Here is a 121,716-nt window from a genome sequence, read left to right as displayed (position 1 = left end):
TGAATATTTAATGAAATAAACTTTATTTTTATATCAAGTTGATTTTGACAATAATTCATTATATTATTGTTGGCAATTTTAATTTCCTTTCAACTTGCATACTTACCACCTTACCTCTGCATCCTCGTGCCTCTCTCCCCCCTCCCTCCAAAAGGCCGTTACTCTTCTTAATTTATATTATTAAATTTACAAGAAAGACTTTAAGTACAATGAGATTCTATAAAAATATACTTACAAATTGATATGATTTAATGTAATAGGTTAGATTATAAAATTATTTTTATTATCAAATAAATCTAATGTATTATATGAAATATATCAATTTATAAATTTTATTCTATCATTTTTTTTTTATAATTATAATATTTCTCTAAATTTATTATGGAACTATCAATTTTATCCTGCATTTCAAGAGAGAGAGAAAAAAAAAAAAAAAAAATCTTGTCCTGGTCTCCGCCAATTTGTCTTACTTCCTAAAGTCGCATCTCTCTCGTTTGTTGTTCACGCGATGATGCATGGTGTTGATTGTATCATAGAAATAAATAAAAGATTTGTTTGTATTCAAAATTCACTTCAACTTATCTCCATTCATTTCATCTCATTATTATAACTTTCTAAAATTTTCACACAAAAAATAATAAATAATTCAACTTTTTCAAATCCTAAAATAACTTTTTCAAATTCTTACACAAAATATAATAAATAATTCAACTTCTATTCTACTATTTACAAACCATTTCAACCCATCTCAACTCATTTCTAAATCCAAACCACTCCGAAACTAAATTCTCAAAATAATTAAAATCTAATAAGATCTTAGGTTACCAAAAATTAGATATTAAATCCCCAAATTATAAAAAGTTGATATTTTACATTCATAAATAAAATCTATTCGTTATAATTATATCATCTTTAATCCCGCTACAAAACTCTCTAAAAATTCTCTCTAAAACTCTTTCCCTTCTCTCTAAAACTTCCTTCTCAGATCCCGCTAGAGGGGTGGGAGCTTCGGCTCCCTTCCCCTCCCTCCCTTCTCTTCTATGTAGTATTTTGTTTTTGTGTATTTTCAGACGAAATAAGAGAGAATCGCAGATCTGCGTCTTCTAGCCGCCCACAGGCCAGCACGCGCCCCGCCATAGTGTTGCCCAATTGCCGATCTTCAAGACCACTGAATGCGGCACCAACGGAGCGGCGAGTAGCCCGCAAGTGTGGGTTGAAGTTCTAGCGTCGTTCGGCGCGTGGCATTCACGCATCACTTGGGAGCCCTCTGCCAACACCACACGCGGCGTTTCTGGAGTTTGTGAGTCCGGGATCTCCAAGGTCGACTGTCGGTTCTCTTTTCAGAGTGGTGAGTGTACTGCACGCACCACAACAGCCTCTGTGCACTGTTTTTTTGTTTTTGTGCAGTGTTTTCTTTGTAGTTTCTTTTGTGTAATGTAGTTCCTAGGTAAATAAAAATCTAAAAAAAAGTAGTGTCTTCGGACTTTGGTTCGAATGGAGTTGTAGTCCCCCCTCCGCGTTAACAGGTTTTGGTGGGGTTTGGTATACCCTATCCTGCTTAGTCGGGGTATGGGGTTTTGTAACCTCTGTCGTGGATAGAAGTGATAGTTTCTCTAAGATCTAGGTCTTTAGAGATTTACCGTCTGGACTAGACCATGTCAGTCACGAAAGTGTACTGAAAAGTTACTAACGATTGTAATTGACTTATTTTTTAAGTTAACTTTATAAGTCATCTCTTAATGAAGGGAAATATCCATTTTATCAAAAAAAAAAATAATAATAATAATAATCCCGCTACGGTCAAGTACTTTCGTGCACATTTTGCCCACACCGTTGACGTGGCAAGCTCGCACGTCCAAATGAAAAACACGAAGACGACAAACTACCCCCAAATCTTTCCCATCTTTGCACTTGACGGACTCGGGTCAATTGCTCTCCTTTGCCTGCACTCGATGGGAAATACCTCTCTCTCTCTCTCTCTCTCTCTCTCACACACACACACAGCGCATACAGTATAAATCCTCATAGTGCGACCATCCCTAACCTTCTCGATCAAACAACCACAAACCCTCAAGCACACGAAGCCAATTAATTCGATAGTGGAGATGGAAGTTGTAGTACTAGTGGCTCCTGTGAACTTCAACTTCGACAGCTCCTGCTCCTCTCCACACATGAATGCTCACTCCAACCCTCAATGATTTGGAAATTTCTACTTCAACGCCCTTGCTAGCCACGATGTGATCCCCAAAAGCTTAGCCTCCTTGATCCCCTTTAACTAGGAAGAAAGGCTCAAGATTCCCAAATTTAAAGCTACCCACAATGGCAAAAGCGATAACGAAAACGATGGTGGTGAATATTTTGAGTTCAATTTTAGTGGGCACTTAGAGCGAACTTCTTTGTCTGCGGATGAGCTCTTCGATGGCAGAAAGCCTCTAAAGACACCACCTTGATTACAAGTTGGCATCGGAGCTAATGACAATTCAGTGTGCAATTCATCTCCAAGGTCTCCAAGATCAAGGATTTCATAGGGAAAATTGATGGTCCAAGAAACACTATCACCGTGTCATAAGAAAATATTTTGATCCATTCGCTGCGGCAATAGAGGAAACTAGAAAAAAGAAGATTGGAAAAGAAGAGAAGGGGAAGGATGCTACCGGGGAATGGACAAAGGAGGGTGACATTTTCTTTCAATCCCACACCAAAACGCAGAGTTTAATTTTTTGTCAGGTCACGTTTCGTGCACAAGGGGTGCGCGAAAATGCGAGTTTTCCATATCATATCATATGTTTTTATTTCCATCTTAGTACTTTCAATTAAAAGAAAACAAAAAATATTTTTAATTAGTTATTATCTTAAAATAAATTAAAATTGATGGCATCAACGGTGTGATAGAAAGAATAAATTCTAGAGTTAACGATAGACGGAGACGTTATAGATGGAGGAGAAATGTAAGTGGCTCGAAATATATTGGAGAAACCTCGAAATTGCCTATTTGCCTTCTACGGACGGATATCCATAGGCAGGTGATCTCTCTCTCTCTCTCTCTCTGTCTGAGTCAACACGGACGGCAAAGACCCGAACTCTGTCTCCCCCACTTTCTCAGAAAAACCCTAGGATACCTAGTGCCCAATTTCTAATCCAGGAAAGGAAAAAAAAAAAAAAAGAAGACCCTAGAAAGTCAACTAAATTAAATTCCTGTATTCCACATTTCCACTCCCAGATTCTCGAACGATCTCGCTCTAATTGAGTAAAATGTCATCGGAGATCGAGGTTGTTGACGAAGTCGAATCCCGTGACCATGAGTCGGCTTTGTCTTCGGCCGCCGGCAGTTCTTCCGGGGCGTCGGAGCCAACGAGATTCGGGAAGAGAGTATGCGGGACGATGTGTACACGGCGGCGGCGTACGGGGATTTGGAGAAGCTTCAGAGATTGGTGGAGTGCGAGGGCTGCTCCGTGTCCGAGCCCGACGGTCTCGGCTACTACGCGCTTCAGTGGGCTGCGCTCAACAACCGCACTGCCGCTGCTCAGTATATTATTGAGGTTGCCGTGCAATTCTCTCTTTGGTTCTTTAATGTTTTTTTTTTTGCGTTTTCTGGATATGAGTTTGCTCAGTATGTGGTTGAGCCTTGCGTTATAGGGGAATCATTGATCGGGTTTATTTGGTGTGATTATTGAGTTCTTTGGTGTTCTTTTGGTTTTGGATAAGTTTTCTGATTAGGATTCGGTTATCACTTTAGCGAGCTCTATTGACACGGGTCATTGGTGAATGAGGTCGCATATGATCAGATTTGTATAACTGAGGTTGTGTGTGTTTTTTCTGTTGTGGGTTTATTTGATTTAACTGGATTGGTATATAAATGGGGCGTCGTGTCGGTTGCTTCTTTAATAGGTTTTCATAGGATTTAGATGTCTTGTTACATGGTGGGTTATTGAATTGGCTTTAGGTTATCTTGGATATTTATGTTAATTTAGCTTGACCTTTTCCCCCCATTCGCAGTCTTGCAAAAAGAAATCAGTTTATAATGCTAAGTTTTAGCGGAAGACTTTTTTGAATTTTTAATTTGATTGGAGAGATTTAGTGATTGGCTGATTAGTTAGAGGTTTATCAATTCCCAGCATGGAGGCGACATAAATGTGACAGATCATACTGGGCAAACTGCATTACATTGGAGTGCTGTTCGAGGTGCAAACCAAGTGGCAGAGCTTTTACTCCAGGAGGGTGCACGGGTGAATGCTGCTGATATGAATGGCTATCAGGTTGGTTCTATCTTGTTTCTTTAGATCTTAAATATTCTTGCTCTTTGCTTGACATATCAACATGTTTTTCTTTGTAATAAATTTAATATGGAACTTATCAACAACAAAAAAAAAAAAAAAAAAAAAAAAGACAAAAAAAAAAGGGAACTCTGACCTAAGGATCTCATTATCTGTGCCGACTATTGATTATAAGAGGTAAAGGGGGTCATGTTCTCTGGATAGTGGTAAACTTTCTGCATTGTTTGAAGAAGGTTTTGAAAATTGGATGGAAGCTCCTCTTTAACAGGAAATCATGTAATAGGCAGGAAATGTGGAGTCAGATTCTTATACCCAACCAAGTGTTTGTTAAAAACTAACATTTACATTTAAGAAATCTGATGTAAGCTCATCACTCCTCAAGGCCATGCCTTAATGTAGTTTGATCATTTGTCTTACAGTTGTGTCTTTTGGGCAATGAAGAATTCAGTGTAACTTGTAAACTGGAGGATTGGGTTGTTGACCATGATTGTGTTTATAGGTGTCTCATTTGTTACCATTGACTGGAATGACTGTAATGCATATCATAGATGAGAAATAGATCCCACTTATTTGTCAAATTCTTAAAAAATCTATCACTAGAAACTTATTTTTTTTAAAAAAAACTTCTGATGAGGATCATGGGAACTTCTTTACGACTGTGCTTAATCATTATGCTAGCAATTGCAGATTGTTTATGAGCCAAGGTAAAATTGTTTATAGTTACTTTAAGTCAGGCAAAGATCCTTATGTATTAGAGACGACAACGATAAACATTGGAAATTGCTTTTCACATGTGTGCTCTACACATGGATTTAGGATGAGAATTGCTAATTTTGAAAGTTCATGAAAATTTGGTCAAAGCCCCGAACAATACCCACACTTTTGAACCAAAAGGTAGGGAATGTCAGTAGTTACATATCTTGTTTTTGTTTTTGCGAGAACTACTAACATTACACTTATTCAACTTTTTACCCAAAAAGTAACTTGGTAGAGTTGATTTGAGGGGGGAAAAAGGAAATGTTTGTATTTTACCCTAATTTATCAATGTTCAAGGGTATTTTTTTCATGTAAAAAATTAATTATAATTTTCATTGCTGATTCTATAGCTACTAATGAGTGTGTTTGGCATTATCTTATACAGTCAGTTTTTTTTTTAATATAAAATATATTAATGTCTAAAAGACAAATTTAAATTCTAAGCATTGTGAGTTTAAACTCTCGAGAATTTTTTTTTTGATTGGCACCGAGTGTCCGGAAACAACGTTCCGGCTAATCCTGGGGAGCACAAGCCCTCGGCAAGGAGTTTCCCACAAGTGCATCTCGGGTAATTCAAGAGAAAAATCCCCCAGTCTGATGGCCCCTAGAGATTGTTTGCACCCAATGGAATTTGAACCCTAGACCTTGGGGGAGCATACCCCCAAGCCTGAGGCCTTTACCACTTGAGCCAAACCCTAGGGGTTAACCCTCGAGAATTATTATATATAGGAAAAAAAACCTTAAGTGTGTAACATGGGTGATATAGAATCTTCAGCAAGGGTTTGGGGGTAGTTATAAGGATTTGCTTTACTTGGGGGAGGTGTGTTTTGTCCCAATAGGGCTTGGTGTATATTGGATAGGTTTTGTCCCTATCGGGCTCGTGGGAAACAAGGAGTTGGGGTAGTTACAGGTATTTGCTTTGCTTTGGGGAGGTTTGTTTTGTCCCAATCAGGCTTGGTGTGTATTGGATAGGTTATGCCTGTTGATTTTAATATTAATACATTTTTACTTAAAAAAAAAAAAAAATCTTCAGCAACCGAGCAGGCCCTTAGTTACTTCAGGATATGACAATAGGCTTTCTGCCTGGCTTTTCCGTCAACAAAAGGACAAAGAATTCTTTCTTGGAATGCCAATTATACATCAAAGCCGCTGCGGGACGGTCAGGCTAATAAACATAGAAGAGCATCCCTCCAATCACTGCTTGCCATGTAAGATAATACACCATAAGAGAAATAGGTTCCACCACACAGAAACACTTCTAATCAAAAGCAGCCCTACTGATTTTGCCCAAGAGTACCTCGTGTTTTCCTCTGTTCGTCTTCCTCGCTGCCCCTTTCTTCCACTCCATCCCAACCCAAACGAAGATCTCGACTGAAAAAATAATCCCTGACGGCAACTCAAATGGCCGGCACGGACTGTGATGGAATTCAACAAATAATAAAAACCTTAGAATATTGCTTTCGGTGAAGAGATGTGATTTCTGTAAATCTGTACATAAATCTCTATTTCTTCCCCTTTTTGACATTATTCAGAGAAATTTCCTGATATTTTGTCATTTTTTTTTTGGTGAAAAAAATCACTGGTTTTCTATTGGAGAAAATTTGATCTATATTTTCTTGGGTTTGACTATAAATCAATTGGGTTTACAAAATTCAATTTGTATAAGTCTTTGGAGGTGGCTGGAGAGAAGCATCATATGGCGTTCAAACTCCAGCAAAAAGCAAGTAAATAAATTTCATATCCAATTTCTAAAAACACATGAGTAAAGTAAATAGAACAATGGAATTGGATTAAATTAACAAAAGAAAAAAGAAGAAGATGATGATGGTCTCCTGGAAAATTTCTCAATTTCTCTGTTTCTATTTTGATGGATTGAAGTATTAGGGTTTATGTTGGAGGTATGAAGGTTGGCTGTTTGTATCAAGGAAAAGGATGATGGAAACATGGAAGGCCTGCTGCGATGGAGAACACATTGTGCATACAAGGTGTTTGCTAAAATGTAGAAGAGAAAATCACAAGTGTATTGTATTGCTATGGGATCTGAAAATGCCATTGATTATCTTCCCCTTCCAATATCACAATGTAGAAGCAAAACTGGGTCGTTCTCTTCCCCTTCCAATATCAGACCCATCGATTATCTTTTCCTTTTGCAGATGACGTAAATGCAAGTTCACAAAGAAGAAAATGAAGCAGAAACAGAACACGGTTAGCCTCTGTGTCGCTAGAGGAGACAAAGGCGTGTGGGTTCCAATTGTACGAAGGCGAGAGAGGTGGGTGCCGTGCGAGAGGGGGGGGGGGGGGGTGTGAACTGCCGTGCAATGGGGCAGAGAAGGGGGTGCGAGAGGGGGGTGTGAAGGCAGAGAGGGGGTGCGAAGGGTTTCTGCTAATCTACAATAGTCAGATGTAGTGCAACACAAGATAGCTTAGATGGAAAGCCTAGGTGTTAACTAATTAGTGGTGGTCTGCTCTTCTATGTTTATTAGCCCAACAGCTCCCCAGGTTTTCTCATTATACATACTTACTGTGAGTGCGACTCTATTTGATATGTATTGAAAAAATATTCTAAGTAGGAGAATAATTCCTATCTTGGAGTAAAAGCTGGGACTGAATGACAAGAAATTATATTATGATGAGGTTAAAAGAAATCTACTTAACCCCTAGTGGTTGGCTCAAGTGATAATGGGCCTTGGTGTTGGGGGAATGCTACCCCCGAGTCTAAGGTTTGAACCCTTGGGTGTGAACAATTTTTAGGGCCATGTCCTATCGGTGAAAAGCCGATTATTTACCTGATTTGTGTGATGGGGCCGAGATACACAGGTCTTGGGTTTAATCAGATAAAATACATTTTGCGTTTGCACGGTTTCCAGGGTTCCTCTTCATCTAAAACGAAATCTACAGAATAGAAGGCACATGTAAAGTTGATATCCAAGCGTCTGCCATTAGGCACTGAAAGATAGAATTTGGGGTGACATGTGCACGTGTGAGTATCCTGGCCAGCTTTTCATTTCCTAATTTCAGATTTTCCTTAATTCAAGGTAAAGAACTTTATTGACACTGTGACTCACCCAACTGAATCCTTCTGATACTAGATTATTTGATGTGGCTGATCAAAAGTTAGGTCTGTGTTGTGATTGAGATGCACATTTCTCCCATTGTGGAAATGCACCCAGTTTTCTGTTTATGGAAAGATAAACTAGGATAATCATTTGTTTAAGTTACTTATATGTTAAGTTTCATTTCGATTATTATTGTTATCGTTATCTTGTTGGTATGTGCTGTCATGGACTCTTAGGATATGTGTTTTATATGTAACAAAAATTAGAAGAGTAAATGACTCTGTTGTTTCTTGTATTATAGTTTGGATGATATCCATGTTCTCAGTTTTATTACTATTAGATGTTATGTTTAAGGCCCGGAAATTTTCTTGACAGCGCATATCAAGTGTTCTTCATTGTTGACTTGATTGCAGGCAACACATGTTGCAGCTCAATATGGTCAGACAGCCTTTCTTTATTACATTGTTTCGAAATGGAATGCTGACCCCGATATTCCTGATAATGATGGAAGAAGTCCTTTACACTGGTACGAGAATTTTCATTATTACTTTCTTTCTCTTTTTGCCAAAAATTAAAATCTTTGAATGTTGTGGTCCACGTTCAATTACAGTAATGTAATGGTTCACTTAATTTGTGAATGTCATGTAGAAACTTCTAGGTTGATTATAGGTTTGGATCCCTATTGACTGGGATAGAACTATACTTTTCCTCCTGTTTTTGGGTGTTGTTGACATCCGATCAATCATGCATCCTTCTTCTCTAGTGTTAACCCATTGAGTTTCTTATGTTGGATTTACCATATATGAAATATGTTTTCTCAATACCATCATCCTTTCTGTTCATGGCTGATGTGCTGTGATGCAACATGACGTTATGTGGGCAACACGGTTGATAAGTTTGGCGTATGGTACTTTAACCTTAATTTGTAGTCCTTGCTTAATCATCTTAAATGTTTCCCATGTCAAGAGAGTTGTGTACGCTCTTATTTATTTAGAGATCAGAAGAATTTATCATTTTATTGGTCAATTTTAGGGCTGCTTATAAAGGTTTTGCAGACTGTATACGTCTTCTTTTATTCCTGGATGCATACAGGGGTCGCCAAGATAAAGAGGGTAAGTTTAATGATGATTATAAAGTTTCTCCTGGATAAAACTTTCTCTAGTAGATAAGAGGAGCAAAATATACTCTGGCAAATCAATAATTATACTTGCTACTTTTGTTTCCTCTTTGTAATTTCAGGTTGCACTCCTCTCCATTGGGCTGCTATCAGGGGTAACTTAGAGGCCTGCACAGTGTTAGTACAGGCTGGCAAGAAGGAAGACTTAGTGGTGACTGATAACACTGGACTGACGCCAGCCCAGCTTGCTTCTGATAAGAATCACAGACAAGTTGCATTTTTCCTTGTAGGTGCTCAATAACCAAAAACACTTTTAAATTGGTTAGTAATGATACTTTGACAAATAGTTTCATCCTCAATATGTTTCTTACCAGAGCTGAGGTTTTCAATCTCATCCTCAATCTGTGGCTGAATTGAAGTCCTTTTCACAAGGGTTATAATTTGGCACATTTTCTGTCTGATGCTCTTCTTGGTGTTTGTGGGTCCTGAATTGCATTAAATGACTCTCCAGAAAACTAAACTGTCTTGGATTTTCAGTAAGAATTCTAGTTTTGAGTGCATGAGCGAGGGTATTTTAATACTTTTATGGTTGTCTATACCATGTTGGTGCTATAAACACTTTAGTACTTGGCCTCAATGTGCTACGCATCTTGAATGACTTTGTCTCTGAGCTGGTGTCTATGGAAATTTTTCTGCACTTGAAAAATTTAAAGTTAATGGAGCCCTTTTCATTCGTAGTTATTATTTATACCACCGATGATTAAACATCCAAATTAATGGTCCTATATGTTTGCAACAATATTCCTTTGTTAGTATTGCAGACTCTAGCTATCTTGCCTTTCTTATTTTGGATTTTGGGGTCATTTGAAAGCATTCTTTCTGATTGAGCAAAAAAAAAAAAAAAAAAAGAAAAGAAAAGACTTTTGGGCCATTCAAAGAGCTTTAGCTATGGAATTGTGAAATACTTAAAACTAGAGTGTATGCTGCATATTTTGGACCTTCTGTTTCAAAGATCTGTTATCATTGCCATACACCACCACTCTTCTTTCAATTGTTGTATAGGTAGGTATTGATGCATCTCGTTGAAGTCTCTACTTCAACACTAAAATTTATCACTTTGAGTTTTGTTTGATTAATTTTAAATCTTAAGTTAGCTTGACTTGGTCTTTATAGATTGTACCTTTACTCTGTCTTTTGAGTTAGCTTAGTGTTCCTTTCTTTTGGTGATTTCTTGAAAAGTATTTAGAGTATTCTTATGAATTGGCTGCAATTTGGCTGTTTACATCTTCTATGTTCTGATGAAAAAGGAAGAAGCTTTATGTCTCATGCATTATTTTGCAGGGAAATGCTAGAAGGCTCCTTGACAAACGTTGTGATGGTAATGGCCGCCTTGGAAAAATTTCAAAATTAGGACTTGCGCCTGTACTGTGGTGTTTAATATTCGTGCTGTTGGTGACCTATACTCATTCTGTCATCATCGGTATTTGCACTGATCTTTGTGTCAAAAAATCAATACTACCGTTCTCATATCATGATTATACTAACCATGATTTATTTCTTCACTGTGGCTGCAGTATCAAATCTGCCAAAATTGACTGCTGGCTCTGGTCTTTTTGCATGGCTGGGTGTTTTCCTAGCAACTGCTGGGCTAGTTATGTTTTATAGGTGTAGCAGGTATGTTAGTGCTAGAAAGTGACATTGGAGCTATTAGACCGGTTGCATCAAGTATCCGTTGTTGATGCTGCTCTTTTTAATTCCTTTTATTCCCATGCTTATTGTACATCCTTAAGTTCCTAATCTTATTTATGCTAGTTTTAGAACATCTCTCTCTCTCTCTCTCTGCCAATTATCTTTCTTTCAGCCAATTGTTTCTTTGGTCAATGAATGTGGAATTTAATTGCCCATTGTCCTTTTTTGTCTTATACACAATGATTGGCAATATCTCTGTCCTAAAGACTATTCGCTGAAGTTGGTATTCAATGGTGGCTGTGCAACATCATACTCAAATTCTATTTTCTCTGGTGAATGTTCTGTGTATGATGGACCCAAGATAATTAATTAACTTGGCATTAACTATAAAATGTTTCTGCCCATCCTGTAATCATAACTAAAGTTCTGATGTCCACGCCAGATATCATAACTGACCATCTATTTTTTTGATAAGTATATAACTGACCATCTACTAACATGCAACTGCACCTATATATGTAACCAATGGTGATGTGCTGATAGAATGAGTGTTTGTTGTGTATTTATGCAAGCATTTTAGAAAGGAAAGGTGCATGGTTTATGTCATTAATTTTTGGTTGATCTTTCCTTTTCCTTTGCAGCAAGGATCCTGGTTACATCAGAATGAATGTGCATGATGCACAAAATATGAAAGACGATGTGTGTATTTTTCTTTTCTCATTCAGGCTTATTTGCTTCATATCTGTCACTGATTCAGTCACATTTATATCATTGTTGGTGCTTCTTTGGCCCATAAATTTTATAGGTCATTCTCTTTGCATTTTCTTCAGCATTGTATTTTTATTTTTCGATGAGAATATTTTTTTAAATATAGTTTCTTACTAATTTGTGGATTCCTTTATGTTTATTTTTTGCTAGGAACCATTGTTGAAGATAGAGATAAATAACCCTGCTTTGCTAGCTGGAAATTGGTCTCAGCTCTGTGCAACGTGCAAGGTGCAACTCTTGCTGACTTTGTTAGCCTTTGTGACACTTGTGACCGTGACCATTTCTTAACCTGATCTCCCTTTTCACTGTCATTAGATTGTCAGGCCTCTCCGTGCAAAGCATTGTTCCACTTGTGATCGTTGTGTTGAGCAATTTGACCATCACTGCCCTTGGGTATCCAATTGCATTGGCAAGGTGCTTTGATATTGATCAGTCATTGAGTTCCATGTTTGTCCTTCCATTGGGATTTTTCTGATCAGTTCATTGGCTCGATTTATGAGTAGGGGATTTCTTATCACGGGATTCTGTCCCCATGTCACTGCTTAATGTGATGCATGCAAGAATGATGAAGATTTTTACTAAATCTTAGTATTGTGCTTTTGATTGTCACAGTACCTGGGCCTTGCCTAGTTCTATGAATACAATATCTTTGATTACTTATAAAAAAAAAAAGATCGTCACAGTTATTTTTCCTTTGTGTGGGTATGCAGTTGTCCTCCTTATTGATGAACTTTGTCTGATTTAATTATTTATCCATTTCTGGTTCCAGAAAAACAAGTGGGATTTCTTTTTGTTCCTCGTTCTAGAAGTTTCGGCCATGTTGATTACTGGTGCAGTTACTCTTACAAGTATGTTTATGACTTGGTTTAAGGCTTGAAGTTGTATTGAAGTTACTTTTTCCAGATTCTTTCTTAGCGTATTCTGCAGAAAGAAAATAATTTGATGCTTGCAGGACTTTTGACCGATCCATTCGCTCCTGATTCTTTTGGAGCTTGGATCAATTATGTTGGCACAAATCATGTCGGTGCCATGTCATTTCTGATTGTGGAGTTCTTCCTCTTCTTTGGTGTGGCAGTTTTAACATTAGTACAAGCTTCTCAGGTATGTCGTTTATAGGATCCTATTTTCATTACTACTTACCAATGGTGGGATACTGGTGCTTCTGTATTACTGGTTTTAACATATTTCCAACGAGTTCTAGCTCTAATTGCATTTCCACCTCCATAAGTAGTAGGGCAAAACTTATGGGCTTAAAAACCATTGGGTGTGTTTGATTTGCCAATAATTTTTTATCTCTTTTTTAAATGACCATGTCGTTTTCTTACACTCACGCCCGCACACGCATGAGCTCAGCGCAGAGATCAACATTAAAAACATAACATTCTTCTTCACTTGAACAAAAGAAGACCTTTCTCTTAGTTTCCGCGCAGCTTTTCTTTGTTTAGATATAGTCTGGTAAGTGATTATGACGTCTTTCTCTCTGAAAGGTAGAAAGTGCAGTACTTAAATAGATATGCTATTAGTTCTAGAGGAGTTTCTACGTATACATCCTGTGTACGTGGGTTTCGCCTATTGCATTTGATGAATAAAATTTTTACTTATAAAAAAAAATGATATTAGTTCTAGAGGAGCGCTACAGCCACAAAGAGAATACACAAAAGTAATCCCATAAACTGATGTGGCTTCATTTGATCTGTTAGATCTATTTTAAAATGAAAGTAACTATAATTTGACGAGCCACATCAAGTCATGTCATTTGTGTAAATTTACTTTTGTATAATTCCTTTATGAATAGAGCATTTTCCTTAGCTCTATGCTTTGTTTTGTAAATGATTGGTATTGAATCCTTTGTTCTTATGCTGTAGATATCACGCAACATTACAACGAATGAAATGGCAAATGTAATGCGCTATAGCTACCTTCGAGGCCCAGGTGGTCGGTTCAGAAACCCCTATGATCATGGGATGAGGAAGAACTGTTCAGATTTTTTGATCAATGGCTACAACGAAGATGTAGAGTACATTGAAGAGTCAACTCATTCTGAGGGGATTGGAATGGTGCATATGACAAGGAATTCTAACGCACAAAATGGGGATGCGGTTTGCCATCAAACAAATGGCAATGGCCATGTTGTCATCAATGTAAATTCTACGAACAGCAAAGCCCATCATGGCCATGTTCATTCTTCTCATTGCAGCCATAATAATCATGGAAAAGCTAAAACGGATGGCATCCCCGTGGGTTTGGGTCTTGGTCTTGGACGGACCACTACACGCACTGTTGTAGGCTCATGATGTTGATGGTAAGCCTGCATAATTCTGAAATTTGTGTTTGTATTATAAGTATACACCAGGTTATAGATTCTGTAATTCAATTTATTGTTGCCCGTTTTGCCCCCCCCAAAGTGCCATGGATATAAATAATTTTAGAAGTGGATCCTCAATTACACCTGAGCATGTTGGTTGATTTGAACGTATAGCATTTGTTAATGAGACATTCTTCCAATTCTAAAATTTTGTTCATACGAGGCATATTTGTCACCATGCAGTTTGATTTGCATGATTCTGTGAGGGACTTGATGTTTCAATACTTCACAAGTGTGCATTTGACCTTATTTATGAATATAATGGGTCCCATAAATTATAATAAATAGTAGTTCTATACTACTTCAATAATATTATTCCAGACAGTCGACGGAGCTCCAAAGAAGCTCCCCATTCCTTCCTATTGTCATTCCACGAACAACACGTTCTAAATACGTTGTCCAAGACCTCATTCTCCTTCAATCATGGCCTTTCCTCACATTGATGTAGCAGCAAAAACTCGGATGACATCTATTTATTTGGGTACCAACACGTGCCACAATCTGCAGCTGCTTCCCAGCAACTGTCATCACCACGGCCAGGAACTTCGGGCGTTTGGAACGGAGGAAAATCAAAAGGGAAAGATGTGTGGTTTCTTGATGATGATCTTGGAGGACTTGGTAGTACTGGATCTGATGAATTAGTAGGTGGATCATGATCATGACTTGGTAAAGGAGGCGGAAAAATGCTACTTGAAGGAGGAGTTTGAGAGTAATGCATGCGGGTTAGAGTCCAAAATGAGAAAAGAGAATAGATTCTAGAATTAAATTGAGAAAGTAGATGAATATAATGTCATATCTTTTAATTAGAAATTTGGTGTTATAATTCTTAATTGTGTATATCGTTTGGATTGAAAAAGTTAGAGTATCAAATTTGGTTTATAGATGTCCAAAGCTTTACCTGCCTTCTTATCCATATCCTAATCTTATTTTAAATACGTGCTTTACGTAGAATTTTCAGATTCTTGTCATATTATAATTTGATCTTTTCTTTTAAATATATATATATATATATAGAGAGAGAGAGAGAGAGAGAGAGAGAAGAGTTGCTTCGAAAAAATTGTTTATTCAAATTTTGATTTAAAAGAATGTAGATAATTAGAACGTGGTTAATTGTGATCATCAGTTTTTCTTATACCAATAAAAATTTAAAACAATATATCATTTTTCAACATTTTACATCGTACACTACTTTTAACGGTGTGCTGATTAAATTAATAGTTTTAAAATCTAACATAAAGTTATACATATTAACTTAAGATAAATTTAGTTTTATGGAGTTTTTATTCTAAATATATGTGAAATATATAAAAGAATGGTGAATGGGATGATGATCTGACGTAACTTCCTTTGTATTTATGAGCTCTTTTCACCTTTTTAATCAAATCGAAGTCAGGATCATTAAGGACTTGGGAGACATATATATATATATATATATATATATATTAAACCATATAATGATCAGGAGATCATCAGGAAGCAGAAATTAAATTAGAAATTATTATAATATTGATCATCTTGAACCGCGGTATCGGTAATTAGGTGTTGGCCTGGGACTTGGGAGCATATCATGATCATGTTAAAGCGTAAGATTATTGATGATTGGGGCATTAACTCACAAGAAATTAAAAAAAAAAAAACTCAATAAAAAACAGAGAAAATTCAATTAAGGAACCAAGTAGTAGTCTCTAATTATATAAGGAATATAATCGACGATATTACTCGTACGTACGTGATCTTATGGAAATTAAGAAACAAAGATTAAACAGCAAAATAAAAATACTGAAACCTAGACTGTAGGCCTGAGCACCGTCCAACCCGCACTGGTTTTAGATCCGACCCAACCCGACCCGTGTCTAGCAAAAAAAAAAAAAAAAGGGGGGATCTTTCACATCACTGGCAGCTAATAATCTTTGCCTGGGACAACGTGCAAAACATGCAATAATGCATTATTAATACAGGTAAAGTTACTCAACATTTTGAAAGTAACATCTACAGATGGGGGAGATTGTGGCAAATGTAACTAAAGCATGGAATGCAAGTTTCAACTACCTGTATTTGTTTGATAGAACAAGATTATACTTGACAATGAGATAAATCACTCAACAACCATACAATAATGTTGAGTCTGTTGGGCTTCTCTTTCCCACAATGAAAAAAAAGTACAAAACATGCAATCATCTCACATATTACTATTTCAGTTACCTCAGATGAATAGAAATATATAAAAGATATAATAAGTTCATTCATTAAGTTATACATTTCAAACAAAGTAGGGTATCTAGACGTGGTACAAACACCCAGGCGCCCCTAGGTTGGTTGCAAGATAAAAGTTGGTCAAGATCCAAGGATTTGATACCATTTTCTGCTGAAGGAACGGGTCGTAAGGGATGATTAGATAACCAAAATCAAGGCAAGGAGTAAAGGATTAACAAGGGTTATTTTGATCAAGGACCTGTCATTGGTCATAACAGAGAGAAATGCATACAAAGGCATGGAAAAGTGATTGTTGGCATACAATGTTGCAACTAAAGCATTTGGAACCATTGAATGGCTATTGCCCAGCTGCAGATGAAAACTCTGTATCAAGAATGGATTACACTTGCTGGGATCTGAAACTACAGCTAAGAAAGTCTGCAAGTCCTCAAAGGCTATTAAAACTAGAACTACTATGGGCAGAGAGCTCACACACAAAGCTCTAAGATCAGCATTCAACAAAGGAATTCATGACATTCAAGAAAATGAAAATGAAATAGGAGACTAAACACAAGACAAACATTACATACTTATAGGTCACCAGGAGACTAAATACAAGGCAAGCATTATGTACTTATAGGTCACAGTATAGCATTATATTCACAATGTAGGAATATGATTACGCGGGCGCATTAACATAATCCATTGGCAGAAAAATAACATCAGAACTGACTTACATGTGCAAACGGGAATTGATTGTCCGAGACACCTATAATTGAGAAATGAAGCGTGTGTAGAAGAAAAAGGTGAAAAAATTAGACCCAGTGAATAAACAGAGCAAGGATAATGGGTCACAGACTCACAAGACCAAAGCTTGAAAGACTACAACCGCCAAAAATGTAAATCACGGCATTCAAGAGGTGGTTCAAGGTTGCAAATAAAGATCATGCCCCCCCCCCCCCCCAAAAAAAAAAAAAAAAAAAAAAAAAAACCAGCAGCCAGTTTACTTGCGCATACCAAACATTTCTTTTATGGGCACTTGGCATACCATACTAAACTTAACTCAGCTAAACCTTGATCCCAACTGGTCGGCTTTTCATATTCACAAGATGCAACAACAGTTTGACGCTGGCTATAAAGCAACCAATAGTCAGATTACTTGCGCATAGCATACTAAACTCAGCTAAACCTTGATTCCAACTAATTGGGGTCAGTTTTCATGTTCATAAGATGGAATAACAGTTTGTTGCTGGATATGAAGCAACCGCGACCCTCCTTTATCTGGGTCTCCAGACCAGCAATGCTGAAATATAGGATACTAAAGCATGGCATAGACGAAGTCACCTGGGCATGTCATATAAATGAAAATAAGATGTATACAAATATCAAGACTTCCTGCTACAACATTGAATTGTCATATACAGGATAATATGTGAATATGCTTGAAGATTTCGGTTTTCACTCCCCATATCCATTTCCCAACCTGTTTTAGAAACCATAGCAATCTTAAAATCGCAGTCTACAAATTTTATCAAACAAAAAGATCTCCATCCACAGGCAAAGAAACAAATACCCACAAATTCAACCAGGAGGAAGATAAATCTTATCAAGTCCAAATGCAAGCACCACATGAAAAGCCACAAAACGAGAAATTAACACCCAAACAAAAAAAGTAACAGAAAAAAAAAATGGCTCACTACTGCAGCTTCCCGGACCCAAAAAACGCGAACTTGGACTTGTCCGGGCCGTCGAAGAGGTGGTTCCTCCTGGAACGGGGCCAGAACATCGGTGACAGGGCCCTTGTCTGGAAGCCGCAGATTAACCTTGACCTCCATGAATAAGCTGCTCCAGTTCCGAGAAAATACAAATAAAGGAATAAGAAAGAAAAGATATTGACTGCTATATCGGGGGGCCTTTTTTAGATTATTGGGAGGAAAGGCCGATGCGGTGGGGGACGGAAGGGTCTTTGGAGTGGCGGTCGAGTTGATGGAGAAGCGTGGCTGCTCCAGTGGCGGCGGCGGCGGCAGTGGTGGAGGCGGCGGCGGTGGTATGTTTGCGGGCTTCGTCGAGCTCTTCCTTGTCTTCGATCTGGAGTTGGATCTTGCTGGGCTTTCTTCTCAGCATTTTGGGAACGTAAGAAAGAAATGGCACTACCTTCGGTTATCTGACCTGAGTACTCGTTTAGTTTTCCTCCAACCTTTGCATTCACTTTCCTCTTGCTGATAGGGTTTTCTCTCTCTTTTTTCTTTTTTCCTTTTCGCTGGCAATTTAAATTTAAATTTAAATTAAAAAGATAACAGTCTGCGTTGGTCGTAAGAATTGAGCTCAATTAAGTTCAATTTAATTTTAAATTGAATATAATATTTAAATATTTAATTTTTAAATTATTTGACCCATCTCAATTCAAATTTTTTTTTTTTTAGGTGAGACCATAATATTTTTTAACTTAACATATATTTATACGTAAAATCTACAACTTTTTTTAATTTTTCATAAAAAGTACTAAATTCATTTTAACATCTAAACACACTTTAAACTCAGTTTAGAGGACACCACATAATTCTCTCAATTACTCAACTCACTATTATTTATAAAAAGTTGAATTAAACTCAACATCTAAACGCAACTTAACATTAGCATCCAATTATGCAATTTTTTATTAAAATCTATTTAGGAAAAGGGTATCTTATACTGTGCATAATCTAGTTCTTTTGCATTCCATATTGGGGTATATATAAATTTGAATTATCCATAAAATTAGTTTAGAAGATAGATAGGCTAATATATTCAATAACGATAAATATTTTTGCTATTAAAAACTTTTATAAAAATAATCTCACAAATTTACGTGACTTAATTAGTGTGTCATATCATAAAGTTATTTTTATTATAAAATACATTTAACGTATCACATGAAATCATGTCAGCTCGTGAGTTTACTTTTATAAAATCACTTTTTGCATTTCTCTTCAATAAATTTGTTGGCATACCATGGCTCCAATTAGTTTAACTATGTTTAACTTTTCTAATGCAAATCAGTTTTACCTCATCTCATGCATATTTTCCCTTATTAGATGTTTTAAATCATCCAATGCCAGTGCTTTAAGATACTAATGGTTATAATCATAAATATATAGTTAAATGTCAGATTTGATCAAGATCAAGGTTGGGCAATGATTGGTCCAATCCTCGATCCGTTTATACTATTTGAATGCTTGACAATTCAAGATTGGGGATTTAGTTTGGGTTGAGATATTAATGTTGGCCTCCCTATCGGTGTTTGATTTTGTTTTGGGTTTGAATTGTTTGCTCTCTCTCTCTCCGTCTCTCTCAGATTAATCGCTTAGCTAGCTTACTCACTGAGCTCCTGCATGGTAGATGCAATCTCAAGATCGACCACCCACCACCTGGGGGGGGTGAGAGGGGCGGAATGGAGGGGTTTGGCCCCAATTGTCAACCAAGAGAAGGGGCAAAGGGGCAGGGTGATCATCCCAAAATCTATCCGCTGAGTGCAGGTAGCACCCCTGAATATTATCACAACCAATTCATGAATAGTAAATTAATTATAACTTTTTATTTTATTTATATTCATTTTTTATTTATTTTATAAACAGTGAATTAATGACATATATTGGAAGAAAACATAGGAGGGAGGGCAATCTAGTGGTGAAGCTAGTGAGCTGAAGAAGTTGACATTGATCGAGCGGGAGATCATTATAGAAGACTTTCGCAATTTTTTCTGAGAGGGAAGGAGTCTGTCTTCCACAATCAACAATAGAGGATGGTGCCCGATCTGTGAGCAGAGGGGGATGGCCTATCTTGATATGGTCAATGAGTTTTATCGGGCCATATCAAAGATGGTGGCTGATGAGGACTCATTCACGTTCGTTATTCAGGGAGTCAGTATTACTATCTCAGCAAACAATATCGCTAAGTCTCTAGGGTTCTCCGTGTGGTGGGTTCATACCCTACACAGCAACCTGCTGTAGAGACAAATGGTGAAGATGCCATCGAGGATGAGGCTCTAGTAAACGATGGTCTAGCATATGATTAGATTCATTTGTTGATGCATGACGATTCAGCTCCTCCATATGATTGCAACAAGGTGATCAAAGAGGTTGATTATCAGGCCTTTTTTTTGCATGCTGAATTTGATTGTCTCACACTATATCGATCTGAGGAAATACAAAAACGGATTTCTGCATCGAACGAGCTCGATTTATGTTACGGATAGCATGAGAATAGCTTATTGATCTGCCTTTATACTTCCTCATCTACATCCGATCTAAGTCACGATATTTGACTGGAGGTAGTCTATTGTATGCATTGATGATCTCCAATCTCTTAGTTAATTCAGGAGTTGATATGCTATTGACAGAGTGGATGAAACCACAAATTGAGCCACTTAACAAGATCACTTTTAGCAAGAGCGATGGTCATTTGCAGAATGCTTGCATTAATGTTGCAGCGGCACACAATATTGGCACGGAGCACGATCCAACTTCTACGGATGCTGGTGTTAATACTAAGGTTGCAGTGACTACTACTAGGGAGATGCGATCCCTACTCGAGGAGCATCACGCACTTTTGATCCAGAGCATGAAGAGGATCGTGGAGATGATCATTGTGCCCATCATGATTCGACTGCAAGAGATTGAGAGACTCATTATTGTGATGCAGGAGGACTTGGATAATCTTACACAGTTGTGTTATTTTGTATCAATTTTTTTGTTTTGTATTGAACATTGTCACTTTAATTTCTATATCGTTTTTATTTTTTTATATATAACTAGTTTGTTTGTTATCAAAAACAATTTTTCTTATTTTACTTACCAAATAGCAATATAAAAAATGACATTCCCTGGAAGGAAATTTTTTTTAATTTAAAATTTTTATTAACCATAAAAAACCTTTAATTAATTTTTAAATAATTATATAAATTTTCTAGAACAACATATATGATACATTTTAATTTACCATAAATAATAAATCCATATGGGTAGATTTTTCATCTTTTAAAAATGATAGTTAATAGACTCAAATAATATTTATTTTTAAATTATTTGAATATATTTCAATAAATTTCTATAACTAAATTTATTTCGATTGTCTACATCATAGTTTGAACCAATCTTATGAGCATTCGACCAGTTTATAAATCCGTTCGAATGTAAAATTACCTTTTGAATGAGCTAGAAAGCCTCCCCCACCAAGTTTATTTATTACTTCCCACCAAAAAATCGTTGAATGATTGGCTCTACATTTGAATAGAAAATTCCACACCGTTAAACAGTTTCAAACTCTGTTTAAATGAAAATCGTGCATTCGAAAGATTTCTAACTTTTCCCATCACAATTGTGTATAATTTTCCGTCACGAATATTATTCAAACAGTTATGTCAACATTCAAATGTGAAATACCATACCTTTTGAATGAGTTTGGGAATGTTCGATCATTTTTCTTTTTTGAGATGCTATATTTCATCCCAAAAATTCTAATTCGAACAGATATTTTATCTATTCAAATTTGTAAAAAATTGTTTCCATTTTTTGAGATGAAATTTAATTTTCGTCTCAAATAACTACTTTTACTTTTTATAAGAATGAAATTTAATTCGACCTTAAGAATCAAATTTCTTGCCAGTGATTCATGGACGTAAACTTGAATATCAGTAAGTACTAAATTTGGTTAGAGGTAATCTTCGGGTCCCTTTCTCTCTCTTAAGCCCCATCCCAATTCGAATGAATTCATATTCTATGCTGCAGGCTCAAAGATTCTCAAATGGTATATGCATACATGCAGATCGACGATCTCGCATGGCTTCCCTCGTGCAAGAACAGTTGCACATCTGCATCTGCATGAACATGATTTTAAGTGATTTTCCGACAGTTCTATACAAGGTTTTCACCGCAAGTTATATATTCACAAAGAGTAGTGGAAATTTGTACAAGCAATGGACGTATTAGATTGTTGAAACATTACAAACTATATTGAAATGATTTTGTGATACATTAGTTGGACGTGTTTTGGGATAAAATACATGGAAGAATAACATTTCTCTTAACCCAAATAAAATGGATCTTTGAAGCATATATAAAACATCAGTTTTCCTGTCTCCGAAGTACTATAAATTCCTCTCCCAGTCTACCTGCCGTATGCCACAAGAAATATATATTCCACCATTGCATCCCTCTCAAAACCAGTATTCACACCACAGGTTTTTCCACGATCCATTAGTACCGTGGCACCTAAATCACAAAAGAATACTGCTCCAATGCTTCTCATTCTTGCATGCTTGGCAGTATGGGTACTGACGTGCCAAGCCCAGCTGCCACCACTATCTGGGTTACTCCCGTCTCTGGTGACATTTCCGGGGCAGACCAGAGAGTGCTGGTCACCTCTTGCGAATATATCAGGATGTCCAGAGGAAATTTCTGGCTCAATTGTCAATGGCCAATTCAGCATTACAGGGCCAGTTTGTTGCAAGGCCATCATGGAGATTCCAGATAATTGCTGGAGTAAGTTTATTCCCTTCAATCCAGTCTTCCCTACATTGATCAGAAACTCTTGTGCTAGAGGTGCAGCAGTTGATCCAGCACCTAAAGGAATTGAACATGTCCAGGCCAGAAAGCCATCTGTGTCGGGGCTTTTACCTTTGCAACCTGTAAATAGAGCTATGAGGCAGTGCTGGTCTTCTCTTGCAAATGTCCCAGGTTGTCTTGTGGAGATTTTAAATTCGCTTTTTACCGGTGAAATTGGTGCTTATGGCGCTGCTTGTTGCGAAGCCATTACTCGGATTAGTGACAATTGCTGGACTCAACTGTTCCCGTTTAACCCATTTTTCCCTTCATTGGTTATAGACTCTTGTGCAGCTGGTTCTTCACCTACAAGAATAGGTCCGACCATGGCGGCCAAGCACTCTTCGCCAGGGCAGTCGACATTACCTTTCCTAGGACTGTCACCTAATTCAGGGCAGTCTGGGCAAGATATTGCGCGGTGCTGGTCCTCTCTTTCGAGCGTAGAAGGTTGCGTTTCTGATATATATGGGTCACTTTCGAGGGGCCAGTTTAGAGGTATTGGTACTGCCTGTTGCAGAGCCATCACTGATGTCAATGACATTTGCTGGCCACAGATGTTCCCATTCAACCCACTTTTCCCTCCATTGCTCTATGGTAATTGTGCATCGATTGGTGGTGAAGCACGAGCACCTACTGGAATTTGAACGTCCATGACACTAAAGAGGCTAAGAGCTGTACCAGGATCACTGTCTTTCTTTCTTTTTCCTCTGTGTCCTCCCCTCTCAGTTTATCGAGGAAGATGTTTCCTTGAGTGGGCTGTTCAGGTTTTGTCATCCGAATCTAGCTAATAAAATGAACAGATTACAGTGAGCATTCTAGTTGCAGGTCATTCTCGATATATAAGAAGCTTAATTAAATTGCAGAAATTGCAGTGTTGCATGCGAATGCATAGTTTACTGCATGGTGCGTTTATATCAAAGAATTACGTCTAGAAATGACTCACAGAGACAATCCTGGCCACTCGGGATTGATGTCATGATCATCAGCCTTTTGGCCTGACCGTCACCGACTCACCGGGAATCAGTCACGACTGCTGGTGTACGTCTATGGTCGTGAAAGATCACAAATTACATAATACTCTTGAGAACTTAGCATAGTGGATGTGGAGAAGAAGGAAGGCAAATGAAAATCAAGGAGAAGTATTGAAATTAGTAGCTCAATAAAAAATGGATACAACTCATGAGTAGAAAGCATTAGAGCATTTGGCATGCCAATGCATCTTCATGAGTAAAATTCTCTATATTGGACTAGTCAAACCACTAAAACTTAACATATGAGCTACAGTAAATTAAGCTCCCTAGTCATCTTTGGCTAGACATTATTCACTCACCAAAATAATATTTTAATCATTTCCAACAACCATTATATTATCTAATTATTTTAAAGTCTATATCATTCATTTCAATTTTGATAAATAGTCCGTTATTTTCTACTTTATTCTATTTCATTAATAATAATTAAATTATGAATTAAAATTAAGTTATTAATTAATATATAATTCTATTTTCTACCTTATTTTAAGTAAAAATTAAATTATTAATTAATATATAAAGTGTATTTGTAAAATATTACAAAACAATTTTGTTTTGTAAAATATTATTAAAATATATAATATTATATTATTATTTTGACTTTAAAATTACTAGTCCAATATGAATTCACCTAACCAAATGTTAATGCTATAATAAAAAATTGAAATTCTAGCCAAAATTTGGACTTGGCAATGAGCCAATGCTTAGAGAGAGTGAAGAAATGTTTGAAGTGGACTCCAAAGGAAAAATTAAAAAAAAAATGTTAAATGTTGGGTTATTCTTTAAAGAAAGCTATATATTTAATTTGGCTTTTAAAAAAACTTTTAGGACCAAACTCGTTTGGAATTTAGACTAAATTGAGATTAACTCAATTCAGTCTAATTTTAAACTGAGTCTAATATCCAAACACTCAATTCTCAAATCACTAAACTCATCTCAACTGTAAACCTCTTTACATGTAGAACTCACAATTTTTTTCAACTCAACACTTCTTTACACATATAACCTACAACCTTTTTCAACTTCTCATAAATATATTTAAACTCATCTTAACATCTGAACACATCTTAAGTGGTCCTACAAAACTCACTACATCATCTCAACTCATTACTATTGATCATAAAAAATTTAACTCATTTAAACTCAGCTCAACATCTAAACGGAGCCTTAAGTTCCTAAGAAAAAATAATGCCATGTGAGGAAATTATTTTTTTCTTTTTATTTTCTCAAGGCAAAGTAATATATTTTAGTATGGTTAGTTTAGGTTTACATTTACATACAAAGATGGTTGGAATAAGGTCCAACAAAAATACATCAACAGCAACAAGCTAGGGTTGGGCCTCATGGATTAAAAAAAAGGGCCTAAAGTAACACAAATTCTCACGAACCTGAGTCGAGACTCGAAACCACATAAAGCTCATGTATCTGAAAACGAAGGAAGAAGAAAATGTTGCTCCCGAGCCCAAACCACACAAAGTTTAGGCCCTATCCAAAAAAGAGATTACTAGAACTACACCACAAAACAGTGCCTTCCAATGTCCAAACGAGGTTACTGAAATAAAATTTAGTCCTATAATTATCGAGTTAGAGTCGAATCTCTCACACTCATTCCATTAATATTCATCGATTTGGTGACCTATATATATATATATATATATATATATATTTAGAAAAAAATATTTATAATCATAAATTGTGCAACCGTCGCTTAATTGCTTTAAAAAATATAAATAAAACATAGAATCTACGTAAAAAAATTAATTTTTTAATTATAGATCTTACTCTTTTTAAAAAAGATTATGCAACGTTTGTGTAATTTACGATTATACGTAGAATTAATCTATTTATTTATGTCAATCAAAACAAGGTTTGATCGGCTTTATTCGGCCATAAATAATTGGTCTATTTCATGTAAAATATGGGATATAATTAAGGGTAGAAAGGATCAAATCAAAAGGTGATGAATATATAAGACAAAGATTAGGGTAATTATCCAAATATTGAGAAGTCCCATTTTGTCTTATTTAATGGTACATAGGTACTACTGCATGGACTTTTGAAAGAAGATCAAGTCCAATGAATATGATGGTGGGGACCTTTATCGATTGCTACATTTAATGTTATTGTCAAATTACGTATACATGTATGTAGTTCTCAATGTTCCCCCCATTAAGCAATTATGTCGACAGGTAATTCACTTTCATGTAAAGACGCCATTAAAGCTAGCTAGCTACTGCAAACTGTAGTCCTCACGAACTAAGCCTCAAGACCAATGTCCCACCACCGTATATATCTATTAGAAATGCTTTAGATCAAATCAAAAAATTCATAAAAATAAATCCATAAATTATGATTTGACGTAATATATTAGATTATAAAATTATTAATTTTATTATAAAATAAAATTAATTTTTCATATGAAGTCATGTCAATTTATAAATTTATTTTTATATAATCTTTTTGTAATTTTAGAACTTCTCTATTTTACGTGATAAACATAGGTAAAAAATATTATAATTAATAATAACGCAAAAAAAAAAAAAAAAAGGAAGGTGCATCCATGCGTATCGGAATGAAATCCTCCTCATAATCTCTCTGAAAATGACTAAGATAAGGATCCCTAGCTAACGTCCCAAATTCATGATCATGTTCTAGCTACTCATGTGTCGTCAAGTACAAAAAAAAAAAAAAAAAAATGATGGCCCACTTGCAAGCTGAAGCTAGCAACCTTCACATGATCATTAATCATCTGAATGTTGGTTTCTCGGATGTGAGAGAAGAAAGAAAATAGGATGAGAGAGAGAGAGAAAGAGGCGTTTCCAAGAATGAGTCAATGAGTTGATTTATCCTCGCTTCGTATCTGGTGAGAGAACGATAAGAATTCAAATAATTTAGTAATATTATTCTTTACATTTATATGTAAAATAGTTAAGAAATCTTCAAAATCTAAAATATATATATATTTTTATCTCTTTTTTTATTATTTATTTTTCTCCCTCTTTTCATCTTTCTCTTTTTTTATTACTTTTCTCTCTACTCTTTTGTTTATTTATTTAGTTTTTAAATAAAATAAATAAGAAATTCGGATAAATTGTGGGATGACCAGCCCTCTTAAAAAGGGATTAGATAAAATTTAAAAAAAAAAGAAAAAAAAAAAAAGAAGAATTTATCTGATTATTTTAGATAAAAATATAGATAAACCATTGAAATGTTGTTAAGAGTCACGTATGCAGATAAATGTCATTTCAGTGTGCCTATAAATATCTTAGCCCAACTTATACTCTCAATCATTTTTCTCTTCCTTCTTTTACACTCTTGGTCGACTCCATTTACTAAAACCTCGAGTGAAACTTCACACGGTTCTTTAACTTTTTATTTCATCTGAGAATGAGTTCTCCGGTTTTGCTTGTGTGGATTGGAATTTGGATGTGTGTGTTTAGTCATAGCGCCATCATTCCTGTGAGCACTCAGAGTGTTGTGGGTGGAGATGGGAGTGCTGTGGGGACTGTTTTTGTTGATAGCGAAACAATCATCGGGAGGACTGATCAAGATTTTGTCTGTGCAACCTTGGATTGGTGGCCTCCTGATAAATGTGATTATGGAACATGCAGCTGGGGTCATGCCTCTCTGCTCAATCTGGTATCCTTGTGTTTAATTTATACACTTTTTTTTTTTTAGTCTTGAATTGCATAACTAGCATGTTTGTACGAGCAAAGTGCGATGTTTGATCTTTGCAAAGAGTAATGCGCGTGAATCTTTCATGGTTTGTGGTCTTTTGTAATGTTTCTCTGTTTCTTCTTCTTCTTAATTTAATCCGTTGCAGTTGCCATTGCTGCTGAGTTTCCTTCTATGTTTGATATGGGGATTACGTTACATGATAATAACTACGTTTCTTCTATCTTCAATTCTTGTACAGCATCTGTTTGACGTGCAGTCCTACTGTTTTTGTATGTTTGGTTTTAGTTCATTTTTCTAATACAACACGTCCAATTCTTTTACTGGACGAATGCATATCCACAGATTCAAAGGGCCGGGAAAGATGTTACTTGTCTTTTAGTTGAAGAATATAATTTTTTGATGCAGAAATGTACATTTATTTTGAGTCAAAAGCGTGTTCTTATTAAATATGAGGAGATCTTGTCTAAATTTTCATTAATCTTTTTCATGTGCAGAATCTCAGCAACAATATTCTATCAAATGCCATAAAAGGTGAGAATACCTTAACATTTGGTGATTTGTCTTTTTATTAATTATGATCATGTATTTCTCTAATCTTTCTGCTGGAGTCTAAGATTTACCTTTCAATCATGCTGCAGCCTTTTCCCCTTGAAACTTAGACTAGGTGGCAGTATGCAAGATCAACTCGTATATGATACAGAAGATAACCGGCAACCTTGTCTTCCTTTTGTTCAGAATTCCTCAGCCATGTTTAATTTCTCTCATGGTTGCTTACCCATGCCTAGATGGGATGAATTAAATGCTTTCTTCAAGAAAACTGGGTACATAACCAGAATTTTTCATTCTTGTTTCCCTGGTAATTTCATTTCTACTAGATGAACTGCCTAAGATCCCATGGTTTGTTTCAGGGCTAAGATTATTTTCGGGTTGAATGCTCTCTCTGGAAAAACTCGACAGCCTGATGGATCTTCAACGGGAGCTTGGGATCACAACAATGCTGAATCTTTCATGCGTTATACTGTCAGCAAGAACTACACCATTCATGGATGGGAGCTGGGTAAGAATAATATTTATTCTTGTTTGCAATTTAAATATGTTCTATCCATGCTGAAACACATTCTAAAAGAATGTTTGATGTTCTGTTTTGTGTTCTTTATTTCTTCAGTCATAATATTTTCCAGGTTTAGTCCTAATCTGGAAATTGTCTTTGATATTATATTTTCTGGGAGTAATTCATGGGGATATAACTAACCTATTTCCTGGACAGGAAATGAATTGTGTGGGGAAGGAGTCGGAACAAAAGTTCTAGCAGACCAGTATGCTTTGGACACTATCGCTTTGGAGGACTTAGTCCAGAGAGTTTACAAGGGAATTAAACCCAAGCCACTAATCCTAGCACCGGGAGGATTCTTTGATGAGAAATGGTTTATGGATTTCATAGACAAGACCCCAACTTTGGGTGCCGTCACCCACCACTTATACAATCTGGGGGCAGGTATCTTAGCTCGATCAAACTGATTTTTCGCACATCTTTTGGGTTCCGAATTCTTCTACTTAAAAATTGTTATCTGAAATTACAGGAGTTGATAAGAACCTCGTTAACAAGATTCTGGATCCGTCCTACCTCGACCGCGCGCATGCTACATTTAAGAATCTCCTTGACATCCTCAAGATTTATTCAACTAGAGCAGTTGCATGGGTTGGAGAGTCAGGGGGGGCTTACAACAGTGGCCATCATCTTGTCACAAATGCATTTGTGTTTAGTTTCTGGTAATTGACTATGATCTAGAAGTAAAATATCAGGTTTTTTTTATAATCGATTCTACTTTTAAACATTTTGTTACTTTGGATGTGATAATCAGGTATTTGGATCAGCTAGGAATGTCATCAGCTCATGACACAAAAACTTACTGCAGACAGACTTTGATTGGTGGAAACTATGGTTTACTCAACACTACTACCTTTGAACCAAATCCAGACTACTACAGGTTGGAGTATTTTCAATTTTAACAGAACACAGAGTCTAAATGCAAGGAAATGTGTTTGATACTTTCTGAACTCCTACTAAGAACTTTTTTTTTTTTTTTCTGTTTGATGCTCTCTTCATTACAGTGCTCTTCTTTGGCACCGATTAATGGGAAGAAATGTTCTTCCAACTAGCTTTTCTGGAACAAAGAAAATACGTGCTTATGCTCACTGCTCAAGAGTTTCTGTAAGTTCCATCTGTATTTCATAATCAAAAACAGGTAAAGATGTTCTATTTTTTGTGATCTGATGAGGGTTCTTCATTATGCAGAAAGGAATCACGTTATTACTAATCAACCTAGACAAGAGCACCACCGTGTATGCCAATGTAGCCTTCAATAGTACTGGGATCTTGAAACAGGAGCACGAGTCTCATAAAAGAAAAACTATTCTGCTGCCTCCACCTTATAAAGGCAGAAATATAAGAGAGGAGTTCCATCTAACAGCAAAAGATGGGGATCTACACAGCCAAACTGTCCTGCTAAATGGGAATATTTTAGCTGTAAATTCTGCTGGGGACATACCTCCATTTGTGCCTGTATATGTAAATTCATCAACCCCAATAGAGGTAGCTCCATACTCTATTGTATTTGCACACCTACCAAATGCTGATGTCCCTGCTTGTAGGTGGCGGCACTAGATGGAGCTTCCATCTAGTGATCAAATAAGATAGGGAACAGAAAGGCAATGATTTATTCTTTTTTCTTAATGAAGTTAAGTTTTTATTTTTTATTTTTTTTTTGCCTTGTTAATTTTAATTAATATGAAAGTTTTTTTCTTTCTTGTTCAGAAAAATACTCGTTTCTTCCTTCCTTTCTTTCTTTCCCAACAACCCCCACCCCCCCAGCTTCTAATCCAGAAATGAAGTTATTACAAGCGGTAGTAAATAAACAAATCACTGTATTGCTATCTCTATCCATCACAAAACAGATCACAATTTTGTCCAGATACGAGAGAGAGAGAGAGAGAGAGAGAGAGAGAGAGAGAGAGAGAGAGAGGCACTTGCTCAAATTATTCTATACAGCCAGTAAAGGATTTGTACAGTAAAAGTTAGGGGGATGCTTGTAATGAAAAATCTGGATCTGATGAAGTTTAAACAAGTACCATATTGCATTGAGTCGAAATTACTTCAATTTGGATGCTTCGTTAAGAATAAAAAAACCCAAAGAACAGAGACAAGGTCAATCAATCTTTTGCCAATTGCCACCCCCGAGTTTTTTTTTTCAACATCAAAACTGTGCTGTGCACTACAAAATATAAACCCGGGTCCTGATCAGTTTAAACAACACTGGTAAACCTAACTCTGAACCGAACTCACATCAAACTGAAGGTGATTTGCATTTGCAGCATCCTCTCGAACAGCAGCTACTCAGGCTAGCATATCACATTGACCCATTAATTTGTTGCATAGTCATTTCTAAAACATGGTCTTGTAAAAGTTACACAGCCTATCACTTTGACAGTTCAAGCTAAAAAAGACTACCTGCCCACAACTGTAAACATCCGAAACATGAACATATATCTACTCCCCAATTAGAAGCAGCATAACAAAACCTTTCTCATTGTCATGAATTAGGTCTTACAGCTGGAAGAATCTACCCGAAGACTTCATTCACATTAGGCATATATCTCAAGGATATCTTGAAGTGTGCGGAGCTACATATTTATTAAGCAACAAGAGTGCTGGCAGTTGTCGACTCATATTTCCAGACAGGTGGAAGCTTCTTTGTCTTTTTGTAGTAGCGACTAGCGAGCGAGCCTGTGAATCCTGCTCTCAACAAGAATCAACCTGAACTTTGAATCCTTATCCTTCCTGTTCCTCTCCTGATGCTTACGGATGGAGACTGCCTTCTTGATAAGATCATACAGATCCTCTGGAGTTTCGGGTGCAAGGCCGTGAGCCTTGAGAATACGGAGGATCTTGCTTCCAGTAACGCTCTTGACCTGAGCGATACCGTGAGAGTCACGAAGAATCACACCAATCTGGGACGGAGTCAGACCCTTCTTCGCAAACTTGCATATGTTCTCCTCCACATCATGGAAAGAGATCTTAAGCCAACTTGGCGGAGTTCTCTTGTATGGCAAAGCTGAGGCTGAGATACCCTTACCGCGACTAGTCCAAGAAAGTAACGACCAATCGACATATACATCGTCATAAGTCATTCGAAAGCCAGAAAACCACCTTTTGGTATTCTTAATTCTTGTATAGCACCGTTGACCTCAACAAACACAATATTCTGTTATCTTGCCACCTCAGAGTTCATTCGGCAGAATAGTCCAAGAAAGCAACGACCAATCGACATATACATCGCCATTCGACAGCCAGAAAAGCACCTTTTGGTATTCTTAATTCTTGTATATATAGCACCGTCCTCAACAAACACAATATTCTGTTATCATTATAGCTCCCTCGCTCTCACCGGCAATTCAAAGACTGCGACATGGCCGGGACTTTGCTTTCTGCTGAGGCTCTGCCGGCACTGCACAAGAGTGTGGAAGAAATGTCCGTCGACGGCGACTCCCCACCACCACAGTTTATTGTCAAAGAAAGCAGTAGTATTGTTTCTACTTATTCTTCTCCCTCAGTTCCTATTCCAATCGTTGACGTAAGCCTCCTCTCCTCACAAGATTCAGAAGAGCTCCAGAAACTCAGATCAGCTCTCAGCTCAGGGGGTTGCTTCCAGGTTTCCTGATTTTATTTTATTTTTTCCCTTTTCACTCATATTCCCCGATGTTCTAACAGAAACTAGTAACATGTTTGCTAGCTTGTACTGGATAGAAAAACTAAAAGGCATAAATGTTTTAAGTACATACTTTTATCGGATGTGATATTATCTTGAGATCCTTTGACAAAATCAGACGAGATTTTATTGCTGTCTTGTCTAAATCAGGATCATGCTCCTTACATAGCTAGCATCTTAATGAGATCTCAAAACATAGTACTTGAAATTATTATGTGTTTGATTCTCAGGCAATAGGTCATGGGATTTCACATTCATTTCTTGACAAGTTCCGAGCGGTTGTAAAGCAGTTCTTTGCACTGCCATTAGAAGAAAAGCAAAAGTATTCCCGAGCAGCTGATGAGGTCGAAGGATATGGGCATGACATGGTATTCTCAGAGAAGCAGATTCTTGACTGGTGTAGTCGCCTATTTCTTAAAGTCTTCCCGGAAGATGAAAGAAGAATGAATCTTTGGCCACAAACTCCAAATGAATTCAGGTTTGTTTTGTGTGTGCGTGTTTGCGCATAAATTATGACATTGTGAAACTCTATATAGGCTAATTTCTAATTAAACGGGAAAGATCTATCTCTCAATTAAGTTGACTAGTGAGCTTTGACTTGAATTGTTTTTCTTTTTTTGGCAGGGAGATGTTAGATGACTATGCTTCAAAAATAAAGGGAATTACTAATATTATCTTGAAGGCCATGGCAAAGTCACTGAACTTGGAAGAGAACAGCTTCTCGCGCCAGTGTGGAGACCGACCAATAATACAAGCAAGGTTTAATTTTTATCCTCCTTGTCCAAGACCAGATACTGTTCTTGGTGTTAAAGCTCATGCAGATGGATCGTTAATAACAGTTCTGTTGCAAGATGAAGAGGTAGAAGGACTTCAAATTCTCGAAGATGGAAAATGGATTAAGGTTCCTGTAATTCCTCATGCTCTAGTTGTAAATCTTGGTGATCAAATGCAGGTATGTTTAATGAATTGAGTACATGATATAAATATTCCTAGCTATCCAAGGAGATCACAGGGAGACAGATCTAGAACAGCTAGTCTTTAAGTAAATCGAAAATGGTTGTGAATAAATGAAGTCGTGCATACATGCATGCAGATAATGAGCAATGGAATATTCAAGAGCCCACTTCATAGGGTACTGACTAACTCCGACAAGCTGAGGATATCGGTGGCCTTGTTTAATTGGCCGGAGCTGGATAAAGAGATTGGACCTGTGGATCAATTGATAGACGAGAAAAGGCCTAAGCTATATAGAGATGTGACAAACTTCAATGTTATCAACTTGGAATGTTATCAGAAAGGGAAAATAGCAATTGAGGAGGTAAAAATTTAATTTTTACTTCCTCTGTATACATATATATATGTATGTATGTATGTATGTATATGGCTTATCCACTGATCTGCTGTTTGGAGCAAGCTGGTGATGAGACTTTTATGGTATTCTGATGCTTGTTCATGATTAGTTAAAATAAACCATGCATATTTAATTAGTAGAGTAGTAGTAGTACTCATGTAAAGTGTTTGAAATTTTAAAATAAAAGCGTTCACAGTCACACATGCATTCGCGCTTAATTGGCATTATTAATTTATGAACTTTCATATATGGTACGCTCGATCGTCATGTTCTTCCATAACAATCTCTCACACCAAATTAATCATCATGTGTGATTTAACAATGCATAATGATCTCCCTTAATGCTCAAATCCTCAATGCGATCTTCATCAGGGCTATGCATGCATGCGCGCGCGCATGTCGTCGTGTAGTTCAACATCTCCATATGACGTTATAATTAGCTTCATTTTAATACCATTTATAACGTTGCACGAAAAATACTAAACAAACGATCATCTATCTATAGTACTAATTCTAAAAGATTTATACACACACACACAGTTAATGTTACAAATAAATTAAGCTAGCTCTCATAATTTAGTCGTATAAATATATATATATATATTAAGTTACGCAAGTATCCCTGTATTGTATTACCGTGTTTTACCACTTCAATCAATAAATTGGTTAGTAATCAATAATGAAATAATTTGAAATTCCAAAACCCAACCCATAGGAATTTGACTCGTAGTAGAACTTTGTTGATGAAACAAATTTGATAGGAGTTTGAGTCACAGTGAAACTCTGCAGGCGAATTCTACTGACGGATTTTGCTAGCACATAATATTTATCTTCTCAGTATTGGCAGTTTCACATTCAAACTCTTCTCTAGATAAAATATATCTCTTGAAACTTGACTTCTACACTTTTGATTTATCTGAAATACTTCCTAACAACCTCTAGATAAAATCAAAATAGTCGTAGATAAAGTCAAAGTATTTTACATTCATCCAAATTACAAAACAAAAGATAAGATAAATTCTATCATCTTATTCATCATATCCAAACTTATCAATTTAATCACCTAGTCCTAATTAATTAAACTTTTGCATCTACAATATAAATATATATATATATATATCCAGTACCTCTTGAAAAATGATTAATTAAGGTTGGACTTGTTACTCATTAATGAAGTTTAATTATTATACTCATTTATTTCTTATACATTAATGATCTCTTAGTACATGATCCAATATAATGGATCGAAGCTGTACATGATCATCATGATCAGTATGGTAAAGATCGATGCTTATATATATAGTACCGTCAAGTGCCGATCGAATTAAGAGTTCCCCAGCTTACTAAATTATATATTCGGGCTTTATATATAATGATTTTAAGAAACAGCTAGGGCCAGCTAGTAGCTATAATTTTAAGAATATGAGTTTTTGATTAATCTTTTTGAAGCATAAACAATATAAAGGCCGTGACACGTACTGTTTACGTACATTAAAAATGGCATTAGAACCGATCGATATATCTAATAACATCATGACCATATAGCATTGTGGCACTCATGTTGTGACATGTAACACGTACCTCGCTCGATCGCTATCATATCTCATGTAATATTAATTAGTTCCTTATTAATTGTATATATTTGGTAGTAATAGTACTGGAGATGATCATCAGAGAAGTAAACGAAGAGAGGATCTGTTGGGAATAAGTGTAGCTAGGACTAACACGACGTATAGTAGCGGAACTAAACGAAAGAAATTGATGACAATCACACAGAAAGAACACCAAGAATTAAGTGGTTCGACTCAAAACGAGCCTACGTCCACTGGTGGGGTCGGTATCGAAGATTTCACTATCAACAGAGATGGAGTACAAATCAAATACAACAAAACTTCACAAGGAAGTTATCTTTCAAACTCACTCTAGACTTCTCTCTCAAGAAAACACTAAAGAAAAACACAAATGAATTCTGAAGTCCTTATGGAAGAGAGAGGCGCCGTTTGATATTTATAGGAAAAGTGAGAATTCACTTTTGTGAACATTGGCTCGAGCGAACGTAGAGCGAGTGTCGAGCGAACGTAGATATTCTGCACTTCGCTCAAGCCAACAGTTGTGCGAGAGTCGAGCGAAGCTCTCTGCCTGAACTCGCTCGAGCTGGGTGTCGAGCGAGTGTCGAGCGAAGCTCTCTGTTTGACTTCGCTCGAACTGAGTGAACCTCCGCTCGAGCGAACCTACGACACTTGCACTGTTCAATCAGAATTCAAGCCACCTCATAACAAATCTCCACCTTGGCTTGAACTCTGCCAAAACACAAAAAACCTCCGACCACAAAACCAATCCCCACCACCAAATCTCTTACGGGAATAACAAAATGCGAACACCAATTAAGTCCAAACAAAGTTTGAACTTGTATACTGCAACTGGCTTAGTCATCATATCTGCTGAATTCTCTGTAGTAGCAATCTTCAGAATCTGTATAGCACCCTCTATAACAATCTCTCTGAGAAAATGGTACCTGACATCAATGTGCTTCGTTCTTTCATGATACATTTGATTTTTGGTCAAATATATTGCACTCTGACTGTCACAGAATACTGAGATCCCATCTTGTTGTAAACCCAAATCATTGACCAAGCCTTTCAACCAAATGGCCTCCTTAACAGCCTCTGCTGCTGCCATGTACTCTGACTCGGTAGTTGATAAAGCAACAGTGGATTGCAGTGTTGCTTTCCAACTGATAGCTGACCCACACAGAGTGAAAACATAACCTGTCAATGATCTTCTTTTATCTAAGTCTCCAGCATAATCTGAATCAACAAAACCAGTAACTTTGGAACCGAGATCGACATCTCTATCAAATATTAACCCAAAGTTCAGGGTTCCCCTCAGATACCTGAGTATCCATTTCACAGCCTGCCAATGAGTCTTACCTGGGTTAGCCATATACCTGCTAACTACGCTCACTGCCTGTGAAATGTCTGGGCGGGTGCAAACCATTGCATACATGATGCTGCCAACTGCACTTGAATAAGGAACACTAGCCATGAACTGTTCCTCTTTAGTTGTCTGAGGAGATAGGCAAGCTGAAAGCTTAAAGTGCGTAGCAAGTGGTGTACTTACTGGTTTGGAATCAAACATCCCAAATCTCTGAAGCACTTTCTCAATGTACTTTCCCTGGGACAAGTACAACTTTCCAGCTTTCCTATCTCTGAAGATTTCCATTCCCAAAATCTTCTTTGCAGCACCTAAGTCTTTCATTTCAAACTCATTTCTGAGTTGGGTCTTTAACAAACTTATGTCAAATATGCTTTTAGCAGCAATAAGCATATCATCAACATATAATAGCAAATAAATGAAAGACTTATCAGATAATTCCTTATGATAAACACAACTATCATAGTTACTTCTCAAATAACCATGATCAATCATAAAGGAATCAAACCGCTTATACCATTGCCTTGGCGACTGCTTCAAACCATATAAAGACTTCTTCAATCTGCACACATGATCTTCCTTGTTTTCAACAATGAATCCCTCTGGCTGATGCATGTAAATGGTCTCTTCAAGTTCACCATGTAGGAACGCTGTTTTAACATCAAGTTGTTGTAGCTCTAAGTCATACAATGCTACTAAAGCTAGTAGTAATCTGATCGAACTGTGTTTCACCACTGGAGAGAAGACTTCAGTGAAGTCGATGCCTTCTCTCTGACTGAAGCCCTTAGCAACTAAGCGTGCCTTGTACCTTGCATCTGTATCACCCTGGATTCCCTCTTTTCTTTTGAAAACCCATTTGCAGCCAACAGTCTTTACCTTCTTTGGCAACAGAACCAAATCCCATGTTTGGTTTTTGTGAAGAGACTCGATCTCTTCAGTCATAGCTGTGCACCACTGTGCAGATTCTACGCTCTTGACAGCTTCTGAATAACTGGAAGGTTCCTGACCCACTATATTCTCTGCCGTAGTAAGAGCATACATAACCATATCTGCATGAGCATACCTCTGAGGTGGTCTAATCTGCCTCCTCTGTCTACCAGTCGCTATACTGTAGTCTTGCTCACCTGTGCGCCGCTACTTGAATCAGAATCATGCTCATCTTCAATAGTATGATCTTGGGCGCCGTTGGGCAGCCCTTGTGATGCTTCCACCTGAAACTCCACCTGCTTTCTAACATCCTGTTCTTGTCCTGTAGACTCAGAATTCTCCTTCCTCGGACTAAGCATGGACTTTTCATCAAAAGTGACATCCCTACTGATTACAAACTTGGGTGATTTAGGATCAGTACACCACAACCTGAATCCCTTCACCCCACTGGCATACCCAATGAATATGCCCTTCTTTGCCATTGGCTCAAGTTTTCCATCATTAACATGGAAATATGCAGGACAACCAAAAATTTTCAAATTTGAATAATCAGCAGGAGTATCAGACCATACCTCATTCGGAGTCTTCAAACCAATCACTGTGGCTGGAGAGCGATTGACCAAGTAACAGGCCGTGTTGATTGCTTCGGCCCAGAAATCCTTAGCCAAGCCTGCATTAGAAAGCATGCTGCGAGCTCTCTCCAAGAGGGTCCTGTTCATCCGTTCAGCTACCCCATTTTGCTATGGAGTATGTCTAACTATACGATGTCTGGCAATACCCTCATTTCTGCAGAATTCATCAAACTCACCTCCGCAAAACTCCATACCATTGTCAGTGCGAAGTCGCTTGATTTTCTTGCTCGTCTGATTTTCAATCAAAGCTTTCCACTGTTTGAAGTTGACAAATACATCACTCTTCTGCTTCAAAAAATAGACCCAAACCTTCCGAGAGAAATCATCAATGAACGTAAGCAAGTATTGAGCTCCACCTTTTGACGGGATGGAAGATGGGCCCCAAAGATCAGAATGAATGTAGTCCACAGAACTTTTGGTTCTGTGAACCCCTGTAGAGAACTGAACCCTGCACTGTTTGCCAAACACACAGTGCTCACAGAAATCCAGTTTCCCTATCTTCTGATTACATAACAAACCCTGCTTACTCAGAATTGACATTCCCTTTTCACTTATATGACCCAAACGCATATGCCACAAACGAGTGACATCTGTATCTGGATCATCTGAGACTGACACTGCAGCTGCACCTGTCACTGTAGAGCCCTGAAGGAAATAAAGACTATTTGTCTTATCTCCTTTCATCACAACCATAGAGCCCTTACTGACTCTGATAGCTCCACCTTCACCAGTGTACTTGTAGTCCAGAGAATCAAGAGTACCCAAAGAAATAAGATTCTTTTTCAACTCTGGAATGTGTCAAACATTAGACAATGTCCGGACAATTCCATCAAACATCTTGATTCTGACTGAACCAATTCCAGCAATTTTGCAACCCATATCATTCCCTAACAAAACAGAACCTCCGTTGACCGATTCATAGTTAGTGAACCAGTCCCTCTTGGGACACATATGGAAAGTGCAAGCTGAGTCCAAGACCCACTTGTCACTAAAGCGACTATTGGAGTCGCTTATTGCTAGAACAAGATCTAGGTCGTTAGACCTATCATCAGCAACACTAACGGCATTAGATGAATTAGTGTCGTCCTCCCTGTTTTTCAATTTTGGACACTCGTTCTTGTAGTGACCAAACTTATGGCAGTAATGACATTTGACGTTTTTCTTACTAACCGTCGTTTGTGAACTGCCCCTAGATTTTTCCTTATTCTTCTCTGAACCCCTGTCATTCGATCTACCCCTACTTGAGGACCCCTTAACAAACAAGCCACTAGCTTGTTCATTAGTGTTCTTCACACTCAATTTATTCCTCAACTCCTTAGAATTCAAAGCAGACTTTACATCTACCAAGGAAATTGTATTTCTACCATACAACATGGAATTTACAAAGTTCTCAAAAGATGTGGGTAATGAACATAAAATAATTAACGCTTGATCTTCTTCTTCAAGCTTAATATCTATGTTCCTCAGATCCATAATGATTTTATTAAATTCATCTAGGTGTTCAGAAATAAGAGTACCTTCCTTCATTTTGAGAGTGTATAACCGTTGTTTCAAATACAACCGGTTAGTGAGAGATCTCTTCATGTACAGATTCTCAAGTGCCGACCAGAGACCAGTTGCAGTCTCCTCATCAGCAACCTCTCTTAAAACTCCATCAGATAGTGACAAAAGAATAGTACTGTGTACCTTTTCTTCTTCTTCTTTCGAAGGAGCCGGAGAATCTTCAGATACCGAGACTTCTAATACTTTTGACAAGCTCTGTTGTCGCAGTAAAGCCTTCATCTTGATGCGCCATAGACTGAAACTGTTCTGACCGTCAAATTTCTCCACTTCGAACTTAGCCATAGCCATCCCTCCAGATCCTGAGCCAAGCTCTGATACCAGTTTGTTGGGAATAAGTGTAGCTATGACTAACACGAAGTATAGTAGCGGAACTAAACGAAAGAAATTGATGACAATCACACAGAAAGAACACCAAGAATTAAGTGGTTCGACTCAAAACGAGCCTACGTCCACTGGTGGGGTCGGTATCGAAGATTTCACTATCAACAGAGATGGAGTACAAATCAAATACAACAAAACTTCACAAGGAAGTTATCTCTCAAACTCACTCTAGACTTCTCTCAAGAAAACACTAAAGAAAAACACAAATGAATTCTGAAGTCCTTATGGAAGAGAGAGGCGTCGTTTGATATTTATAAGAAAAGTGAGAATTCACTTTTGTGAATATTGGCTCGAGCGAACGTAGAGCGAGTGTCGAGCGAACGTAGATATTCTGCACTTCGCTCAAGCCAACAGTTGTACGAGAGTCGAGCGAAGCTCTCTGCCTGAACTCGCTCGAGCTGGGTGTCGAGCGAGTGTCGAGCGAAGCTCTCTGTTTGACTTCGCTCGAGCTGAGTGAACCTCCGCTAGAGCGAACCTACGACACTTGCACTATTCAATCAGAATTCAAGCCACCTCATAACAGGATCGAATGCATGAATAGCTCGTTAATTGCTTTGATTTATATATCTTACATTATTGATCTGCCCATATTATATATAGCTCTATAGGGCCAACATGTATATGAAGTAAACTCATAAATTGATATGATTTCATAAAATCTATTAGATTTACTTTATAATAAAAGTAAACGTATTACATTAGTTTATAAATTTATTTTTATATAATCTTTTTTGTAATTAAAGTATATTCCATATATGTATAGCTAGCTCAACTCACGTTAATGGGTGACAATATTATATACAGAGGTTGCTGCTGAGCTGGTCGACTGTTTGTTTATGATCAAATATTCAAGCATCCCAATAATGCACACGTACATATATAAACATATTTCTACAAACACGCGCGTGATAAAAAAATATTATAACAAGTTAAAGGCCGGCAAGCTTTGGATCTATTCATCTTAATTTCTTCTTGGTGTTATCATTATTAGATTAATCTCCTACAAAATTATAAACAGGATAAACCAAACATATATATGATCACGAGATATATATATATATAGCATGCATCTTGCTGGACCTATATCTATGTATAAGGCTATATCTCTTGTACCAAGTCACCAAAAAACAATTTAATATAGATATATATATATATATGCCATTTTAGTATAATAATTTTCTTAATTATTTTTACAAACTGAGGTTATTGTTTTCAACTTTCACTGCAACGATATCTGATCATCAAAAAAAAAAAAAATCGTGATTAAATACCACACAGTTCGGAGATATTCATGATGATCACAAATTAAAAGAAGTTATTAATCGAAAATATGTCAAATTACTACAAAGATTAGATCTCATGCATTATAATAATAATAAATAAAAAAACACAGAAAACTCGATCTGCTTGATCATCAGCTTGTTGGAAGATTATGAAACAAAAAAAAAAAAAAGAGATAATATTATTATTGATTAGGCCGGCACTCTTGAATCTCATGCGGTTGCTGTCTTCTCCCTCTCTCGATCGTTTTGTCTTCAACGAATGGGGACATATCACATATAATATATATGTATGTATATGTATACATACATATATATATATATACACACACACACAGACAGAAAGGCCATCAGTACATCTGGAAAATCTGAATCGGTTTGGAAAGGATAGGGAAATTAGTTGGTTAGTTGGCAGGCATCTTCCAAAAGAATTTCTCATATTGCATGCGGATCAATCTTCATCCTATCTCTAGCTACCTCCATCTTCCAAAAAATAGATCACCTTCATCTCTTGTTTTTTCGTCTCCTTATATATTTATTTTATATAATGCTCATTAGTACTCATGATGGTTCAAAACAATTAGGAACCGAATTTTATACAAAATAAAAAATACATATCATTAACAAGTCATATAAAATCACGTGCCTTTTTGTCGGTTATGTTTTGGGCATTTAAAATATGTTTTGTCGGTTATGATCTTTTACCCAATTGTCATTGCTTTCGTCTCTCAAAACCCGGGGTTCGATTCCTTGATCCGGGGAACAAAGAGCATTGAAAAATGCTCCAATGCCTTTAAAATCACGTGCCTTTTTTTTTTTTTTATTTATTATTTGCCTTGCAATTTACAAACCGATCCTTGCTCTATAACTATTATAAATTATTGTATAGTAGTTTATAAACCTCATCATGGCCGGACAGCAGAGCATGGCTCTCCCTTCTGTTGAAGAAATGTCGATCAAGGGCGATGAACCTCCACCTGAGTACATCGTTAAAGATTCCACCTTTGGATCTATCGAGTCTTCTCCCTCTTTGGGTTCCATTCCCATTATCAATATCGGTCTCTTCTCTTCCCTATCTCCATCACATGATCATCATCCTAAACAAGTTGAGGATGAACTTGAGAAACTAAGATCTGCTCTAAGCTCAGGAGGATGCTTCCAGGTTCTATGATCAGTTTTATCTGTCTAATTAACTTGAATTTCTTTTCTTGGACGTACAAGTTTTAGATCTTTCTACTTCTTTTGATCAGAAAGATAGCCTTTTTTTTTTTTTTTCTTTTCTTTTTTTTCTCCACCTAGATCCCTTGCTTTTCTTGCTTTATCCAAACGGCTACTGCAATTACAGGTCTCGTTAAGTTAGGCAGAAAATGAAATGTAATGTTATATTTCGTTAAAAGTTAAATAAAATATTATTATAATATTATTTTTATTTTAAAATTTAAAAGAATTAAATTGTTTATTCTATTTTATGTGAGAGTTTAAAAAAATTGTAATAATTATATGAGATGAGATAATTTAATTTTGTGTAACTAAACTATCACTTACTATAAATGTCGGTCCATATTTATCCAATAGAGAAAGTCTACTATCTACCTTACTATAACCGCTCAATTTGACTGTTGGTCAATTTTTTTTTTTTTTTAGTAGTTAAGGGAATGATTTTAAATATATTGATATATTTTTTTATTTTTTAAAAATATTTAAATATATTTAAAAAAAAAAAAAAAAGAGAGAAAACAAAACTACTAGCGGCACAGCTGTAGAAGTGAGATGGCATAATAGCCCCACTCTTATCCAATAATACTACCAAACGACTTTCAAATTCCTGTACAGTTTTTCATCCTCTCTCTCTCTGGTTTTCCTTTCTTTTTTTTTTTTTGTTTTCTGGTATGAACAGTGAGCAGATTCATTCCGCTTCTCATGGATCACCCTTCCCACCTTTCCTTTATTGTGGAAGATGATCGTTTGGTTGACTTGTAGGGGTAGCTGCTTCGCTTTTTTGGGTTAAAGAAGTAGTTCGATCATGCTGCTTTTGAGTGCGGGCTTAAGCCCATTCTATTGAAATTAAACTATAGCCCATTCAGCTCGATTGTCCAAGTTCACCTTTCTTTTCTGCCCAATCAGTCCAGGCCTGTTTACCTCTTTTTGCCTTGGCCCAGTTCTTTGCTTACTTTCTAGAGCCCAAACATCTTGTTCAATCTTTTGGATCTAAAACTTTTCCTGGGCCATGCAACCTTTCGGCCTGGTTTCATTTCGGGTCAGTTTATAAACGGGACAACTTCATTTCTGTCCAGTTTTCTCCTTTCAGCCCCGACTCCAAAACTTTCGGCCCAATTTGACTATCTCAAGTCCAATTTGGACGACTTTGGGTTTGATTGATAAAATCTTGAAAAGGGATGAACCGATGTTCGTTTTTTTCGGTTGAATTTTATTATGTATGAGCAAATTTACGTATCAATCTGCGTATTAATATTATTGTCTTTATATTTTAAATTCAAATTAGTACTGTTTTCAATAAAATTTATTTTCTGACCAATCATATTGAATATATGCTCGTATAGAATCGCTTGTAATTAGATTTTTCCTTCTTGATTTATATGTAAGCCCTTCTGCTCTGCATGCCTCTTAATAAAACTAACCTTTTCTTGTGAATTGTTTCCAAGTTTCAGGCAATAGGTCATGGGATTTCAAGTTCATTTCTTGACAAGGTACGTGAAGTTGCAAAGCAATTCTTCGCTCTACCGGCAGAAGAGAAGCACAAGTACTCTCGAGCAGTCAATGAGTCTGAAGGCTATGGAAACGATGTTGTTGTGTCAGAAAAGCAAGTTCTTGACTGGTCCTATCGCCTTACTCTCAGGGTGTTTCCTGAAGACCTAAGAAGGCTTCATCTTTGGCCCCAAAATCCAACTGACTTTGGGTACTTACCCTCTTTATCATGATGACATCTTTGGTATAACATGAGTATCGAAGACACTGTTGAGCCTGATGATCTATCTATGAAGCTTGGTTGTATTTATAGCTAGCAGCCCAATTTGGGCTTCACCCGTTGTTTTAAGATTAATGATTAATTTGAAAGAGATTAATTTCTTATATATATTTTTGGTGTAGAGAGATGTTACATGAATACGGAACAAGGACAAAGTCTGTGATCGATCTTCTGTTCAAGGCCATGGCAAAGTCACTGAAGTTGGAAGAGGATAGCTTCTCGAAACAATTTGGAGACCGCGTACTGATGCAAACCAGGTTCAACTTCTATCCATCTTGCTCCAGACCCGATCAGGTTCTTGGCGTCAAACCTCATACAGATAGGTCAGGAATTACAGTTCTCTTGCAAGATGGAGAAGTAGAAGGTCTTCAAGTTTTCATAGAAGACAGATGGGTTAGAGTTCCTATAATTCCCGATGCTCTTCTTGTGAACCTCGGTGATCAAATGCAGGTAATTAAATTAAGTTCCTCTTCCTTCCAAATTAATGTTCTTGCATGTAATTATATTCTGCTAAATAATTATCATGACTTTTAATGATATTTCACTGAACATGCATATATATATGGGTATTTTTTTCAAATTAAATAACGTGGTTGCATGCAGATAATGAGCAACGGGATATTCAAGAGTCCGATGCACAGGGTGGTGACCAACACAGAAAAGATGAGATTATCAGTGGCAACATTCAGTGAGCCAGAGCCACATAGAGAGATTGGCCCCGTGGACCTCCTAATAGACGAGAAGAGGCCGAGGTTGTATAGAAATGTGAAGAATTATGGTGCTATCAACTACGAGTGCTTTCAAAAAGGGACGGTTGCTCTTGAAACAGTAAGAGTTTAAGCATGCATGCATCTGGAATTAGCTAGCTAGCTAGCAGCTGGGAATTTCATTGGCATAAAAACCAGCTTCAAGAATAATGTACGTATACGTACCATTAAGCATGCAAGCTGTGGCTAAATTTGGAATATTACAAATTACTCTATAAGTTTTACAGAAGTAATGTTAAATACAGTCATAAATTATGCAAGTATTGTACAATCATAAAGTGCGTAAACGTCGTATAGTCACTTTAAAAATGAGTAAAATCTACTTTAAAAAAATGAATTTTTTTTTATATGATTCAAAATACACTCACGAAGTTAACTATCATTTCCCCTCCGTTAATAGGAAGCTGCTTTTAATCACAAAGATGCAGCAGGTGCAGGGTACAGCGTCATAGGAAAAGCTAGTCTTTGACTTTAACCGTAAATATTATTAGTTACTCCAAATTACAGACAACGTTGATCTCATCGGCCTATATATTACGTACATTAACCTCTATGAAGCATATCACTCTCCTTAATCCCCCTGGTCTACTGAATTTTCATAGTGACAAAGATCTTCCTTTTTAATCTATTTTGTTGTAATCAGTACTACATAAGCAAATTGTAATTCACTTTTCTTTGAGATTACCTAAAAAGTGTTTCCATCCTCCAATATTTAATAAATGGATTTTATTCTTAGGACTCTTCACCACACAATAACAGCAAAATAGATCGACGTGGTTATCCACTGCATGTAAACCACGTCCATACATACATTTGCCACGTGCAGTACCTAGCCTGTCACCCCTAACACGTCTAGACCAACGCATGCACTTGAAAAAGAAAAAGACGAAGGCCAATTGTCTTCTACCCTAATCGGAAAGATAACCAACGGCAAAAACGGAGGTGGTACGTCTCTTCTCTGATCAATAATACAGGCAGTACTCCGGCCAATAATACCAACACACGCATATTATATGTAGATATTTTGTACACACACGCCACCATCATAACAAATTAAAAGGCCATAAAAACTTTGGAGCTATTCTTCAAAGAAAAAAGATCGATCTCAGTACAATCACATAACAGAGATCAGATCAACCCTTCCTTTCCGGCTTGTTGCTTGTTGTGAGATACTGTTGTGAGATACTCAGACGAATCTACAAACCCAAGGCTACCTTATCTGGAAAACGACCATACGGTCCGGAAAGGACAGGGCATTGCATGAAGTCGGTAGCTAGTGCGCGCATCTTCCGAAACCTACTCGAGAAATACGAGTACTTCTGATGATCATGCGCATGTATCAATTATTTTTTTTTTTTTTTTTTTTATACATTTGAATTTCGAAAGCCATACACCCATTTTGAAAGCGAGAGATTATACCAATCAAACCATACAGTCTTTACTTACACATATCAATCTTGATCCTTAATTACATGCTACATATATATATATATATATGTATATGAGTACTGTTATATTCATAAAAAAATTATACAAAAATAATCTTATAAACTGACATGACTTTTATCTGATTTATTAGATTTATTTTACAATAAAAATAATTTTACAATATGACGAACTATATCAAATCACATTAATTTGTAAAATTATTTTTGTCTAATATTTTTGTGACTAAAATATTTCCTCATATTATATATATATATATGTATTTACTTTTGTAAATTTCAATACAAAATACATTTTACACATTTTTTATATCCAAAAAGCTTCTCATTTCTCTCGTATCCATTTTTTGCAGAACTTAATTATATTATCATATTTCAAAATCTTTTAAAGAATTTTTCATACCCAAATATACAGTACCTACTCATTCTAACAGCACTTATTTACCCTATGGCTTATTAACAAGGGTCCTATCAGGGGATCGGTGGCCTTGAGGACCTGTTAATGAACATTAATCACATCTCTAATACTATTTAATTTGAGCATTTAATGAGGACTATTAATGAGCATTTAAGAAAGATAGACAGACTGCAAAGCATTAAATGTTAAACTCCATTAAATACAGCTAATTAAATTCACATAACGCATTTGATATTTAAAGCCATGGCATGCACTTTAATTTGCATTTTTGGAGCCTACCTGAGTCTTGCTCTATATATTTAGACAATATTTGAGGTTGGAGACTGGAAACAGTACTACCAAAGTAAATCCAACACTACTTTTTCAGCTCAGGGGCATTAAAGCATAATGGCTCTCTCTTCTGTTAATGAAGCGATTGCACTCATGTCCTATTTGAGTGTTGAAGAAATGTCGATCAAGGGCGAAGAACCCCCTCTCGAGTTCATCGTTAAAGATTCTACCTTTGGATCTATTGAGTCTTCTGTATCCTTGGTTTCCATTCCCATCATCAATATCATCCTCTTCTCTTCCCCATCTTCATCACATCTTGATCCCAAACAAGTTGAGGATGAACTTGACAAACTCAGATCAGCTCTGAGCTCTGCGGGATTCTTCCAGGTTAATTTTGAGTTTTGTCTTAGTTAACTTGAATCCTCTTATTTTCTTCTTTTGTCTCCTTCCTTTTCTTTTGAATTTGTTTCAATGTTTCAGGCAATTGGTCATGGGATTTCAAGTTCATTTCTTGACAAAGTACGCGAAGTTACAAAACAATTCTTCGCTCTACCAGTGGAAGAAAAGCAAAAGTACGCCCGAGCAGAGAATGAGGGTGAAGGGTATGGATATGATGTTGTAGTGTCAGAAAAGCAAGTTCTTGACTGGTCCTATCGCCTTGCTCTTAATGTATTTCCAGAAGACCAAAGAAGGCTTGAGCTTTGGCCCGAAAACCCAACTCACTTTGGGTACTTAACCCCCTCCTCTCATTTCATTTCTTTCTTTTTTCTTCTGAAATTTGCAGACCTGCTTTAATTGATATTGATTTATGAAATTTTCTTCCAGAGAGATCTTTCATGAATATGGAACAAGGATAAAGTCTGTGATGGAGCTTCTGTACAAGGCCATGGCAAAGTCATTGAAGTTGGAAGAGGATAGCTTCTCAAAACAATTTGGAGAGCGTGCATTGATGCAAACCAGGTTTAACTACTATCCACCTTGTTCCAGACCCGATCAGGTTCTTGGCCTCAAACCTCATACAGATAAGTCAGGAATTACAGTGCTCTTGCAAGATGGAGAAGTAGAAGGTCTTCAAGTTTTCATAGAAGACAGATGGGTTAGAATCCCTTCAATCCCCGATGCTCTTCTTGTGAACCTTGGTGATCAAATGCAGGTAAATTTCTCCCAAATTTTGTAACTTTAATAATCCCCATCATCATTCAGACATAAGCATTTGTAACTCAATTCATTTTGCAGATTATGAGCAACGGGATATTCAAGAGTCCAGTGCACAGGGTTGTGACCAACTCAGAGAAGATGAGAGTATCAGTGGCAACGCTCAGTGAGCCAGAGCCAGAGCGAGAGATTGGACCTGTGGATTGCTTGATAGACGAGAAGAGGCCGAGGTTGTATAGAAATGTGAAGAACTATGGAGCTATAAACTATAAGTGTTATCAGGAAGGGAAGATAGCTCTTGAAACAGTGAAGATTTAAGTATGTGGAAACCGGGAAACAAGAATAAAATCCAACAAGTTTAAACCTAGAATAAAATCCAATAAAAGTTTACTTCTTCCAATCCAATGTGTAAAAAAGCTGCGACAAAGATTATCTCTTCCCCTCCCATCTTTGCTGCTCTGAACGTGGTATCCATGGCTTGGTCGAGAGGGAATTAGATCCCTACCATTATAATGTTGCGACTATGATGGTTAGAAATGCCGGAAGTTTCACATATTTGAAGCAACTCCAGCATCAACAAAGTAAGAAGTAAGGAATGTTGGACCATAAAGCACTTGCATTTGGTCAAGCTGTAAAATAAAATAGAAGAAAAACTATCCTTTTAGAAGAAAATTGGCTTAGAGTTTGGAAATATCTCACTCATCAAAATTTCCACCTGTTTGCTGGAGTTTCCAAGTGGGAAAGACCCACCGTTTGTAAATTATTAGCATTCTGTGTATATTATGTCTGGCTTTGTGTTTGGATTTGTTTTCTTTTGTGATGTAAGGAACAATTTTAGTTTTTGGAATGAATCTCTTGCTGAAAAAAAAAAAAAAAAGGAAGAAAATTGACCCTAAAAAAAATTTGAAAAAAAAAAGCACATTTTCTTGCCTTCGAAACTTCGAGTCCAACTACCATGCGCCTATTCTAGCACCTGCTAGTCCAACTTCTCAATTTTATTATTTATTTATTTTTTTTTTATAATTGGACACCACCCAAATTTAGCTTGACAAAAAGAACCACCCTTTGGATTTTGCCTTTGAAATACATATTCTCTAGTGTTGAAGTCAGTCAGATGAACAGAACCTAAACATACAGCCTGCTTCATCACAAGGTGATATGGCCGAATCTGTCCAAGAACTGGTCATCAATGGCGAAGAACTTCCAGAGAAATTTATTCACAAGGATGGTGACGGTGGAGTCTTGGATGTTCCATTGATGGAGGTTCCTGTTGTCGATCTTAGCCTGCTCACTTCTTCGTTGACCAGCAGAGAGGAGCTGGAGAAACTTCGATCCGCTCTAAGCTCTTGGGGCTGCTTTCAGGTCTCACACCTTTTTCTTTTCAGTCATACTACGGAAGCCTTCGTATCTAAATATATATATATATATATATTGATCCTATTTTCTCCGTATATCATAGATCATAAAAAAAACCATATTTCTAAACCAATACTAGCTCAAGAATCTCTGTATCCTGATTTTTCATATGCCCCAATATTATCATAAAAACAGTACTTCAAAGCTACAGTCAAATGAACAAAGTTCTTTGACCTATATTTCAGGCCAATTTCAGAGATCCGGGGGGGGATTGTACTCATATGTTGTATGAGAGATTATTCGTATCTGTATATATATATATTTTTTCTCTGAGTTCCAACCGTGTGCAAAGTATCTCAAAGGTTGATTGTGTTTCAGGCAATAAACCATGGCATAACAAGTTCATTCCTAGACAAAGTTCGTGAAGTAACGAAACAATTTTTCGCACTTCCAGTGGGAGAGAAGCAAAAGTACTCCAGAGAAGTTGATGAAATTGAAGGGTATGGAAATGACATGATCCTTTCAGCACAACAAATACTCGATTGGTCTGACCGCTTGTATCTTACTGTAAATCCAGAAGACCAGCGAAGGCTGAAGTTTTGGCCTGAAATTCCTCAAGATTTTAGGTAACCATCTGCAAAAAAATATTAGTTAAAAGAAATTTCAGTTATTTAAGTGAATGGCTGATGTTCATGATGACTGTTCATCCGTTCAAAGTATCAACAGTATTAAGAGAATAAATTGCTTTACCTAAACAATTATTCAAGTTTTACCTAAACAGGAATATATGCCAAAAAAAAACTTCTGACTTCAGAAAAGTGTGTTAGAAAAGGCATTATGTGAATACAAAGATGAAAGTTATATAATAGAGTTTAGCTTATGTAGTATCTGTTCATCAACTTCGTCTGCTTGGTTTCTTGATCCCAACAGTCAAAGAGCAAGATGCATGTTGAATAATGTAATTTAATCATTCACAAACACTACAGGGACCTTCTTCATGATTATACCCTCAAGATGAAAATGATAAATGAAGTAGTGCTTAAGGCCATGTCTAGGTCGCTGAACTTAGAGGATAACTGCTTTTTGGACCAATATGGAAAACGACCAACAATGACTGCAAGATTTAACTACTACCCAAAATGTCCAAGGCCAGATCTCGTTCTTGGTGTCAAACCACATGCAGATGGATCAGTAATCACCATTCTCTTGCAAGACAAAGAAGTGGAAGGTCTTCAATTCCAGAAAGATAATCAATGGAATAAAGTTCCAATCATTCCTGAAGCTCTTCTCATTAATGTTGGTGATCAAGTAGAGGTAACTAGAATAGAGTAGTATTCAGCAAAAAAAAAAAAAATATATATATATATATATATCAGCAAAAATAACAAAGAGTTGCTTCTCAGGTTTGAAGTGCCTACTGGGCACACTAACTGGTTCTGTATTATATGCAGATAATGAGTAATGGAATATTCACGAGCCCACTACATAGGGTGGTGACAAACTCAGAAAGGGAGAGGATTTCTTTGGCTGTTTTCTGTATTCCAGAATCAGAAAAAGAGATTCAACCGGTTGATGGGCTGGTCAACAAGTCACGGCCAAGATTATACAAGAACGTGAAAAATTATGTAGATATCTACTTCCAGAACTACCAGCAAGGTAAGAGGCCAATTGATGCAGCCAAAATTTAATTTCTGTTATGAAAATCTTTAGTGGTTTGTGTTAGAATGCACAGCGGAAAAGTACCTCAAGCTCAACTTAAAGAATTGCTCCACAAGTTTTTCCAGATTGATAAACTCCAAGCGTTTTCCTTTAGTGGCGAAAGTGTACTACGTAGTATGGAACTAGAGTAACACTTAATCAATCCACAGCCTAAGTATTTTTTTCAAGAGAGAACAAAAAGAGAGAGTATTTTTTCTATTATTTTTGGATCATCAAAAACACAATTGGGGAGGACTATATATAGTCCTCCTCTGCACGGCTGGCCTTAAAGGCCAACCTTCAATTATATTATGTAACGGCAGTAACGCATGGCTTTAAGCCATGCGTTACAAGCAGGAGGGGGGCAGCCCCACGTGGGCGCCCCTCCATCTAATATCTCCCACTCGCACACAGTGGGCATGACTCCAGGTCAGCATCTCTCTAATGTTCTCAATCTTGTTCATACAAATAAATAGACCGTGCGACCACCAAGCACATCTGTAGAAAGGAGGGAGTACATACACCAAATCTCTCCCAGAGAAGACCAGCATAGTAACATCCCTAACGTGTCTGGTCATGTCCTAGACTTATTTGATCGCATCAAGATCAAGCATTTTCGAACCCTCTTGAATTTAAAAAACTCAGAACAATGCTTGACTACCTCCAAATATTTCAATGTGTTCACAACCTTTAGCCGCTACCAAGATGTAGCGTCATTCGTATGACGTCAGCAAACACTATCGAAGATACGATATCGAATAGTCTTCCCTCTACACTCATATCACTCAATTTTGGTCAAACTGCTTTCCCAACAATGCATCTTTAGACCGTATCTATCATGGCCATAGACAGCATGCCAAAGTAGCAAACATTACAACCTCCATCTCGTGACATAGTCAAAAGTAAAGGACATTTTTTAAGGAATGAGACTCACACAGCGAGAAAGAGGGAAACATTTTACTCACTTACTCATATGGTCGTATAAGCACATATAGTATGAAACACATGCTACGGTGGATTTCTCTTTTTTAAAGAGCATATGTCTATATCAACACCGTACAGATCTTAGTCTAGCCGCTCCTTAAGCGTCCAACCCGAATTCCTCTATTTGCACGTCTCCAATGCGTCAAAGAGGAACTCGCATCTGGCTTACTACAGGCTACATGGATGGTGGGGTAACCCATGCATAGTCCTATCAATGGACCTCATCTTAGCTCCCACTAAGGCGACATAATTTTGTGTCAACCTACTTATCCCTTTGGACAAGTACCTAGAGACACAATGTCTCATCTCTACTCGCTACTTAAGCGTTAAAGACGATCGCTCGTGTGAGTGAGCCGATCCAAGCCTGTTGACATATCTTGTGTGTGTGTATTAAAAACAATACGATAAAGACAAAAACTGAATCATATTGTATTAATATCCGAAAGGAAATGTTACATCTTTATGTCATTTGAAACACAAATTACATTTATAGTCTACGCAGTCCTAGATTCTTAACATGAGCCTCGAAGACATCTCTTGCTATAGGCTTCGTTAAGGGATCAGCAACCATGCGACTCGTAGAAAGATGTTTCAGAACCACTTCCTTTTGCGCTATCATGTCTCTGATGTAGTGATATCTGATATCTATGTGTTTGGTTCTTCCATGATACTTTGAGTCCTTAGCATATGCGAGGGCTGCCATGCTATCGCAGAATATTGTCACCGGATCTGATGTATCCGTGCCAATGTCTAAATGCTTGAGGAACCTCCGTAACCAAACAGCTTCTTGAACTGCTGCAGAACATGCTATGTATTCTGCCTCCATTGTGGATAAAGCTATACAGGGTTGTTTCTTGCTGCTCCATGTAATGGCGCCTTGGTTGAGCAGAAAGACATACCCAGTGGTTGATTTACGCTCATCTAGGTCGCTGCCTTAATCGGCATCACTGTAACCTTTTAGTAGCAAATCTGAACCCTGATAGCACAGCACATAGTCCGCAGTTCCCTTGAGATATCGCATAATCATTTTGACCGCTTTCCAGTGAGCTAGTCCGGGGTTTGATTGGAATCTACTCACTAAGTCAACTGCATAGCATATGTCAGGTCGAGTACACATCATTGCGTACATCAGACTACCCACAGCGTTAGCATAAGGGACACGAGCCATCTTTTCCTTTTCTTTTTGAGTCTTAGGACACATCACTTTAGACAAGTTCTCGCTCCTTGCAACAGGAGTGTCAATGGGTTTACATCCATTCATTAGGAAGCGCTCGAGGACTTTCTTTATGTAAGTCTGTTGAGACAAACACAAAAGTCTCTTTGAGCGATCTCTGTAGATCTTAACTCCCAAAATGTATTCTGCCTCACCCATATCCTTCATCTCAAAATTGAAGGATAACCACTCTTTTGTGGCGACTATCAACCCTTTATTATTTCCAGCTAGTAGTATGTCGTCAACATATAATGACAACATAATGAAACTCTTCTTAGACCTTTTGACATAAACACAATGATCCTCTGTGATCATCGTAAACCCATTCGAGAGAATGGCTTGATGGAATCTGAGGTACCATTGTCTAGATGATTGCTTTAGGCCATATATAGATCGTTTGAGCTTGCACACTTTGCGCTCTTGACCTTTGACCACAAAACCAGTTGGTTGATCCATACAGATCTCCTCATCTAATTCTCCATTGAGAAATGCTGTCTTAACGTCCATCTGGTAGAGTTCCAAATCCATGTTTGCTACTATAGCTAGAATCAGGCGAATTGAGGCAAACCTCACCACTGGTGAAAAAGTCTCCTCATAGTCTATACCTTCCTGTTGGGTATATTCTTTCGCCACTAAGCGAGCTTTGTACTTATCTATTGATCCATCCGACTTGCGTTTGACCTTAAGAACCCATTTGTTCCCAATAGTCTTACGTCCTATTGGTAGATCAACCAGATCCCAGACCTGGTTAATCTTCATAGACTCAATCTCATCATTAAAAGCTTTCATCCACTCATCTTTTGTAGAAGATGAGAGAGCCTCATAAATTGTCCTAGGCTCGTCATCATCATGCGGAGCTACCATAAAAGCTTCCCTTCAATCTCAAAACGACGATGGGGAATACTTTCGCGTGTGCTTCTACGCAGCTGAGGTTGTTGTGATTGATTGACAAGTGATGTGCTCCCACTCTGATTCAAATAATTTGTAGGAGCTTGAAGAATTTCTTCCTCATTCTCAACTAAATTCCTTGGAGCACTTTCTTCTTGTTCTACAATCTCATGAAGTTCTAAACTCCTATCAACCTCACATCTACTTGGAAACTCATCTTCAATGAAATCCACATCTCGTGACTCAATCTCAGTCACACTTCCATCAGATTGTTCACCTATTAATACATACCCTTTAGAGTGTTCTGAGTACCTTATAAAGATACACTTCTTCCCTCTAGGGCCTAACTTCCCATACTTATGAGAAAGATTGTGAACAAAACCCGTTGAACCCCATGGCCGCAAGTTACTCAAATTGGGTTTCTCGCCGGTCCATAGTTCATATGGGGTGGAAGTTACTGATTTGGAGGGCACTCGGTTAAGAATGTAGGCAGCAGTCAAAAGTGCATCCCCCAAAAAGAAATTGGTAGGTTTGCTTGCGCCATCATTGACCTAACCATCTCAAGCAGTGTTAGATTTCTCCTTTCCGCCACGCCATTTTGCTGGGGCGTATTCGGCATCGTCAACTGTCTTTTGATTCCTTTTTCATCACAGAGCCTTTTAAATTGCTCAGAGAGATATTCTCGTCCTCGGTCAGTTCTTAGAGCTTTTAAACTCTTGTCTAACTGATTCTCAACCATTCTTAGATATCGCCTAAAGCATTCCAATGCTTCAGACTTATGGGAGATTAAGTAGACATGACCGTAACGTGAAAAATCATCTATAAATGTGATGAAGTAGACACCTCCGTGTCTTGCCCTCACACTCATTGGACCACAGATGTCTGAGTGGACTAATTGCAGTGGAAAAGATGCTCTTGTGGCTTTTCCAAACGGTTTTCTCTTAGCTTTTTCCATTAGACAATGTTCACATGTGGGTAAGATGACCTTAGCGAGATTGCCTATAAGGCCTTCTCTAGCTAACCTAGTCATTCTATCTTGCCCTATATGGCCAAGCCTAGCATGCCATTTATATGAATCCAAATTATCAGATTTAGAAAGAAAAGCAATTGACTCATTTATATTTGAATAATCTAAATTCAATATCATAAAACCGTCTTGTAGAAAAGCATTGCCATAAAACACATGTCCCAAATAAAAGGAAACATAATTGTTTTCAAAAACAATACGAAAACCAAGTCTTAATAGAGTGACTACAGAAAGTAAGTTTCGTCGGATCTCGGGAGCGTATAGCACATTGTGAAGGAAAAGAGTGCGGCCATCCCGCAAGTCCAGCTTGTAGGTACCAAGTCCCAGTACCTCAACGCTAGCTCCATTCCCCACCTTGATATCACGACTCCTAGCTGGAATCCGGCGATACTCAACAAATCCAACTCTATCTCGCGCTATGTGTTCGGTCGCTCCTGAATCAACAGTCCACACAGGATAGGAGTGAGCAACCATCACATGGCTAGTTACAAAAATAATGCGAGAAAAGTCAGTGTACATTCTTTGGCTCAATGCAGTCACGAGCGAAGTGGCCATTCTTTCCACAGTTGAAGCACTCTGATTTCGACTTGTTCTTCCCGCGCTTGCCCCTCTTGCTGCGCTGAGAAGTTCCTGACACCTTCTTAATTTGTCCAGCAGCTACTCCATTCTTAGACTTCTTGCGCTTAGGCCTTGATGCCTTACGCGAACCAGAATCAGCCACATAGGCCGTGTGATTGGGCTTGGCAGCCTCTAGGCTCTCAGCCTCCAATTCCAAGTGACGCGAGACATCATCAAAGTCTTTGATATTCTCGTTATGCATCAGGTTCTGGCTCATATTCTCCCAAGAATTTGGTAGTGATCTTATCACTGCCTGGACTTGCTGTTCATCAGTCAGGTTGTTTCCTGCCGACTTAAGTTCGCGGATCATGGTTGACATAGCCCTAAGATGCTGCTTCATCGTGTGGTCAGAGCGCATCTTATAGGAGTCAAACCTCATGGTTAACCCACGCAACCTAGTGGCTGAAGTTCCACCAAACTTCAACTTCAAAGCCTCCCACATGCTTTGGGCAGTGTCATAGATCTCGAACTCACACATTAGATCATTGTGCATGCTGCTTAACATTATTATACGCGCGCACTGACTTTTCTTAGCCCATTGAGTATAGGCTAGTTTATCTATTTTGCGTTGTTCCGAGGTCCCTTCCCCGGGCTCAGTAAGGGAGTGAGATAAGGCCTCCAAGACCTCTTGCTCATCTAAAACATATTGGATCTTGCGATGCCAAATGTCGTAGTTCTCCCCATCCAATTTCTCCCCTTTGTTTAAATCGGCAACTATACTCTTGGATGCCATTTCACTACAATACGCAAAGAATGGATATTACACACACACCTAAGAAATCTGCCACGTCTATCCAAGTTAAAAAAAAATAATTTAGACATGTCGCAAGATCGAAAAATCGCTAGGCTTCAGAATCATCTCTTGTGCCATAATATCCAATTATTAAATTTTTAACCTAATTCCCGCGCAAATTCAAAAAAAAATATGGGAGAATTAATCATAATTCTCAACCATACTCCCACTATCTTAAGTAGTCATCTAGTCCTAGTCACATGTAAAGACATAACCTACTAAAATTGTAATAACCTTTTGGGCCAGTCTACAAGGACAGCTACTCCAACCACAGTAACATGTTGGGCCAGTCTACAAAGATGGTTCATATAAGACCATTACAGTCCATTTTTCTTGTTCCATCAGTGCATTTACAGTTCTTACTGGGGTCACTGTGGTCTTTTGGCTATACAGTGCATTTACAGTTCTTACTGGGGTCACTGCAATTTTTTTTTCAGTCTATCATTTACACTGACAATTCTAACTAAGACTACTTAGTGGGAATTTTTTCTATTTTATCAATAAAGACTAATGTATAAACATTCAAGCCTAACATTCATAGATGATAAAAATAATCACATATCCACATGTTCAATTCACATATACATGTAATCACATTTAATATAACAAATTAAATAAAAGATCACATGTAATTTAAAATAATGGAAAAAAATAGCATGAATATAACTATATTCACATGTGATCAAATTTAATCTAAAACATAAAAAAAAAATCACATGTAATATAACAATATATCTTAGCATATATTAAGACATGCAAATTTCATCCCCTCCTTTTTTTTTATTATTATTATTATTAAACACTGAAGGGCCGAATGGCCCAAAATCAAATTGGGCCAAGCCCAGCCCGAGTCATCAAAGGAAAGAAAAAAAAAAAACGTTTGAGCTGGGCCTCACGGCCCAAGCCCATGGAAGTAAGATGACCCAAGGGTCATCTTCTTCCTCCATCGGCTACTGCTCACGTGAACAGTAGCCGCTCCACAGCAGCACGCCGCTGCACCTCTGTGGTGCATGCAGCACCTCTCTGGTGCGCGCTGCACCGCGGTGGTGCGCGCAGCACCTCGCTGGTGCGCGCAGCACCACCCTGGTGCTCGCTGCTTCACTGTGGTGCGAGCAGCGCCTTGCGGTGGTGCGCGCAGCACCACTGCGTTGGTGCTCGCAGCACCACTTGGTGCGCGCAGCGCCTTGCGTTGGTGCTCGCAGCACCACCTGGTGCGCGCAGCACCACCTGGTGCGCAACATTTTTTTTTTTTAAACATATTAAAAAAAAGAGGATAAAAAAAAAACACAATACAAATCTCAAGCATATGCGAGAAAATATTATAAACTGGAAGCAATTTAAAAAAAAATAGCTCTGATACCAATGTTAGAATGCACAACGGAAAAGTACCTCAAGCTCAACTTAAAGAATTGCTCCACAAGTTTTTCCAGATTGATAAACTCCAAGCGTTTTCCTTTAGTGGCGAAAGTGTACTATGTAGTATGGAACTAGAGTAACACTTAATCAATCCACAGCCTAAGTATTTTTTTCAAGAGAGAACAAAAAGAGAGAGAGTATTTTTTCTATTATTTTTGGATCATCAAAAACACAATTGGGGAGAACTATATATAGTCCTCCTCTGCACGGCTGGCCTTAAAGGCCAGCCTTCAATTATATTATGTAACTGCAGTAACGCATGGCTTTAAGCCATGCGTTACTTGGCCATGCGTTACAAGCAGGAGGGGGGCAGCCCCACGTGGGCGCCCCTCCATCTAATAGTTTGGAAGCAAAGATGATTGAAAGAATTTTTCAATGGACATAATGGCAACAGCTTGGTTATAGACCTTGTGTCTTACCATTTTATCGTGGCCCCTTGGCCATTAAATGGTAGAAGATGTATTTTTCTTGTACACTTCCCGTATACTTGGACATTGCCTTTTTTTCGTGGATTAATATAACTTCTTACTTATAAAAAAAAATGGTAGAAGATGGATGAATAGAGTTGAATGATGCTGCTTTGATATATCTCACGAAAAGAAGCCTTCCTTCCACAAGAGTAAAAAGCGAACACAAGGGACGGGGGAGTACGTCCTCCCCCAACAGATAAAACTTGCATCCTCAACCGAACTTGCATCCTCAACCGACCCATGTTTCACTGTCATAATCACACTCTCATTAGAACTTGTAGACATGAGAATGACTTGTTGCTGTGGTCTCAGTTTCATTTGGCTGAGCCACCCATCGTTTTATCTTTCATCAAAAGCAGTACACCACTGAGGCACTGAAGCATATCAACAACCTTCTGTTTGCAAGCAGGATTTATATCCTGAATGTTTGCCTAGTACCTTGATATCGTTCTTTTAATACAAATAAATGCTATGAAAACATTGGAAGAGGAATTCCTCTCAGCCCAATGCATGCTCAAAAGAAAGTTGATGCTTTATGTAGAAGTTGATCTAATTTGATCTCTGCTTGACATTTACACACAAAAACTCAAGTAGAGAAAATATTCAAACTTGGCCCAAAAAAAAGAAGAACTAATCAGGAAAAAGATAAGAACTTCATTCATGTCAGAGCTTACATCAGTATGAATAAGAAACATGTTGAAAGGGCACAACTCTTTCCTAACTTACACCTTAACAATTACTTGGATAACTGACACATCAACCAGATTCCAAAAAGTTGAAACCTAAATGGAGGAACAACCAAATATCCTCCAACAAACTAAAATAATCAAAACTTGAGGAAATCAATAAATTTTTGGCAGCTCTATCAAGACTCGTATCGTGCCTAACATTACAGGCCACAATGTCATCTCTAGCCGCCTCCAACCTTGATTCTTTCTTTACCTTCCCTTGTCCTTTTAGTTCCTCAAACTTCAATTAATCGCTTATTACTGGTGCATCCCTTTACCTACGTTACACATAATTATGGAGGTTCCTGTTGTCGATATTTGTTTTAATTTGCTTCATAAAAGAGTGAATATAAGAAAAAACCAAGCCAATGGCTCCAGAAATTCTGAATGAGATTTCATCCAGCAACCAAATTTTAAAAGAAACAAAAATCGAGAGGACAGTTCTAGACAATGGAGAGCAGGATAAGGGGCTAAACTAAAATTTCAAACCAGCTACTAAGAGCACACCATATTTGATAATAGAATGTTGAATCCTCAAATTGGATTTTATTTTCCAAATCTAGGTACAAGCAATGACACAACTAAGGATCTGAATATTGCATATAAAATCTCAAATAAATATATCTGCCTCTAGTTACACGCAGGAAGCAATCTAGCAAAGCCAAACTACTTGAACCTCAAAAACCTCAGGGTTCAAACTTCCGAATCATTGCTTTTATTTAATTTTTTTTAATTCAAGAAGACGTACGAGTACCGCTTGCCAAATGGCGGGAACATGGAACTCAATTGTTTTGGACAGTCTCGAAAGAAGATGCCAATGCAGCACTGCTTTGAGATACTTGTGGCAACATTTGTCTTTCCCACGAAATTGGGAGCTTCTCAGCATTTTCAAACAGTTGCTTCCGAAGAACACCATGTAACCGCCCAAAGAGCTGCTTCTTCAACAATTCAAAAGAATGGTCCAACCTCTCTAGCTGTTCCATCGCATTTACATTGTACATGAACAAGCCATAGTAAAGGTCAAAGCTATCCCCTGCAGTATTCTCCACCAAACTCAACAGTGTCTCGTAACCCTTTGTGTTAATTGGTGTTGACTCCAACCCTAACTTTTCCAAAACCCTTCCCATTGTGTGAGTGATGAACTGTGACCCTGCCGCATACCAATCATGCTCTGCACAAGACATTTCCACCATCCGGCACCCTTCTCGTGCAAAAATATCAAGAAACCGGTCGCACCGTGATACTCTTGATTCCTGACTTCCAACCCTAACCCTATCATAAACAAAAGAAAGATCATTCCACCCATTTTTACCACTCTCGGGTCCAAACATAGGATGTGTGCAGAGAACGTCAAAATATGGTGGCAGATTTTGAAGAAACAAACTTCTTGGAAATTCTTTCACAGAAAGTACATCCACAAACAGAGTACTCCTTTTCAATCTTTGAAGCGGCAATGACTTCAGAACTTTCTCAGTAGAAAGAATGGAAGTACAAAGAAGAATCACTTCTGGATGCTCTTCACAAAGATCATCTGCATCAGAGAAGTAAGAAACCCCTAATTTTTTAGCTATATCAGAGTAGTCCGATCTAGAATACGCCAAAACCGTGTGCCCTTGGCGTACAATGGTCTTTGCAAGGAACTGACCAAAGTTTCCAAATCCAACTATTGCAATTTTTAGTTTCGAGTTGTCATCAAAGCGCTCAGAGATCTGCCCTTTGTACTCGTATGGTTGAGCATCCTGAGACCTGAAAGTTCGAACTAAAACTTGATGAAAAATCATTGTGAGTATTGTGTTTCTAGCATGACTCATGCCCATCCCCAAAGGACTTCAAGCCCACTATTTGTCCATGTTGATTGACCAAGTTTTGATGTAATCCCACCAATAGCCAGAGAAAAGGGGAAAACTTTTCACCGCATGATCTCAGCGATTGCTAATTTGAACTTTGAACACTAAAAAACAATAATAATATATAATAATAATAAAAATGAACAAAATCTCAACCATCATCTACAAGCCCGTATTTATGGCCTTTAAGCAGGAATTGCCATACTCAGAAAGAATCTCTACACTCTGGTCGATAGCACTCTTATTGTTTCAAGTTTTAAAACTTCCTAATGCTGAAAAGATCAGATTTACACCAGACATACTCAAAGCAACTTCTTCTCTCCAAATTTAACACCAAAGAAAGCGACTGATGAAATAACCCAAAATCGACTTTAACGCGAAACTGATCGTCAGAATTAAAAGGAACTCCATACCAATTTTAAGTATTTACGAGTTTTACCTCACAACCAATGCAGAAGAAGACAATGCAGCACCATTTCCAGGCCAAGCGTAACTGTCCTGCAAATCCTGCACCTTCTCAAACAATTGTTCCCTCACCACATTATGCAACCGGCCGAAGAGCTCATTCCTCAACGCCCCGAAAGCCAAATCCAACCTCTCCAACATCTCCAAAGCGCTCTTATTGTATATGAATAGCGCGTAATACAAATCAAAGCTGTCCGCGGCCGTGTTCTCAACCAAACCCAACAAGGCCTCATACCCCTTGGTATTAATCGCCGTGGACTCCAAGCTGAACAGCTCCAAGACCCTCCCAACCGTATGGGTAATAAACTGCGACCCCGCCGCGTGCTTGTCGTGCTCCTCGCAGCACATCTCCACCATTCTACACCCTTCTCTCGCGAAAATATCAAGGAACTTCTCGCACCGCGAAATCCTCGATTCTTCATCGCCAACTCGAACCTTTTCGTAAACAAAGGCACGTCCGTTCCAGTTGTGTCTAGCGCTTTGGGGTCCGAACATTGGGTGAGAGCAAATCACATCGAAATCGTCGGGCAAAAGTTCGAGAAGTATGTCTCTGGGAAACTCCTTGACAGAAAGAACGTCGACGAACAAGGTGCTACGCTTGAGTCTCCGGAGAGGGAGGGAGCTGAGGACCCATTCGGTGGAGATTACAGACGTACAGAGCAGAATGACTTCTGGGTGTTCTTCACAAAGGTCGTGGGGGTCGGAAAAGAAGGAAACGCCGAGGGACTTGGCGGCGTCGGAGTAGTCAGAGCGAGAGTGGGCGAGTACGGTGTGGCCTTGGCGGACGAGGGTGGTTGCCAGGAACTGCCCGAAGTTTCCGAAGCCAATGATGGCAATCTTGAGAAGCTGGCTGGAGTGGAGATGAGCATGATGAGCGGCGAGCTTGAATTCATAGTCAAACGGCTGAGGAGCGTCGAGGGCTCGCACGCAGAGTTCTCGGCGATGGCGAAGAGAGAAGATGGCAGCGTGGTTGTTGAAAGTGATAGAGTGTCGCAGATGGCAGAAACGGAGAGATGCTTTGGGCTGTGTTGATGGTAATGAAGGTGCTGCATGCGGCTGGTGTAAAGGGTGGAGAGTGAGCATTGGTGGAGCTAAGAGAGACGACACTGACTCAATTGACCAGAGAGAGGCTGCAGGCGCACAGAAAGGATCGTTCAGCTTCATTCCAAGCTCCAATTGATCTCCGTGGAGCGACGGTGCAATGCAGAGCAGGGTCAGTGCGTGTTCGTTTTACGACTAGATAAAGGGACGGTGTCTGTCTTTTCACTCGTATTTATTTAATTTATTGGCTTGGTTATTCATTGTATACATCTTGGTAATTAGGTGATTGGGAAAAGCTTGTTTGATTACTTGATTTGTCCATTTGTTTTGACGGTCGGTCATTTTTTATTTTTTTTATTTAATAATTAAGAAAATAATTTGAAATGTATTAATATATTTTTTTATTTTTTTAAAAAATAAAAATATATTAAAAAAATATAAAAAAAAAAAAATTAGACGGCACGCTCAATAATAAATACTGAGCGGCAGAGTAACATTACCCGTAGGTGATTTGGATTTTTTTTTTTTATGCTAGGACTTTAAATTCTTGGTATTTTTTATTTTTATAATTCTCAAATATACGAATGTAGTTATGATTTTTTCTGTTATAAGTGAAGATTATTTCAATAAATTTGTAAAAAAATCACTATAAAACATGTGACTCTGCCCCTTCTAAAAAAAAATTGTCGTGATGAAGCAACTCGACTGACAACGGCCTACAAAGTGGGTCATATGATAATAAATACGATGTTTTCCTACCCTCTCGACCATATCCAAAATAAATAATTCTATAATAAAAGAGATAGGTACAGCCACGTGCAACTTTGGTTGGTGAATTATGCTCGATTTATTTTGTAATAAAAATAATTTTATAATCAAATATATTACATCTCATCAATACACTTTATTTTAGAGGTTTGATTTTATATAATTTTTTTATAATTAAAACCATTTTTTATCTAAATTAACTTAACTCTTGCTATTAATAATTTTGCATTATCTTTGAATACATATATATATATAGAACGTTTTGCTATTCATTATCTTCATACACCACATATCACAATTTATTTTATTTTATTTTTATTTATTTTATTCTTCTTAAACTTATGTAATTCTTCGATTCATAATCTATATATCATGCATTATTTGGTAAGAAAAAAATAAATAAAAAATAAAAAAATATAATATATAGTATGTAGGGATGATAAATAAATTATATATATATATATAAATAGACCAACACAAACAACGACATATAGAAGTAACAACTAATTTAAGGATTAAATTAATTTATTGTAGAGATAAAGCGAAGTAGAGAGAGAGTAAAAAGTAAAGAGTGGAATAGTGAGAAATATAAAAAAAAAAAAATGAGTAATTATAAATAAGGAATGAATACCATTCATTATTGGCATTGCCTTTATTTCGCATGAATGAATCACGTGGTGGAAAAGGAGTGTTGATAGCAACAAAAATGTCCTTCTCAACGGAGCATGGGGCCTTGGCTTGTTGCATCCCTCTTAAATATAAATCGAACTCAACGTTTGACACGTTTGGATGTTGAAATATCATTATAATTTTTTTAAATTTTTATATAAAATATAATAAATAATTTATTTTTATAAAATTTAAAAATAATAATAATATTAAAAAATAATATTTTATTTAATTTTTAATTTTTATCTAAAACATATCATTTCATCTCAATATCTAAATCGCATCTTAATTGTCTAGGTCGTTCCTATATTCTATTTACAGCTTTTAAAAGAATTATACTCAAAATCAGATTGAGGAAGTGTTTGCAGGTTTGTTGTCCAAGTCCCTCGTGTCTAGTTTCTAACGAATATGATGCTACTATAGTGGGACACAAGCAGAGAAATCACGTCTGGTTGCTCCCTTCTATCTTTTTATACTCATTAAAAATAAAATATTTTCTTTATTATATAATAGGTTTGATTTTACAGAATTTTTTATAATTAAAACATTTTTTTTATCTAAATTAACTAATAAAATATTACTTTAAGTTTATTTATTTGTTCTCTAACTTATTTATATCTTTTTTTTGGTTCAAAAATATTATATATCTCTTGCTATTAATAAGTTTGCATTAGCTTTGAATTCAAATAAGAGAATATTCCATGTGATAGATATTTTATTATGCGCATATACATATATATAGTTTTGCTACTCATTATGCTCACATACTGCACACCACATTTTATTTTATTTTATTTTTAATTTTTATTTATTTTACTCTTCTTAAACTTATTAAATTTTTCTACTCATGATCCATATATCATACATTATTTGGTAAGAGAAAAAATAAAATAAAATAAAATAAAAATGTGATGTGTAGTGTGTAGAGATGATGAATAAAAATTTTCATATATATATATATATATCTACTCTATTATAATAAGTGACTATCTAACTGTGAAAAGTAATTTTTATTGTTTTTCCGTTAACTTTTGTTGTTTTTCTGTTAAGTCATGTTTTACCAAAAGGCCCTTAAAACTCTTGACCATTTGACGTATAGTTTCTTTATAGATTTTAATGAAAGATCTTGTTTTACCAAAAGGTCCTTAAGACCCTTACAGTTTGACGTGTAGCTCCCTTGTAAAATTTAATGAAAGATCATGTTTTGCCAAGAGGCCCTTAATAGTCCCGCGGCGCACATGAATTGACGTCTCTTTTTCATATTCTTTTTGTTGACAGTGTACTAATTTTTTTTTCTTTTTTTGTTTCAATTTTTTTTTAAAATAAAAAAATTAAAATGACTTTATTCTTTAAAACAAAAATGCTTTAGAGCATTCTCAGTGTAAAATTCAACTTTAAGTAAATTTAACTAATAAAATACTTAAAACACTCAATATATAATATTAATTAGAATATAATTAATATTAATATTGAATATTATTAATTTGATTAGAATATAATTATTATTAATATTTTAATTAGTAGAACTATAAAATGTGATAAAAATAAAAATTACAAAAATTATTAAATTAATAATATGTTATTATTATATAGATAGTAAATAGACAATCTAATATGGATGCAGACCAATGCTCATATTTTGCTAAAGTTTAGATTTTTTTCATATTTATTTTTTATCTTTCTTTAACCTTATATTTTTTTCAGACAAATAAGTTATTGATTTTTTTACTTTTTTCTATTAAAATTATTATATCAAGTACACTCCGAGACTAAATAGCCGGAAGCATTTTCTAGTATATATATATATATAGAGAGAGAACAATATACAGAAGTAACAAGTAATTTAAGGATTAAATATTAATTTATTGTAGAGATAGAACGAAGTAGAGAGAGTAAAAAGTAAAGAGTGGGATAGTGAATAATATAATAATAAAAAAAGGGGTAATTGAAAATAAGGAAGGCATACCATTATTTGCTTTGCCTTTATTTCTTAGTAGAAAAATACTTTACATCATGTTTAGCATCAGCCAAACTATACCTTACGTGGCATGAGCTAAACCACTCATCCCAAACTCTTTGAATTCGAAATATTATCAGGCTAGTTTCTAATGAATAGGATGCTATTATAGTGAGACTCAAGTAGAGAAATCACATCTGGTTGCTTCCTTCTACCTTTTTCTTTATTTTATAATAGGTTTGATTTTACAAAATTTTTTTATAATTAAAACATTTTTTATCTAAATTAACTAAGAAAATATTGCTTTAATTTTATTTATTTGTTCTCTAAATTATTCATATCTTTTTTTTGGTTCAAAAATATTATATATCTCTTGCTATTAATAAGTTTGCATTATCTTTGAATTCAAATAAGAGAATATTCCATGTGATAGATATTTTATTATGCGCATATACATATATATCAATATATATATATATAGCTTTTCTACTCATTATCTTCTCACACCACACACCATATTTTATTTTAATTTATTTTATTTTTAATTTTTATTTATTTTACTCTTCTTAAGTTTATTAAATTTTTTTACTCATCATCCATATATCATACATTATTTGATAAGAGAAAAAAATTTAAAAAAAAAGTGATGTGTAATGTGTAAGGATGATGAATAAAAATTTTCATATATATATCTACTCAATTATAATAAGTGACTATCTAACTGTGAAAAGTAACTTTTGTTATTTTTCCGTTAACTTTTATTATTTTTCTAATAAGTCTGTTATGTCCTGTTTTACCAAAAGGTCCTTAAAATTATTACTATTTGACGTGTAGCTTCCTTGTAGAATTTAATGAAAGATCTTATTTTACCAAAAGGTCCTTAAGACCCTTAATTGTTTGACGCGTAGCTCTCTTGTAGAATTTAATGAGAGATCATGTTTTACCAAAAAACCCTTAATAGTCCCGCGGCGCACATGAATTGACGTATCTTTTTCATGTCCTTTTTGTTGACAGTGTACTAATTTTCCTTTCTTTTTATTTTAATTTTTTTAAATAAAAAAATAAAATGACTTTACTCTTTAGAACAGAAACTCTTTAGAGCATTCTCATTGTAAAATTCAACTTTAAGTAAATTTAACTAATAAAATACTTAAAACACTCAATATATAATATTAATTATTAATTTAGTTAGAATATAATTAATATTAACATTAATATTGAATATTATTAATTTGATTAGAATATAATTATTATTAATATTTTAATTAGTAGAACTATAAAATGTGATAAAAAGAGAAATTAAAAAAATTATTAAATTAATAATATTTTATTATTATATAAATAGTAAATAGATAACCCAATATGGATGTAGACTAATGCTCATACTTTGTTAAAGTTTAGATTTTTTTTTAATCTTTATTTTTTGTCTTTCTTTAACTTTATATTATTTTTTTTTCAAACAAATAAGTTACTGATTTTTTTATTTTTTTTCTTAAAATCATTAGATCAAGTAAATCTCAGGACTAACGTATCCGGACCGTTTCCTAGTATGTGTGCATATATATAAATATATATATATATATATATATATATATATTATATATATGCAGACATACACAAACAACAACATATAGAAGTAACAACTAATTTAAGGATTAAATATTAATTTATTGTAGAGATAAAGCGGAGTAGAGAGAGAGTAAAAAGTAAAGAGTGGAATAGGGAGAAATATAATAATAAAAAAAGGGATAATTAAAAAGGATAAATATAGATAAAAGTTATTATTGGGAATAATCATTTTACATACATGATGTGGTATCATCTAAACCATAAATCTCTTAAGTCTAAAATAAAAAATAAAAAACTAAAAATAGTCAGTATAAAATATATACTGTTACAGTAATTTTTCCCTATCATTAATCAATTAAAAATAATGAATGAATACCATTATTGGCATTGCCTTTATTTCTTAGTATTAAAACACGTTACATCAGACACTCTTTGGCATCAGCCAAACCACATTTTACGTGGCACGAGCCAAACCACTCACTTCAAACACTCCCAATTCGAAATACTGCCAAGCTATAAGGAGAGATGATAAGGGAGAAATTGAGTATAGATAGAGACATGAGGAGTGTGTGTGAGAAAGAGAGAGAAGTGAGTAATCTGGAGTACAGCTCTCCTTAAGGGAACACTTTATTTCACATGAATGAGTTACGACGTCACGTGGTGGAAAAGCAAAGCAGTGTTTTATAGCAATAAAAATGTCCTTCTCAACGGAGCATAATGGGGTATTGGTTTGTTGCATCCTCTTAAATATAAATCGAACTCAAACGGATTTTATAAAAATAAATTTATAAATTATATATTTATTTATAAATTTATTTTTTATGAGACTTTTATATAGATATAATAACTTTTAAAAATTATTTTTCCTTTTATGAGAAATTAATGGTGGGAATCCTCACTTTTATATCCTATGTTTTCTATTATTGCCTAAAACAAAATTTCCATACATTTGCAAGTGACCATGGGCACTTGTTTTATGTAATTAAGAGCTAAGATGAGGCCAAACTCGTGTTGTACTCATTATCATGAGGAAGTCATAAAAAGGGCATTCTAGTCCCAAGGAAAGGAACAGACATTCACGGGTACAGAGTGAAGAAACAATCATGTCATTTCCTTAATTTTGTCCACTTCAAACATTGTCCTGTCGGCATTACCTACTGCCTAACTCTGCCGTTTAAAGAGTCGGGCTACTTGACCATTAGTTATTTTTATAATTTTTTTTTATTCATATCCTTTTTATATTTTTAAATATTTTTTAAAAATAAAAAATATATACCAATACACTTAAAATCACTTTCTTAATTATTAAGTTAAAAAAAAAAATTCCGAGCGATCAAGTAGATTGGTGGACAAAGTCGATTTTCCTTCCATAAAAGCTATAGACCCATAGCACATAATTTCCACTATCTCATTTTAGGAATACTTCATCTTTCATCTAAGGGTGCTACCCGAGTGGTGCGGCCCTCGCCCTACTACTTGGGGGTGGGGTTACTCCGCCTTGTCCCCCTCTTAACCCATTATTTAAAAATTTTTTAGTTTAAAAATATTTTTTAAACCCAAGTTATAATATAGTTTAAAATATAAATTGAAATTTATACATTAAAAAAAATATAAACTCATAAGAGTTATATTTTAGATTGCCTTGACCTTCTAGGCCAACTAATATATATAAGGTCAAGGCAATACGACAATGATAGTTAAATAATGTATTACTTAACTATCATCATTATTATAATTTGGGTCTTCTATATAATTGTTAGCTTAGGAGGCCAAAACAATCCATTCACTTAAGATTGAATTCAAGTTTTTAACAAATTGTATATTTATATACAATATATTTATATAAATATTAAAAATTATAATTTTTTATATTAAAAATGAGAGGAGTGTGGACCGGGGGGGGTGGGGCCTCGCTAGGGTCAATCCGCCTCTCGCCCCCGCATGCAGTGTTCTATGCAGGGCGGGGCGGGACCCCGCTGCCCACCCCTACTTTCATCTGCCTATCCAAACCATAGAAAATAAAATCTTATTTCATCTTTGATTTTTCAACCATTAACGATATTATTGTTATAGTTAATCTACTACAAAGTTTCATCTATCCTTACAGTATCACTACAGTAACGTTAACTACCACATTTTTAATATATATAATTATCTATTAAAATTTTTTATTTTATTGCAATATATAATTAGAAAAATATATCTAGAATTTTATAAAATATTATATAATAAATATGTCATAATATAAAAATATAAAAGTATATTTTGAGAGAGTCAAAATACTTATGAGTTTTTAATTTAATAACAGATATTATTTATTTTTAATATATTCATAATATTTTCCACCCAATAATTAAAAATACTTTTCAATAATTGGTGGGATTCACCATTTTATCAAATAGCCAAAAAGTTAAAACCATCTAATCTCATCTCACTATTCAAACACACGTTTTTTTTACAAACGATCTCATCTCATTTTAACTACATAACCAAACTATATCATCTCATCTTACACAAAATCAAAATATCTCGTTTCGTCTCATATAATCATTACAAATTTTTCAAACTCTCACATAATATATAGTAAACCATTTAACTTTTTCAAATTCTAAAACAAAAATTATATTAAAAAATTATATTATAACAATATTTTATTCAACTTTCAACAAAATATCTAATCTCATTTCATCTGAACTATGTAACCAAACGAGACCATTTTGCCTGATCAGCACTTGCAACATCATTTCTCTTCCCCTCCCTCCCAGCTTCTCTTTCTTTGAAAATGGAAATTATGTTATAACTGTCAGTAATTAGAGCTTAAGAAAAAATAGTAATCGGAGCTGGTATCTCTCTTATTTTCTTTTCATTTTTACCATTCTCTTAATTTCATGCCCTTGAATAAAAATAGACGACTCATCCACTGCTCCACTAAAAGAAACCACAGTATATATGCATCATTTCCTGAAATAAACAAGTTAAAGATAATGGCCCTTAAAAATAGTTATAAAAAAAAGTTGCAACAGTACTAAAAATCAGTTAAAGGTGTACTTAGAATAACAATGTAAGAAAAGTCTAATATTAAGATTCTTACAAGAGGAGTTATTTAGACGAGAGATTAGACTAAAAAAATGACGGATGAGAGTAATGGATGTTCTATGTTTAAGGGATATACTAAGTATGACATCGATGAGTGTAGAAGAAAATTAACTTGTATGGTTATCATGGACGAGCTACATTTTCAATTTGTGGAGAGGAAATGGTTCCAAGAGTATTTTGATTACTTGGAACATAGGTTTAATATTTTTTCTTGTCACATTATGACAAAGGATATTAAAAAACATTACCAAAAGGAGAATGATATGTTGAGGAGCCAATTGGCTCGTCAAGTTGTTTGCCTCACTACTGATACTTAGACATCCATCCAAAATTTTAATTACATTTCTTTGATTGTGCATTTCATTAATTGTGATTGGACACTATATAAGAAAATTGTGAAATTTTGTCAAGATTTTTATCACAAAAGTGAAATGATTGGGAAGGCCTTGGAAGCCACAATAAAAGAGTGAGGGTTAGCACAAGTTTTGACGGTTACAGTTGATAATGCATAGTCTAATGATATCGTATTAGGATATCTTAATACCTATCTTAGAGATATGAATAAGACAAACTTGGGTGGTGATTGTTTGCATGTTAGATGTACTGCACATATTTTGAATTTAATTGTGTCTAATGACTTGAAAGATATTGATGACTCGGTTGCACAAGTTATAATGGATGTGAGATTTGTGAGATCTTTTTCTGCTAAATTGGAAAAATTCAAAATTGCTACAATGAATGCAGGCATAACATCCAAAAATGGCTTTTGTAATGATGTTCCTACAATATGGAACTCAACCTTCTTGATGTTGAAAGGGGCCCAAGAATCTAAGATAGCTTTTGAATTACTGGGCGATGAAGACATCCAATATATTAGATATTTTGATGAGCACGGGGGATTATGAAAGCCTATTGATGATGATTGGGAGGTGATTGTTATCTTTGTAGATTTGTATAAGGATTTTCTATAATATAACATTGAAAATATATGGTTCTTTGTACCCGACATCCAATGAGTTCACTCTACAAATATGCTGGGTGAAAGAATAATTAGATGAGATGCGTATGAGTGGCCGTACTAGAGTGCGGGAAGTGTCATTGATGATAAGGGTCAAATATGACAAATATTGGGGGATTTGAGTAGGCAAAAGCTTTTGTATTATTTGGCTATTGTTCTTAACCCCCAGCTCAAGATTGATGGCATGATATATGGTTTAAAACTTGTGCACGGGACCGCATGGGCTGAACTTATTGGGGGCATGGTTGGAGACACCCTTAGTAAATTGTTTGATGAGTTTACAATGATTAGGAGTGGTAGCACACGCACATTTACACTTACATCTACACTTACCCCAGTGCCTTTTCCAGAAGTCGGGGCAAGAAAAAAGCGTAGGTTGGTGTGGGCCCAAAGCCTCTCATAAAACCCCCAACTAGTCCGTCAATCTACAGAGACGAAATCGGAGGTAGATTGATATTTGGCAATGGATATTCTCTCATATACGAAAATGTTTGATATATTAGTTTGGTGGAAGACCAATGCCGTGAAGTATCCCGTTCTTAGAGAGATAGCCCGTGGTATTTTGGTCATCCCTATTAGCACCGTAGCCTCATAGTCGGCCTTTAGCATCGGAAGGCGCATATTGGATCCATTCTGGAGTTATTTGTCTTCTACTACTGTTGAGACATTGATTTGCACATAAAATTGGATCAAATTGACTCAAATTCATGTTTCGGATATTCTTGACTTTAATGAGACCAACGAGGAGGAGGGTGGTAATCAGCCTAGATAGGGTAATCGTTGATTTATTTTATTTATATTCATTTCATCAGTATTAATTTTAAATTTAATTGTTGTAGCCATGCATGATACGACGTCTACTTTCACTGCAGTATGACTTCACCATATTGGACCCCGACCCCCATTAACATTTGCCATAGGTTTGTACAATTTGTATTGTCTCTTAATTTTTTTTCGTATTTATATAATTTTTGGTATATAATTGGTTTTATAATCTTCTTGTCATATACACACCTCAAGCCTCAAATTTCAATCATAATTCCAAGATGAAATTCAAATGATATATTCTCAATGTCGCATCTTGAATCTTGATCCCCATTTCATCTTTGTTAGTCAAATTTTAATTTGTAATTTTTTCATTTCTAATGGTTCTTTGTAATTTTAACTTTTGTTTCTTATTTATAATTCTAATTTATCTTCCTATTCAATTGTTAATATTTCAGATTTTATGATCTCACGACTCAAAGCAGGCAACACTAAATTATATTTCCACCATTGGCCACCCACCTCAAATGTCAATGTCAAAGTCAAAGTTCAAACAACTCACTTTTATCATTTATATTCAATTGTATTTAGATTTTACATATTCAGTTCTTTGTAATGTTGATACAATGTCCATTTTATGCTTATAATTTTGTAATTATTTTCTCTTAATTTGTATTATTGTAATAGTTTAGTTGTTATAGCTTTATTATAAATTGTATTATTGTAAATTGTAATAGCTTAGAAATTAGGACTTAGTATTAGTAATACTTCATTTTCTCTTAATTTGTATTTTTTATTGTAAATTCAATGCATTGTTTATTACTATTTAATTATTATACTTTTTTTTTTGTTTATTGGCGGGCCCAAAATAGCCAAGAAATAGCTTCTAGGCCCATGGCCCATTTGGGGGTGTGGTGGGCAGACGAATAGAGTATCCGCCCCCGCGCCTCGGTAACTGGACAGGGTACCCCGCCCCCGCACCATGGGGCGGGTGCCCGGAGTGAAAACCCCACCCCCGTCCCATGAGGGGCGGGGGTCACCCCACACCATACAGTGTGGATAGCACCTCTAGGCGAAAAGCCTTTAGCTTCTTAATGGTGTAAAAAAAATCAAAAAACTGGTTAAATTAGACCAGGTTTGATCCAATTTATAAACAGTCCGGTGCGATACCGGTTCAGAATATATATTTATAATTTTTTATATTATATTATATGCTAAACTCCATTTTTGGTAATGAATTGGTGCGATATCGATTCTTAAATTTACAAAACTAGATTGAACCAAAACCGTTACACCCTGGCTTCTTTAGTTGTAACTTATGTGCATAAATAAGCAATGGCATCTCCAAGTTGATATTTTTGAAGTTTATGGTCGAAAGAGTCTCTAGATTTCTCCAATAATTTGATTTGATAATTCTCGAACATATTTGTTGCAAGACCTATTATTTGACCTCAGAACATATTCGTTAATCAGATTCCTCCATTAGAATCATCAATCATTAGAAGTTACGTTTTCATTATTTTCTCCGTAAGAAATAGTTGAAATTTCTTTCAGTAAAAGACCAAACAAAAATTAGAACATTTCCGTGATCCATTCAAAAACTCTTAGCTCCTTATCAATCCAACTCTCGAGTCTGCTTTGATGGTTTCAATGGATCTACAATTTCCTAAGCTCTAATACCAATAGATGCATCTCAAACTAGATGGGAAAAAGAATTTACAACAATAGGGCATGTGATTGGATTCAACCCTAAAATTCATCAATAATGATGCCTACTTGCCTGATATGGTACACACCTATTCGTTATCTTTCCAAGCATTATTATTTTATCACAGAAAAGGAAATATCAAAAGAAAGGAAAAGGACGCTCAATCCCCCAACTTTCTCAATCTTTTTTGTGATCTTCATTCACGCCAGAGTTTTCACCAAAATTCTATCTAAATAAATAAATAAAACAGGAAAGAAGCAATAATCTGTCTCACTATGAAGCATAATGAATAACATAGCATAGTTCCAACTCATGTTAAGATTGAACACTACCACATCATCGTTATCATCATCATCGTCATCAACCTCCTGAAAAGGAGAAATTTCCTTGCCAGTCCGACTCTGAGGGAGAGATTTTTTTTCAAAAGCTAAAATGTTCTAGACACTGGGTTATAACTTTTGCAAGGGAAAATACCACGAGAAAGAAGAATCGGCCAGAGAATGATGTGCGTGCGCAATTGGAAGACAAAAGGTGTAAGATGAAGATCATAACAAAAGGGTCAAATGATCAAATCATCCCCCTCCCCTTGTGTTTTTTTCTCATCCTTTTGTTTCAGATCTTAAAGAGAAGGCCACCATGTGTAGCAAAGAAGCGAGCAAACACGAGCGATTCGACCGCCATTAACTTGATAAGAATGTTAAGAGATGGTCCAGATGTATCCTTGAGTGGGTCCCCAATAGTATCACCAATAACAGCTGCCTTGTGTGGATCTGATCCTTTTGGACCAAGGGTTCTTGCATGCTCTGAAGCACCAGCCTATAATTGAAATCCAGAACATAAGCTATACCATAAAGCAATAGACCTCAATGGCCAGCTGGTCAAGAAAAGAATTACAAGTGACAAATCCAAAGTGCTTTACCTCAATATACTTCTTTGCATTGTCCCAGGCGCCACCAGTGTTGGATGCAGAGATAGCAATCTGTCAATGAAGACAGGTAAGAACATGAATGCCAAATCATATGACTGCAACCACACCTTTATGACCGTAAATAAAACTACCTTGTGATTTTGATTGAAAAGGTATGGCTACCTAGATTGCTACTTAGCATTACCTGAACACCAGAAACAAGGGATCCGGCAAGGACACCAGAGAGAGTCTCCACACCAAAAAGGATACCGACAATAAGGGGTGTGAGCATGACAAGGGCACCAGGTGGGATCATCTCTTTGATGGAAGCATCAGTGGAGATCTTAACACAGGTAGCATAGTCAGGCTTGGCAGTGCCCTCCATGAGACCTGGGATGGTATTGAATTGCCTGCGCACTTCCTCAACCATCTTCAGAGCTGCACTTCCCACACTCTTCATCGTCATGGCAGAGAACCAGTAAGGAAGCATTGCTCCCACAAGCAAACCGATGAACACTTTCGGAGACAATACGTCAACTGTTGAGATTGCAGCACGGCTCACAAAAGCACCAAAGAGGGCCAGGGACACCAGAGCAGCTGAACCAATTGCGAAGCCCTAAAATAAAAGCACAAATTAAGGGTTCTGAATTGGATTAAAAACTAGTTTTGGGTTATGCAATAATGTATTTTGGTCGTGTAGTTTTCCCATCTCGATCTTGGACTTGTAGCGAGTAAAATCATATTTGACAACACAACACAATACAATCTTGGACTTGTACTTGATAAAATTTAATGCTTCTCGCAAAATATTAGTGCAGAGAAAAAATATTATTCCTAAGCATCAAAACAGGACAAGGCAAAAGCCAGCGCTCACGTAGTTCTCCCATTTCTCAAGTTATGTGAACTGCTTATAGATTGGTCCCAGTGAAAAACCAAGGAAAACCACCAGTCAAGTGTCAGCATATCAATATCCCACAGAGTGCACCCACCCGTATATTAATTATTAACATGCTTTTGAAAACCAATTAAAAAAAAAAAAAAGGAAAAGAGCATGTTTCTATAAAAAGTTCACCCCACCCCAAAAATGAAACTCCAAGAAACGAACAAGTCAAGTGTGGACAACGGTCTCCCACCCCCAACCAAAATGAAGCAGGGGATAAAGACCAGCACCTTACACATACTAGTAAATGAAAATGGAGGCGTGTAGGGTTTGAGAGACTTTTCAAACCTTTCCAATAGCAGCAGTGGTGTTCCCTGCAGCATCAAGGGCATCAGTCCTCTCTCGGATCCTGTGGCTCATGCCAGCCATCTCAGCAATGCCTCCCGCATTATCACTGATTGGACCATATGCATCAATGGCCAATCCGGTAGCTATGGTACTCAGCATTCCAAGGGCAGCCATAGCAATACCATACATAGCAGCAAAGCTGAAACTAACATAGATGCCAACAGCAATTGCAAAGATAGGAACAATGACAGATTTGTAGCCCAATGCAAGGCCAAAAATGACATTAGTAGCAGCTCCAGTCCGGCAGGAATCAGCAACATCTTGAACAGGACTGCAAGAAATAATGTAAAGCAAGAGTTACTTTAGAACATCGTTAAACAAAAATAGAAAGGAGAATACCTAAATGCTGCCAAGACTAGTACCTGTATGCATTGCTAGTGTAATACTCAGTTACAAATCCAATAATAAGCCCAGCCCACAAACCAACAGCGACGCACAAGGACACTTGCCTGCATACACAAAACAAAGACAACATCTCTGAAGGGTGCTTGGATGTCCCAAATAACCAAAACAATTCCTATAAACATATTCAACTAAAGCAGAAAAACATAAAGCTGCAAAATGCCTCCTCATTTGATGCAAATGGAGTACCAAAACAAGCAATGCAAACAATACGCCCTCCATCCCCCATATAAGCGTCTTGATTTGAAAAGGCATGATGATTAATGAAAATAAGAATGTCTAATGAACTTTCTAAAAATGCCTTTAATTCTATATTAGAATTGGGCATGACTTTGAATGCTAAATTTGCTCCCCCTCCCAAAATTTAAAAAAAAAATAAAAATAAAAACACAAGTCAATAAAGCTTACCAATTCTTCACAACTTTCTGAGTTCCAAAGTTGAAGATGGTGAAGGAAGATGGGAGTGCAATCCAACTAACAATTGCAACCCCAACGGTCATCAAAATAGTGGAAATGATGAGCTGCCTCTTCAATGCTGGCTCAATTTCTTTCACGTCCTTGATTTCAAAGAAATCCGTTGCAAATAAGGTGGTGATCAAACAAACAAGGATACCCACAGAACTAACAATGAGAGGGTATAGCATTGCAGTAAAGTCGTGATTGATCCCAAAAGAGGAGATAGATGCAACAACCAGGGCAGCGCAGGTGGACTCAGCATATGAGCCAAAAAGATCAGATCCCATACCAGCTATATCCCCAACGTTATCACCTACGTTATCAGCTATGACCTGACAAAATAGAAGTCATTCAAATATAGAACAGGAAAAGAGCCAGTTAAGAAACTAAAAAATTTCCGTGAAGCAGAGATCCTTACAGCTGGATTTCTAGGGTCATCTTCAGGAATGTTCCTTTCAACCTTGCCAACAAGATCAGCACCAACATCAGCAGCTTTAGTATAGATACCCCCACCAACTCTGCCAAACAGAGCCATAGAAGATCCACCAAGACCATAACCAGTTATAGACTCAAAGAGGCCCCCCCAATCATCGCCATAGTACAGCTTAAAGAGATTGATGGTAATGTAAAGCACCAAAAGACCATTGGCAGCAAGGAGAAAGCCCATGACTGCACCTGATCTAAATGCAATAATAAATGCCTTTCCAACACCCTTTCTTGCCTCCAAGGTGGTTCTGGCATTTGCATAGGTAGCGATTTTCATCCCGAGGAAGCCAGAAACCACTGAAGTGAAAGCACCAAGCATGAATGATATGGTACTGAAGATGGCAGTCGCAAGAGCAGGCTTGCACAGCTTGGTTGCATCATACGTGCAAGGCTGGTTGCTTGTGCTAAAACCCTCCACAGAGCCAAGGAAAAGGAATATCAATGCAGCAAAAGCCACCATGAAAATACCAACATACCTATACTCCGTAAATAGGAAGGAGGTTGCTCCTGTAATATCCAGGCACCAAAAATTAGGCCTTGTTTGGATAATGAGTTGATCTCAACTCATCTCATCTCATCTCATCTCATTATTACAACTTTTCCAAATTCCCAAACAAAATACAATAAACAATTCAACTTTTTCAAATCCCAAAATAAAAATAATATTCTAACAAACTTTCATCTCAACTTTCATATCAGCTCACTGTCCAAACCACCCCTTAGTGATCCCCAAGGCACTTTTAAAAAGATTGGGGATGAAGTTTGGAAACAAAGAAAATGAGAAAATTACCATGCCACGATCACAACGAATATAACAACAACAGAAAGAGCAGTTGATAAAATGGAATCTCCACATATGTAACATGCTGAAAGCAAAAACAATACCATCTTCACACAAATTTGATGGTAACTTCAACCATTTTTCATTTCATGGGCTTGATAGCAACTTAAAGCAGAGATAAATCTTGTCAAGAATCAAGGCGTATACAAGAAGTTGAATGATGCTAGAAATCAATGATGATTCAATCATAAGACAAAATTAGGAGAAACAATTAAATCTCAAACATTATATACATCCTCAATTTTTTATTAACACCAAGGAATGTTTACTCATCTATAGTAACATTCAGAGGCTGAGGAATATTGGATCTTAAGCATTCTATCCTTCGTAAAACCTAAATGAACAAGGGACCCATGAAGTATCAGACCCACTAAATATATTCTAAATATTGAATATCGATATTTTCTCTTTTTTTGATAAGTAATATAGATATTTTCTCTATACCCTAGGAATAGCAGAAAAGGTCCCTCGTAGTCGTATCAAATTGTTTAAACTCATCCGGAATAAACTGCCACAATGGCCCTCAAATGAAGTGCCCCCTCCAGGACAGGATATAACACCACCAAAAATGCTAATTTCATGTTACAATGATTTAGAGGTTATCTTCAAATACGTGAACATGATAAAGAACTCCAAACAAAATGTGAAAATAGCATTCTCATTGTCCATGCAATAAGGACATGTCAAACAAATTACAAATAATTAAAATTAAGAAAAGGAGAAATAATTTTAAAAGAGGAAAGTCGAGGACATTATCTACTTAAACAACAGGCATTAAACCCTCAGACAGTGTACGATTAAAGGTATCTATGGTTAAAGTGATCAAGTCAATAAAGGCTTATAAAGTAGGCGACATGATAAGTACATCCAACCACTATTAGTTCAGACTTCTCTAAATCTAGAAATGTGAATGAAGCTGTGAAAAGGTGGCTAATCAGCACATATACCCTTCATAAGGTAATTGCCATTCTCCCCATGTGGGAGAAGTTTAATTATTCTGTACACCCAGTGTAGAACTACTTCGTTTCACCAGTGTTGTGGACCCCACCTATGGGAGACAATGTCAGGGAATACTACAACGAGTGTATTGAATAATTTATCATACGGGGAATGAGCGAACTGCAAAGAGATTGAGATAGACATGTTTGAATATCTCACGAAAACAAGCACAGAACATAACATTAAAGTTCAACAATGACAAAGAGTCCAAAGTCTAGTGTGATTTGGCACATGTATTAGCATAAATAGATCATTAGTATTCTATACATGCATGAGAGAGAGTGTGCAAGATCGAACCCAGGCCCTCACATATACAACGAATAAAGAATAATAAACAGTAAAGAGATCAATGAACTTGACAGCGCATAAACAATAAGATACGATAACAATGAGAATTAATGTTGATCAGAAAACATAGTATTAAATTTCCCAGTGGGGCCAGATTCCAGAAACATGAGATATGATAACAATGAGAATCAAACATTAAACCATATAATGGGAAAAAAACACACGAATTAAACATGCTATGATCATCACATCTTACTCAACAGTCAACACCACTCCATTAATTTATTAATATACTTTCCAAGAGAGAGAATAAATAAATAAACACGAGTCCAGCTACATAGAAGCCCACACTCTGTACACCACTTCTAAAACATGTGATTTTACTTTTTTATCTTTATATTTCATGGCTTATATTTAGAATTTTAGATTGTTGCTTTCTTTCAAACACAAACCCTAGTGACAGAATACCGACAAGGCGTCATAAATCAAAATAAAACGCTTTGAATGGAAGAAATTAATTCCAAGACGTAATCTCAAAGCATACAAATCCGGAAAAAAAAAATCAACAAACAAAAACACCTAGAGATCTAACAAAAACTCCCCGGAAAAGCTCTGAAAACAGAAAGAGAACTAAATAAAAAAGAAATCGAGTGTTTTGAAGTGCAAGCTCAGAGAACAGAAAGTGAGCTAATTAAAAAATAAATTGAGTTTTGCAAGTTGAAGAACAGAGATGAAAAACCTTCGGAGATGGCGTTCTGGATGTCGGCGCACTTTAGGACGACGCTGTGATCGTTGAGGCCATCCTCTTCCTCGATGAGGTATTCGGCGTAGCCATTCTTGCCGGAGCCACTGTTGGCACCAGCGGAGTCAAGGCCTCCCGGCGAGAGCTTGACTCGGGAGACGATAAGCCACTGGAGCAGCGCGAAGGCGATTGCCACCAACGAACACGCCGGAATCAGAATCTCCGTCCCGATTGCTGGCAAGAGCGTCTCACCCATGGCCAAACAGACGCAATATTAAACAAACAAACAAACAAACAAAACCACCAACAGAGATTGTGTACCCGAGGAGAGTTTCTGGGGATCGAATGAAATGAAATAAGAAAGGAGGACGAAGCTCGCAACGGAGGAAGGCTTTATATATAGATATAGATAGATAGAGAGAGAGAGAGAGAGAGAGGGGATACCGGAGGGTACGAAAAATATTCGATTTTTAATAATATTTTTGGAATATGTCTGTCATATTAATTATAAAAAATATATATATTTAATTCATTATATTTTCTAATTATGAGTTAAAAAGAGTGTTACTGCCAACCATACCCTGCTGTCCAACCGAACGGTTAATTTTAGACATCCAAAACTAACACGGTTTCTTTTCTTTTTTTATTTCTACATCTAACACCACAGATCCATTTACTTTACCCAAAAAAATAAACTATTTTTAGCATTTTTTTTTTTTTGTTTTAACATTAAAATTGAGATATAGTAGTTCTTACAATATCCTCTTTATACATCAAATAAATGACCTAAAACTTTTATAATGACCGATTCTTTTGACTCGATTTCACGTGAATTTTTTTCAAAAGAATCACGTGTACAATAATTATTCACAATCTTTAATAAAATTAGAAAATGCTAGTTGAATTTATTAAAGTCACTGATAAAAGTGATTGATTGATATTTTTTTTTAATTTTTTTTACTTAATGATTAAGAAAGTAAATATTAATAAATTGATATTTTTTTATATTTTTAAAAACTTTTTAAAGATATATAAAAAAATGATTAAAAAAATTAAAAAATACACTTACACTTATCAATTGAAATCTTCGATTGAATTATCGACTCCTGTAGTACTACTCAATAAAATTTTAGTATCCAAACATGTCTATTGAGTAGAATGTAAATTTTTGTACACGTGTAAAAATGTTAGTTAAATATTTCTTTTAATTTCTTTCTTTTTTTTTTTTATGGAAAATGGACCTTATCCATCAAAATCTTAGCATGTGGTTCAAAAAATGGAAGCATGATATTTTTTTTAGAATTATTATTATTATTATTATTATTATTTGGAGAGGAATAACAATCGCATACCAAATAAATATCAAATCATCTGTTCCTACACCCACCTTCCTAAGTTTGGTAGATTCATAAAACATCCACATCAACCTTAATAATATCTTGACGTGGTGCCTTTATCTCACTACGACATGCTGCTTAAAAATAAGAAGAAATTTTATAGGCAAGATTTATATTATATATTTATATGTAATTTGTCATTTTTTACTTTTATTTTAATGTTTAAATGTATATATAAAAATATAATAATAAAAATAATAAACTACATATTAATTAAATATATATGTGATAAAAATGATAAATCATATATTGATTAGGTTGATTTGCATGGTATAAGTTATTTATAGCATTTCTCAAAAATAAGATACCAAAAATTAAATTACCAAAAAAGGTTTTTTGTTTTTTATTTAAAGATACCAAAAGACCATGTTATCAACAAAACAACCTGGTAGAAACGACATCGTCCTTTTAAGAACCTTATCAACACACGACGTGGTCATGTGGAAAGGATGACTTGCGTCCCGTGATGTTGAGAATTTCGTAAATGTTTTTGTCGTCTACGTTTTTTGTGTGTGAGGCTGAGGTGGCATTTTATTCGGATAACTCTCACAAGGCGTATGTTAGACGCTTGCATTACGTGTCCGAATCGGCTTCTTCTCCACTATTATTTATTTTATTTTAATAATATTTTATATTAAATTAAAATTCCCACCCTCCTATCAACTTTTCTGTGTCTTTATTTTATTTTTTTCTTAGGGTGATTTTGTGAATAATGTAAGTCCGTTTCATTCGAAAATAATTTTACCTTATTTCATCTGATTTTTATCTTATTATTATAAATTTTTAAAATTTATATAAAAAATATAATAAATAATTTAATTTTTTCAAATCTTAAAATAATATATATTAAAAAATAATATTTTATTTAATTTTTAATTTTAATCTAAAATTATCTCATCTCATTCTCATTTCGCAGTACTTTTAAAAGGTGGCCCACCAGTTATATTCTGATTATCGCTAGTGTTACATCAACGTAGAAAAGATTCTCATATTCGAGTTGAGTAAAAAATAAAATATTCATAGATTCCTGTTTCAATAATGCTTCAAAGAATGCTATAAAAATATATTTTAGTTTAAATTTTCTAAAGTTGCATTCGAATAAAAAGAATTTGGATTTATATTTAAATCTTAAATTAATCGTTGAGTCTTAAGATTTTAAAACTTTAAGGAAAATATTATACATATTTATAATTTTATTTACATAATCATATGTGTTAATGTGTCCGCTATTAAAAATAACGAAAATTTCAAATTTTAAATTTGATATTTTAAATTTCAAATTAAAAAAGAGAATACACGTAAAATTGTATTCACATATTATTTAATTTTTAAAACTTGTTTAGTTTTTGTAGAAATCTAAATATAGATTTTAATATATGATTCACATAGGAGATCTGGATTATAAAAGCCTAACGCGCCATAAATTATATCCAATCCTTAAAATGTTATTTTCACCGGTTTTTTACAAGCGTATGGTACAGTTGGCCCATGAAAAATTTGTGAACAAAATTTCATTTCTAAACTTAAGTTTTGTTTGGAATCTCAACTCACCTAAACTTATCATTATAAATTTTTTAAATTTTAATATAAAATATAATAAATAATTTAACTTTTTTAAATTTTAAAATAATAATAATATTATAATAATATTTTATTATCTCAACTCAATTTAATATCTAAATGTAGCCTTGAGGTAATTATAGATTTCATAATTCATTTTCTCAATTGTGGATATGGTATCTAGACTGTAGAATTGAAAGCTTGTTTTAAATACTTTATTTTTAAAATTTTCATACCCAATTAAAATGTCATGTATATTTAAATTTATAATAAAAATAATTTTATATTCTAATCTATCATATTAAATTATGTTAATTTATAAATTTATTTTTATGAAATTTTATTACGATTAAAACATATTTTTAATAGATATATCATGTCATATTGAAATCGTCCGAGTACGTGAGTAGAGGCTTCTCTTTTCCTAGTCAATGTGTGTGTTCAACTTGGAATGCCTTGAGCTTTATAGAAAGCTGCAAACTTGTCTGAGAAGTTACACAAAAGTGCTTTTCATAGCCTGGTTTAAAAACTCAAAACTGTTCGTTTCTCGCGTCCCAAAATTTACTTAAAAAGTAAAAGTTTTTACGATCATCATCATCTCATCTTATATAATTATATTAAATTATTATAATTTTATTAAATTTTTATATAAAATAAAATAAATTATTTAATTTTTTCAAATTTTAAAATAAAAATAATATTAAAAAATATTTTATAATAATATATTATTTAATTTTTAATTTTTATCTCAACTCATATCATCTCGTATCATTTTAACTACGAAAACAAACTAGACAAATTAAACTTTTTCAAACTCTACTTAATTCACGAGTAAATTAGGCTTTTTCAAAAGTTTTAGGGACTTTAGAGATCAAGCCATATCAATCGCAGCCATTAGTCATATATATTATCTGATGCTATCTATATATGCAACATTACTTGCATGCTGGGTGGTAAAAGAACTTGAGTCCTGCTAGGGGAGATGGCCCCAAGTATTTCTACCGAAAAATGTAAAATGTACTTTTATTTTTGTGTTTTTTAAGCAATTTTTAAATTCTTTTAAACATTTAGAAAAATTCACAAATTTATTTAAAAATACTTCGTCAACAATTAAAAAAAAATGAAATTAGTAGCTTTTGTCATCCTTGATGGATGCATCATTTCCGAAAGAACTTTGTTAGCATTAAACCGTAAACTATAGAGAATAATATAGATATAGTCTTAGAGTATTTAAATTATATATATAAAAAATAGTGTCTACAATTAAAAAATAAATGTTTTACGCGAATTCAAGATTTATTCAATTATTTTTTTTTAATACTTATAAAAGCAAATATCGTTTCTAACTACGTAGGACTGAAAAGTTAGCGGTGCTAATAAGCCTACTATCAGTTTAGACAATTTATATGACATTAATATTGGTGTAGACACAGTATATAAGAAGAAATTTCAATGGGGGAGTGAAAGGATAAGACTTGCCGAGAAAAAAAAGAAGGATAAGACATTTTTTATTAGAAAAAAAAAAAGAAAAAAGAAAAAGAAAGATAAGACTTTTCTGTCCTGGGTGGGTCAGTGGTCAGAGCGTGGGGCCGGCCCTAATCTCCCGGCATTGTGCCTTTAATTTGTGGGTCCGGCTACGTTTAGATGTTTAGATACTGATATGAATTGTGAATAGATTATTAGATCTCGTTAAAATATATTTAAATTTTTTAAATTAAGATGATTTTAATTTTTTTTTATGAGTATTAATTCGAGATGAGTTAAATTAAAAAAATTGCTACTCTCGACAGTTGAGTCTCGATTTTATTTATTTATTAAGGGATTAAAAAATATTTTTTTAATATTTAAGAATATAAAAATAATAATAATAATAACTTTTTTTTTTATCCTTATCGGACTGTCTCGTGCTACACCGTCGATGCGGTGGGTGTAGCACTGCTCGTTAAATTAACACAACGTGAATCACAACATTCCAGAACCACTTGTTTCGTAGAATGTTATTATTATCTCTTGACGGTTGCATTCGCGGTCTCAAATTACAGGCTCATCATTTCTTAAACTGCTAACGTAGTACGTACGTACATGTGGATCTGGTGGGGCGAGTTGCCTTTAATTTGGGCTACAAGTTAAAGCAACTTCTCATTATATATTGACAATGGCATCCAATGCCAGTCCGCTTCCGTTTAATTGTGACATGTCAAATTTATCGCGCCAAATTTTTTTTAGAATATAGAACTTTACTATTGCCTTTTAACTTCTTTAATATTTAGAAAAAGTTGGCCGTTCATTTAACAAAGTTATCTGCTGAGCTATTGTCAAAAGCATATATATATATATATATATATATATATATATATACTCTATTATAATAAGTAGTAATCTAATTATGAATAGTAATTTTTATTTTTTTGTTAACTTTTTTTATTTTTCTGTTAAGTCTGTTAAGTCTTGTTTTACTAAAAAACTTTAAAATCGTTTGATCATTTGACGTATAACTTCATTGTTGAATTTAATGAAGGATCATATTTTATTAAAAGGTCTTTAAGACCCTTGACCATTTAGCGTGAAGCTTTATTGTAGAATTTAATGAAAGATCATGTTTTACCAAAAGACCCTTAATGACCTCGTGGTTAGATACTTTGCTGAAATTTAAATTTTTTTTAATCTTTATTTTTTGTCTTTATTTAACCTTGTATTTTCTTTTACCAGACAAATAAGTTATTGAATTTTTTACTTTTTTTATTTAAATTATTATGTTAAGTATACTCTGAGACTAACACACCCGAGACCGTTTCCTAATTTATATATACACACACATAGAGGAGGGCTTATAACCAAGACTCATGAATTCTTTAACTTTTGATAATTTTATAGTCACACGAAATCACACTAAATTATTACTATTTAAATAATTAAATAAGAAATTTTAATTATAAATCGGTATAGATAAAATATTTTGTGCATATTTGGGATTACGGTGAAAAATATAACTTATAACTTCTAACTTAAATGATAAGTTCAACTATTAAACAGTTATTTACTGTTTGGTAAACATATGTTTAAAACAATTTCAAACATGTTACGTTTGTTTGAAAACAAATTGAAAAAGTTATTTTTAATATAAAAATGACGATTATTTGATTTTTTTTTATAGATTATGATTCATGACCATATCCTTAAAAGTTTAAAAGTTGTATGGGTATTTTCGTCCATTAACAATCTTTTTAAAATTCGAATTACGTTCTACGTTATATAAAAAAACACATTTGAGAAAAAACATAAAAAAAATATACTTTTTAGGTTATTTGAGATTAAAAAGTACTTTAATACAACTTAATTTTTCTATTAAATAGTTTTTAATATTATTTAAGCACTTTTTAAAACTCATAACGTAATTCTAAACAGACATTTAATAAAATATTTATATGACATAATTTAATTTAAGAGATAAATTCAAAAGTTTAAATCTTATAAATTAAATTTTATCATTTAAACAATATTGAGCATATAATAACTCTAATTAAATATATAAGAATTATAATTTTAAAACATCCTATAAAAATTTTATAGACATATATATATTATTATCATATCCAGTATCATAGAAGAAAGGAAGATAAGCATGACATGACGTGTTAGCACAAAGAATTTAATTGACAAAAGAGGACGGTTCCTTTGACAAAGTAATCCTCCACCGTCGAATTTTATAATCGATATCTTTTGAATCATTTATATCAATGAGTTCAGTTGAAGTGATTTTAGTTATTATTCACAGATTCGTTTGAAAGTTAAATTCAATTCAATTTATTTTAATTTATTATTTTAATTTTTTAAAATTTTAATATAAAATATAATAAATAATTTAATTTTTTTAAATCTTAAAATAATAATAATATTAAAAAATAATATTTTAATAATATTTTATCATGTCAACTCAGTTCAACATCTAAACGCAGCCTAAATTATCTAAATCTTCAAATATTAAATTTAAAAATAATAATTCTTATTGTGAACTTTTAGGTAAAATAATTATATATATATATATATAAATCATGCAAGTTTCCTATCTAGAGTCGGGCAACTCTGCCTCGCACACTCAAAATTATCGTTCCTTTATTTTTTTTTTCATTTCTTTTTTTTCATTTTTTTAATATATTTAAATATTTTAAAAAATAAAAAAATATTTTAATACACTTAAAATCACTTACATAATCACTAAATAAAAAAAAAAAATTAACAAGAGGTCAAATGAGCGGTAAGCTTGAGAGAGCAAAGTAGTTTTTTCCTTCCTACTTACATACGGAAGTGACTAATCCACCTTTTAAATTTTTGTTAATTTCTTTTTAAAGCTTTTGACAAAAAAAAAAAAAAAAAAAAAACGAAAAACAAAATACAAAATACAAAAATAACTTATTTGGATAACTTGAACAAAGATGAAAAAGAAAAAGGGAAATAAAAACTTCTTGCCAACTCATACTGGAAAAGAAAATTAGTAGATTTTTCTATATCTTTATCTTGATAGCTTCTATGAAAAAATAAAAAATAAATAAAAAATTTAAAAAAATGGATATTTTAAATTTTATATTAAAATGAAGCTAGGGAATACTTATCCTTAACACAATGCATAAAAATAATGTAAGACAATATTATTTTTTATAAGTTATTTTATAAAAATATCTAAAGATGATTATTATTTTTATTTGTCTCAATATATCTAAAAAGTAAAAATAACAAGTGTGGTCTCCACGGACCATGGGCTTTTGTGTCTTGATTGGTAGTTGTTATCCTTAACACGATACATAAAAATAATGTAAAAGCAACTATTGTGTCTTGTTAGTTGTTATCCAAGTAAGCTTAGGTTTTTATTTGTTTTGTCACGGAATTTTGAACTACACCTAGTCGTATGCAAATCAAACTTAAAGACTATATTTTATATAGCATTTGGCTATTGTGCATTCAATGTTACATATTAATCCTCTCAAAAATTTTTACTATTATTATTATTATTATTTACTTATTGTAATTAAAAAAAAAAAACAAAACAAAAAAACAGTCCAAAATGTATCGCTATTAGAGGTGTAGATAGGAAAATTGTCTACTATCAACTATGACTGTGGAAGAAATCAAAGGTTCCACCATAAAAAATAAAATCTTTAGTGTGTGTGTATATATATATATACACACGGGAACGGCCCGGTTGCGTTAGCCCTGGAGTGTACTTGACATAATGATTTAAATAAAAAAGTGAAAAAATCAGTAGTTTATTTGTTTGGGTAAATAAAATATAAGGTTAAAGAAAAACAAAAAATCAAGATTAAAAAAAATCTAAACTTCAACAAAGTATCTAGCTGCGGGGCTATTAAGGGTCTTTTGATAAAATATGATCATTCATTAAATTCTATAAGGGAGCTACACGTTAAATGGTCAAAGATCTTAAGGACCTTTTGATAAAACATGATCTTTCATTAAATTCTATAAGGGAACTACATGTTAAATAGTCAAAAATTTTAAGGGTCTTTTGATAAAACAAGACTTAACGAACTTAACAGAAAAGCAAGAAAAGTTAACGAAAAAATAATAAAAGTTACTATTTACAGTTAGATAACCACTTATTATAATATAGTAGATATATATACACAGAGAGAGAGAAATGATGAGATTTTTTATATGAAGATAAATGATTTAGCCAAAAAAGAATTTCATAAAAATAAACTTATAAATTGATGAGACTTGATATGACACACTAGATTGTACAATAAATATAATGTATCGAAACTATATAAGTTTATATGTTTCTTTTTGTAATTTTTTTTTGGTGTCTGCAGCACTTATCCTATCTAAATGTGATACGAAATACTAACTTATTTGTTAAACGAATCCCACAATGTGCTTATAATTAATCAGAAACATATGAAATTACAAAACAATGATGGAATAGCAAAATGTTATACGCTACAATGTTCGACTTGTAAAGACAGTTCGAAAATGAAAATGACTTGTCGAGTTTGAAAGCAATGTCGATGGATTTGTTTTGAACGGGTTTCTTCATTCTCACTTTTATTGGTCGGGTTCATGCACATTTTGGGCCACCTTATTTCGAACCCAAATTTAGGCATATGGGCCACTTTATTGGGCCTTTTTAAAAAGAAAAGCCCTGTAAAACTTAGGGAACAAGAATACAGCAAGTTCAACAAACACCGCTCGAGGCTAATATCGTATTTTTGTCAAAGCTCGTATAGTCTTTTTAGGACACAAACAATTTTTGTTGTACCACTTACAAGGTCTCCTCTAATAGGTAGAGTTGTATAATTGCTCTTCTAAAAAATGAGGAGTTCTAAGCTATAAAGAAATTATATAAAAATAATTTTATAAATTGATATTGATTTATGTAATTTATTAGATTTACTTTATAATAAAAAATAACTTTATAATATGATGAATCATATAAAGCTAAATCAATTTATTGGATTATTTTTGTGGAGCCTATGAAAATGCCACGATAATAACAACTTCGATAGAGTGGAGCTGGAATATACATAGACCTCTGAATCTAAACAATTGTAACGATATACTTACAACTCTTTTATAAGTATTTTATGACTCATTTTATTATAAATCAATATAATAAAGTTATTTTATTAGAAATGTTTTAGCTTTTATATAATTACCATGCATTTAAAATGAATGTATAAAATACTTGTCCAAAAAAAAATTGAATAAAATAATTTTAAATCTATCAACTTGCTATGAAAAATGAAGATAGTGAATATAGTTTCAAGGGTGGAACCAAAAACCAAATGCATGGACGAAAAAAGTGAGACGCATGAAAAAAAATAAATATGAATTCCACTTTTTGAGACTTGTATGTCAAGAAATTAATAAACAGAAATACTTTGGTTTCGAATGCGTGTCTCGAATGATTTTTTATTTATTTATTTTTATTTAATAATTAAAGAAATATTTTTTTAATGATGTTGTAAATTTTTTATTTTTTAAAAATATTTATAATAATTAAAAAAATACATAAAAAAATAAAATAAAATATAACATTCCAGACAGTTCTTTGCACCACTTTTTGGGTTCCCGTAGCATAGCTCATAACTTAAAGAGAAAGGGTGGGGGTTTGTATTTGACACGTGCTCCCTATCTTCAAGCGAGGATGACGTGGGCGGGAGTTAGCAAACACGCTCTCAGTCGCACGTTTTTCTTTCTTTCTGCCAAAAATTGCCCTCTCTCTCTCTCTGACAGCTCTGAATTACGTGACCGTACGTACGTACACACCAGCACTGCTCCAACAGCGCCAAGAAACAGGCACACAGAGAGAGAGAGAGAGAGAGAGAGAGATACCACAAAATCGAAACCAGTATTTTTGCTGGTCTATCTCAGCCGCTACCTCTCTTTTGCTGCTTTTACTGTTAATTATATAATTTTGTTGTTGTTGTTGTTGTTGTTATGGGGAAGAAAAAGAGAATTCCAAATCAGAGCGACACCCAACCTCCCATTTCGCGTTCTCCTTCTTCCGGTAGGTTTCTTTCCTTTATCTTTCTTTCTTTCTTTCTTTTGACAGCACTTGGATGGCTGCGTTTGGTTCCTGAGAAATAATGCCGGAAAAGTCGCTGAATTTCTTGAAAGTTTTACAACTTTTATCAGGCGCAAATTTAGTTGAGGTCCTTTTTTTTTTTCGTTTTCATTTTCACTTGTTTCCCTGAAAGAAAAAGAGGAGGAAAATATGTTGGTCCGATTCCGATGGGGGGTTTTAGGGGTTTTTTTAGGGCTTCACGATCTGTGCTTATTTGTCTCATCGTTTTAGTCTCTCTTAATAAATGAGGTGCCACTGGTTTTTGATCAATGGGGATTTTGTTTTTCTTTGGCTTTCTTTATTTTTTCAGCGTAATGGAAGTACCAACTAGAAGCTGTTAATTGAAGCAATTAGTATATTGATGGAAAAGTACGTTTTATTGATTCATTTTATAACTGGTGCTATAGAAATCGGTCCGCTATTTTGCGTAGGGATTTGGAGAATAAAGAAAGGTCAATTTATTCGGGCATTTCATTTTTTTTTTCTTTTTGAAAAAATAAGTCGAATTACTTTGAGCTATTCAGAGGCACTCAAAATATGTTTTTAAATTTTCAAAAGTTAGAAAGAAGGAAACTCTCGATGGTGTTTTCTGAGCAAATAAGCTCCATTTCTATTGCAGCCAAACCACCTTATCTGCTGTTTTGTACTTTTAAAGGCATAGCTATTTCGCACTGGCTTATTAATCTTCTTTGGCTATAATTGGAACTACACAGGCTCCAGCATAATCTCACATTGTCCCCTGATCACCATTCTCATGTTACGTATAAATATAGCATTTTTGCACGCTACTTTTCCTGGTCCTTCCTCGAGGATTTGAAATAAAAATTCTTCTATCTTTGGTTTTCTTTCCAACGATTTGACATGATAATCAACAACGAAGCTACGCAAAAACTCTAGGTGACTATTCTTTGGTATTTGGTTAATGCTCCTTCCACTTGCCAATGCTGCTACTTCTGTTATTAGATAATTGATGGAGTTTTGCCCTTGCATTTTGATTTTAGAGTCCTTGTATAGGGAGTCCTTGTTCATTACTCAAATTACTGGCCCTGCATATTTCCACTCTCATGTTGTGACTTGGTGATTGGCTTTTGCTTTTGACATGGAGCTACTAGGCTTATTTTGGGGCAATTGCAAATTTCGTTAACGTCATCTTTCCCTGTTGGTCACAATTCATTAGCTGTGCCCCATTTTTTTTGGGTGGTCAAAGTTGTTAGTTTTTGTTCCTGTTATTAGTAGTTAGGTGTTACTCATGTATTCAACCTATGTACCTGGGCTATGCCTATAATCTTTTATGATACATCCTGATTACCTTTTAAATTTTTTTTTGTTCCTGTTTTGTATTCTATACCACATGAAGAATGGAATTAATCTGAAATTTAAATTTGGTGAAGAAGCCACTGTCTTGATCTTGGGGTTGGTGGCCTATTGAGGTTGGAAGAGGAAAAACATTATATACAATGGACAAAAGAATCTATATGGACAATGCTAGGCGCACCCCAAATATGCACACTAGTGCAAATGAGTTTTTTTGTTTTTTTTTTTATGTATTTTTTAAACATCCTTAACCATAAGAGAAAAAAAAATATAAATTCACTAATAGTCACTTATTTAACCATTAAGGGAAATATATATATATATATATATGAGTGGGCACATTTGGTGGGCATATTTGGGAGTCATACTACGATTTTCCATCTAATATTAGCTGGCAGTTTGCCTGCTTTTTTCTAAACTGTCTTAGATATAAGAAAATGGAGTGCAAATGATCATTGTTTTCCTGTAGGTAATATTGCAGATACCATGCCTTGCTCCTCAGGGACGGAATTAATGTCAGAAGAGGTTAATTCTCTCTCTCTCTCTCTCTGTTTCTTTTTTAAATGTAATTACCATTTCCAGGTTTTAACCCTTTTACACTGTTTCCTTCCTCTCATGTTAATACTGGAGATTGATTCCATGAGAGACAGTTTTGGCTTTGATGACAATTAGGATACAGAGATTCTACTTCTACACTATTACTTAACAGAATTTTCTATTTCCCCCCTTCCCATTCATGCATAGTTTTCTCATTATATTCTTATCTGTTTTGCAGAAACCTTTGCTTTCTGTTGACGCTAGTGAACTAAATACTCTCTCACCTGTCGGGGATATTAAGGATAATTCTATGAAGCTACTAAATGCCCATCCTGCTACTGCACATCATCATCAGAATCTTGGTCGTTCTATATTTTTGAAGCATTCTCGTTATCACTATGGCCATCAGTACTTTCGGCGCAATTCAGCTAATCATACCAATGCATCTTCTCGAGGCAAAGGTGCTTTTTCACGCGATGAGAGACTGTCCTTCAAGTTGGCCACTCAATGTAACCCACAGACTGGATATCATTCAGGTTCATTTTTATTTTAATTGTTAATTCTGTTCGATTTTACCATGTTTCTATTTCTTTTGAAGGAAGTCACATCAAGGAAAAAAAAGTTGTTCCACTTGATGAGGTGTCCAGCTTTATATGGTACTGGTGCTTAAAAAAATATTATCACTGCCAAAATAATCTATGTGATGAATGGTATACATGTAGCCCGCTAATCTTCAAGAAAACAGAAGTTATATTCCTTTGCGATGGGATTACTACAGTTTCCGCCTTTTACAGTTTCAGAAGCTAAAATTAAAAAAAAAAAAAAACGAAAGTCAGATTATCCTGTGCTTGAAACATGAAAAAAAGTTCTCTGAAAAGATCTTGTTTGACTTACATTTTCCATTACTATCGATGATCTAAAGTGACTTCGTTTTCCAATATTATTCCAGAAATTAGGGGGAAGGAAATTTGCAGGCCAGAAAGACTGCGGTCCAGCTCCTTGGTAATGGATGCAGCATCATCAGATGCAGTGAAGATGGTATGTGGGCTTTGTCAGACGCCATTGAGACGAAAACCTTATTTTCTTGGAAGTACACTGTCTTCTGGCGAACTATCCGTGGTGGCGGTTTTAGTTTGTGGTCATGTTTATCACGCAGAATGCTTAGAGCAGAAAACATGCCTTGAAGATAGACGTGACCCGCCCTGCCCATTATGTCTGGGATTGCCGTCCAAAGAAGACAACTCGGAAGGACAGGAATAACTGTAGAATATATTCTACTTTACACCAATGAAACTGAATATCTGGAGCAGGCGATACAGACTTGGATCAGCTGATGGAAAACTTGGATGGAAATATAACCAGTTGGGCTTTTAAATTTGGCCATACATTCTATTGCAACTATAATAGTTCACAAAGTGTTGAAGTCCTATATATTTCAGTAACTAGGAGTTATTGCAAGTTCACAAAGTGTTGAAGAGACAGATGTTATAGATCACCTGTTTGCCTTTTTTTTTTCCTTGGAGGCACCGCAAATAATGTGATTTGAAATAGTTTCTAACATCTTCTTCCCCTACTAGTAGTACCTTGTATTCTATGTGAAAAGGACACCGAAATTGATCATGTCTTGGTTAGCAGTAGATGTCCAACACTGCAACCTCGAAACGGATGTGGCGGTCCATAACACAGCGCATGTCTTGGTTTTAACTTCAAGCAAGGCAGAAATATCTAAATTAGATTTGCCTGTTTTCCTAATTAGCCGTCCATATCAGCCGGCCTTGTTACCACGATCATTTTTAACTTTTTTCTTTTAATCGGAAAGACAACAATAATACTCAAGGAAGGAGATCTACAAAAGAAGGGGATGAGGCTCCCAAGAATAATCTCAAAACAACGCTCAAAATATAAACAATACATTCAGTCCAGCCGCGAAGATGATTGTTGAAACAATCCATTGACAAGATTTTCAGAGACCCCAACAATGGATTTAGCTGGACTGGATTAAGTAGCTTCCGGATTATCAGTGAGTGGCAGCACAGGCGGAGTCAACAACAGCAGGACCAATGCTGGAATTGGCAGAAGTTGGTGCTGCAGCAGTACACAATGCAACAGGCAGAGCGGCAATAGCATGATGGGTTGCAGCAGTGGGGATGAAGTTGGCGAGAGAAGGTACAGTTTCAGCTAGTTTTATTCCATTGGCCCTCCAAGTAATGATTAATAACTCACTGCAAATAGAACTTGCAAAATTCCTGCAATCACCAGCCAATCATCAATCACTATGCAACATTCAAAGTACAGAAACTCATCATCCCCATCTTATTAAAAAACAACAAGACTTTATTATTCAGAAAATACTTGATTATATCCAAATTCCACATTTCAGCAAATTTCAATTTGAGATCATCAAACAGGGTTTCAAGATTGATATCTTCTTCATTATGTGCCTCTCCTACAGTATATGACCTTGTTCCATCCTGATCATTTTAATTAATAAAAGCTTTCTTCCACTTGCCATTGTAAATAACTTCAGGCTCAAACAGGGAAACTACAAATTGTAATCTTTATCTCCAATCACCAGTTTTCCATCCTTTTATCTATTGTCATTGTCTACATTCTCTGCTTAGTGATGGTAATAATGACCACATATACGAAGGCCAATCATGCCCATATTTGGTGTGCAAGAAGGTTAAAATCTCTTTATTTTGTCTAACCAAGCAATGAAACCCAAAAGGTGCAATGAAATGGGAGGACATGACCACACTCTCCACAATACATACAATGCTCTTTTCAAATGGATTTTAATTCAAGATGAAATTCAATGATCAATATTGGAAAAATCCTATTACCATGGTGAATAACATACTGAGAATACATCCATTTCTCCACTTAAAATAATAGTAATATCCTCAACATTGAATCTCTGAGTCAAATTAAGTGAAAGCAAACACCAATAAATGATGTCCTTCTATAAATCACCACCAACAATAGGTGAAAGTGATCTCGTTTGTTTTCGCAGATGAGATGAGTTGAGATTAAAGTTAAAATTTGAATAAAACATTGTTATAATATATTTTTTTAATATTATTTTTGTTTTGAGATTTGAAAAAATTGAATTGTTTATTTAATTTTGTGTGAAAATTTAAAAAAATTGTAATGATTAGATTGGATGAGATGAGATGAGATAAGTTGAGAGTGGTTGTGAAAACAAACGAGGCCATTGTCTTTAAAGAGTTACTAGGAAAGCTTGCCTTAGTTGCTTTTCTTCCTTTATTCCTTCCTTTTAGATCAAAACACTAATCAACCAAAACCCATTGTTACAAAAGCCAAGCTAAGCATAAAAACAGTCTCTAAAAGAGGAAGGCATATTTCAATGATGATGGGTCATATATATGTGACCCTCAAATTGCTTATCATAAATATATATACCCATAATAAGTAGAGAGGCCAAAAGTAAAAATCTTCGTTGTGGACAGTTCTCCTTCAAACAGCCTCCCAGTTCGACATAATCTACATTTTCCGACACGGACCAAACTAGACTATCTTACATCATTGACTCCATTTACGTGCGTTAATCTCAAGAAGAGATCAACATAAAGCCATAAAAGATCAGAACTTGATCCATTAACAGTACTTCACACATGGGATTGTAACGTCAATGATTAATGCAGTGTAATTCAACCAAGCAAGTGGGCTTACATAGTGCAAAGGCATCTATCTATTCATGACCCTATAAGAAAAAGTACCATGTTATTGTCGAAGAGCATCTAATCATTGTTCTTATTATGTTATTTGAGAATATGCGCATAGAAATGATGAGAAACCATATTAATTAACCAAGACCATGACAAAACACGTCAATAAACAGAACCAGTGAATCAGATTGCAAATCCCCAGACAAATCTACGTTAAGACGATGCCAGAAAAGCTATTGGTCTTTCCCAGGTGGTCATGCATGAAGTCAACCAATCGAAATGCCACCATCATCTAACCCATGAATCTTTGGTCCAAGGGTGGTTCTACTCCCACCGCCCCGCTAGTTGATGTTATTTTTTTATTTTTTATTTATTTATGTATTTTTTAATACTTTTAATTTATTTAAAAAACTTATAATATTATTAAAAAATACTTACTTAATCATTAAATAAAAAAAAAATAAAAATAGAATAAAATAAAACCAGCAGTAGCCCCCAATGGGAGCTACCAGCGGTTAGAGTAGAGTTTTCCTTAGTCCAAACCTCAGTAACTATAAATGATAATGATAAGCTTACTACTCTCTTACTACTCTATAATGTATTTGAAATTTTTATTTTTTTAATATTTTATTTTAAGTAGTTTTTTAATAATATATAAATTTATTAATAGTCTATTCTTTAACCATTATTTTTAAAAAAATAAACAAAAAAGAGTAAAAAAATGGTAGGAGGGAGCATGCATGGTGTAGTAGTATCGTCCAGAAATTAATATTATTTATGTAATATCCTCTTTAAAGAACAAACAGACCGCATAGCGCAGTGGATTAGCGCGTTTGACTTCGGATCAAAAGGTCGTGGGTTCGACTCCCACTGTGGTCGGTTTACATCATGTGTATTTGCTGTTTTAACTTTTTTCCTTTTTGGTGTTTGCTATTTATATGTGCTTCTCTCTCTCTCTCTCTCTGTTTGCTACAGATATTGAACCTCTGCTTAATAAAAGCTGGATTTGATGATGTTCAGAGCCACCGACTCCTCAGTCATATATATGACATGGGCTAGCAAACTAGCTGTTGTGACATGTTTCAACTGATCGAAGTAACAACTCAAATGAATATTGCTTAAATTATGTATGATATATTGATTGATACGACTGAAAATGATAAAATTGACCGATCATATCGCAACTTAGAGCGATAATAAAATGATTCTTGGATAAGTAGATTTTATGACTTGAATTCCTCCCTTGGTTTCTTTGGAGATCACTCAATACACATGCATGCATGCACCATTGATAGATACTTAGGCCCAGTTTGTATTCGCAAGTCATCTCAACTCATTTCAACTCATCTCAACTCATCTTACTACTATTCATTATTATTCATCAACTTTAACTCATAAATCTCACTACTATTCACAACTCATCTCACTACTATTCACAACTCATCTCAACTCATCTTCGAATCCAAACGATACCTAAATTTGACTGTGGTCTCTTCGTGTGTGTGGATATATATATATATATATATATATGTATCGATCTATGTGTGTGTGTGTGTGAAACATATTTTATTATGGGATTTGGCATCCAACATTTTTTTTTTTTTTATATATATATAAAAGTGATAATCATAAAGAGACCTGGAGAACTTCGTTCCAATTTATAACGTAACACTATAAGTTACTTCAACATATAAATTTATAGAAATGATATTTATGATGGATCTCACTTTTTTTTCAAAAGGTGTGTGCGATGTTTGTGCACTTCATGACTGTATATAACATTTACTAATAAAATTATTTTTATAAAATTGTATTTACTGTTCAAAGAAAAACTTACACATTTATTTTAGAATAATACTAGGCATAAGTTTCAAATAAACAAGCCACATACAAGGTTTTTTATAAAAATATAAGTCACACTAATAAAAAATAATTTCTTTACACTTTTTTATAAGAACTTGTATAAAACTTATTTATTTAATATTTGTATAAATTATTTTTCTTTATTTTATTTCCAGTGGACATGCTTTTTTTTTTTCCCTCACCTGGCTGATTTGTCAACATCAACGAAAGGGAAAAGATGAAAAAGAAAACGAGATCATCCTCATTTTAATTCGGAAAATGATAGAGTTATTATCTTTTTACTACTCATCTACTACTCCTTTTGAATTTGATTTTTTTTTTTACTTAATGGTTAATGAAGTAATTAGTAGTGAAATTATATATTTTTTTAATTTTTTCTTAATGATTAAGGATGATAAAAAAAAATACTTAAAAAAATAATAAAAAAATAAATACATTATAAATAATAAATAAGTAATAAAAAGTTAGGAACCCTATCTATACACGCTCTATTATTATGTGCATTCCAACCATTTGGTAGAGGTTGACAAGGTCTCTTTGCCAGCTCAATATATACTCTAATAGCCTATCATTCGCGCCACCTGGGCCCCTAATCTCACTTACTGGAATTATTTGCCTATCTTTGCTCTCATGCCCCCACTTTTTCATATTTCTCTTTTCTTTCTCCTCTTGCCACTCTATTATTATTATTATTATTATTTATCTACCTATTAAACGTTTTTCACATCACAGATCAAGATGCTCTCCGCAAGATGCTAAGGTGATGAGATAGAATTTGTACTTATACGTATCTTGGGGGACTTTATCTTAAAGTTATAAAGACCTTTATCGTCCTAAATTGATAATCTAATAAATTGTACTGAGCTTTCTTTACACGTTAATCTTTAGAGTAGGCAAGGCAACCATATATACCAGAAGTTTTCTTGTTTTACCAATTCTATTTAGTGATGTTATATTATAGAGAAGTGTTATAACTATGCATAAAGAGTTAGATCTGATAAATTGACATGATTTTATATGATACGTTAATCTATTTTACAATAAAATAATTTTATAATCTAACATATTACATCAAATTACGTCAGTTTATGTGTTTATTTTTATGAGATCTCTTTGCGGTCAAAATATTTCCCTATATTATATACACACCAAAGTGCATGTATGTTTCAAAAAGGTTAAAAGCTTGAGCTTGCCGGTATGATTAAGGGATGGTGATATTTATATATAAAATTCATGTTCATCTACTTTGTATCATGTTCTTGGTAAAAATGGGGTCATGCAAATGATTGCCAATTTCTACGCATACACGTACGTCCGTTTGGCGTTTACGTATTTTTCATGTTGGATGTTTCAGTAAGTAGGATATTGTTATGATTATATTAAATACGTATAAAATACCAACCTCTAATTACTCAGTACTTTTGCTTTCTTTTTTCTTTAAAAAAAAAAAAAGAAAAAAGAAAAAAAGCATCAAATGCAAATAAAACTTAGAGTTAAAAAATAAGTATGTTGAGGAATCCATATTGCAAATAGGAATGTAATTTACCACTTGATTAGACATGTTGAAAAAGAAAAATCAAAACTCCTCCAATATGAGCATACATGTCCAATGATATGAAAATAAATGCTGTTTTTTTTTTTTAACTTTATTGTTTTTATTTTTATTTATTGCAATGATATATTTTAAAGAGTAATTTTACATAGAGAAAGTCTACTTTGCCTCCCTAATTTGACCTCTAGTCAAAATTTATTTTTTTATTTTTTTATTTTTTTACTTGGTGGTTAAGGAAGTGATTTGAAGTATATTGGTGTATTTTTTTTATTTTTTAAATATATTTAAATATGTTAAAAAAATGTGAAAAGAAAAAAGAAAAAAAAAATTTACGCTGGGCGGTATGCCCAGCAGTCAAAATGGGGCGGCATAGTAGCCGCCCCCTTTTACATACAGTTCTAAGATGTGTAAGTTTCACGTTTTCTCTTTGAAAAAAAGTAGGATTCATCGGAAAAAAAATGATTTTTTCATGTAGATCTAAGATTTATCAATTTTTTTTAAAAGAGTGCGCAAAATTTATACATTCTAAAACTGTAAACATCATTTATTTTAAATTGATACATACAAATTGACTCATGAGCAGGGGTGTAAATAATTCGGTCTGGACTGGTTGGTCTCTGTCCCAAAACATGTAGACTGATGACATTCGGTCTGATCTTGAGATCTACAAATTTTGGACCGGACCGAATCGAACCGAACCTCTATATATATATTAAAATATTTTTAATAATTTAATAATTTATTTTTATAAAGTAATTATATAAGTTAATGATGTAATTTTTATCTAATAAAATATAAAATAATATATGCTATCAATTAATAATAAATCATAAATCATGTGATAATTTATATTATTATATATATATAGTTTATACATCATACATACATACATGCTCTACTATTTACACTTAATTAAAATAATTAGGTTATTTTTTTTAAATACCTAAGTTGCTTGCAATCATGAATAATTTATATACAATGAAATTATTTGATATTCATTAACTATATATAAAAAGATAAAAAAATAAAAAAAATAATTAAGTTGGACCGAACGGACCGGACCGATAGCTACCGGTTCGATTTGATCTCTATAGATGTTTGATCCGATTAGATTTAGGAAAAATGATAGATCGAAAATCTCGATCGGACCTATATACAGCCCTAGGACTCATGAGTATAAATAAAAAATTATTCATATTACCATAAATAGTGAAATATTGGTTTGCATACAACCTATCTTTAGAGGCAAAGAAAGGAAAGTACCAAAAATACCCAACCAAAGCCAAACTGGCTTTTTACTGTTTATGTCCATAACTGTATCATACCAACCAGTTCAACGACCATAACGACCAAGGGGGCAAGCCAGTCCTTTCACCTGAACAGCACGATCTACTGTTCTTTTTCTTTGCCTCAAAAGCAAATACCCAAAACCAAAAGACCACCATAGCAAAAAAATAAAAAAAAAACTCAAAAAAAGAAAGACGATGAATTTCAAGACCACAGTTCTATCAGAACGGAAAAAGATTCGAATCTTTCTATCAGAACATTCCAAATGAAAATGCGGATCTGACGGCTATAAAATTCCCCCCTCTCCTTAAATTCCCGGAATAATTCCTGGAATCCAAACACCTGTAACCAGTGACATCGCATTTTGCCAACTCGGACCTTCCCAACCTTAAAAACTTCAACACCCACACAACACATACATTACGTCAATCGTATATTTTCCTCCGCTTTGTCCCACAACTCCCTCTCCTCCATCGGACTCTGTTATATCTTCTTGTTTTTCTCTTCCTATCTCTGCAGGAAAATTCCCATTCCCGGTGGCGGGAAAGGGGACAACTTGACCGTTGTTTCCAACTGGGTCTTTGCAAGTTTGGGAACAATTGGTGTCGTGCCGACATGGTGATCTCCGTGACGACGCCGAGGAAGTCGATAACGGAGAAGGTGTTCCAGAGGGTTGGGGGGTACTACAACGGGAGCAACAGCAGCCACAGGCGGTGCTCGAACGAGTGCGAGGATGATTATGACGAGGATGGGAACATGGAGCTGGTGCAGATTGGAGCTGAGAGGACCAAGAACGTGCTGATTCTCATGAGTGACACCGGTGGAGGACACAGAGCCTCCGCCGAGGCCATCCGCAACGCCTTCCAGATTGAGTTCGGGGACGAGTACAGGGTGATTTCCCTTGAATCTCTTCTGGGTTCTCTCTCTCTCTCTCTTTTTTTTTTTGTTCAATTTGCATTTTTTAAAAAAAGTTTGTCGGATTCATTCGAGGTCGTTTCCTTTCTTGAGAACTTGTTCTTGTTGATCTGATAGTCTTATTTGGCACTATTAAGTTTCTTTCCGTGAGAGCAAAGAATCATGAACAGTTGATGCAGAATTGTGAATATCATGCCTTTATGTTCTTATTAAGAAGGCTTCCTTGGCTTTATCTGCTCTGTTATTTCCTATGGAGTCTTGCTTGATGCCAGATATTTTTCCTTCCTAATCACTTTTTTTTTTTTCTGCGTAAAGCTTACGTAATATGTGGTCAATCATGTTCTTCTTGGAATTATCTGCCACACAGTCTCTCTCTCTCTCTCTCTCTCTCTCTCTCTCTCTCTCTCCTTCCCTGCCTCCAGGGTTTACTGCTCTTCACCTTACCTTTAAGATCTTCAAATTCAGATTTAACGTATTCATGATTATTCTTTTCAGCCAATTCCTCCAGGAATTTTCCTTTCTTAAAAATTAAGCTAAAAAAGGTTAGCAAATCATAGACTTGACGATATCATATTGTTCTAATTCTTCGACTTTGCAGCTACCGGTATATGTTCTCCGAATTTTTTCTCCTTTTAACGTCTTTAACCCAGCTGTTATAGTAGTGATGCTAAAGGGGAAAATGCCATTTTTTTCTCCTTATTAAATTCCTCTCCAATATCAAAAACCTTTCCTGTTCTGTCAAATCGAAGGATCTATTATATCATGTGTACTCCCATTTTGAATAATTATCAGTTGCCATAATCCTTTGTTTCTTTGTCTGTTTTTTACTCACCTGTGGCATCTTCTTATTTTAGATATTTGTGAAAGATGTATGGAAAGAATACACCGGCTGGCCGTTGAATGACATGGAGAGATCTTACAAGTTCATGGTAAAACATGTGCAGCTATGGAAGGTCGCTTTCCACAGTACCTATCCTCGATGGATACACAGCTTCTATCTTGCTGCCATTGCTGCCTACTATGCCAAGTACTTTCATTCTCTTAACCCTCGTAAACTTTTCACCCTCATTTCACTTACAAAATGTGAGCATAGGATAATATGTAATTTTTTTTTTTTCCATTAATTTTGGGTGTGCACATGCTTGGCAATGAATTTTCTGCATGTGTGAGGGTCTGTGCACCTCGGATAGTTTAAAAGAAAATTCTTCTAACTTGATAGTCTCAAAAATGTGAATGCTCAAGACGTCGGAATTATATGGCTCGTCTTGAGACCACCATGCCATCCTTACGATTGCATATGATTATATATAATTAATTTCTTGCAAGTGGATTGCAGTTTCCATCATATATTATGAGTTGAGTTGATGCTGTTGTTTCGTCACTAAGATCTTAAAGTACTTTCAACTTTAGCTTCGAATGATTCGTTTAACATTTCGATGTATGATATTTTATCTCGTCAAATAGTTATGTGTATGTTGTTGCAGTCATCATTATAGAGGACATGGCTGCTTACTTTCGAGGACAATATGATATTTTCTCTTAGCTGTATCACGTGATTGCCAAGAGACTTATCGTATTACAAATATATTTGTCGTTTAATGGGTTTCTCACATGATTGGCGCTGGATTGCAGGGAGGTGGAAGCTGGTCTAATGGAGTACAAGCCAGATATCATCATTAGTGTTCATCCTTTGATGCAACATATTCCTTTGTGGGTTCTTAAATGGCAAGACCTCCAGAAGAAAGTGGTTTTTGCCACTGTCATTACAGATCTTAATTCTTGCCATCCTACTTGGTTAGTTAAATTAACCCCAAGATTAATAATCATGCGTCACTTTGCATTATTATGTTCTAACTTTCAAGCTGAATATATACATATACATATCCAGGTTTCACCCTGGGGTTAATAGATGCTACTGCCCGTCACAGGAGGTAGCCAAAAGAGCTTTGCTTGATGGCCTTGAAGAGTCTCAAGTCCGGGTTTTTGGGTTGCCCATTCGGCCTTCTTTTGCTCGTGCAGTTCTGTCAAAAGTGCGTGCATGTATACCTATTTTGAGATTCTGAATCTATGAGTGATTTATTGACTTGAATTTCTAATTTTTATATTGTTCTGTTTGCCTTATGTTTTCTTTATTACAGGATCAGTTGAGAGAAGAACTTGAGATGGATCCTGACTTGCCTGCAGTTTTGCTAATGGGGGGTGGTGAAGGGATGGGACCTGTTAAGAAAACTGCATTGGCGCTTGGGGAATCACTCATGGATAAAGAGCTTGATAAACCAATTGGGCAATTGATTATCATATGTGGCCGTAACAAAACCTTAGCATCTTCGCTTGAAACTGAGCAGTGGAAGATCCCAGTTAAGGTAATTAATGGCTTTTGTTAAACTTGTCTGGAGCATGACAATACATTCATTCATTTTGAGCAGGCATTAAATGTTTTTTCCTCTTTGCTATTTAGGTGAGAGGGTTTGAGACCCAAATGGAGAAATGGATGGGAGCTTGTGACTGCATAATCACTAAAGTATGTTGGGAAATCCCTCTCCTCAGAGTCCCCTTTTTATATTGTGCTTATTTTCAAGCATCTTACTAATGGTTTGTTACTATGTTTCACAGGCTGGACCTGGTACAATTGCAGAGGCATTGATCAGGGGGCTTCCAATTATTCTCAACGACTACATCCCTGGACAAGTTAGTAATCAAGAATTTCATGTGCATTGGAGATAGATAACATGAGTAATTTAAATTTCTAGATGTGTACCCTCGTTACCAAATACTAACCTTGTTTTTCTTGTCTTGGAACCTCAGGAAAAGGGCAATGTACCTTATGTAGTGGACAATGGGGCTGGTGTCTTCACTAGAAGTCCTAAAGAAACGGCTAGAATCGTTACCGAATGGTTCAGCACCAAGAAAGATGAGCTCAAGAGAATGTCAGAGAACTCTCTTAAACTAGCACAACCGGAGGCTGTCTTCAACATTGTGAAGGACATCCACGAGCTTGCCTGCCAAAGAGGGCCTCTGGCCAATATCCCCTACATGTTAACATCATCATTCACAAGCCTCATTTAATTGGCAACCATCGTCTTCTTCTACTATGACTAATGAAGGTTTCCCCTACTAGAATGCCATCATCATGTACAGCTTAGCTTTGTTATTATCATTCTTTGGCCTTGGAGACTCGGTCACCGATATGAACTGTAAATTATGCTGAACAAGCTCTGGTGGGTTTTGAGGGTTGGGATTTCTTTAGGGTACTATTTTTGGGAGAAATATAGGGTAATGTGCGAGTTTCTAAAGTTGTAATCTTTTTATGTTGCAGTGTTTCTTTCACGATTTCCATCTTGCTCTCAATTAACTTTGGCTTTGTATGGATGTTACTTTGCCCAAAATTTGGGTCTTTGTATGTGGAAGTTTTGGCTTTTTCTTCCAATGACCAACCACTCTGTTTACAAGGTTGCTTCAAAGGTAAAGTTAACTGCTACAGAGACAGTTCAAGCAAATTGAGGCTTAGAAGCAAGCAAGAGAAGTGATAACCTTGTTTTTCATCATTAAAAATGTCAACCCAAAGAGATTTTGACACTTGCTTGAACTTGCTAGGCTGGTGTAACCTCAAAATGGTTTTGAGTAATAGAGACCATGAAAATCTACCATTATTAGTAGTTCTACCAACATATCACAGAATTACAAGAGTCAAAAGATTTTAATCATTTTAGTACTTTGAATGAAACCAAGTTTGACAACTCTATACTCTTAAAAGAATGCCAGTGATTGATTCCCACCTCTCCTTTTTAGGATCTAAGAAATTTATATAACGATGATAGAAAGAAATTGCAGAGGCTGTGATAATGGATCATCAACCAGAAGATGAACTCAATATGATCACAGCCTTGCAATTTCAAAGTTTTACATGTAGGCCCCTCCAATAGAGAGTTGCCCGTTGGTATGAAATTTATATATTTTGTGTCTATCTCTTTCTGAAGTGTGAAAAGCATTTGAATATAAAGTTATTAAAAATCTGATGCCGATCTAACAACCTCTCTAACTTGATGCAAAATAATATTCAGACGATAAGGAATCTGATCGCTGCCTTTGAAATAGTGCCAGATTGCAAGGTTGTGATGCCAAGGCTAGGAAAACATGATGTTGCTGTGTTGCACATACGAGAAAATCGAGTGGAGTGCAGAAATCCAGAGACTACTGTTTCAAATATTCTGTGAGGTTGGTACAGATATTTATGGCCCAGAGTGGGGGAAAAGTACATGACCAAAGTACCTTAATATTGAATAATATTGCACAACCAAGACATATTATTCTTGGTGGCCCACATATTATTCGTTATCTTCTTCACGAAGCTGACATAAATTAATTTGTATTTCTTTTCGTATGTGGTAATTTCAAATTTTCAATAAATTATGAGGATTGCATACACTTATGAGTTGTATAAAGCCTTACCTATTTTTTTTTAAAAAGAGTGAGGTTTATTATTAAAAAATTAATTTTTTTATATAAATTTTATATTTATTTTTTTTAAAAGAATATGCGATGCTTGCATATTTTATAACTATAAATATAATTTTTTATAAATTATTTTCATCAAATTTTCTTTTAAGAATATTATTAAAAATTAAACTAGTTTTTGTTAATAAATTGAACTGAAAGTGTTCAGAAGAAATTAGTTTTAAAAGATATAATAGGAAAAAAAAACTGAAAATTTAAAGACGTCAACAAAATTATATTATTTTAATATAGAAAAACCAGCCTTTAATAACCAGAAAACTGTGGGTTTCTTGTTGGACCAGCATTGTCTCCTGGTAGAGTAAGGCTTAGCCTTGGGGCCACCATGATGATTACAAGGTAAATACCAAGTTTTTAGAAGGATATAGCCAAGTGAAAAAAATTAAAAATAAAAAGGGTAATGGCCTTATCCAGTATAATCTATTCAAAAGAGTAATTTGATATATAATAGTAAAATGTGTGTCGTGTAATCATTTTAAAAAATAATAAAATTTATTATTAAAAAATAAATTTTTAATATAAATTTTATATTTTAATTATTTTTTTTTAAAGTAATTGTACGATAATTATACAATTCGTAATTATAAATATCTTTTCTTTAATTAAAATGACTGAAAAAAAGAGAGAAAGAAGAAAGCAAAAGAGATGAAAAGTTTATAATTATAATCAGGATAAATATAGAGTTATTTGAGCCCATCATTTAATTTTAATTTGAACATGGGTCGATCTCAAAGTTATTATCGAATTATATTTTATATTTATGATAAGTTAATTCATTTTTTAATAAATTTAAATTTATCCACGATTTTTTTAATTAATCTATTATTTTTTTTAAATAAAATTAATTTCATTATTGACATCTCATACTATATAAGAAACTCATATTCATAAATGATTACTACTAATTACTTATAAGAGATTACATTATTATCATTCCACCTAGTAAGGTAAACGATATTCGTAAATTTTTTAAAGTTAGATTGTCTAACTCTTGAACTTATATCACTATTTTTATGTAGTTTATGTATACCTTTTTTTTTTTTTTTTTGGGAGAAAAATAATTTTATTGATAAAAAACTCTCACTTATGTTATTGAAATATCATACCCCTTTGACAAGGTCAAGGTGTTAGGTAAGACTATAATCTATTTATGGACTATCTACACATAAGAAGTCTCATTTGAGCCGAAGCACCGGTAGGCCCAACTTGTCTATTCTCGACATGCCAACTAAAACTCGTGGTAGATCAGAGTTGCTAAAAAAAAATACCCTTGCAGCCATTTGTCCCTTGTTTTGCCAAGAACTTTGCTGTAAAATAAATTCTATTTACAGTCTCTGTTTAAAAAGTATATATACATACCCTTTATTAAATAAGAAAAAATATCATTTTAAGAGGAATATTTTTATAATTTTAAAAAATTTTAAAGATAAAATTACCTAATCTTATATTATAGTCTCTAAATGAAAATTGTACGTAGCATTGCTCTTCTAAAAATACATTGGAGAAGAATAACTCTTTTGTCATTAGTCAAATTCTTGACCAACTCCCGATATGTAAACCTTAATAGAATGTTAAAAATTATAACATAAGAAATATCAAGTTAGATGAGTCCAACTTGTTTAATAAATGAGTTGAAGTGTAGACATGTACCTATATAGAAAATTACATGTAGGATTTCTACCCGCTCATATCCTTCCCACCTCTCATCTATGTCTTGGTGGAGTGGTCCTCTGCTTTCCGTCCCCGTCCCCGTCCCCGTCCTCGTCCATGCCCCTACCACTATCCATCCGTATCTATTGAATGAGCGGACGTATTTTATCTCATTTTTATTCATGATTCATATACAAGTCAACCACAATCAATAAATCTGATAAAATGTGCAAAAGTATAGATCCCATGTGTTTCTTTGCTTGTAGAGACACACCACAACATTGCCCAAAGACCCTTGTGGGAGAGAATTGAGAAAAAGGAAGAAAAAAGAGAAGAAGAAATGAAGGAGAAGATGGCATACTAGCTTAAATCTGAATCCAAGGTTTTTTCTTTCTTTTAAATTTGTAGTGTCTAAAGCTAGCCAGCCAGCCAGCCAGCGAGTTTTTATCAGGCGGATGGAATAATTGCTATCTGTTTGGTTTACACTTACTTTTTGTTTAATCTTCTCATTTTTTTCTTAAAAGACGATGACACCTTAATTTTATTCATAACATTCACTTCTAATGGAAGAATTTTAAGACATTTTAACACTTTGAGATTATTAGAAAAATCCAAAACCAAAACCAAAACTAAGGTGTAAAAAACCAACCTATTTACAAAGTAAGGATAAAAAAACACATCATAAACCATATCATTTAAGGTTGGGAATGTTAGTTTATCGATACTTAGGTGGGGTTTGGATAATGAGATAAAATGAGATGGTTTTAAATGAAAGTTGAAAGTTGAATAAAATATTGTTAAAATATTTTTTAATATTATTATTATTTTAAAATTTGAAAAAGTTAAATTGTTTATTATATTTTATGTGAGAATTTGTAAAAATTATAATGATGAGATGAGATAGACTGAGATGATTTTAATATGCCCATGACATCCTTTGAAGCTGTACTACCACGTCTAGCCCCTTTTCTGCTTGAACATCAGTAACTAGTTAACCACTCTATAGACAGTATGCGGAGAAGATACCAAGGGTGTTTGGGGTTTCGTTAGGGATAGTAAAAGGTGGTTAAATAGTTTAAAAAATTGTTTAATGATAAAATTAGGTTGTTTGACTGTTTCATATTAAATTATTTTTAAATTTTTTAAAAAAATAAGAAGTACATTTCAAAAAAATGATCATTTTAATGGTTTTTTCCAAACATTTCAAGAAAATGCGAAACGTAGTTCTAATTTTTAAAGACGGTCAAAGTGTGAAAATATCTATATAACTTTTGATATTACAATTTCGCCCTTTTACTATTAGAACTTATTACTTAAGCTCTACAACTAAAAATCTTAAAGCTAAAAACTATATTACTTATCACAATTCTAAACATGCACCAAATCCCGTGGTATAGGTTATATTTGGATAATGAGTTAAGATGAGATAAATTTAGATGAAAGTTAAAAGTTAAATAAAATATTATTATAATATTATTTTTTAATATTATTATTTTTTTGAAATTTGAAATAGTAGAATTGTTTATTATATTTTATGTGAAAATTTATAAAAATTATAATGATTAGATGAGATAAAATAAGATGAGTTGAAAGTATTTCTCAATCCAAACTAAGCCTAAAATAATTAGATATTCTCAGATTTAAGTACGAATGAGGTGATACTCATTTAATAATAAAATATGAATAATATTATACACCACACTCTTATCCTATTTTGATTATATTAAGTAATATGTGACACGTTCATTATTATTAGATGATAAAAAAATATGTAATAAATGATCATTTAATAGTGATAAATATGTTATATCATATTTAATGAGATAAAAATGAAATGATAGTATGGTATATAAAATTTTCTATAAAATATAATGTTACTGAAAAATTAATGCACGACAATACCCATATCATTATCCTGTTCTAAAATTACCTTATAATTTAAAGTCGGCATCCAAACTGGTGTCGTTTCACTTTTTTCCCCACTACCGATTACGTCAGACCAGTCCGCTGAGCTTTCTTGCCTCCGTAGTTTCCACCATTTCCGATCCGATCTAGAGAGGGTAAAATATCTGCCCCTCCCAAGTGAGAATTCAGGTAATTGTAGACCCGAAAGTGCAAATTTCGAGATTTTTACCCCCAAAATTGACTCTTTAATCTTGCCCCATATTGATGATCTCCTCCAGAATTATTGGGTTGCATTCGGCAAAACCTAATTCTTGAGCTCGGACTGCTGTAATAATAGCTTAGTTTATCTGGAAAAGAGAAATATGGTATGTGAATCGAACCTCCACTTAATAAAGTTTCAGTTTTTACGCCGATTAAAATGCCTTCATATGCTTTTTTACTTTTTGGGGTTGCTGTAATTGTTTTCGTTTTGACCTTATTTCGAAATTTCTGCATCGAATAAACAAATGTGGGATTTTTCTGAATGGGGAAATTATAGAGATGATTGTGATGACAGGTTTATCACTCTAGTTTTGTGGATGAGGAAGGAATGACTAAAGCTTGTGGGTGCCCTCTGCTCCCTCTGAAAAGCCATATAAAGGCCCTGCTCCAGCTTCTGATCAAGGTTTTTACTTTCTTTATCCTCAAGTCCATGGCGATTAACTGTTTCGAATGCTTTGTTCTCTTACAATAGCTATACAAACAAAATTTTTATCCTCCCACGTATTGCTGGGCCACTACAGTTGCTATCTGTGGGCAAGACTGATACATGTAATTTACTGTTATTGGTGAAAATATACATAGTTTTTGTCGGTAGCCTTTGCCTATTGAGGTATGGATATAACAGATCTGTAGTAATTGTTTGGAGGAAAAATAATTTGTGAAAGAAAAATTGAGTAAGAGTGAGATGTCCATTTCATTTTATCTTTGTATATTGAAGCATCTGTGTGTGCAGATAGAACCGATATTGTTGATGAAGCCATCACATTCTTTCGCGCGAATGTCTTCTTCCGAAACTTTGATATCAAAAGCTCAGCGGATAAACTCCTCATCTATTTGACATTGTACATTAATGTGGCTTTGAAGAGGCTTGAAGGCTGCAGAACTTTGGCTGAAGGAACCAAGGCCATCATCAACTTGGGTCTGGAAAAGGTTCCTGTCCCTGGAGAGCCTGGTTTTCCTTTTCCAGGCCTTTTCCCCCTTCCTCAGTCTCAGAAGGAAGCAGGTGACACTCGTTGTCTTTTGTGTTCATTATTAGAATGTGCGATAGAAAGCTTATTGTCATGTTGCTTGCCCCAACGCTAGTATTGGTTATTTTAGGATTAATTGACTTCTATCTTGTAACTTATAAAAAAAAAAAAATTGACTTCTATCTTGTATATGTCCTGTGTGCATGGTCTATGCCTATTATTCTCATCAATAAATTATTTAGTACTTACCAAAAAAAACTGCCGTACATGTGAAGATATTTTATGATGTAGCTTCATCTTGACATTGGATGATGTATTGAAAATTTAGTTCGAAACTTTTGGACTTTGTGATGAGTAGAGCAAGCATCCTAGTTTGATTTTTCGTTCATTTTTTATTTTCATGATGATGATTAATTGAACAAGTAGTTCTAATCTATAAATGAATAGTAGACATGTTTGAAATGAATAGTATATATGGATAGAATCATAAATTGAACTTTTCCTACTGTTCTCTACCTAGTTAATAGTTATTCTGACAAGTTCTTGAGCATGACAACTTCTTTGGTGCCCTTCTGTTTGAACTTGAAGAAAGTCCACCTACTATGCTTTCTATGTCTTTTTTGTTATTTTCTGCATCTTTGTTTATGATGCGTGATATTAAAATAATGTTCTTATCATTTTAATACCGATGATTTTTCCTTGGAAGATTTTTAGATTGATATGCTTAAAGGTTTGGGTACTTCATATATCATGAGATTTTGGCATCATTCCCTGCACATTTTTTTTCATAGTTTGGACCTGTATTACTCAACTTTGAACTGAAATATAATTTCTGCTCGAAGTTATTGATCTTTATTACTTTTAAGTGGGGAATGTTGATATATGATCCAGACATGTGATATGTCGGTCTGGTCTTCTGCGTAAACATCCCCACTTCCATGTGACTGAATGCAGAAGCATTAAATATACTTTTTGTTCTTATTTTTTTAATAATTGAATGCAGAGCTGCTGAGGAATTATCTGAAGCAGATCAGGGAGGAAACAAGTGGAAGATTATTGAGTGTTGCATATAGACCCAATGGGACTCCAAATAAATGGTGGCTGGCTTTTGCGAAAAGGAAATTTATGAATGTCATTGTGCCTTGAAGAGTTTGCTCTAAATGATCTAAATGCTGATCAGGGAGCATGCTTGCTTCTTGTGAGCAGGTATGAAATGGGTAAGGGCTTGGTTATCCCTGCAAGAACTTTGAATCAAGTAATCGAACTAGGGGGCAATCATTTGTTATAGTTTGTGTAAATGATCAACTTCTTTATTTTTCTCTGATGATCGTTGTCTTGTTCTCATTCTGTCTTGTCTTGCCTCGTATTTTCTCTTCCTTCTCAAGGCTGCTCTCTGGAATAATTGCTTTATCCGTTATTGAGTTGGTGAGAGACATTTTGGGAGTTATTTTTCTGGCACATTGAGAACGACGTCCACATCAAAGCTCAAAGGTACCACTTTCCCTCTTGTCAAACAAATGTCCATCAGAAAGAGAGCTTCCACTGATTTCTTGCTTCCTCATCAAATTGGAAAATGTCGAGGACGGTTGACCGTTATTTGCAATTCCCATTTTCCCTGGACACGGCACCCCCCATCTATCATCTTCTATCTTAATGAGCCGATTTGAGAATAGATATTTCCTTCTTAAAATGAGTTGTCATCAGAGTTCGAGTTGTTTGCTGTTGTCACTCGCGCGTAAATTAATAATGTGAAATGATATGAGTGTGATGATGCTTGGATCGCTTAGGTCACTGAGAACATCATCAGAGCCGCACAATGCTGCATGATGTTCTATCTACAGAAGGAGTTATATTATCACGTGAGAAACAGGTTGCTTCATGATATGCTGATAGAAGAACTGGTAACTATTTAAAGAAAGAGAATAACTTTCTGCGAGTGTCTCTTATAAACCTTCTGCATCGGAGACCAATGAGCGCTTGCCACGTAAGGGCACAAGAAGGAAACTGAGGGGCTGTGCGTACAGGGGATCGAATTACTTACCCCCATCTCTTTCTCACTCTCTCACTCTCTCTCACTCTCTCTGTCTCTCGAATGGAAAACCCAAACCCTCCCTCACGCTGCCTATCTCGCTCCTTCACTCCATCTCTGTCTCTTTCCTTCTCATTCAAGAATACTCATGCCGAAGCGTGGTTTGATAGGCTAAGGAAAGGGATTGTGTATCTTGGGGTGGTTTCTTTGGGTTGTTTCAAGAGTTGTTTCCAGGCTGAGTGGAAGGCCTGGATTTAATTTCACTGTGTTGCTGCCATCGGCACTTTATCCTGTTAATTAGAGTCGGGTTTGAAGTTTGTTTCGAGGGCCTAGAGATGAGCTGCATTCAAAATGGTTGCTTAACAAGTTGAGGCAGATCCAGTCTAGAAGTTTGGTCGTTCACTTGTGGAATAGGCAGAGGGGAAGCTAGAGGTTGAAAAGGGAAGCATCATCAGTCATATAGTCTCTGATTGTTGTATCAGTTCAACCCTCTCTAGCTTGTAATTACAGAATAAGTATGACAATGGCAAATTGTCTTCTACAATCGTTCGTTGTACAAGAAAAGGAATTGCTAACCGCTTTTTCTTTCTTTAAAATCAACGGGTACTCATAGTTTAGAAATTATAGCTGTGGCATTAAAATTGTTGCTCTTGTATCTTTATATAAGATCTAGACTGCAAAAGAACAGAGAGAGAGAGATTAGGGATTTTGGATTAGGGATTTTGTGAGAGATATTGAAGGAGAGAGAGAGGAAGGGGAGAGAGAGGTTAGGGATTTCGGGAGGAATTTTGTGAGAGAGAGATCGAAGATGAGAGAGAGTTCGTCGAGTGGGAAGGGAAATTGGGAAGGAAGATTTCTGATCCCTAGCTATGTGTCCGCACTGTGCCAGTTATGGAACCCTTACGTGACAAGCTCTAATTGGTCTTCGATAAAACCTCCTTATAGGAGACACCTACCAGAAGCGATTCTGTTAAAGAAAAATGATAGTTGCACTCGTGAGTGTGCAAGTACCGTACAATCATTTTGAAAAAAGTGAATATATACGGGATCTATATAAAAAAAAAATTTTGATTTTTTAATAGTGAATCTCACTTTTTTTCAAAGCGACTGCACGGTGTTTGCACATTCTATGACTACGTGTAGTATTACTCCTATTTAAATTACACATAATGGAGACTGGATTTGTCATCTTACGTTAAGGCTGCAATGGCTAGTTTTTTATGCCATGAAAATATAATAAGAAACAAAACCTGAAACAAAAGTCATTGAGCTGCGCTTCTTCGGCTAAATTGCCAAGAGCAGCTCCCTTTGCTCCCCTGCTGAGGACATTTTTGAGATGCAGGTTTTAAATCCTTGGTTGGAGCATTGAGCCTGAATTTTTTAGGCAGTGTGGCAATTGGGAAAAGTAAGTTATAATGGTATTTATTCCTCCGAAGAGTATAACTTTTCATTTTATGTTTTATCATATTTAATTACATCTAATACATTTTAAGTGATTTTATAGATTAACCAAACCAATATTAATTCATTCCAAAAAAGAGAGAAGTAAACCTAATAAATATTTTTCCCTCCCTCTGTTGGGATAGAATATACAATAGAACTAATGAAATCGTAACAAGTTATGAATGTATCAAAAAATTTCTCAAGGAATTCAAGAGTGGCAATCCCAACGTAGGTGAGAACCAATCAGAAAGGTTGGCAATTACAAATCCCAGGAATACCTGCAACGCATCACCCCATAGATGGATCAATGGCAAGCACAAATATAGGAAGATAAAAATTATATTTTGTTCTTTTTCCAGGAAAGTGAGCTTTAGGTGCCGTTTTGATAGCGAGTTGAGATGACATGAGTAGAGATGAAAGTTGAATAAAATAGGTTAGAATATTATTTTTTAATATTATTATTGTTTTGAGATTTGAAAAAGTTGAATTATTTATTATATTTTGTGTAGAAATTTGGAGAAGTTATAATAATGAGACAAGATGAGATGAGATGAAATATTTTTACTATTCAAACGGAGCCCTAGAGAGTCTCACCTGAAGTGAGCCAAGAATATAAATAATTGAATAGTGTCGGCCATGGATAACCATGTCCTCCAGCATTGCAAGTGGTATAGTAAGCGAGGCTCCCAGTGCAGCCACCAGTGGGGTGGTCCAGACAACACCTAATGCCCTGTGAGTATGGAAATTAAAAAAATGGAACAGAACACTTGAAAAAATCACTATGTTAAATGCACAAGACAGTGACAGAGAGGGTTTTTTTTTTTTTTTTTTTCTTAATCTGTTATTTTTTTATTTTTTATTTTAATTTATGTTCTCCCTGCATACCAGAAATAATCTGAGAGGAAACTTCCTGCAAAGCAATTGGCGACGAGAAATTCAACCATTTTAGCAGAGTCAGGAACCATGAACTTGGGTTCAATGCCTAATGCAGTCAGCGGCAACACTGAAAAGGACACAGCAAAAATGTTGTACTTGAATCAATGCTAAAGCCACTGGTTTGAAACCAAGAGAGAAACTTGGATATCATTAGCTTTGTCTAAGTGAGTAAACAGAGTTTCATATTCCATCTGATAGATACATATAGGATTCTTTGGACTATCTTGATAGTTTTGCAGAATGTGCTATCTATCTGTGTATGCTAAGAAATATATGTAAGGTATCACATCAAGTTATGTCGATTTGTAAGTTTCTGATGTTTTTCATATATAATGCTTCTAAGGAAAAGACATCTGCATTGTGCTAATTTGGATAGGTGCACATTACATGTACCTAGGAGAATAGAAAGTTTGACACAAGATTGGTCTTTACCTAGCCACCAAAGGGAAACAAGGATGACTAATCCAATATATCCGAATAACTTTTGCAGATCCACTTTTTCTCCTTCTTCCCCGGCAAACTTTTTAAGGAGTACTGCAGGATTAATGTTTATATTTTGTTTGTCAATAATTGATTCTATGATGATTGACTATAATAAAATATAAAGTGTTTGACCTGTGAAGAGTCCATCAGTCATGGCTGAGAGCAAAGCAAAAACGTATCCGAGAAAAGACTGGTTTCTGTCTCTGTGCACCAGATCACACAGGTGGGAAAAAATGAAATAAAAATTTCTGGGAAACACTCGAATATATAAGATGTAAATAATTCGAGAAAATGTGAGGAACAGAAACCTACAATGATGTGTTCGACTGGGATTCATTCTCAGCCCAAGTCTTCCCGTATGTTGTCATGACAACACCAGCCATGCTGACAGAAACAGAAACCAAATTTACTACATTTACAGAGGCTTGTCCCATCATTGACTCGATTAGAATAACGAAAAGTCCTGAAGTTGAGAATAATATTGTTGTACTCGCAACGCTTGTTCGTTCAAGTGCTGCATTCATAAAATACTGCAAAAAACAAAACATGAAAATCGATGATTTCTTGTGTTTCTGCCCCGCAAATGCAAACTCGATGGTAATGCTTCTTTACATAAAAAACAGCATTTGAGAAAACATCAGAGAACAAAAAAAAAGAAAAGAAAGATTTGCTCTGCTGACCTCTGATAGAAACCAGATTGGACCAATGAATAAGCCTAGCGTAGCGACTTCCTTTGTGCTGAGTTTTCTACGATGTATCAGCATGTCCTGATCATGTTCATAATATTTGCTATAAAAAATGGTTGGTTTTTCTAGCTTTTGAAAATCCAGGCCTTTGACACATTTCTCATCAGCCAAAGGTTGCTGTTGTTCGATGTCCATATCAGTTTGTGCACAGTTATTATATATTGGAGATTCAATCCCCCCTGAGAAGTCATCCGCAGGATCATGGTCACTAGTGCAAGAGGAAATTCTCAGAAATTTCAGTAACCAATCCTTAATATATGCTATTGGAAGATAAGCTGCCAACAGAGAGGTTCCAAGATAAGTTACTGCAAATGGGTGCTTATATTCTGTGAAAATACCCTGTTGAAAAAAAAATTATATATATTAGTCAGCTCAAAAGTGCAAAAGCTCCTGCAGAAGTGTTCGAACGAGCAAGAACCAAAATGAAGTAGGACTTGATATGTGTACTCATACAACAAACAGAAACCTATTGGAAGCACATCATATGTAACATATAAAGCTTTTTCCTGTACAATTAGAAGTTGAAGACTGTCGAAAACTTGGTTTTTCATATCGATCAAATTGTATTAACAAGAGATTATGAGCACTGTGAACTATATCTGCTTCAAAAAGATTGTGACTATGTTAAGTGAGATTTATAAAAGTACCATTACTTAAAAGTTACATAAGAATCTAAGATGTTGGTTTAGAAACACAAGATGATAACATTTTCTGTGCATTGTTAATGCTTGCTTATTGCAAGTTTCTCGCCCGAAAATTTTCATCCCTTACTCAGAAGAAACACAACATCCATACAAAAAACAATGACAGAATTCCATTGTTAACAGATAGCTAGAGAGAGAAAAAGACTCACCTGAGTGATTTCTGCAGAGGTGACCCACACAATGGCAACAGTTGTGATAAGGAGCAATCCTCCCCCATATCTCCAACCCATTACTATTCAAATATATCTAAGAAAGAAAAATGATATCTTGACACACAATCTCTCTTCAAACTGAGCTTCAAATTGATGTACTTGGACTTCCTGCTGGTGATCAGAAATGTGATAAGCTTGAGGGCATATATAAATGTTGTCAACGATTATATAGCCTACCTCAACTGAAAGGCTTTTGCTCTAGTGCCACACATCTCTTTCAAATAGACATAGTGGCCGGGAAATAATTAACTAATTAAAATAAAAATAAATAAATTGAGCAAACTTTCAAAAACCGTGTAATGTAGACTACTAGTGCAGCTAAGAAAGCTTGCCGAATCCAACTTGGACTGTCCAGCCCATCAATCTACAATTATAAGTAAATATTGTGAGAAAACTGTTTATATAATGTATACGCACACACTCTTCAAATATATATATATATATATATATATTAATATAATATCTTCCGTTGGGTTTTACTGATGACAATAATCCATAGATATGTACTTCGGTGCAAAAAGCAAATAAAAAACACGTGATCCTCATCTATGGTTTTTTCTGTACATATTTCATTGTCAAATCTCCGAAGTTTGGCAACTTCCTCATGATCATTCATATAATTTTTTTAAAGGAGAAGAGAGAGATTCACACGTATGATATCCTATATATATAGGAATTGTAGGGCACACAGCGAATTAATGAAGGGTAGTGTGTGAATGCGTCCTATAATATTTCTAAGAAGCAGTGGCGGACCTATGAAGGGGCAGTGGGCCAAAAGTTTGAAAAAAAAAATTATATATATTAATTTTTTATAATTTAATAGGATGAGATTAATTTCATCTTATATTGGTCCCCTCTCTAAAAAATTATATTTTCCTACCACGAAATTATTTTAATCTTATAGATTAATTACTTATAAGTCCAATTTAAAAAAAATTAATTTGATTTAAAAATAAAATAAATAAAATACATTTCATATAAAATAAAATAATCTAATAACGTTATAACATGTTTTTACTATCAATAAAAATAAAAAAACAGAATTTTTTCTTGTCCTTCTGCCGCCTACAAGTCTACACTGCAGTTCTAACTTTCTACTGCTAAAAGCTTAAAGTCTTATCCTTAAAGGCAGACCTATGAAGGGGTAGGGGGCTATGCCTCCAAAAGTTTGAAAATATATATATATATATATATATATATATTAATTTTTATAATTTAATAAGATGATATTAATTTCATCTTGTGTTGACCCTCTCTAAAAAATTATCTTAACCTTCTCTACAAAATTATTTTGATCTTATAGATTAATTACTTATAAGTCTAATTTAAAAAAATTTAATCCAATTTATAAATAAAATACATCTTACATAAAATAAAATAATTTAATAATACATTTTTACTATCAATAAAAATAAAAAGAGAATTCAAATAGTTTTCTTCTCCTTCCACTGCGGCCTACAAGGCTACACTGCATTTCTTTATGGCAATACTTTAGGAACATGCTATACGTTTGTTTTGGTCGGGGCGCTTCATTTGCTCTTTCTTTATATATATATATATATATATAAAATAAGCGTCAATAAGCATGCAGCTGTCCTACAATTTTTTTTTCTTTTTTACCCTTACGTTTCTAATCTATTTCCGTTGTACTCATTAATTTTTTCACATAATTTTTTTCCTTTTTTACCCTTACATTTCTAATCTATTTCCGTTTTAATCATTAACTTTTTCAGATAATTTTTTTTTCCAAAGTTACCCTTACTTATTTTATTCATTTCCCGTTTGCATGCTTTGTTTGTAGTTTTCCTCTATTTTTTATGTCAATTATACTCATACTTTTCAATTCAATTTGCACGTCTCGTCTGTGCTTTTCAATTTCAATTCAATTTACACGTCTCATATCTGCTTTCCACTTCTTTCTATTTCCAGTTCTTTCTAGCAGCGTTTGTGTTTTTCAGATTTTCCTTCCACCGCTTCGACCGACTCAACCTTAGTGTTATCAGATTTGTAACTTCTTCCACCGCTTCGACCGACTCAACTTTAGTGTTATCAGATTTGTAAAAATTTATTAATTTTAAATTTCTTATTATTCTACTCTTCTGGCGCTTCCACCGGTTGACACTTCATATAAAACTAGTTTTCACTTCCTATAAAAGCAGTTCTACACGTAATTTACTTCCTACTCCATTTCTTCATCCATTTTACTTACTGTTATTTCTCTCACGTTTAAATCAAAATCTTCACTCAAATCTCGCAAAAAAAACAGTGCCTTAGGGTTGATATAACTGTTCCTCAGTTTGAAATTCCAAAAATAAGTAGGTATGTAATTTTTTCCCTTCTGTAATTGATTTCCCTTTTACTTATTGTTATTTCTCTGATGTTTAAATCAAATTCCTCACCCAAATCCCACAAAAAATCAGTGGCTCAGGGTTGATATAACTGTTCGTCGGTTTGAAATTTCAAAAATAACTAGGTATGTAATTCTTTTTCTTCTCTAATTGATTTCCCTTTTATTTTCAAGTCTAATGATATGCATGTGTTTGTTTTTGTTTCCAGTTACGTCACGTACCATATTTGCTCTTATGGCATGTTTATAAACATCAATAAAAAAAAAAAAAAAAAAAACTACAAACCATTAATAGCACGATTACTACACATATAAGTTCAAAAATTATACACTAAACTGAAGGAAGTAAAATAACATCTAAACAGATATGATGGATGTCTGTTACTTTAAAAAATAAAATTGTAGGTGATTGTCTGCCTTTTATTGCCTGTCTATTTTGGTTTTCAATTGTCTGCCTTTTATTGCTTCTCTATTTTAGTTTTCAATTACATCATATATTCTATCTCTTCTTATCACGTGGTTCATACACATCCAAATTAAGAAATTACAAACTACAGACTACTTAAAATGTACAAAACAGAGTTGTCATGTAAACAAATATGTTAAGATCCAAGATAGAGACTGTTTAGCAGATAGTTAGAACACATGCACGATAGAAAAGTATAGACTGCAAAGTAAAACACGAATCCTACATATCATGGTGCTTAAAATGAACTGATCAATCCTTGAAAACTGTAAAATAAGCTTTTTACTTAAACGTATATGCTAAAATACATATCATGAGGTGTTTATCACATACTTGGTCCACATGCACGCCATGAAACTACAGCCTACAAACTTGAACAATAAAATTTCGTATGTTCATGTCTAAAGGTTTTAAAATAGATTTCCACCTAAACAAAAATGCAAACTGCATAGTGTTTATGAGATGATTGCTACATATG

The 121,716-nt window shown here is 35.0% G+C and overlaps 13 protein-coding genes, 1 long non-coding RNA gene, 1 other non-coding gene and 1 pseudogene across 23 annotated transcripts; 12 read left to right on the top strand and 4 right to left on the bottom strand.

Annotated features, from left to right (window-relative positions):
• Window positions 1–2,963: 2,963 nt before the first annotated feature.
• LOC121248910 (protein S-acyltransferase 24) lies at window positions 2,964–14,126 on the top strand. The gene is given in 14 exon segments (XM_041147523.1): window positions 2,964–3,348; window positions 3,351–3,539; window positions 4,116–4,256; window positions 8,500–8,612; window positions 9,119–9,198; window positions 9,326–9,489; window positions 10,545–10,683; window positions 10,778–10,877; window positions 11,534–11,591; window positions 11,811–11,888; window positions 11,976–12,074; window positions 12,430–12,508; window positions 12,613–12,761; window positions 13,526–14,126. Coding segments are annotated over 14 exon segments (1,914 nt in total). The 5' UTR covers window positions 2,964–3,252; the 3' UTR covers window positions 13,955–14,126.
• A 6,421-nt stretch (window positions 14,127–20,547) lies between these two features.
• On the top strand, window positions 20,548–23,440 carry LOC121249509. Its single transcript, XM_041148209.1, has 2 exons — window positions 20,548–20,926; window positions 22,521–23,440. Exons 1-2 carry the CDS (start codon window positions 20,548–20,550, stop codon window positions 23,438–23,440), a joined length of 1,299 nt encoding a protein of 432 aa, XP_041004143.1.
• A 3,693-nt stretch (window positions 23,441–27,133) lies between these two features.
• LOC121248908 (heparanase-like protein 3) lies at window positions 27,134–30,325 on the top strand. Its single transcript, XM_041147522.1, has 9 exons — window positions 27,134–27,466; window positions 28,000–28,036; window positions 28,144–28,326; window positions 28,414–28,562; window positions 28,773–29,000; window positions 29,086–29,275; window positions 29,368–29,493; window positions 29,618–29,717; window positions 29,802–30,325. The coding sequence occupies exons 1-9, from the start codon at window positions 27,433–27,435 to the stop codon at window positions 30,168–30,170; spliced, it is 1,416 nt and encodes a 471-aa protein (XP_041003456.1). The 5' UTR covers window positions 27,134–27,432; the 3' UTR covers window positions 30,171–30,325.
• A 592-nt stretch (window positions 30,326–30,917) lies between these two features.
• Window positions 30,918–31,693, bottom strand: LOC121249508 (annotated as a pseudogene).
• Window positions 31,694–31,814: 121 nt separating this feature from the next.
• On the top strand, window positions 31,815–33,779 carry LOC121248906 (protein SRG1-like). Its single transcript, XM_041147519.1, has 4 exons — window positions 31,815–32,214; window positions 32,502–32,749; window positions 32,896–33,223; window positions 33,365–33,779. The coding sequence occupies exons 1-4, from the start codon at window positions 31,972–31,974 to the stop codon at window positions 33,599–33,601; spliced, it is 1,056 nt and encodes a 351-aa protein (XP_041003453.1). The 5' UTR covers window positions 31,815–31,971; the 3' UTR covers window positions 33,602–33,779.
• An 8,449-nt stretch (window positions 33,780–42,228) lies between these two features.
• Window positions 42,229–45,346, top strand: LOC121248905 (protein SRG1-like). Of its 2 annotated transcripts, none has more exons than XM_041147517.1 (4): window positions 42,229–42,501; window positions 44,003–44,256; window positions 44,448–44,775; window positions 44,929–45,346. In XM_041147517.1, the coding sequence occupies exons 1-4, from the start codon at window positions 42,247–42,249 to the stop codon at window positions 45,163–45,165; spliced, it is 1,074 nt and encodes a 357-aa protein (XP_041003451.1). In that variant the 5' UTR covers window positions 42,229–42,246; the 3' UTR covers window positions 45,166–45,346. The 2 variants fall into 2 exon arrangements, with proteins under 2 accessions (XP_041003451.1, XP_041003452.1); XM_041147518.1 differs by having other exon boundaries at window positions 42,230–42,501; window positions 44,009–44,256.
• Window positions 45,347–47,218: 1,872 nt separating this feature from the next.
• Window positions 47,219–48,780, top strand: LOC121248904 (codeine O-demethylase-like). The gene is made up of 4 exons (XM_041147516.1): window positions 47,219–47,612; window positions 47,706–47,953; window positions 48,051–48,378; window positions 48,462–48,780. The coding sequence occupies exons 1-4, from the start codon at window positions 47,343–47,345 to the stop codon at window positions 48,696–48,698; spliced, it is 1,083 nt and encodes a 360-aa protein (XP_041003450.1). The 5' UTR covers window positions 47,219–47,342; the 3' UTR covers window positions 48,699–48,780.
• Window positions 48,781–49,427: 647 nt separating this feature from the next.
• Window positions 49,428–58,777, top strand: LOC121248907 (protein SRG1-like). Of its 2 annotated transcripts, XM_041147521.1 has the most exons (6): window positions 49,428–49,742; window positions 50,115–50,362; window positions 50,723–51,050; window positions 51,188–51,454; window positions 55,002–55,004; window positions 58,724–58,777. In XM_041147521.1, exons 1-4 carry the CDS (start codon window positions 49,539–49,541, stop codon window positions 51,422–51,424), a joined length of 1,017 nt encoding a protein of 338 aa, XP_041003455.1. In that variant the 5' UTR covers window positions 49,428–49,538; the 3' UTR covers window positions 51,425–51,454; window positions 55,002–55,004; window positions 58,724–58,777. The 2 variants fall into 2 exon arrangements, with proteins under 2 accessions (XP_041003455.1, XP_041003454.1); XM_041147520.1 differs by lacking the exon at window positions 55,002–55,004 and having other exon boundaries at window positions 58,721–58,777.
• LOC121248902 (arogenate dehydrogenase 1, chloroplastic-like) lies at window positions 50,246–63,061 on the bottom strand. Of its 6 annotated transcripts, none has more exons than XM_041147510.1 (3): window positions 61,858–63,061; window positions 60,320–61,317; window positions 50,246–50,370 (listed from the first exon to the last, which is right to left on the bottom strand). In XM_041147510.1, the coding sequence occupies exons 1-2, from the start codon at window positions 63,045–63,047 to the stop codon at window positions 60,354–60,356; spliced, it is 2,154 nt and encodes a 717-aa protein (XP_041003444.1). In that variant the 5' UTR covers window positions 63,048–63,061; the 3' UTR covers window positions 50,246–50,370; window positions 60,320–60,353. The 6 variants fall into 6 exon arrangements, with proteins under 6 accessions (XP_041003444.1, XP_041003445.1, XP_041003447.1 ...); XM_041147511.1 differs by having other exon boundaries at window positions 60,326–61,317; XM_041147513.1 differs by lacking the exon at window positions 50,246–50,370 and adding an exon at window positions 58,927–59,091.
• An 11,667-nt stretch (window positions 63,062–74,728) lies between these two features.
• On the bottom strand, window positions 74,729–81,270 carry LOC121248901 (pyrophosphate-energized vacuolar membrane proton pump-like). Its single transcript, XM_041147508.1, has 8 exons — window positions 80,881–81,270; window positions 77,946–78,520; window positions 77,480–77,859; window positions 77,032–77,118; window positions 76,610–76,940; window positions 75,587–75,997; window positions 75,394–75,453; window positions 74,729–75,290 (listed from the first exon to the last, which is right to left on the bottom strand). The coding sequence occupies exons 1-8, from the start codon at window positions 81,137–81,139 to the stop codon at window positions 75,087–75,089; spliced, it is 2,307 nt and encodes a 768-aa protein (XP_041003442.1). The 5' UTR covers window positions 81,140–81,270; the 3' UTR covers window positions 74,729–75,086.
• A 9,769-nt stretch (window positions 81,271–91,039) lies between these two features.
• On the top strand, window positions 91,040–94,828 carry LOC121248900. Of its 2 annotated transcripts, none has more exons than XM_041147507.1 (4): window positions 91,040–91,362; window positions 93,215–93,258; window positions 93,509–93,806; window positions 94,220–94,828. In XM_041147507.1, exons 1-4 carry the CDS (start codon window positions 91,293–91,295, stop codon window positions 94,528–94,530), a joined length of 723 nt encoding a protein of 240 aa, XP_041003441.1. In that variant the 5' UTR covers window positions 91,040–91,292; the 3' UTR covers window positions 94,531–94,828. The 2 variants fall into 2 exon arrangements, with proteins under 2 accessions (XP_041003441.1, XP_041003440.1); XM_041147506.1 differs by having other exon boundaries at window positions 91,046–91,362; window positions 93,203–93,258.
• A 2,936-nt stretch (window positions 94,829–97,764) lies between these two features.
• On the top strand, window positions 97,765–97,838 carry TRNAR-UCG. Its single transcript has one exon. It is a non-coding gene; the product is annotated as a tRNA-Arg (tRNA).
• A 4,148-nt stretch (window positions 97,839–101,986) lies between these two features.
• Window positions 101,987–105,910, top strand: LOC121248899 (monogalactosyldiacylglycerol synthase 2, chloroplastic-like). Its single transcript, XM_041147505.1, has 8 exons — window positions 101,987–102,552; window positions 103,431–103,603; window positions 104,209–104,370; window positions 104,465–104,606; window positions 104,715–104,939; window positions 105,035–105,097; window positions 105,190–105,264; window positions 105,382–105,910. Exons 1-8 carry the CDS (start codon window positions 102,277–102,279, stop codon window positions 105,640–105,642), a joined length of 1,377 nt encoding a protein of 458 aa, XP_041003439.1. The 5' UTR covers window positions 101,987–102,276; the 3' UTR covers window positions 105,643–105,910.
• A 4,770-nt stretch (window positions 105,911–110,680) lies between these two features.
• Window positions 110,681–113,219, top strand: LOC121248897 (actin-related protein 2/3 complex subunit 3). Its single transcript, XM_041147504.1, is given in 6 exon segments — window positions 110,681–110,832; window positions 110,922–111,008; window positions 111,200–111,275; window positions 111,278–111,307; window positions 111,638–111,907; window positions 112,876–113,219. Coding segments are annotated over 5 exon segments (522 nt in total). The 5' UTR covers window positions 110,681–110,832; window positions 110,922–111,005; the 3' UTR covers window positions 113,019–113,219.
• Window positions 113,220–114,252: 1,033 nt separating this feature from the next.
• On the top strand, window positions 114,253–115,406 carry LOC121248898. Its single transcript, XR_005937538.1, has 2 exons — window positions 114,253–114,451; window positions 115,244–115,406. It is a non-coding gene; the product is annotated as an uncharacterized LOC121248898 (long non-coding RNA).
• Window positions 115,388–118,548, bottom strand: LOC121248895 (uncharacterized transporter C405.03c-like). Its single transcript, XM_041147502.1, has 8 exons — window positions 118,363–118,548; window positions 117,444–117,848; window positions 117,076–117,293; window positions 116,896–116,966; window positions 116,713–116,814; window positions 116,230–116,347; window positions 115,939–116,074; window positions 115,388–115,622 (listed from the first exon to the last, which is right to left on the bottom strand). The coding sequence occupies exons 1-8, from the start codon at window positions 118,441–118,443 to the stop codon at window positions 115,521–115,523; spliced, it is 1,233 nt and encodes a 410-aa protein (XP_041003436.1). The 5' UTR covers window positions 118,444–118,548; the 3' UTR covers window positions 115,388–115,520.
• Between the last annotated feature and the right edge of the window lie 3,168 nt (window positions 118,549–121,716).

Source organism: Juglans microcarpa x Juglans regia, chromosome 2D (genome assembly GCF_004785595.1).
Source record: "Juglans microcarpa x Juglans regia isolate MS1-56 chromosome 2D, Jm3101_v1.0, whole genome shotgun sequence".
Taxonomy (NCBI): domain Eukaryota; kingdom Viridiplantae; phylum Streptophyta; class Magnoliopsida; order Fagales; family Juglandaceae; genus Juglans; species Juglans microcarpa x Juglans regia.
The sequence above is the reverse complement of the archived record's forward strand: the minus strand, read 5'-3'. Positions and strand labels throughout refer to the sequence as shown.

Coding starts and splice junctions, on each gene's coding strand:
- LOC121248902 (XM_041147510.1), bottom strand. CDS start 63,047: ATGAAGCTGAACGATCCTTTCTGTGCGCCTGCAGCCTCTCTCTGGTCA. Junction 61,318..61,857: donor TCTTCTGCATTGGTTGTGAG/GTAAAACTCGTA, acceptor TCGAACTTTCAG/GTCTCAGGATGCTCAACCAT.
- LOC121248895 (XM_041147502.1), bottom strand. CDS start 118,443: ATGGGTTGGAGATATGGGGGAGGATTGCTCCTTATCACAACTGTTGCC. Junction 117,849..118,362: donor CCTCTGCAGAAATCACTCAG/GTGAGTCTTTTT, acceptor TTTTTTCAACAG/GGTATTTTCACAGAATATAA. Junction 116,967..117,075: donor TCCCAGTCGAACACATCATT/GTAGGTTTCTGT, acceptor TCTGGTGCACAG/AGACAGAAACCAGTCTTTTC.
- LOC121248900 (XM_041147506.1), top strand. CDS start 91,293: ATGGGGAAGAAAAAGAGAATTCCAAATCAGAGCGACACCCAACCTCCC. Junction 91,363..93,202: donor TTCGCGTTCTCCTTCTTCCG/GTAGGTTTCTTT, acceptor GTTTTCCTGTAG/GTAATATTGCAGATACCATG. Junction 93,807..94,219: donor ACAGACTGGATATCATTCAG/GTTCATTTTTAT, acceptor ATATTATTCCAG/AAATTAGGGGGAAGGAAATT.
- LOC121248901 (XM_041147508.1), bottom strand. CDS start 81,139: ATGGGTGAGACGCTCTTGCCAGCAATCGGGACGGAGATTCTGATTCCG. Junction 77,860..77,945: donor ATGACCCTAGAAATCCAGCT/GTAAGGATCTCT, acceptor CTATTTTGTCAG/GTCATAGCTGATAACGTAGG. Junction 75,454..75,586: donor CCCTTGTTTCTGGTGTTCAG/GTAATGCTAAGT, acceptor CTTCATTGACAG/ATTGCTATCTCTGCATCCAA.
- LOC121248908 (XM_041147522.1), top strand. CDS start 27,433: ATGCAGCTGGGGTCATGCCTCTCTGCTCAATCTG. Junction 28,563..28,772: donor CATTCATGGATGGGAGCTGG/GTAAGAATAATA, acceptor TTTCCTGGACAG/GAAATGAATTGTGTGGGGAA. Junction 29,494..29,617: donor CCAAATCCAGACTACTACAG/GTTGGAGTATTT, acceptor TCTTCATTACAG/TGCTCTTCTTTGGCACCGAT.
- LOC121249509 (XM_041148209.1), top strand. CDS start 20,548: ATGATCTCCAATCTCTTAGTTAATTCAGGAGTTGATATGCTATTGACA. Junction 20,927..22,520: donor GGATAATCTTACACAGTTGT/GTTATTTTGTAT, acceptor CATGCTTGGCAG/TATGGGTACTGACGTGCCAA.
- LOC121248907 (XM_041147520.1), top strand. CDS start 49,539: ATGGCCGAATCTGTCCAAGAACTGGTCATCAATGGCGAAGAACTTCCA. Junction 50,363..50,722: donor GAAATTCCTCAAGATTTTAG/GTAACCATCTGC, acceptor CAAACACTACAG/GGACCTTCTTCATGATTATA. Junction 51,051..51,187: donor ATGTTGGTGATCAAGTAGAG/GTAACTAGAATA, acceptor TATTATATGCAG/ATAATGAGTAATGGAATATT.
- LOC121248904 (XM_041147516.1), top strand. CDS start 47,343: ATGGCTCTCTCTTCTGTTAATGAAGCGATTGCACTCATGTCCTATTTG. Junction 47,613..47,705: donor GCTCTGCGGGATTCTTCCAG/GTTAATTTTGAG, acceptor TCAATGTTTCAG/GCAATTGGTCATGGGATTTC. Junction 48,379..48,461: donor ACCTTGGTGATCAAATGCAG/GTAAATTTCTCC, acceptor TTCATTTTGCAG/ATTATGAGCAACGGGATATT.
- LOC121248905 (XM_041147517.1), top strand. CDS start 42,247: ATGGCCGGACAGCAGAGCATGGCTCTCCCTTCTGTTGAAGAAATGTCG. Junction 44,257..44,447: donor CAAAATCCAACTGACTTTGG/GTACTTACCCTC, acceptor TTTTTGGTGTAG/AGAGATGTTACATGAATACG. Junction 44,776..44,928: donor ACCTCGGTGATCAAATGCAG/GTAATTAAATTA, acceptor GGTTGCATGCAG/ATAATGAGCAACGGGATATT.
- LOC121248906 (XM_041147519.1), top strand. CDS start 31,972: ATGGCCGGGACTTTGCTTTCTGCTGAGGCTCTGCCGGCACTGCACAAG. Junction 32,215..32,501: donor GCTCAGGGGGTTGCTTCCAG/GTTTCCTGATTT, acceptor TTTGATTCTCAG/GCAATAGGTCATGGGATTTC. Junction 32,750..32,895: donor CAAACTCCAAATGAATTCAG/GTTTGTTTTGTG, acceptor TTTTTTTGGCAG/GGAGATGTTAGATGACTATG.
- LOC121248899 (XM_041147505.1), top strand. CDS start 102,277: ATGGTGATCTCCGTGACGACGCCGAGGAAGTCGATAACGGAGAAGGTG. Junction 104,607..104,714: donor CTCGTGCAGTTCTGTCAAAA/GTGCGTGCATGT, acceptor TCTTTATTACAG/GATCAGTTGAGAGAAGAACT. Junction 105,265..105,381: donor ACGACTACATCCCTGGACAA/GTTAGTAATCAA, acceptor TTGGAACCTCAG/GAAAAGGGCAATGTACCTTA.